Source organism: Dermacentor silvarum, chromosome 3 (assembly GCF_013339745.2).
Source record: "Dermacentor silvarum isolate Dsil-2018 chromosome 3, BIME_Dsil_1.4, whole genome shotgun sequence".
NCBI classification, from domain to species: domain Eukaryota; kingdom Metazoa; phylum Arthropoda; class Arachnida; order Ixodida; family Ixodidae; genus Dermacentor; species Dermacentor silvarum.
The window spans coordinates 91,673,905-91,805,307 of NC_051156.1; the positions used below are offsets into that span (position 1 = coordinate 91,673,905).

The window sequence follows — 131,403 nt, forward strand, 5'->3', positions numbered from 1 at the left end:
CACAGAAACATTCATGTATACACACTGGATCACAAAACACGTTGAGACGTCGGAACACAGGCCAAAGTTCTCACGAAAGAAATGGAAAGTTCTACCACAATCCAAAGTTCTAATAAAAAACTGAAGTATTGTGCGCGGCAATCACGATGGCACAAAATAATAGTGTCCAAGAAACACGAAAAAACTGTTCACATCTTTGTCAGAGTCCAGAGTAGAGCATGCCGGTGCAGGTATACTGAATTATGTTACCCGCTCCCAGATCAACCGAACCGCGGATGTCTCAATCCTACTTATCGGTCTTTCATGTGGTAACCGCGCACGCCAAGCAACACCAGATGTGCTGCGTCGTGTGAGGTCAGCCACTCCTACTCGCCTGGTGTAAGCTTGCACAAAGCGATTGTCTGATATCCCTAATCTTGTTGGGATCTTAGAATCGAAATCAGCTGTTGAATTCCACGAATCAACTTTTTCATGATTCAGTGGAAGATTCCGAAGATCTGTCTGCTCGTCTCCGTTCACATTTGAAGGTGAGTGAATAAGCGCTTCATTTTGTCTCACAGGCGATTCATTGTTAGACCTTGGGTTCACCTGACATGCTGTAGTTAGCATATGCTGTTGAGATAGGGTGCTTACGCTTAAGTCACATACCACTGGAGTCATTGCCTGGTTACCAGGCATTTGCTTTGACATAATGGGTGAGTCCACTCTCATAGGATGAGAAAGATTGGCTGGGTGAGTTTGCTGGTAATCTCTATCGCTGGTTATACCAGAGTATAAAGCTGCGTCTTGTATAGTGTCATGTAGAACGCGGTTCACATGCACTTTCGTTTGCACAGCAGCCTCTTCGGTTGAAGTGCATGAATCCAACAAGCAATCAAAACCCAAAGACTGCTTTGATAGTGAGTCCAAGTTCAACTCTTGTGGTTTATCTTTGTGGCTTAGGGCAGTTCTTGCATTAGCTTTTTGAACATTGCGAGCTTCGTGATCAGAGAAAACATATAATGCTTGCTCACGCGTCAAGCAACCTTGAACCGCCTCATCGCCCGTTGTCGAACCTAAAGACTTGGTTGCGGGATGCGGGGAAGACAAGGAAATAACCCCATTAACAGCTTCACCATCGGATGGAGTCATGCTGCCGAAAGTAATAGCGCTAGTGAGCGCTTCACGAGCTGCGATCTGCAATTTGAGGACGCATAGCTCCTCTTCATGACGCACTCGCTCAGCTTGAAGCTGCACTGCATGGCGAGCTTTCTCCATTTCCCTTTCAGCAGCACGCCTCTCACACTCCAATGACCGCTGCTTTTCCACCCAGTCTCTCAACTCTGATTTCTCTAGTCCCATGCTCTCACCTAGCTCGATTAGTTGTTTTATACGCATTGCCTTTCTGTCCTTGTCTGCAAGCGTACAACGTGCCTCGTCCTGTCCTGTGGCTACGCGCTCAAATCTCTGCAGAGACGCGTGGAGGTCGTCGCGTCGTTCATCAAACAGTGGCAGTAACTTTTGGGTATTGAAGCAGGGTAGCTTTGGTGACGATACAGGCGCGGCTGGGGCAGGTATCTCGCTCTGCGCTCCTTCTTGAAGCTTGAGCTTCAGATTCAAGATTTGTCGCTGCCTTTCGTCGGCTAACCGCTGACTTTCTGCTGCTGCTTTGACTGCCTCTAGCTCAGCTGCTCGTTCGTCCCTCTGCCTAGCCTGTTCTTTTTCAACCCACTCGCGAAGTTCAGCGCAAGTCAAGCCTAACTGTGCTGCAGTGGCGGCTAACTTCTCTAAATCCATATCGGTCTAGTGCTGCGTGTATACACCCGAATGCCGGTCTCCGCGTTTGGGATGTCACTGGCGGATCCTGGCAAGCTCGCCAGATTGTGATGGGAAACGACAAACTCGCCGGTGTTTCCAGTTGGGCCCAGGATCCGTTTAATAATGACACGGCAGACGGGAGCTTGCTACACGAAACACAGACTTTATACAGACACGCTAAACGATACAGACTATTTACATGCACATGTACGTGGGCTATAGTTCGCGAATCGTTTGTCCTAAATAAACATGTGCCTAGCACTCATGCGTCACCACTCGCCCTACTGCCTCGTCGTTGCGGTGCCCATGACGGTGGTTGTGCCGGTGGAGCGTCGTTGTGGCTAGGTCGCTGCTGTCGCGCCGCACCTTGTCGCGACGTGGCAGCAGGAAGAAACAGGAGGCCGGTAGAATAAAAGGCCACTGCTGTAGCTGGCCAGTAACGCCTGGCCTGTCACGCCTCGGCCGCTATAACGCCGGGCTCGGTCGGCGGACAGGTAGCTCAGGCGCCCCGGTGGCCAGCAGGAAGCACTGCACCAGGCCGCTGTCACAGCAGGCCGCTGGTACACAAGAGAGCAGAGCCACGGGCGGGATCCACGACCAGGTCCGCACGGTGGCAGGACGCCCGGTCGCCAGTCCTCGGGCTCGCTCAGCAGGCTGGTAGCTGGTAGCTCAGGCGTCCCGGTCCAAGCAGGAAGCACTGCACCAGGCCGCTATCACAGCAGGCCGCTGGCGCGCAGGAAGGCCCAGCCACGAACTGGATCCTCGACCAGGTCCACACGGTAGCTGGACACCCGGTCACCGGTACCAGAGCCTGGAGCCGCCGTTTTTCGAGCTTGCGTTCGAAGCTGCCGCTCGCTCTCACGCTCTGCGTGCTCTCGTACCACTTCTTTGTTCATGGCACGTGGTCATCATCCATTATCACCATCATCAATCCTCTTCTTGGTGCTGCCATACAATCATCATTCCAAGCTGGTCTTCTCTCCACCGCACGCCACTATCCACATCATCACAATATATATATATATAGAGAGAGAGAGAGAGAGCAAACGCGACTTCTTCCGTCGCGCGAAAGGCCGTGGGGGGACGGGAGGAAGGGGAGGCGACGTTTAGCTGCGGCACCAAATGCGTGTTTATATAAAAACGTTGCGAGATGAGAAGGTGGGTAAGATTTCCGACGCTGCTCGACGAGTGTCCCATTCTGATCTCGTCGAAAACCTCCGAGCCGCCCCCAGAGGCACCGGCAACAGTCATCAACACCGCGCGCGTTCGGTGCGAACGCGAGCAAAACGCCGACGGCGTCGACAACAGTTCTGCGCGTCGCTGGTGCTGCTGCATGTCCAAGTTTAAATAGCTGATAAAACTACTATCATTACTCCGTATAGCTCTAATAATTTGCTATCGCAATTGATGCTTCGCCTTTCGGGTGAAACTGCGACAAATTTTTTATATAAATACGCATTTGGTGCCGCAGCTGAACGTCGCCTCCCCTCCCTCCCTCCCGTACCCCCACGGCCTTTCGCGCGATGGATGTCGCGTTTGATATATATATATATATATATATATATATGGTGATTGCAAAGGAGGAAAGAGACGCTTAATTCTGCAGCCTTTCAGGGAGCACGGCGCAGAACGCGCGTTTGTTCTCCGCCGTGTGTTCGCGTCCCGTGAAAGCGCGCGTCCCTCGCGCCCTTTCACTCGCTCATGCAGCGTCAGGGGCGCGGTGACGATATGCGCTGAGTCGTGCTCCCTAAAGGGCTGCAGAAAATAGCGCCTCTTCCTCTTCACAACCACAATCTCTGTTCCTTTCATTGCCGTTGACGTCATACGGAACCTTACGGCAGCGGCGACGGCGACAGCAGAAGTCCGCTTTGAGTGTCCATATAATTGCTATCGCAATAAAATTTGTCGCAGTTTAACCCAAAAGGCGAAGCATCAATTGCGATAGCAAATTAGTAGAGAGCTATACGGAGTAAGGATAGTAGTTTAGCCGCTGTATAAACTTGGTCATGCAGCAGCACCAGCAACGCGCAGAATTGTTGTCGACGCCGTCCGCGTTTTGCCCGCGTTCGCACCGAACGCGCGCGGCGTTGGTGACTGTTGCCGGTGTCTCTGGTGGCTGCTCGGAGGTTTTCCACGAGATCAGAATGCATGGGACACTCGTCGAGCAGCATCGGAAATCTTACCAACCTTCTCGCCTCGCAAGGTTTTTATATAATCAGGCATTTGGTGCCGCAGCTAAACGTCGCCTCCCCTACCTCCCTCCCGTCCCCCCACGGCCTTTCTGAACCAAGCACTACAGGGTCTTCGCCGCGAAGTCTCTTCTCGTCGTCTTCACGAGAGAAATTTAAACTGTCCGCCCGACGTCGAAGGCGAGATGTGGCCTGTGCCGCAACAGGTTGGGCTCTGCATAGCAGTTTGCTGAGCCCAACGTTGCCTGGTTGCAGCCGAGCGCGTAGCTATACAATTAACTTCTTCAGGAGAGGTTCGTACCTTGCGAGGAGGCGCCCCATAACGTGTACCGAAGAGTAAACACAGGGCTACATGGCACACATGTCACATCCCTTGACCTGTGGCACGATGCCATGCTGTTGATGATGACGATGGTTTACTGGCATCCACTTCGAAACGGGATGGTGACAAATAGTCACCTAGCCTACTTGAGTTAAACAGGTCCAGCTGCATGCAACATGCAACTGCTATATGTCGGGACACCTGCTGAAATATAGCGCAACTGCAATGTAATGTTCGCACGTATCAACGCTACGTGGCGTGCATGTAACATCGCATAAGAAATGGCATGATACGATGCTAAATTAGGACGATGGTTATTTATTGGCATTCCGTTTGAAACGGGACGTTGACAGTCAGCTAGCTTGCTTTGTTTCATCAGGTATGCCATACACGCTTCATTGTTGCATTTTTATTGCGATAGCAATTATATGGACACTCAAAAGCAGATTTCTGCCGTCGGCGTCGCCGTCGCCGTCGCCGTGAGGTTCCGTATGACGTCATTTGGAGAAGAAATCGTCGCCGATGATAAGTGGTTCTTGAGGGAAAGGGAAAGGTTGGCGCTATCTTCTGCAGCCCTTGAGGGAGCACGGCTCAGCGCCAACGGGGAGGGGTAGGTGGGAGCGAAAGAAGGGATAGAGTGGAGTCGCCATGGCTGGGCGAAGCAAAACCGGCAGGCATAGGCGGCACGTATCAGGCCGAGATGGAAGGCCTTGGTGTGCTGCAGAGTCTGCAGGGGTGTTGTGCCAGGCCGGTCAGGCCTGGGGTGGGGTGGGAGGCCGTGAGGCCTTCCCGCTTGTAGAAATGTCCTTAGAGGCGTGCGGAGAGCCCTGACGAGTCAAGGAACTCCACGACGCCTCGAAGTGCAGAAAGGTGGTGTCGGCCGGGGAAGAGGAGATCTTCCTCCTTGCCAGAGGGGAGGCCCAGGCGGCGGAACTCCTGCAGGAGTGGGCCCCGCTGCTGGAGGTACGCCGGGCAGGCCAGCAGGAGATGTTCGATCGTCTCCGGCTCCCCGCAGGAGCTGCAGGCCGGGGACGTCGCTCGTCCCAGTCGGTAGCTGCGTGCTGCCGTCCAGCTGCAGCCGATGCGGAGCCGGAGAAGGAGCGAGGTCTCCCTGCGAGCCAGGCCTCGCTGGGGGAGTGGTCGTGGGGGGCATCCCAGTGCCACCCGTTTGTCTGGGCCGAACGCTGTATGTGCGAGTGAAAGGGCGCGAGGGGCGCGTCTTTCACGGGGAGTGAACGCACGGCAGAGAACAAACGCGCGTTCTGCGCCGTGCTCGCTTAAGGGCTGCAGAAGTAGGCGTCTCTGTTCTCCTTCACAATCACCATGTATGTAGAGCAAACGCGCCTTCTTCCGACGAGCGAGAGGCCGTGGGGGAGGGGGAGGGAAGGGAGGCGACGTTTAGCTGCGGCACGCAGTGCCTATTTATATCAGAGGCTCCGGCAACAGTCACCAACGCCGCACGCATTTTGAGCGAACGCGGGCAAAACGCGGATGGCGTCGACAACAGTTCTGCGTGTTGCCGATGCTGCTGCATGTCCAAGTTTATACAGCTGATAAAGCTAATATCATTACTCCGTATAGCTCTCTACAAGTTTGCTATCGCAATTGATGCTTCACCTTTCAGGTGAAACTGCGACAACTTTTTGTATACATCTCCTTAATATTTTTTGTTCCTCAAACCTTCCCTATCTACCTTGTACAACTACCTGTGCAACTGTTACATGGCGTGTCACCTGGTGTATTAATATGCAATTGGGATATAATTTGTCCACGTAACGACGCCATGCGGCGCACTTCTCAGATCGCATCACAAAAGCCACGCTACGATGCTAAGGATGAAGATAATAATAATGGAATTATTGGCATCCGCTTTGAAACATAACGGTGACAGTCACCTAGCCAGCTAATGATGATAATGATCATTATTTATTGGCATAACCTTTGAAACGGGGCGGGGACAATGTCACCTAGCCAGATTGATTTAGTCAGGTACACAATATATACGTGCGAGCATTTTTGTATACGTATAATTAAACTTCTTTTCCTTCCTCAAACCTTCTACCTTGTTCCGCTACCTGTGCATCCATATAGTTGGTATAATAAACTCTAGAGAATAGGCTCCCCATAGCACCCATGTATTTAAATCGGGAACGGCAAGGGCGCTGCCATGTTGCTACCCTATGCAGGCGCACAGGCACAAACGCCGAGATGCAATTCAGACGAGCGCGCTATCAACGCGATGCAGAGCCTCCGACAGTATGGTAGCGCCATCTAGTTAAGGTGCATGCAAACGCAGCCTTTTAAACACTAACTGCTACTGCCAAATTTTCTAAATAGCCATCCGACCTTTTATGAAAAATCTACGGAATGAACTTCAATCATTTTTTTTTGTTTTTGTTTTTTTTTTTCGCCCAGGGTGTTGCCATGTATACATAGAGTATACTAGCTCTATGTGTGCCTCTGCTACATGGCGTGCCACCTGGTGTAATATGCGAATGCAATGCAGTGTGCACGTATCGACGGCACGCGGCGCGCATGTCTCATCGTGTGTTTCCTCGCGCACTAGGGCTTGTGTATAGGACATTTTCCCGCTGCGTGCTAACAGGCGCTGGTGTGCCTCAGTGGTAGAGTAGCTGAATCTCACGCAGCGGGCACGGGTTCGATGCCGGTGGGAACTGTTTTTTTTTTTCACATTCCTGGCAATAGGTACTACGGACAGCGGACACCACTGGCGTCGTCGGCGGACACCATCGCCAACCGAAACGGCTGTTAGAATGAGCCAATAAAAGCTTACGCCGTAAAAAAAAATCACCGCATATCCACGAAGTGAATGATGATGAGTGGGCGAAGCACCGGGGGATCATTCGGGTAAACCACAGCTACGGACGGGAGAGAAAGAGATCGCGCGTCGGGAACGAACGCCCTTGTGCACCGCAGCGCCCCTAGCTACGGACGAGAGAGAAAAACGCCGGAAGCGTTCTCCGAAACCGAAAGCGGAACCGGAAGCGGAAGTCGGCTTCCGGTTCCGGCTTCCGGAAGCGAGAGCTTGGCGCACATATACTATATATATATATATATATATATATATATATATATATATATATATATATATATATATATATATGCGTATACATACATACATAGTGGTCTCCATGCCAACCAGAGCTACGGACTACGAGGGACAAGGCTCGGCCTTAAGGTGCTTCGCCCCTAAAAGAATTGCGTGGCTTGCACTGGAGGCGCAATGCTAGAGGCAGCGGAGATGATGGGCACCTAGCTAGTCCTGGCTTTTAGGCTAGGGTAAGCACTACCGAGTCATCCCCAGCATTTTCTGGAATTGATTGGTTATTATCGATTAGCTATGGGTCGACCACGTATTTGGGCTAGGCTAAGGGAATCGCAGTCGAGGATCGCAGAAAACTAGGTGGAGTGATGAAGTTAATAAATTTGCAGGCGCAAATTGAAATCAGCTAGCGCAAGACTGGGGTAATTGGAGATCGCGGGGAGAGGCGTTCGTCCTGCAGTGGACGTAAATACAGGCTGATGATGATGATGATGAAGCACTCCAAATTATCCCTAGCATTTTCCAAAATTTATTGATTATTGATCGCTTATCGATTAGCTATTCATTGGCTATCGATTGGCTATCGCCAGGTATTGGCCACGTATTTGGGCTAGGCTGAGCACTACCAAGGCATCCACAGCATTTTCCGGAATGTATTCATTGATAACCGATTAGTTATTTATTGGCTATCGATGATTGACTAAGTTTAAGTAGTCTCAACCATGCTTAGACTTAGCGAGGCTCAGCTTCGCTAGCTCACAGGGGTATGTGCCATTGCGATAAGACCCTTTCTGCACTACCGCCAAGATCGGCCCACATTTTCTGTTAGCACCGTAATAGCATCTTTATCATCACTACTACCGCCAAAGATGGGACCACTGGCCGAAGGAGTCGGGGGAAATTTGCAAAAGAGGGAATGAATATTGGGTTCCTAGTGCCTTTTCCAGAACTGCATTAATTTCAGTGCAAAATTAACTCAGTAGAGATTATGAAGCATAGGCGCACGTATACGTATGCATTTATTTAACATTAATCGCCTCTTAGCCGTGCTGATGACAGGATGAACAACAATGCAGACCACTGGTCAGAAGAAGTCGACTAGTGCGGACGCGTACAAATCGGCTCTCGTTTTTCAATGCTTTCGGGAGTTTTTCCGCAAGAAACCCTGGAAATATATACATTTTATGAACCGGAAAGACGCAAGGAATCCGCTGATACCAGATTTTTATCGGTGGGTGGACTTTTCGCCATTTTCTGAGGTTTTGTTCTCCGACCACGCCAGTGAGAGAGCTAACCCTAACGGGCTCAGCCTGTTCTCGGCGCGGCGGCGCAGGTGGGCCTAGGCCTAGCCCGGCGCCCGCGTTTTCCGCCCTTGTGCGCGAGTCATTCGCCGCCAAGCGTGTTCGCTAACAGAGAAGCCATGCCTGCAGTGGTAACCATGGAGGGAATGGACTTTACTCAAGAAGATCTCAACGATGCGGGGTGGATTACCGCTCTCAGCACCCGGAGAAAGCAAGAGACGAAGAGGCCGCCATTACGGAACGGCCAACGTGGCACCGAGAGCGCGCCGGCCGGCTGCCGCGCTGCCCAAGGACCGGCCAAGAGTCTGATGAAACAAGTCACGGCAGCCTCGCGACTTCCGAAGCTCCCCAAGGATCAAATCAAGGTCATCGTGTGCCCCAAGGGAGGCCTCGACGTATCTAGAGCCGACGTAGTATTCCTCGCTCACGCCCTAGCCATGGCGGCAGCCCTGAGTGAGCAGCAAGCGAAGGACGGCACCGTGTGCCCGAACAAGATAAAGAACATTTTGTTAATTTCCACTCCGCACGACTGTAATGCGGCCTATGCAAAAATCTCAAAGATCCACACAAAACACGGCGCCTACGAAGTCTCGGCGTATATTGCAGCCCCCGAAGGCACATGCAATGGTGTTATAAGAAACATCGACCCCTCACATGACGACGATCGAGCGCTCAAGAGAATGATCGTAATACAGCCCGTAAGAGAATGACAGCACTTGAAGCAAGACGAATCAAGAACTCGCACGTGTTCGTGATTCTCTTCAAAGGCATGCGCGTGCCCGACATGATGTGTGGCACGAACCTAGCGCCATGTTTTCTTTACAAGCGGGAGGTAGACGTTTGCTACGCGTGTGGTCACGTGGGCCATCGAGCCAATGTGTGCACCAGCAGCTTAGGAAAAAGAAGCAAATGTGGCGCTTGTTGAAAAAAGTTGTCGCAGTTTCACCTAAAAGGCGAAGCATCAATTGCGATAGCCAACTTGTATGGAGCTATACAGAGTAATGATATTAGCTTTATCAGCTGTATAAACTTGGACATGCAGCAGCACCGGCAACACGCAGAACTGCTGTCGACGCCGTCGGCGTTTTGCCCGCGTTCGCTCAAAATGCGTGCGGCGTTGGTGACTGTTGCCGGAGCATCTTATATAAATAGGCACTTGGTGCCGCAGTTAAACGTCGCCTCCCTTCCCTCCCTCTCCCCCTCCCCCATGGCCTCTCGCGCGTCGGAAGAAGGCGCGTTTGCTCTACATATATGGTGATTGCAAAGGAGGAAAGAGACGCTTAATTCTGCCGCCCTTAAGGGAGCACGGCGCAGAACGCGCGTTTGTTCTCCGCCGTGCGTTCACTCGCCGTGAAAGCGCGCGCCCCTCGCGCCCTTTCACTCGCACATACAGCGTTCGGCGCGACGCTTTCATCTCCATTGACGTCATACGGAACCTCACGGCGACGGCGACGGCGACGGCAGAAATCTGCTTTTGAGTGTCCATATAATTTCTATCGCAATAAAACTAAATCTGAAAACGAAGAAGAGGAACACCAGTGCACCCCCAACTGCGAGGCGTGCGAAGGACCCCACGTCACAGGGGATCGAATGTGCAAGAAACGGTACGAGATCCCGTACATCGTACGACGTCGACGCCGAAGGCGCCTGAAAGCACTGCTGGACGTCCCCGACGTCACCGACACAAGCTCGGCGGCCGCGCCAACTACACGAAGCGGCTCCATTCTCAGAACCCGTTCTGAATCCAGAGGGCGTTCTCGTTCGAGAAGATCCGAGCCAAGAAAAGGCGAGAGCTCCGACGCCTCCAGATCGAGATCCCGGTCGCGCTCCCAGTCTGCCAAGTGGACCATGTGCGCCGACAAGGTCAAGGGCGTGACACATCCGTCTCAGAAAGGAAAGAAGAACACATCAATCAAATGAACAAAAGGTGAGGCACAGCAAGAACATAGGGTTGATCCCCGTGTCCAATCGCTCGAGGCAGAAAACAGGCAGCTTAGACGCAAGGTCGCAGAACTTGAAGAAGCTTTAAATAGCATTAGAGGACAAGTAAAAAACCACGACGAGGCTAGTACCAACAACCCTGGACCTTTAGCCGGGCAGCCGAAACGTAAGGCACCCAACCCAGATCCATTAAGCGACATAGAGGAGGAGGACGAGATGACGGAGGATTGCGAGACCCCATCCACCGCCATGGCTCCCCCGGCCAAAAATGAGGGTGAATGGGAAAAGACCCTCAGTAGGATGATGGAAATGCTTTCCGCCATAGAGTCAAGGGTAACGTTACTAGAAAGACCTAGGGCTCAGTCTAAAAGTAGACAAGTAGTGAAAACAGAAGTGTCCTTAACTACTCCAAACCCCAACGGAGGCGCTAAAGGATTCTAAAGAAATCTAGAGTAAGCAAGATGGCGAATACAATTAGCAGCACTGTCAAATTTTGGCAGTGCAACTGCTCCAGTTTCCATAGGCGCAAGGCTCCATTAGGTCAACTCGTCAGATCGGCGGCGGATAAGCGACAAGTCATTTTATTACAAGAAACACTCGGAGAGAAGACATCTCTATGTCGGCATACCGCACTATCGCGTACAGAGGCGAAAAGGGAAGAGGCATAGCCATGCTAGTTAAGAAGAGCGTCTCCTTCGTGAAGCACGACGTTCCGAAATATAAGGTCAGACTCGAAGCCCAACTGGTCGAGATCATGCCCAGCAAAATGAGACACGCAAATGCCTTCCTTCTTAACATCTGCAGTTCTCCTGCGAACAGAAAAAGAGATTTTAACACCTTATTCAGCGCCGCAATCAGGATAGCCAGAAACGTGCCTTTTCTGGTTGCGGGTGATTTCAACGTGCCAAATACAGAATGGGGATACGGCTTTAACAGTAAGGAACACACAAACTTGGCCGTTTGTGCAGCCGATTCTAGCCTAACACTCATCAAGGATCCTAGGTTTCCCACCAGACGGGGTAACTCGGTCAGTCGCGACACCACACCCGACCTCGCGTTCCTCTGCGGTATCGAGGGGACGTGGGATAATCTCCAGGAGGACTTGGGTAGCGTCCGCTACATTCTCGAAATGGCGGTGCACGTCAAACACAAACCACCAGTCAGATAAGAATACGTTGACTGGGATCTTTTCAGAAAAATTCGAGGCGAAACAGCCCCTTCAAGTGAATCTTTCAAAGAACACATCGGGCAGCAGTGGCGGCAACTTGTTCGTCGGCCTCGTTCTCATAACTTGTCATACGGAAGATCATCGAAATTCTGGGCATCAACGGCGCAAGCCTCCACCGTCAAGCTACCGGCTGCATTATCACCTTCCGCAACACGTGTAACCAGTTCCACGGAACCGCCCATTCAATTCGCCTTCAAAAGCGAGCACCGTGCTGGCCAGCTTCACACATCGGGCAGCAGTGGCGGCAACTTGTTCGTCGGCCACGTTCTCATCACTTGTAATACGCAGGATCATCGAAATTCTAAGCATCAATGGCGCAAGCTTCCACCGTCAAGCTACTGGCTGCATTATTGCCTTCCGCAGCACGTGTGACCAGTTCCACGGAACCGCCCCTTCAATTCGCCTTCAAAAGCGAGCACCGTGCTGGCCAGCTTCACACATCGGGCAGCAGTGACGGCAACTTGTTCGTCGGCCACGTTCTCATCACTTGTCATACGCAGGATCATCGAAATTCTGGGCATCAACGGAGCAAGCTTCCACCGTCAAGCTACTGGCTGCATTATTGCCTTCCGCAACACGTGTGACCAGTTCCACGGAACCGCCCCTTCAATTCGCCTTCAAAAGCGAGCACCGTGCTGGCCAGCTTCACACATCGGGCAACAGTGGCGGCAATTGTTCGTCGGCCCCGTTCTCATCACTTGTCATACGCAGGTTGCTTATGATTTGAATCTAACCTGTACTTCTTGTCATTTCTGTTGCTGCCCCTGCTGCTCATATTGCTGCGAATGCTATCATGGCAACCGACACTTGTCTTTCGTGTTGTGAAGAACTTTCAAATGATGAGGAAGCTATGAAATGTGTTGAATGTTGTCAATACTGCCACCTAGGCATATTTTCTGGCATAAGTGAACGCGCGTTCAAGACAAAAAAAGAAAGAACCAAAGAACACATTGAAGTGTCCAACATGTTGCATGTCCACTTCGCGCAATGTGCGACGTAGCAACGACCTACCTGCAACTATCATTAAACAACTTGCTGCGATTAGTGGCAGTCTGGTGACTCAGACTGTCAAAGTGGAAGACTTGTCAAACCTAAAGGAAACTGTCGGTAACATTGAAAAGTTTGTTCAACATGTGTCAGACAAGTATGATGCTCTCATACAAACTTCTGACAGACATTAGGGGCAGATCGAGAACCTTAGCACGTGAGTTGAAGTCTTAGAGACGCACCATGACAAAAATGAAGTTACAAGGCTAACTAAAGAACTAAACGAATTGCAGCAATAGAGTAGGCGTCACAACATGGACATTCACGGAAATTCACCTTTCCCTGAAAAAGTAAACCTTCTTGGAAACATTAATAATCTTGCTCAGAAATTCGAACTGCCCCTGCTGAGTGAGCGTTATGTGGACGGTTTGAATCGCCTGCCAGCACCTATGAACAAAGTGCCGATCATTCTGATAAGGTTTTCCCGCCAGTCTATGAAAGTAAATTGGCTTGCAAAGCGCGCAGTTGTGAAGAAATAGGATATACATTTGCTTTTTCGATAACCTGACCGCGAACAAGGCTACCACTTTTCGTGGTGTTCAAATGGAAGGGTCTTTGTAAGGAAAGAACCTGGCGCAAGGGCAATAAGGATCGCCTCTGAACAAGACCTTGAGCTAATTGCGTAAATTGGTTTCTTTCTTTTATTGTTGCTGTTGTTTTTAACCCTTACGATGTATCATACTAGCGACTCGCTTAACACGTTCATAAATAAAAACAGCTATTGTAAATCTCTTTTCTTGTGTCATTTAAATGAACAAAGCCTCAGAAATAAGATTGATGAAATTGAGGCTGATCGTGAGCTCATAAAGTGTCTCTTTGACATAATTGGATTTACAGAAACATGGTATACATCGAATAACGATGTTAAACAGTTACCAGGTTATGACAACGTCTCTGTATTTAGGAAAGAAAAACGTGGTGGCCGCGTATCTTTGTATATAAAACAAGACATTGACTATGAGGTTCTTCCGGAATGCACCATTGTTAGTGATGATTTTGAAACAGTTGGTGTGACGAATCATAATACGATTATACTTCTCACATATTGACCCCCTCACGGATTAGTTAAGGCTTTTCTTACCTACGTTGAGTCCTTTCTTGAATATACTAGCTTCACTAAACGGCATGTTATTATATTTGGTGACATGAATATTGATTTATTAAGAAGCAATGCTAGCCAGGAGAAGCTGCTTGAGTTGATGTTATCATATGGGTGTGAAAATATTGCAGACAAGCCGACACAAATCAGTCAACACTCCGAAACGCTCATAGACTTATGCTTTACTAATTTACCTTCAAATAAAATAACATCGGGTGTAATTTTGACGAGCTAAAGTGATCACGTTCTCTTTTTTAAAGACGATAGTCTTTCTTGGGGAACTTAAACGCTGAAAATTTGGTCTGTCTGTCTGTCTGTCTGTCTGTCTGTCTGTCTGTCTGTTTGTCTGTCTGTCACCCGATTCAGCCACCCGGCCAAAGTTGGACCACTTGCTTACCGCCCACACTACTTAAACTGGTACGGCTGTTCATACTTGTGAACGTTATCGATCACAAAGTAAATATTACGCATATCTGAGGCGCAACATCACTAGGTAAGTATTAGGAGGTGTGTTCCTTTAAAAGAAAATACATAGATACGTAACTCTAAAGACCCTAGTTTCTTAAGCTGCGCTGAAAATGTCCATGTCTCACGCAGCGCCTCCTCAATTTTATCAATGCCAGCCAGATGCGGCCGATTCAACATAAAGGAAGCTCTGTCTGAGGCAGGGCAAAACAGCATCACGGGTGGCCGCGGATCAGACCCAGCACTCATGTAGTACGGCCGGCAGAAGACTATCGTCTTTCGACGACATTTGCAGCGAAGCAGGCAGATACGCGGCAATTTTTTTTGCTTTCTTTTCCTTGGTAAAAAAAATGGATAGAAAAAGGGGGGGGGGGGGGCAGCTTCTCCTCTGCGAACAACTTCTCTGCCCGGCGGTCGCCCGCACCGTCTCTTATCTCCACGCGGCTCTGCCCTTTGTATGGGCTGTGCATTTGCCGCTCAGTTTCCGTTGAAGCGATAGACCGCGCGAACTTGTGCTTGCTGCCAGCGTTTTGACAGTCGTTGGCTGCGGTCATTCAGTGTGATCTATTCATGTTTGCTTGTGCGCGCTGACATCACGATTGTTAATTCAGTTGGTAAGCCAATGTATCCAAGTTTATGCAGCCGATAAAACTACTATCCCTACTCCGAATAGCGCTCTACTAATTTGCTATCGCAATCGATGCTTCGCCTTTCGGGCGAAACTGCGATATTTTTTTTTAGAGAAAGTGCTTCCCCACTATAACAGTGCTTTTCCACTCGTGTCTATAAAAAAGCACAGGAGGATAAGAAAAGAGTGAATTACTCCGGTATTATACAGACGTATAAATATGAAGAACTGGCTGTTTGCTCGTTTCATAAAAACGAAAGATCCGGTTCATTTCAAGGAGTTTAAAAAATTCCGCAACAACTTGACTTCAGATCTTAAGAAAGCAAAATCAGCTTACTACGACAACAAATTTTCCACAGACATGACCAGCCCTAAATTATTGTGGCAAACAGCTAACAGCATTATAAAAGGTGGGAAAGCACGCATTCTGACGGATTTTTACATCGATGGTAAACGATTTTCAGGTGTACCACTTGCAAACAAGTTTAACGAACATTTTCTTAATGCAGACTCGCCAAATTACTCACGAATGACCCAAGCGATATTGCCTGTCGATTCATGTGTTACTTCCACTAATACTAATTCACTGTTTCTAACACCTACCACGGAGGAAGAAGTTGTAAGTGTTACAAAGGCAATGAAGGATGGGGGCTCGCCAGGAAGTGACGATATTAGTGCGCATCCTATTAAGGCCGTACTTCCATTTCTCGCAGGTCCTCTAGTACATATTTGTGATCGCATATTAGAAACCGGTGTATTCCCTGATAAAATAAAAGTTGCACGCCTAACCTTAATATTCAAAGGAGGAAGAAAAAGTGATCTGAATAATTACAGACCTATTTCTGTTTTGCCGCTCTTTTCTAATATCCCGAACGCATAATATTCACGAGGTTAAACAAATTTTTGAATGCTCAAAATATAATATGCAAACAACAATATGGATTTAAGGCGGGAAAATCAACGGAGACAGCACTGCTATTCATAAAGGACCGTATTTTGGACAACTTTGAACAGAAACTGTATGCACTAGGCATTTTTCTTGACTTTTGAAAAGCCTTTGATTCTATTAAACATGAAATTCTGATGAAAAAATTGGGAAAGTATGGTATCAGAGGAATAGCACATGAGTTGGTAGACAGTCATCTGACAGGAAGAAAACAATACACTAGTATGAATCAATTTCTGTCAGATATAGGAATAATTAGGTACGGTGTGCCACAAGGATCTATTCTTGGACTCTTGTTATTTATTTTATACATCAATGATCTCGTTAACATCCCCCGGACAACTGATATTATCCTCTACGCGGATGACACTAATGTCTTCATTGCTGGTCCACACCTAGCCTCACTTGAACAACATGCAAATCAGTGGCTGAGTCAGCTACAGATCTGGTTAAGTAGCAACGAACTTGACCTAAATAGAAAGAAAACACGATATATTATTTTCCGCCTCAAAAACAAGCCCTTGAATCATCATGTCCAACTACAGATCTATAATACCAATCTATTGCCAACAAGTTCTTGCCGCTTCCTGGGTGTGTGTTTCAAGTATGACTTAACAAGGACGGATCACGTGGATCAGGTTCGTCTGAAAGCATCTAGATCTATTGGTTTATTGCAACGAGTAAAATATATTTTACCTCTGCGTTTGAGAAAGCAGATTTATTTTTCAGTAGTTCACTCCTATTTTATGAAGATAGTTTGGGGCACATGTAACAAATCAGATTCAGACCGCCTTTTCTCGCTTCAGGGCGTTGAAGACGGTATTCCGTTTCGCACTTATTGCCAAAGAATCCCTGTAAGACGCAGCTGTAGTTATTTTCATAACATTAGGCATGATTTTACATTCTTCTCCACTAAGTACTTAAACAGGAACCTTACCAATAACTTGCGCACTGTATCTATGGTTTGGTAGAAATCACGCACAAATTATGGTACTCAGATCATAGACAACCAAATAGTTACACTCTGTAGCACATATCCTTTAATGGTCAACTGCATAACGGATTGCAAAACTCTTTCTCAATTTAGGAAAAGAATGAAATTGATGCTTTATTCTCCGGCTCCTTTTGTTTAGAATTGTGCCTTCCTTTTGTCTTGAGCCAGTGCAATTGAATGATTTTCTACATTATTGTTTCTGTGAATTAGTAAACCCACGAAACTCCTGGGATTTACTGACTTTTTGATGATATCAATGTATAATGTGAAATCATTAGATAATTTGTCATATGTAAAACAGTATGTATTGCTGAGTTTTCACTGATTGCCTTGATCGCTCAATGTAGTGCAGTATTTTGTCATGCCGATCTGCTGTCACGATGTGTGATCCCGAGGTGAAGGCTCTGTCAGGAGGCATTGTTGCCTCCTTTTGCCACGCCTCGTGGACATCCTGTACCATCTATGTAAGTCCAAATAAACTGAATTGAATTGAATTGAATTGAATTGAACTAATCGCAACCCTTAAACAGACTGTCAAGAGCGCAACCAAGGAAATCTCAACACTGCTCGAAGTCCCCAAAATGGACTCGCGGTTAGCGCCCCTATCTGGAGGCTAAACACGCCCTCGTGGAGAGGTGGAAAACGCAGAAGCTAAATCGCCGACTTCGAGTTAAGCTGACGTCAGTCCACAAGGAAATCTTTAGTCGTACTCCAGGCAGCTGGCCCTACAACAGTGGGACGAGACGTGCAACGAAATGGATGGTCTCATGAGAAGAGGCATTAAGTGGAACTTGCTTAAAAGCCTCCTCAACTACAAACAGTCCAAGAGCACTCTTAATCTTGCCATATTATGATTAACGCCAAAACATGTAATGCAGAAGCTCTAAAAAAGTTCGGCGCACAGGCGCACAATATACATAGGCTACTTGCCAGAGTTACAAATAGAAAGGGGGGACTCAAGGAGGACAGCTCACTCAGGGTCTTTCAGGCATTCTTCATCAGTCAAGTTTACTACATGGCGCCTTTCCTCAAATGGAGCAGAGCAGAAAGGAACAAACTCGACACGCTCATTAGGTCTGGTATCAAAAGACTACTCGGCATCCCACAATGTGCTAGCACGGAGAGACTATTGGAACTTGGTGTTCACAATACTATCAACGAATTAATCGAGGCACATCTCACTGTAAATATTTCCAGGCTTTCGTTAACTAAGCCGGGTAACAAAATCCTTAACGAAGCAGGTATATCATTCATACAACCACCGTTCGACAGATACCCCCTATCCAAAGAAGCCAAGGAAGGTAAACAGTCGATTCCGTACCGACAAACATGCATCCGGTATATAACGAGGGATGAAGAGTAGCACGGGCTAAAGCCATCCTTCAAAAAGTTAAACCGTATGGGGCAGGTGCACTCATCGTTGACGCGGCCAAATACGGCAGCGAAAACAGGTTTGCAATCTCGGTCGTAGAAGCACGCGGAACGCTGATTAGCGCTGCGTCCGTTTACACTAAGCGCGCAAACGAGGCGGAGGAAACCGCGATAGCCTTGGCTCTTGACGCTGCCAAAGGTCCAACGACTGTTTTCACCGACTCGCGCACAGCCGTCAGGGCCTTCTCGTCAGGCCTAGTACCTAAGCACACGGCTAGCCTAGTAAACAAATCTCTTCAAAATACTGCGGACAACGAGACAGGAGGTCACCACATCGCCTGGTTCCCGGCCCACGTTAAAGGAATAGTTAATCAAGCGGGTTGCAACCCCAACGGGCAGGCCCACTGCCTAACGCGCGAGTCATGAACCGCGCCCGGGCAGGATTGCTCCCCTAAAGACCCTCTTACCACCTTTAACGAGCTCACATCCCACTACAGACTGAGCAGGAGCAAATTCTCTCCCCCTCTCCCAAGATTAAATAGGGCTCAGTCTGTCACATCCAGGCTCTTACAGACGAGATCGTACCTCACCCCCCGAGCATTCAATCGGATAGATTCCAACTTCCCGCACTCGTGTTCCCAATGTGGGCACGAGTCTCTTTCGATCATATGTTCTGGCTGTGCCCGTTCAACGCGGGCTATGATCTTCACGACAAGTCCAAGTGAGACGCCCTACTGTAAAGCGTGGATTTACGCATGAACGACAGGCCGTCCAGAGGGCCCGCGACGTCACCGAGATCCACCACCTCCCTGTTCCGTCATGGGCGGAGCCACCAACTTGATTGGGGTGCCTTCGGCTTCGCCGTAATCCTTTTCATCAGGACCTTTCAATAAAGTTCTTGTCAACTGTCAGCGCATCCACCGTCCCTCATGCACCCCACTTGGGAACTATATATATATATATATATATATATATATATATATATATAATCTATATATATATATATATATTGTGGGCGTTTATTACGCACATCTTCCTCATCTGGATGTTATCATCATCATCCTCGCACTTTTACCTATCCTCCTCTTCGCCTGTATATGTGTTCATCATCATCGCCTGTGTGCTGCGCTGGTTCGCTGACGAGCTCCCGGGCCTAATAAACGTCGTTCCAACCGAGACGTCACAAGTGGTGGAGTGTGCTCTTCGGTCCTACGTCCTCTGGCCATCCGGTCTGCCTCCTGGAGCTTCGTTCAGGTCGCCGCTTGCGCCCACCGTCAGCTAGCATGCCGCAGGACGTGCAGCCTGGCGCCCCTATTGCCTCCATTCCGACATCGCAAGTGCCTCCTTCCTTTATCGTCAACAGCGCCCAGCGTGACCCCCATCTCTTCGCTGGTCTTCGCGGAGAGGATGTCGAAGACTGGCTGGACGATTATGAGCGAGTCAGTTCCGCCAATCACTGGGATGATGTTAATAAACTACGCCATGTCTCCTTCTATCTGTCTGGCGTGGCGAAGACGTGGTTCTTTAACCACGAGCCCGAATTGACCGACTGGACTCTCTTCAAGCACCAGCTTCGTGAAGTGTTCGGCACACCGGCTGTTCGGTCCACTCTAGCCAAGAAAAGCCTCGATGCTCGCAAACAACACCTGGGTGAGTCGTACACCTCCTACATCGAGGACGTCCTTGCACTCTGCCGACGTGTGAATTCTTCAATGTCGGAGTCGGACAGGGTACGCCACATTCTCAAAGGCATTGGAACTCTTGCCTTCAATGCGCTCGCCACTAAGAATCCGGCTACCGTCGCTGACGTCGTAATCACTTGTCAGCGCCTCGATGAGCTCGAGTCTGTCCGCCTACAGCCCGACATTGACGATACCCATTCTACGGGGGACCATGACCTACGTACACTGATACGCACGCTCATACGCGAAGAGTTACAATCGATGGGGTTAACCTCACCTTCGACGTATCCCAGCCAACCTTTTGGTGCGTCATTGCGTGACGTTATCAGGGAAGAACTGGCGTCCTTGACCTGCGCTGTGCCAGCGCAAGCTCCTGTCCCTCAAGCATTACCAACTACCGCACGACCGACATACGCGCAAGTTGCTGCCAAGCCTGTCGGCCACGTCACTTCTCCGTTGCCGCTACCAACTTACGCGTCGGTTGCTACTGCGCCCACGGTTCACTTCCCGTCATCACCGCCAGAGCCTTCATCGGCCCATCTGACCTCCCTGTCACACGGTACACCGAACACCCCCTACTACCCCCCTTGGCGTCCGTCTCGTCCTACGTGCTATTATTGTGGCTATCGCGGCCACATATCACGCTTTTGCCGCAAGCGCCAGCAAGACGAGCGTCGGGGCTACGATATGTGTGAGCGCGATTTTTACAGTGGGGCCTCTTACCAAGGGCGGCGTTACTCTTCACCTTCGCAGCGCTCTCCATCTCCGCCTGCATCACCTGATGCACGAGGCGCTTACCGTTCGGCCAGACGCCGTTCTCCATCACCCTACCGCCGCTCATCGTCACCACTTAGGCCTGCCTCCCTTACCTCTACCGTTCGCGCGGAAAACTAAGCGATGCAGTTTCCGGAGGAAAAACTGCATACACACACAAGACTGAAATTCCTCCAGCGCGCCCATCCAATATGATTCGTGTGTACGTTGAAGGGGTGCCCGTGGATGCTTTAGTGGATACTGGTGCGGCTTTGTCGGTTATGAATGTTCATTTGTGTTCCCGTCTGAAGAAAGTTATGACGCCTTACGATGGTCCCACGCTGGTTGCAGCCGAAGGGAACACTATTCGACCTGCTGCCTTCTGTACTGCGCGTGTACTTATCGATGACATTCTCCATCACATACAGTTTGCTGTGCTATACCCGTGCTCTCACCAGCTGATTTTGGGATGGGATTTTCTATCTTCTGCCTCTGCTGCTATTTGTTGTGGGCAGCGTGTGATACACCTTACCGACACCGAACACTTGCTTGGCGAAGAAACCCACACGCCACTTCACCTGACCGCTGCGGAAGATACGGAACTACTCCCAGGACAAATCCAACTAGTTACTCTCCTATCCGACAACATTGACCATGGTGACGTCTTGGTGTTCCCTTCTTCACGTTGCCTTACTAAAGGCATAACATTTACATCAGGAGTTGTTCGATTCCACAATGGATCTGCACTGGTCACTGCCACGAACGCAACTCCAGAAAAAATCCTCCTTCCGCAAGGCACAACCGTTGCATCCGTCGCCGATCTGGAGCCTGTCTGCGTCTTGCCACTTACACCAGTCTCTTCTGGGGACCCATCTTCTGGTGATTCTTCTTCGGCCGCCGCCCTTACAGCAGTCATCAGCACTGACTTGAAACCCGCGCAGACGCAACAGCTGCTGGCTTTGTTGAAAAAGCACGCCAATTCTTTCGACGTGTATTCGTCAACGTTGGGCCAAACAACCGTTGCAGAGCACCGCATTCTGACAGACAACACATCTATCGTACGGCGCCGCCCATACCGTGTGTCTCTAGCCGAGCGGAAAATCATCGAAGACAACGTCGCAGACATGCTGGAACGCAAGGTAATTCGCCCCTCGGCTAGTTCTTGGTCGTCTCCTGTTGTCTTGGTCCGCAAAAAAGATGGCTCCGTGCGCTTTTGCGTCGATTACCGGGCGCTCAACAAGATAACTCGAAAAGACGTCTACCCTATGCCGCGCATTGATGACGCCCTTGATTCCCTCCAAGGTGCGGAATACTTTTCCAGCCTGGATCTGCGTTCCGGCTATTGGCAAATCCCCATGCACGAAGACGATAAAGAAAAAACGGCGTTCGCAACCCCCGATGGACTGTACGAGTTCAACGTAATGCCTTTCGGGCTCTGCAACGCGCCTGCGACTTTTGAGCGCATGATTGACACCGTGTTGCGTGGCCTGAAGTGGAAGACCTGCCTGTGTTATCTGGACGACATTGTCATTTTTTCATCCACATTTAATCAGCACCTACAACGCTTGGATGAAGTTTTGACGTGCCTCGCCCGCGCTGGTCTTCAGCTGAACACCAAGAAATGCCGTTTCGCCAGCAAAGCCATTAAGATCCTGGGTCATGTCGTGAGCAGGGATGGCATTCAGCCGGACCCTGATAAGACTGCTGCAGTTCTTCGCTTTCCTCGTCCTGACAGACCCAAAGACTTGCGCAGTTTCCTTGGCCTCGCCTCTTATTTCCGTCGCTTTATCCAGAACTTTGCCTCCATCGCAGCTCCATTACACAAGCTACTAGCTTCCGGTGTACCCTTTCTGTGGTCCCAGGAATGCGAATTGGCATTTGCACGCTTGAAGGACGCCCTCACCTCTGCACCTGTGCTTTGCCATTTTGATGAGGCCGCACCGACTCTCCTACACACAGACGCTAGCGGCCGCGGTATAGGTGCTGTTCTTCTGCAACGCGACAACTCTTCGCGAGAGAGAGTCATTGCATACGCCAGCCGTGTACTCAGCGCTTCCGAAAAGAACTATACGATCACTGAGCAAGAGTGCCTGGCTATTGTTTGGTCGATACAGAAGTTTCGCCCTTATCTCCACGGCCGCCATTTCACCATCGTTACGGACCACCACGCTTTATGCTGGCTTTCCACGCTCAAGAACTTGTCTGGACGCCTGGGTCGCTGGATTTTACGCCTCCAAGAGTATGATTTCGAAATCATATACAAGTCCGGGAAGAAACACCAAGACGCCGACGCTCTTTCTCGCTGCCCGCTTCCTACGGCCCCGCTCGACGCCTCTGCAATCGCTTCGCACGTCACCAGTTCGACCGACACTGCTACGGTTTCCTCCCTGGCCTCTATGTACGAACTGCCTTTCGACGATGATCAGCCACTCGCCTCTCGTCAGCTGGCTGACCCGTACTGTCAACGCTTCATTGATCACCTCTCTGGGGCTTCTCGTCCACCTAACGCGCGCCTCCGTCGCCAGCTCGCGCACTTTAAGCTGGACGATGGCGTGCTGTATCGCCGTATTTACCATCCTGACGGGCAACGCTGGGTGCCAGTTCTACCACGCTCTCTTCCGACTTCGTGTCCTCAACGCCTTTCACGATGATTTGACAGCTGGCCACCTTGGGTTCCATAAAACCTATGACCGCATTCGAAGTCGTTTCTATTGGCCTGGCCTTTCTGCTAGCGTCGCCAGATACGTCGGTTCCTGCTCTCCCTGCCAGCGTCGCAAGCTCCCAACATCTGCTCCTGTCGGCCAATTACAGCCGCTTCCGTGCCCTGCAGCCCCGTTCGAGGTTGTTGGGATCGACCTTTACGGGCCCCTTCCGGTCACTACTGCTGGCAATCGATGGATAGTGACTGCCGTCGACCATCTGACGCGCTACGCTGAGACAGCTTCTGTGCTTACTGGCTCTGCTTCGGAAGTTGCTCACTTCGTTCTTGAAGCCATTATTCTACGCCATGGTGCTCCTCGTGTACTGCTCAGTGACCGTGGAAAGGCGTTCCTTTCCCAACTGCTAAACGAAGTTCTTCAAGCCTCCGGCACAGCCCACAAGACAGCTTCTAGCTATCACCCCCAGACTAACGGCCTGACCGAGCGGTTTCATCGCACCCTTGCCGACATGATCGCCGCTTATATTCAACCAGACCACAAAAACTGGGATGTTCTTTTACCATTCGTCACTTTCGCCTATAACACGGCCGTGCAGCGCACAACTGGCTACTCGCCATTTTACCTCGTTTATGGACGCTCCCCTACTTTCTTTCTGGACGTTTCATTCTTCAACTCCAAGGCTAATACATCTCTATCATCGTGCGAAGAGTACATTTCCCGACTCGACCACTGTCGCCAGCTTGCTCGCCTGAACACAGAGGCCAGACAACAAGACCGGAAAAATATTTACGACGAATGCCATCGCGTTGTATCTTTTCGACCTGGTGACGAGGTCCTGCTCCTGACTCCTGTTCGCACCCCTGGTTTATGCGAAAAATTCCAGCCACGGTTTATCGGGCCGTACATAGTCCTTGGACAGACTTCGCCTGTCAACTATCGCGTTACTCCTCTTGACGCCCCCACAGACCGCCGTTGCCGCAATACCGAGGTTGTCCACGTCTCCCGCATGAAGCCCTTCACGCGGCGTGCCTCGACACCTTGACGGCCGGCCAGGATGGCCGCTTTCACGTCGGGGGGAAATTAGTGTGGGCGTTTATTACGCACATCTTCCTCATCTGTATGTTATCATCATCATCCTCGCACTTTTACCTATCCTCCTCTTCGCCTGTATATGTGTTCATCATCATCGCCTGTGTGCTGCGCTGGTTCGCTGACGAGCTCCCGGGCCTAATAAACGTCGTTCCAACCGAGACGTCACAATATATATATATATATATATATATATATAAACTTCAACAATTGTCGCCTGTTAGCCGTGCTGGTGACAGCGTGAATAATGCAGCATTCGCTTCCCCCGGTGTTTGTGCACTCCGTTTGGGGTGCACAAACCCACCAGAAGGGGTAACTGTCAGTCGCTACACCACACCTGTGCTGATGACAGTGTGCACAATGCGGGCAGTGTTTCTTGCCCTTCTGGGGAAAACACGAGGAATACGAGAGATGGAAGTGTACTCGTCTTTTTCAGAGTGATATGCTCTCCTCCGCACAGCATATATAGGTACGGTTCCATCACTTTTTTGTGCGGTCCTTAACTTGTTTTCGAGATTCTTTGTTAACCTCAGAGTTACTGCCCCATAAGGTAGCATCAGAAGAATGAAATGATTGTACACTTTTCAAAGACAGTGGTAACCTCCCAGTCAGAATTTGGTAATGCCTACCGTGTGCACTCCATTCTTCTTTCTGGGGTTTTACGTGCCAAATCCAGTTCCGATTATGAGGCACGCCGGAGCCGTGTGCACTCCAGCCAAGATAAACTTAATCGTTTACAGACTCAGGGACTGAGTGAGTGAGTGAGCGAGTGAGGGAAAAACATTTATTGTCGCTTTATACAGGTATAGGCGTACTGGCGATACAGAATTCTTGTTTTTAACAGCAAAGCTGTTTAAGCCAGCCTTCATTTGAGCCCGCGTACCCGTGGTCCCAAAGCGAGCGTCGTAACCACTAGGCTATACAGTCACGCCTGCAGAGCATGCATTTATGCGAACCATACGATTACGTTCGAGCGCCGTCGTCTTCGTCCACAGCTGGCGCGTTCGTACACTCGTGCTCTGTGAGGTGAAGAGGTGTTGCGCGCTATGAAAGCGAGACAGAGACTCATTCACAGAGCGAGTCTCCTGGAACGCGGTGTCGGCATAGAACGCGGTGTCGGTGTTGCAAGCTGCGCTATGCAACGCGCAGTGACGGCTGTAAGTCCGAGACGCGCCAAAAGAAATTATCATGAGTAATAAGATGAAAAGTTCGCGCGCACTTCCGGAAAATGCTGGGCTACGATCGCCCAGCTCCGCTGTTTCAAGCGTCGCGCAGCCGAGTGCAAGGTTTTTTTGAGAGGCTATTAAACATTATCGTTGTCTTCTGCATATTAATCTTCAACCCCACTAGTACACTATCCGCTAAGGTCCTCAATCATTTGTTGTAATTCGCCCCTATTGTTGCTGAATAGGACAATGGCATCTGGAAACCGAAGGTTGCCGAGTTATTACACAGCCATGCATGTGTGAGCCGTTTGAATTGCAAAGAGTTAGCGTTAGCGTTGCCTGCACCACACTACGCATGCTCTGTACGTAAACGGTGCTGGAGCTCTTACGAACGTACGCTATTGTCGGGATTTAGCGGTGAACGCTAACGCACGCAAGGGGAGCCTTACGTACGCAACATGGCGGCGCCAGTCGAAGTGAGAGCTGCCCGCTTCGGATCTGTCGAGTCATCGGCCTGCACTGTTCGGCTCATTCGTTACCCACTAACGCTTGCGTTTGCTTTAGATTTATGCGATTATGCTTTGACAGCGGCGTATAGTTGGCAAATGGGCGCTGTTTTCGATATACGTTCTTTAGCGGCGCAGTTGGCTTAACGAGAGGGCTTGTTTGCTGTGTTTGCTGTATCCGCCTCGAGATGGCGCCAAAGTGTATTTGCGTTAGCGTTAGCGTTTTGCTCCGTTCCGCTATTTTAAAACGCTACCTTGGGCTTCACAGTGCAGCCTTTCTTTGTCTTAACGTTGCGTCGCACGCTAACGCAAGGCAAGCGTTTTACGCTATACTAAAGCTCACTATTGTAAAAGTAGCGGCAAAAAATGGTACCCATGGAAAAAAGCGATAAATCTATAAATATATATTTCGCAAAGCTTAGTGGCAATGGCGTTGCGTTGCGAAAGTTGTGGCTATAGCGTGAATACTGCAGTAGCACTTCCACCATTCCTTGTGCACCCCGTCTGGGAAGTAAACATATCCATTGTAAGCGGTGGGCCCTTCTTTCCGGCCAGGCTTTATCTGCCAGTAGCTTCGCGGCACGTCACTACGTGGTTGTGCACGTCCACAGCGTACGAGCAACGAAGTGTGATGTGGATGAGCACCCATCGAAATCCACAGGGTAATGCAGACTTCGTATTGGGAAAGGTGTGTCGCTTAATCGTCTCTATTGTCGCTGAATAGGACAATGGAATCGTTTACAGACTCACCACACCCGTTCACAAGGTGCGTAAAATAGAACGTGTATTTGTTAAATTACCTGTATACCTTATTTTGGATAATAACAAACTCACCACACCCGTTCACAAGGTGCGTAAAATAGTACGTGTATTTGTAATTACCTGTATACCTTATTTTGGATAATAAAAATATGGGTATCACTATGCTTTGCAACACACCCATGCATTATGAGCAATTGTCACCTGTTAGCCGTGACAATCAGCCTGGGCAGCGCTTCCACCATTCCTCGCATTTCACATGGCCGACGGAGGCCACACACACAGACACACACACACACACACACACACAAAAAAAAAAAACATTTATTACAACTCCCCCTTCATGGCCTTTAAAAGCTGCCACGTTGTGTTGCCGCAACCGAAATCCCGATCTGCGTCGGGTACTGCAACTGCCTTACAAGTGCGGCAAGCTTTGATCTGAAAAAAAAAAGACAAACGCAAGAAAATTGTAAGATTCCCTAACGAACCTAACATAAAGTATCCTTTGAATATTCTTCGCTCTTTGCGATGTGTTTTTCCTAGGACTGCTAAACCTATTGGGTATCACCATGCATTGTAACATACCAATACTTTAACTTGAACAATGATCACGTCTTAGCCGTGCGAGATTCTTTTCGAATTTTTGTGCGAGATTGGAAACTATGTTGCTTCTTGGCCTTCTGCGGCGCCACTTCATCGCTACATGGCTCTCACCATGCATTAACTTACGCATTCACAGCATTATGCATTAACTTACGATTTCAGAATGTGAAAGCAGGCCTATAGTTGTAGCTATAGTGTGAATAATGCAGCACTTACACCGTTCTTGCACACTACCAAATGCATCTGCAGCGAATATCATCGCCACCGGTGTATTTTTACATCACTAATAAGTGTAACAAGCCCATTATTCATGAAACGTACTAACCGGCACTGTAAAGTGGTTGAGGTGATATTCTGCGAAACTTCCTACCTATTTGTTCTCGACCAAGGTATCCTCAATGACAGCGAAAATAAATACAGGATTACCAGCTGAAAATTACCAGTTGGTAGTAATTGGGCAGCGAAATAACAAATAGTACCGGAATGGGAACCTGCGGTTATAGCTTAGTGGCCAGAGAGGCGTTTTGGGCGAGTCGGCTATGCATAGTGAAGTACGACAGACAATGCGCTTTGTGTGTCACGTAATCAGATTTCTGTGTCCAGCTATCGGCGATAAACGTTTCGCAAAGCTTAGTGGCTGTGGCGTTGGGCTGCTAAACGAAAGGCAAAGTGCTTGTTTGCTTAAATTTAGGGTCCGATTGGGTTACTGCTACCAAAGGGCACTATGAACCCAATATCCACTCCCTCTTTTGCGAATTTCCCCTTCCTCCTTTTGCCAGTGGCCCTTTCTTTGGCGGTGGTAGTGAGGATAAAGATGCTATTAAGAGGCTAACATCTCAGATACACTTATGAAGCGCACTGCCTCACAACTGCGAATAGTGGGTATCACTTCTTAAGATACCAGTCACATCCTCATTGGCACTGGCAGATGCAGCTGCAGCGAATATCACCACCGGTGTATTTTTACGTCACTAGTAAAGGAAACAAGCACACTATTCCTTTAACGTTCTTATAAGCAATCTGATCGAGAAACTAACATGACATATATGCGTCATGCGCTTGTTAAAATTCTAATGAATTCCTTGCACACGAGAAACTTGCTGAACTGGCAGTTAAGTCTTACCTTGTCTTGCACAGTCTCTGGAGTCTCCATCGTTGCATAGGAGAAACGGACACGACGCTGCAAAGACATTTGTAAAATTCAAGTACTTGAATAGCCTATGCAAATACGTGCTTACGTTGCAAGCATTGGCAGTAGTGGTATTTGACATTATCGCACGCATTTAACGAGCCCGTATCTTGTTCTGCCTGATGGGACAACTAGCACAAGAGTGCAACCGGGAAGCGACAAAAAGAACAAGTGAATGTACCTGGTTTGAATGTACACGAAACGAAGGTTCGTGTCATTCAACAGCGGATTGCGCAGAGCAGTAACGCCAGCTTAGACATACGACATGGACTGAGCCTTGTTGCTCTGCTGCGTCGTTTTAAAATTTTTTCGCGTTGGAGAAATTTCAGTCATGCCAGTCTTGCCGCAGGTTGCTTTACTGCACGTACAAATTTTGGGGTGCTTTCACAGATATTGCACCTAATATCTTAATCACTTCCTGTTCATGCAACATATCAATGTTTTACTTTTTTTACTTGGGACAATGTGTCCCAAAATGTCGCAAGTAACACTGTCTTGGACATGCACATAAACTGACAGCATACGCGTCCTTTTGTTTCTCTTCTAAATTTCTTGCTAATGGGACTTTTTTTACAAACTATAACTTCCGAAACGATACACGCTATTAGATTTTGTTATATGCATCTTTTATTCAAGGACATGTTTAATATAGACCCCATTCCACTCAGCTTTCCTTCAGAATTTCTGGGTCTGCATAATTCTGATGTATTTTGTTTTACTTGCGAATCAAAGCTATCATTCTTTTATTCACGATGTATCGCAGTGTCTCGAAAGAAATCTGCACACAAGGAGTTGACATGGAGGGAGGCAGGGACAGGGCAAAACGACGCCATGTGTGGTGGGAATTCAAGGAGCCGGGCTCAAGCACGAACGTTTCCAATATTTACTAACAGGCGTTCCTGCTTATTTTACGTGTAGTGTGCGTCGTATGTGGAGAGCTATAGAGCTATGCTAGAAGACAAGGGGAAGGGCGTTGGTTTGGTTGACAGGAATGCGAGACCTTTAGTATTAGGGGGTTGTCCGAGCTAGAAACAATCGCATTTTGAGGCATGTCGTGGCAGGGAGCTTCAACTGAACTCTGCATTGTGCATTTTGCTCTTGGTACATTACTCAGTTCGAGCAGGCAACTTACCGTGCCATTAATGTTCGCAAAGGCCGTGCGTGCGAAATGCATTTGGGGAATACTATAAATAATATCTCGGGACTCCTTGCAGTTAAGTCTTGTGAATAAGTTTGCTTGCCTGGTAGGATTTTTCGGTAGACTAAGGCACATAAAAAAAAGAATATAATGAGGTTCAAAACGAATCTGTCTCTGCCATTTCTTATTGCACCGCGAACGCTGTGAATCCAAGTGGAACAAACCTCCCGGCATATCAGCCTTCCATCTCATAGCGGGTCCATTCAGTTGCGATGTTTTACTTTTCACCATGTCCCCGCTTCTCACACAGTAATTTATCAAAGAAAACGCGAAAGTGCAAGACCTTACCCCTCCGCTCCTTGTTTTCCACAGCTGTAGTTGGAACAAGTCATCTACTCCTAACACCTCCCAGCCAGGATTGTCGCACACCTAGAAAAAAAGGCACCCAATCATTAAGTGATTGATAATGTTCCGCATAGAAAATTACTTCTAAAATTGCGTAACAGATTTGCCACTTTATCTTAATAAACGTGTCGAAATTATATGGGTTGAAATTAAGCCTAGTTTATCTAGGATGCTCAATGCTACTTCCGGTGTGCCACAGGGAAATGTATTGGAGCAACTATTATTCCTTATATATGTAAATGATTTAGTGCAAGCAATTCGTGATTCAGTGTATTTAATTGAGTGCTGGTGCTCAGAATGGGACATGGAATTGATTTAACAGCGCTCCTAAATATAACACGGGAAAACAATCCTGGGGTCGTTTTTCGCGTTGCAGAAATTTCAGCCATGCCAGTCTTGCCGCATGTGGCTTTACTGCGCGTACAAATTTTGGGGTGCTTTTACAGTTATTGCACCTAATATCTGAATCACTTCCTGATTATAAAACATGTTAATGTTTGACTTTTTGGGACAATGTGTTTCAATTAACACAATCTTGGACATGCAGATAACTCGGTGTGAGCATACGCGTCCTTTTCTTTCTTTTTAAAATTCTTTTGCAAATGGGATTTCTTTAAAAACTATAACTTCTAAAACCATACACGCAATTATTATATTTTGTTATATGAATCTTTTATTCAATGAAAGTATATAAGTATTTAGGGATTACTCTTTCTAGTAATGACATGGGCGGCACCCATATCGTCAATTTGCACATCAGCCTTTCGGAAACCTTTTTAAAAAGCTTCAAAGGGAAACTGGGCGTCAGATTTTGGATCTGCGCAATAGGTGTTTGGAGAAGTGGCCACTTACCTTATCTCGAGTACTGGAGGCTGAAATCACATTCGGCGATTTCCTCATTTCAGCAAGAGTTGCGCTGCTGGCTGCTGACATTTTGTCATATACCGTGGCGCTGACACTTATACTTGGCATAAAGGCTGAACCATGACGAAAGTTAGGCGCCTGGGCACTCTCAATCCAGGTTTTCTGAAAGTGCGGTGTTGAATAAGTTATAATAGAGGTAATAAAACTATTATAGTTTAGGCATATGAGAGAAATACGAAATGGCGATAAATGAAACCACGGGCTTCGCAATAAGTTGCTTACGCAACTGCTCAAACAATGTCAGGTATTAAGAGTATTACGAGGAAAAAACTGAATGCGGGAGATGGAAATTAAGGACGATGAGCAACACAAGAACAGGGTTAAGTATTACGAGTATTGTGAGGAGAGTATTACGAGTATTTTGCGAGTATTATCGGCTAGGTTCTTTTTTTAAATGTACAGACTTTTTTTCCATTGTGTGGCTTATCTATGAGCCTAAAAAAATCAACTCTCACTTTCTCTTCATTAGCAATACAGCATAAAATGAAGGTAAATTACTTGGGGATGAGGTGAGCTGTAGAGTTCGTTCACTGTCAGGTAAACATCGTCGCTATTTACGTTCCATGAAGCAAAAACTGAGAAACACTAGAAAAATCACCGTGCTTTACTGCACCACCGCAAAACATGACTAATTGCCTTTCATCTCCATTTCACTTTGGCAGGAAATAAACTTTGGCAGGAAAGAAAGGCAAGTCTGGCGACCATGTGCGCTTGTATTAGGGTGACATGGTATGCCCTAGCTTAATATTTTTTTCGGAGGAACTTCTTTGATCGCGCTTTCATAACAGATTTTCTGTTGTGTAGGAAACATACCATTCCTTGCCTTCCGCACACTGCTGGCAGCTCCCAAGCTGTTCCTCCCACAAGGCATATGGAGTCTCTGCCTCTGACTGATTCGTAGGTTTCAGCAACAAAAAGGACAGCCGTGTTCCTAAAAAATATAAACCACTTGAATTGACACATATATTTAAAGAAAACTATGGAAGTTATGGTCATAAACAAGACAGTATTCTCCAGAGAAAGCTTTTGTAATTTCACAAGTAAACGCATTTGCAGTCCTTGTGAATTCGTTGTTTAAGAGTAACTTAAGGTGCGACTTGCCTTTGAGCACAACAAAATTAAAATTATGGCAGCAATAAATGTCATGTTTAGGAATATGTTAGATACATTTTTATTCTCGCTAGCGTACGTATCGCTTTCGCTCACTTAGTGAAAGAACCAGGCTCAGCCTATGAAGGCAGTACAACGGATAACGTGTACCTGTCGAATGCCTAGCTTTTCACAGGTGACATAATGCAAAAATTTCTACTTCCTGACGGCGACAAAGCCAGCAGCAGTGGTCAAACAACACAGCAATGGTACTAATTGGGGCGATCGGAGAATGAAAAATACAGGTATATACCATTTGCATATGCAACAGTCACTATATGTGATGGTAGTGAAAATTTTGGGCAAATATTTGCCAAAGTGGCAGTTTCACGTAACCGAAACAGTTGGAATCCGAATAGTGTAAATACAATGGTCTTGATGTGAAGTCCATGGAGTCCTCCAGTATATTCTATACTATGTGCCCTTACACCGCTAAAATCGCACGAATGTCGTAGCTCCGTCCAAACGCGTTGAAATCACGCAAGACAGCATAATTCAGTGACGGAAATGCTGCTCGGCTAATATGGCGTGGTTTAATAACAATACCAGCGTATCGCACATTTCGCACTGTTCACTTTGGGCTATCAAGCCACTGTGGCTGGCTTTCCCACGCCATCATTATGATTGTAGTGCTGCGCAGCAGGCGTGGAGCCCGGTAAGATGATCGGTGGCTGGAAGAAAGAAAAATCTCGCACCGAATTCTTTTAAGTGACGAGGGGAATATAGAAATACATTGCACGAATCAACTAAAAGACGTGATTTAAGCCCAGCACTGATGTTAGTCTGGGTTTTAGAATGAGCATATCCAGCCAATCATAAGGCGACGATGGCGGTTTTTCTTGTGGCATGACCTATCAATTGTGGCCTCTGGCTAAATGGCTGTGCCAGCACCTTCCATCGCTTTCCCGCGTCATACTGCTACGTCCGTATCAAATTTCTTCGGCAGCAGCGTACGCATTCCTCATTGCAGTGGTGGGCATCTTAGGAACATTCTCTCGTTTGTGAATACGCTTTTTTCGTAAGATCTTTCATACACCAAAATTTGTTCCAAAGTTCTCTTTGAATTCTGCATCCTGTATCCTAAACAAAATGCAACCTAAACAACAAAAGTTCGTCGGCAAGGATTTTGTTACGGTCATACGGTGGGGGCAAAATAAATTTCCGTGTCACAATATCGGGTGTGACACCATTTCAGTGAAGTGCCGATATTTGGGTTACTTCGCGCCGATGCGTGGAGAAAACAAAATGCTACAGAAATTCTTAGAATGGCCTACTAATACCTAAGCATATCCTTTGGCTCGGCCGCTACTTCAGTTTTGCTTACTTATTTAGATAGCTTATGCATGTCTACCCATCGCTAAGAATTATTACACTACCGTAAAGTTTAGATGTGTTAATTTGACTAATTATGCATTTACCCGTATTTTGCAGATATATTGCATCAACAGAGCCGAAATGACGTCTTTTTTTTTTTTTTGCTTACACCATGCTTGTTAATGTGGTTCATGCGGCTCATTTTCGCACGCGCAAGGACGGAAGCCGGAGGCAGCGCGGGAAAGAGGGGGGCGGGGGAGGACGGCGTTCTACTGCGGCATTAACTGCGTACTTTGCAGGGCGGTGCACGGTTGTGCGCGCATTATCTGAAAGCTATTTGCACGCGGCTCATACCTTTGAGCGTGAAGGTCACTTTGCTCGCTATTGATGCCTCGCTTCCCGACGCGTTTGACAGCGTCTGTCCAGGGTCATCAAGTGTGATGTGGTCATGTTAGCCTGTGCGAGCTGACACCATGTGGTTGATAATTTTATTTCATTGCGAAAGCAATTATATGAATAATAATGAAGCTTTATAAGCAGGAAGTACACACACATAGGCGCCGACTCCGTGCACCAAGTGCATTTCTGCCGTCACCGTCGTCATTGTCGCCATGATGTTCCGTATAAAGCCCAAGGGCGATAACACCGTCGTTACGCGTCGTATGCTGTGTGTGGGAATGAAAGCGCAGGAAACTGCCAGGAAAGGCCCCGTCTTCCGTTCCGCGAAAGGCCATGGGGAGGGGGGGGGGGGGGGGGATGGGGGCGGCGTTGTTCTTTGACCGCAATGCGTATTTCGCGACCGCGCGCGTGGGGGACCGACGATCCCGGTTCGCACGCGCAAGAAGGGAAGGGGGGGGGGGGGGACGGCAGCATGGGAAAGAGGGGGGAACAATTCCGTCTGCGTGGGAATCGAATCAGGGACTCAGGGACGCGAGACGAGCAAGCTTCCCCCACTCCACGGTGGCTCCACGTTTATTGTTGACTAAAGTTGCGCCTAGTGCATGCGTCATTCCACACGACACCTCACTGCTTCTGTCACTACTTCCATCACTGCCTCCCACGTGTCACTTGGTCTTCGGATTTAATCGGCGCTTTGTCTACTGCGATGCACCCTCGGCGCCAAATGATGAGTATAAAATGAGGTGTGCCTAGTGCGTGCGTCATTGCATACGTCACGTCGCTGCCTCCCGCGCGTCACTTCCTCTTCGGATTTCATCGGTGCTGTGTCTACTGGGATGCTCTCCGAAACATCTACCTCAGCTGTGAAGCGTGGTCACCCACGAAAGCACGTCTCAGAAAACGAAGCAAGGGAACACAAAATAAATAGCGTAGCTTGCACAGGAGGGGCAGTGTTAAGAAAGCGAAGCTAATCGACACCTAGCACACCTAGCTAGTCCTGGCTTTTGGGCTAGGCTAAGCACTACCAAGTCATTCCAAACACTTTCCGGAATTTATTGATTATTGATCGATTATCAATAAGCTATTGATTGGCTATCGCGCAAGGTATTGGCCAGGTATTTGGGCTAGGCTACGCACTACCAAGTCATCCCCAGCATTTTCCAGAATTGATTTATCAATTATCGATTAGCTATTTTTTGTCTATCGAAGTAGTCCCAAACACGGTTAGCTAGACTTATCCAGGCCATGGACTTACGGCCGACTTAAACAGCTCCGCTGTTAAAAAAGCCGGCAGATCCAACGCCATATGGAAATCGATGTTATGCTTCGCATAACATCGATTCCCATGTGGCGGGGGAAACATTACCAATTGACGAAACGACCATGAGGGCCCCAAGGCATAGGCGGCTCAACATCGATTCCCATGTGGCGTGGGAAACATTACCAATTGACGAAACGACCATGAGGGCACCAAGGCATAGGCGGCTCTTTCGTTACCTACATGACACGCATGCCATGACATTGATGTCATGACATCATTTATGATTATGATTTACGCTTTCACAGTGTGTCAATTTTGGTACATAGCATGTTAACGAAACGACCATGAGAGCACAAAGACGTAGGTGGCTATATAGATAGGTAGATAGATAGGTAGATAGATACTGTCAAATTAGCAAATGTTCGCAAAGAAATGCCTCGCATTTAAATTTCATCGTTCTGCAGCAAAATGGTCCGAATGTTTCCGGTCTGTGGATAACGTATACGCAAACACACACCGATTCAGCAGATAGAACTTTATTGCATGTTGAAAACATTAATTGAATATTTCACCTTAGCGATTCCGGAGAACTTACTGAATCTTACTTCTTGCTTTTAATAACTACGCTGGCAAGATATACAATGTAGGCACTATAGATTACCTAATTCGGCGCTCAACAATCGCATGTTTTTTTTATTGTCTTGAGTGACCGAAGTTTCTTGTGGATTACCTTACCAAATGTTAAACGGAAATAAGTCTCTGCTGAATTTTTTTCTAACTTCAATTTATTCCTCATCAATTCTAATGTTACGAAAGCTACCGATCACCGTTTGCTGGAGTACTCGCCAAAGAATGCTTACACATTATAATAATGAAGCTTTATAAGCACGAAGTACACACACATAGGCACCGGCTCCGTGCATGAAGTACACACACATAGGCGCCGACTCCGTGAGCAGTGAAAACAAATTAGACTTCATCATCCGAAAGCCACATCCAAATTTTAGTTGTCTTCACAAAAAAGGCTGGTCACTGAGGCGCAAAAAACTTATCGCTGTGCTATTCGGTGTGGAATGGTGTCTATACTGAACCCGTCCAATTTATCCTTGCTCTACAAATTGACAAATTGGCTATCTATGACTTACTAAGCTTAAGTAGTCCCAACCATGCTTAGCTAGACTTAGCCATGCTCACGAAGTTACGGATCACGGCCGGCTTACAGATCACGGCCGGATCAGCTCCGCCGTTAAAAAAGCCCTGTGGGAATCGATGTTATGCGAAGCAGTGCGTGGGGCCAACTTGGGCATCCTAATGTATGGAATTAAGCTGAATACGAAAAAATTGCTTATTGCTTTAATTTAAATTTAACGCCTCTTTTAGACATTCATCAAACCATCAGCGCTTGCGTGCCATTTTTATGTCCACTTAGAAAATATGTCGTGAACGAACTAAGGCAACCTTCTAATGTATAAAATTAAGGCTATATAGATTACTTAATTCGGGACTCACCAATCGCATGCTTTTTTAGTTATCTACGAGTCACTGAAGTTTCATGGGGATTACCTTACCAAAGGTTAAATGGAAAGTTAAGTTTTGGATGTACTTCCCTCCCGCCTAACTTACTTGGCCTTAGTGTGATCTAGTCACAAAATATCAGATGATTTGGGCGATCGCGATTACTTTAAATTTCTGTGGTAACATCACATCATACAAAATGCTCAGCATACATTTGATTTATGGCTATCGATAAATATCATTGGAAGTCTTCATTAAATTACATGCCGATAACTTACGGTTCCACAGATTAAAATGTCAAGAATTATGGGATTGCATGTGCCAAAACCACAGTCTGATTATGAGGCATGCTATAGCAGGTGACTCTGGATTAATCGGGACCACCTGGGGTTCTTTAAAATGCACCTAAATCTAGGTACACACCATTCAAATGTTTGAAGGATTCACATTGGCAAATTTTGATAACGCACCAGACTTGGCAATGGAATGAGAATGGTAATGATAATGCCCACTGTGCATAAAAAACTATGCGACGATAGAATTTAGAGGGCAGTGTCTTAGAGGCAAATTCTAAGCTAATTTCTATTCATAAGCCTTGCTAACAATATTTGTTGCTGTTGCAACGCATAATGTGAAAACTCATGCCATTCACCGCAGCGCGATTTTGCTCTTTAAATGTTCAACATTATCATGTGGTACGAATTATCCAGACGAACAAACATTTTTTTTGAATATTTTAGCATTTTAGGCAATAAAATATAGCTGCGCTGTCACTGCTTTCACCTTAACACGAATTCTTAAAGTATATGGCTCTGACATGAATCTTATGAAATTCGGACAGTTTTTTTTTAACTCACATGTCACGCTCGATGTCTAGGGCGATTTGTGTCCACTTTGTTGGCTCTATTTCCGCAATGCTTGCGAAGTATCGAAATGATTGTGCTGACTGGTGGTTTAGCTTGTGCACATACTTCGTAGATACCTGTAAATGAAATTTCATTAGTTATCCATGAATTGCTTCCGTAAGCGTTGTACGCTCTCTGCTAGCAAAAGCTGCTACTGGACCGCAAAATTACGTCACTTTGTACAACAGAACTTGAAGTGGTGTGATAAAATTTATTATTTTTAGACGATATGCAGGCCTCAATTATTGTTTAAACATTGTTTGAGATGGAATGTCACTTTGTACTATCCGAAATGTAACGAGAAATAGGTCAGCTAGGGCAAATGAAGTTAACAAGATCCTTAGGGCCATGCGCATTATAGATTATACTCAACACGGCAATAAACAATTACCCAGCACTCACCTCGAAGAACTGCTTACAGCACGTTTTAAAGGCCTCAGCGTTGTGGACATGGTTTGCTCCCAAGTACTTGATGTTATAGTCGATGTACTTTTTAAGGAACTTTATATCGTCCATACTCATATATGCAGTCACGATTCTGGAGGGAATGAAATTCTATTAGACAGTCATGAATAATTCCTCTGCCAAGAGGAATTATTTTCAGGCCCGAAAATATACTATAAATTTCATTGCAATCTTGCTTAAAATTGGCCGCCTTTTCATGTCGCCTCGTCATGGGCTGGCCAGGATATTTCAGGCGCAGAACGAAGAGAACCTACCTACTGCGCAATGCGCTGCATGGTGTTCTATTTAGATGCATAATAGGCGTCATAGCTTTTGTATCTATGTATTCTCATCATATATTTACGAGTTCACATTCGTACTTATTATCACAAATACCGAGTTGCTGCGCAACTCACCATATAGAATTCGTATGTGGTGAGGTGCTAAAACGTGCAAGGGGTTCAAGGAAATTGTTAAGTGAATTAGCAAAATATTGTGAAACAAATCACTGAATCTCACTTCTTGCTTCTAATAACTACGCTGGCAAGGTATACAATATACAGGAACTTTTATATTGTCTAGAACAAGTACATTAAATATTAACAGCTTTGGAAATGGGAAATCAGTTGTCACCACATCTCATGCAACGGTTAATATCCTGGCTACACCAAAACTACCTCTAGCGGCAGGCTACATTGCTAGAGCTCGATATCGCTAAATGTAAATAAACTCACTTGAAATATGTATGGTTACACCATACGCATGGTTAACAATGATGTACTAGGACCTTATTGTGTCGCATTTTCAACCTCTCGTTAGCAGTTTTTAATGCCTACCGTCACTAAAATTTTGCATTTCAGACAAGACAATATGGCTGCGCTGTCACTGCTTTCACCTTAACACTAATTCATAAAGTATAGGGCTCTGACAAGAAGCTTTGATGAAATTTGGACAATTTTTTTAAAACTCGCATCTCACGCTCGATGCGAAGCGAATTCAGAGAATTCTACAAAACTACAACATATTAGCTTGAAGCAACGCGGGTTCTGGTCAGCTTTTTTCACTTCGACTGCAGTATATTGTCTCTCATTGAAGTACTTGACGCAACTCTCAATATTAACAAGCTTGTCGCACTGGTATTTCTAGACATTCGACACCTTCACTCACTACATCCTACTATTTAAACTAAAATACTATGGTTTTCGCGAAGAAGCTGCAAAGTGTCTCGGAAGGTTACCAAAGGTTAAATGGAAAATAAGTAGCTTCATATCGTCTCCTCGGCGAATTAGTACCGGTGTTTCCCAACGATTGGTCCAGGACATTTTAACAAGGTGTTTTAAGGTGTTTTTTTATTATGTTAATGACTTGCCAATTGCGCTAAGCTTTGCACAATTACTGATGTATGCCGATGATGCAGTGTCAGGAGATGTCCAAGATGTTCAAAGGAAAACTAATGTCGAGCTGACGTGACTTCGTACCCTCTATTTCACATTTATACATAATAATTTACCATACTGCGTTGAATCATGGGCGTGGATTTACAGTACTTGACGTAAAATTCAGGAAAGGGCGATAGGAATAATTACTCCGACCATTTTCATCATAGCAAACCGCTGTTGAAAAATATGCAAGCAGGTCCAATTGATTCATTACGTAACCCAAAAGCTCTACCATTTATTAACAGTATAGTGACACAAACATCCTCTCCTCACGTCTTTGTTCGGCACGACGTCACCTGTTATTGGAAATGTAGCCGTGTATGCAACTTGGAGTGAAGTTAACAAGATCCTTAGATATTCAGATATGCGCATGGCCCTAAGGATCTTGTTAACTTCACTCCAAGTTGCATACACGGCTACATTTCCAATAACAGGTGACGTCGTGCCGAACAAAGACGTGAGGAGAGGATGTTTGTGTCACTATACTGTTAATAAATGGTAGAGCTTTTGGGTTGCGTAATGAATCAATTGGACCTGCTTGCATATTTTTCAACAGCGGTTTGCTATGATGAAAATGGTCGGAGTAATTCCTATCGTGAGGAGAGGTGAGGAGAGGAGAGGACAAAACACATACAGTAAATTTCCATCAACTGTTTGATTGAGACCCGTAGGAAAACGCAAGTAATGAGTGTTACTAATTATACACAAAATATGGACAAACAGGGTAGTTTAAAATTAAGCTTGGCTTATCAGATAATAGCAATTTCACTCAGCAAAATTGAAAGAAATCATACTTATATCGTTTTTCGTACGGGTAAAGGAGACGTAAAGACAATGTCATAACAGAATTTATGATAAATATGTTTGCACTTCAAGTGGCAAGGAGTTCCATACTGGCAAGGAGCGCCACTGACTTCTATTTGTCGCTCTTCAGATATGTTGTGAAGAGCGACAAATAGAAGTTAGATATTCAGATATGCGCATGGCCCTAACTTCTATTTGTCGCTCTTCACAACATATCTGAAGAGCGACAAATAGAAGTTAGTGGCGCTCCTTGCCAGTATGGAACTCCTTGCCACTTGAAGTGCAAACATATTTATCATAAATTCTGTTATCACATTGTCTTTACGTCTCCTTTACCCGTACGAAAAACGATATAAGTATGATTTCTTTCAATTTTGCTGAGTGAAATTGCTATTATCTGATAAGCCAAGCTTAATTTTAAACTACCCTGTTTGTCCATATTTTGTGTATAATTAGTAACACTCATTACTTGCGTTTTCCTACGGGTCTCAATCAAACAGTTCATGGACATTTACTGTATGTGTTTTGTCGAAAGAATACAATTGAAATAAAGGTCGAGAAAGGAAGTGACACATAGGAAACATGTCATACTGTACGTCTTGCGGGAAGCAGTGTTTTTAAGGACTTTACTTTCCACGCACCTCAGACGTGTGAACCGTACAAATTATCTAATCAGCATTAGCAGTGCCAAAGTAGAACAAATGCTCAGCCATTCCATTCTGAAGGTGGATAACCAGCGAAGCTGTTTAGCACACGAACCAGAGCACACGACGCTCATTTGCAACTGCACTTCGGACCTGTGGCAGGGACAGCAGCAGTGGGAGTTGTTTGCGATGTAATTGTTGCGGCAATTTGGTCTGCTGGCGCATTAGCCATACACATGGGTAATGCGTATGGGTAATTTTGTTTGAGATGGAATGTCACTTTGTACTATGCGAAATCTAACGAGAAATAGGTCAGCTAGGGCAAATAAAGCTAACAAGATCCTTAGGGCCGAGAAGGAATGTCCGACGGCTGCATAAGAAACCCCGGCATGTGACTTGGAAGCATCTGTGTAAAACTCGGCACGAGTACTTCAACTTGAGTTCTAGAAAAAGCATTTTAATATGTGCCACTGGAGCATGTTCAGTAATCTCTACAAACGACCGAGCTGCCACTGCCACCGCGGTAGCAGTCTCGCTGGAGCCATATGAAGATGTTAAAGCACTGGAACACGGTTTCCTACTAAGGTTCCTTACACACGAAGAGAACAGCTTTCTCGCTGCAGGTCGGTTATAGAAGAATGTGGCAATGATCATATCGTTTATTATTGAACAAGAAGGATGTTCAATGTTCGCGTGTATGAGCCCGCTGCAGATGAAGTGACCACCTATTAGACTACGTAGAGGCTCTGGATCGGACCTGTCCTGAAAGCACCGGTCTCCAGACGGGTACCCAGCTAGTGGACGGGGTCTTAGCGTTGCGTATATATATATATATATATATATATATATATATATATATATATATATATATATATACGTATGGCGTTGCCTCACGACGTTGTTGTTGTCGACTTCAAGACACTGAATGAGCTCTTCCTTAGAGCCGTATATATATATATATATATATATATATATATATATATATATATAGCTCCGTAAACAAGGCGCGAGCGCATAAGACAGTTATACATGTTCAGGAGACACTTCCCCATGTTGTGCTTGACAGAAGCTTTAGAAGGTTCATTGGTTTAAGACATTTCATCTTCCGATATTTAATATGGGGAATAAACGTATTTCTGGGGTCTGAAGTGATTCCCAGGAATTTATGTTCACTGTTCAGAGGCAGTAGCGTTACCCCTCTCTTGTTCGTGAAAGTACGCACGTACTTTTTGGGGTGCTTATTTTGGAGCCGTTCTGATCCGCCAATTTAGCATTTGTTTATTCCAAGCTGTATTGATTTGAAGCAGATCTGCACATCGACATACACGGAATACTATGCAGGGAGTTCATTTGCTTCCGTTTCCGGCAGCCTCATCTTTTGTTCGTTTGGCTGCCATGGACGAGTCAGTGAAGCCATTGCCGCTGCAGTGTTCAGTCGGCGTGATGTGTGTTATTAAGCCAGCATTAAACCGTTCCCTACTATGTGAGTCTTCCTGTGTCCAGCCCAAGCCTCACATCTGGCGCAGTCGACCACGAACCTCTGCCAAGCTACTCAGCCACGGCAGTGCAAGAACGCCTTTTGGTCAACGCCAGCGTCGAACGCCGGTCAGTACGCCTTTCAACCGCATTCGTCACTGTACTCACGCACTCACGCCGCCGAAGACTCACGCCTGAAGATACTCCTGCCATTTTACCGCTCGTCTGTGTTCACTCCGCATAAGAAGAAAAGCACGGCCGTCATATGAAGAGTGCCGTGAATGTTGACAACTAGCCCTAGTTGACAACTTGGCTTAGCGCTCACTCGCCTAGTCTCCCGTGCGCCCAGCCTCGTTTCGCTGAGCATCATGCCCGGAATTATTTGGGAGGAGCTTGACACGATGACCATGTCCCGGCTCGGAGTCGACCTTATCCGAGAAGAATTGGCCTGACGCGAGCTACAGAGCACCGGCTCTAAGGAACAGCTCATTCAGTGTCTTGAAGTCGACAACAACAACGTCGTGAGGCAACGCCACGATTAAGCGTGGAGAGGGCGGATACCGCCGGCAACTCGGGTTTGACCCTTGACCCCGCGACGCTCGAAAGTCTGGCACTTCTGTTTCAACAGCTGCCCCGCCACACTGCCAGACCTGTCGTCATCGATTGCTTACTTTGACCAGTCTCCAGCACAAAATGTTAATGTCTGGCTCAATGACGTTCGCCGGGTACAGCAGCTTGCCGCATGGGATGACGCCACCACCCGTCTCATTGCCGCAAGTAAACTGAAAGGCATAGCTCGGAATTGGCACCTCGCTTTTGGAAATCAGCATTCAACCTGGGAAACGAGGAGCGCCGCCCTGAAGGAAGCATTTTCGGCGGAGCTGACCCTCATCGAGTGGCAGGAACGAGTCATAAAGATCAGACAGGGCCTAGGCGAGAGCCTGCAAGAGTATGCTTACGCAAAGCTGAGTGTGATTGAAAGCTGCCCCGTCACCCTTACCGACGCCCAGAAGATTTGATTATCTGATACAAGGTCTTCAAGAGCCACATGTCATTGCAGCCATCGCGGCTAATAGGCCTTCAACAGTGGGCGACTTCATGTCTACGTGCACAAGCCTAGACAAGTGCACTCAACATGCCCACGACAGGGCAAGCGTAAAGCAACCGGTGCTTCCACAGAAGCCACCGCCTCGTTCATTTCAAAGTCGCAATCCAGGAGCTCAGCAGTATAACTTCCAACCACCAGCTCCGCAAACAGCTACAACAGCACAGCCAAGACAGTGCATTTCATATTTGCCCAAGGAACAACAGGAGCGAAGATACGAAAAGATTTCTGCACAGTATGGGGCCCCAGCATTTCGGAGTGGCCAAGACATCGCACAAGCAGTCTGTTACAAGTGTAAAGAGGCTCGCGATGCCAAAAACCAGTCTTCACCCAGAATAAGGGGTAGGACGTTCTCCAAAACTGCTGCCTCAACCACACCAGTGTTAGGGCCAATAGTTATCTTAAGGAGGGCGGACCCAACTGGTAGCACTGTACCACCTCCAACGACGGCAAAAGGGAAATTAGTCCATGGCAAGATCATTGCAGAAGGTAGGACGGTAGGTCAGCATGTCCCTTGCGTAGCAGCAACAGAGCACCACGAACCCCATCGTCCACTATCCCTGATGCGAAACAGCCACGGGCCTTTCACAGCATGTCTGACAAACTTGAAGGCTCCCAACATCATCAATGTCCATTTTTCAAGGCGACTTTTGCAGGAGTCGGAGAACTTGGAAGTATCTCCGCACTCTGGCTCAAACGTGACATTGATTTCTAAAGCCATCATGTCGTCTGCAATGATCTTGCCATGGACTAATTTCCCTCTTGCCGTCGTTGGAGGTGGTACAGCGCTACCAGTTGGGTCCGCCCTCCTTAAGATAACTATTAGCCCTATCACTGGTGTCGTTGAGGCAGCAGTTTTGGAGAACAACGTCCTACCCCTTATTCTGTGTGAAGACTGGTTTTTGGCATCGCGAGCCCGTTTGATCTTCCAGCCACCAGAGCCCACTCAGCTGCAACATCCAGCCAAGGGTGTAACGCTTTTGGCCACTCAGCGTCTTGTCCCGCGAATGGCCAATGCCGTCATTTTAGCCCGCTCAAAACTTGTTGCGCCGGCAGAAGCAATGTCACAAGATTGTCTACAACGAGAACCCTTACCTTCGCAAGAACAGCCTCGCTGGCCAGTTTTGGAGGCGAAGACAGTGCCATTGGACAGCAGCACTGCCACACTACAAGTCCGCACTACGGTGCCTGTGACCATCCACCCCGAACTTCCACCAACCAGCCTAGGCAGCCAGCTCTCCCCTGAAGAGCAGTCTGTCATTGCTGACATACTGGCCAAGAACAACGCCCTCTTTTCTCGCCATGAAGATGACATTGGTCATTTTACCGACATTCAACATCACATTGATTTGCTGCCTAATACTGTGCCGTACAGCCGCAGCCCTTACAGATATACGCTACAAGACAGGCAATTCATCTAAAGACAAATCAAAAAGCTCCTTGCTCAAAATATCATCCTCCCTGCATCAGGCCCATGGGCATTTCCAGTCGTTGTGGTGTCTCGCTGGGGGAAGAAGCGCTTGTGTGTGAATTACATTCCACTCAATGAACGTACGATCAAGCTTGTACACCCCCTACCACTGGTAGATGACATCATTCAGGACATCGCTGGCTGTGCCTACTTCGCCTCCATGGGCATTAAGTGCGCCTACTGGCAAGTGAGCCTGAGACCCCAGGACTATGTGAAAACAGCATTCATCACCCACCACGGAACTTACATGTGGACCCGAATGCCATTCGGATTAAAGAATGCACCGTCCACATTAAAGCGAGCCATGCAATTGGTATTCCAAGACCTTCGGCCTCGCCCGGACAAAAGCGGCATACGAGTATATCTCGATGACATCCTTATCTACGCAGTCATTCGCCACATTCGCAGACCTTATGCAAGAAGCACTCCAGTTGCTGCATGCCAGTGGACTTAAGGCCTCACTTGACAAATGTTCCTTCGGCCTCGCTTCATCAAATTTCTTGGGTTCATCATATCAAGCGAAAGCCATCACCCGGATCCAGAAAGAGCAGCTGCCATGTGCCGTATCGCAACTCCCCAAAACCATAAGGAATTCCTTTCCTGGATACTGACAGCCAGCTTTTACCATCGATTCATCAAGGGCTTCGCTAAAGTGGTAGCCCCTCTCCAAGCCCTTGTCAAGTCGTCCACATTTCTGTGTCGAAGAACTGAACAAGGTGGTAGCCCCTCTCCAAGCCAAGAACTGGCCAAGAACAACGCCCTCTTTTCTCGCCATGAAGATGACATTGGTCATTTTACCGACATTCAACATCGCATTGATTTGCTGCCTAATACTGTGCCGTACAGCCGCAGCCCTTACAGATATACGCTAGAAGTATCGCAAATCAAGTTGTATGTGCCTCCGTCATCTCCTGTTGCACACCTTTCGTCCAGCCTTGAAGGGGAGACATCCTCCACTACAGTCCCCGACGATTTAAACTCCCCTCGACCAGACACAGCCTCAGCGCCAACAGCGTGTGCGCCACCTTCCCCTTAGCTTGCGAGACTTCGTGCTTGATTTACTGTGGACGCCAAATTAGACCAAGGGACTTGGTCACCTGGACGGGGGTGGAATGTGAGCGATGTGTGCTTGGCCTAATTGTTCTGGGCGGCTACAGATGGCGCCACATGTCCTGCGCAGCAAGTAGTCGCGCCGACATCGTCGCCTACCCTGCCTGCTTCCGTTTCCGGCAGCCTCATCTTCGTTTGGCCGCCATGGACTACTCAGTGAAGCCATTGCCGCTATAGTGTTCAGTCGGCGTGATGAGTGTGTAACATTAAGCCAGCATTAAACCGTTTCCTACTATGCGAGTCTTCCTGTGTCCAGCCCAAGCCTCAGAGCAAACGAGATTAGCGCGCAGTGCGGATGCGGCACCGCTACAAACAGAGCGTGAAAATGAGTTCGAATCAGCCATACAAAACAGGCAGTGACATTGGTTTCTACCTGAATAATTTTGAACGAATTATAGCATAATTGCTTAATTAATAATATACTATCCGTGAAACATTGCCATGATTACCCGTTACGATCAGTCACCTCGAAAGCACTAACGTTCCAAAATATCGCAGTAAATATGGATCATTTACATTCTGGCATGCTGTATCGCAGCTCAGGAATAAATTACCAGCACAAAACAGCACAAGAGTCATTTGTCTGCTACAAAATCAACCTTCGCCTTTTTATGCTCGCGTCAGTTGCTCAGTGAGTATATTCCATATTTGTACTGTCTCACACATTGTTCTTTTTTTCTCACGCGCTCTAGTGTTTACATAACAGCACATACCATAGGGTTTCACAGCTCCTACGAGAGTTTAAGGGCCCCAACTTTATATCATACCCAATATCTTCATGTGATCATATCTTCACGTGATTAATAAATAACTTGAACTCGAGCTTTCCATAAAGAAGTGAACCTTGCAAAATACCAAATCTACCCGATGTTTTACAAAATGCTATGGAAGTTTTCAAAAAATTGTAAAGTAATTGTGCAATTCCACCATTTTTACACAGAAAAGCGATACAGAACACCTGTTACAAAGCGCGAGTGGTACGCTCTTTGTAAACACCCATGAGTGACGTTTTCTGTAGAAAACAATTCAAGCTACTTTTTGCATGGATTTTTGCATAAATCAGGAGGCAAAGCGGTACAATTGTAGTAGAGATACATCGATTACACACCAGGTGAGCTAGTGCGAGTTGGATTTTAATATGCCGTAGGGGTACTTTCCCAAAAAACTGATGGTACTTTGAGCCATACAGTGATTGGACGCCTAAGTGTGAAAATGTGCTGAATCGGTTTGTTATCAAGATGCTTAGAACCACGTGGTAATCGCTGCTAACTCTGTCGTTAGTAGGGGTCCCTTATGCTACAATTAAGCAGACTTGAAAGCGAAAGCCCGAGCGCCATGACCATGACATGATAATTACCTCAGCAATTCAAAATTAAACCTTCAACAAAAATCGGGCAAGTTTGCACTCTGTCGTGCAAAGCTTAGGCACAGCAAAGCTTATTACTGGCTGCTACTGCTAGGTATGAACTTGGTTGCTGCTACGTCTTAACTTGGTTTAACTTAACTACGCATGTATTCTCGAGCGATCTATTTCGGAGGCACCTTCCCTTTCGCGACATTTCGTGTGGGCGCCTGCGAGTGACAGCGCTCCTGGCATGCCACAAACGCAGGCAGCCTAGCTAAGTTTGGTACAGTGCCAAGAACGCTGTCGCTTGCCGACGCCGAACGCGTTGGCCAAATTTCGCGTGACTAGCGCTGGACGCGTCGGCGCCTACGAGCGACAGCGGTCCTGGCATGCCACAAACGCAGGAGGCTAACCAAGGTTGGCACAGTGCCAAGAACGCGGCTGCTTGTCGACGCCGAACGCGTTGGAGGCTAGCCGCTCGATATAATTCGGCCAGCTTCGCTGTGTCTTGAACTTTGCGCGGCCTATTGCAAGCTTTCGCCTTTTGTAGCGTGAGCCCACTGGCCGAGGTTGAGCAGTTTCGCGTGGCTCTTGGAGAGCCGTTCTGCGCATGCGCGAGTAGCAGTGACGTCACATGGCGCACAGCTGGCACGCCGGGCCACTGTAGCCGGGCGTTTGCGCTGGGCCTTTGATCGTTTGCGCTGGATCCTACTCATTGGATCCCTAAGTACTTGCCTTTCAATTCGCGGTTTAGCGTAGGAAGAGCGAACAGAAGTCTAACGTGCTGCGGAGACACCAGAGCAAAGGGAGGAACGTCTAGCAAGGCGGCGTCGCCAGGAGGCTGAGTGACTTGCCCGACCATCTCAGCAGCAGCAAGAAGACGCCGTGGATGACGTCAAGGCTCACCGATTGACTGGCTATACGGTGAACCTTAGCGCCAGTGCAACTCGGACCTTCGAGACGGACTTCGTAAACAATCCGTTTGGATATGTGTGCGACGTGTGTGAAAGACTGTGGCACATGACAAGACTTGAGGCCCATAAGTAGTGCCATGCGTGAAACGTTGAGTTTAGCGGCGCCGCCTGAGTGGGGTGAAACCGTGGCGCGGGTTTGTACAACCTGCAAGAACTTTCTCGTTAAGCAGAAGATTCCACTCTTTAGCGTTACCAATGGGTATCGTAACCCTAAGCCCATGCCACCAGGTCTACCGGTTCTGAACGATGTGGAAGACTTAGCTCACGCTACGTAAATCCTGACATAGCCGAGCTAAGCCACTGCTCGATGACGTTTTTTTTTCTCCTTGCTCAGCGTGCCGCGGAGAGAAGAGAGGCAGGGGTCGGGAAGGCAGGGAGCTGGCGCGGAAGACAGCTTCGCTGTTAAAAGCAGAGTTGATTACTATACTGATTACTGATCGAACTGCCTTCGCTCCGGTTTTTATTATGGCGCCGTAAGACTGGGGAAAAACATACCAAGAGCCGAGATGACAGTGTACTCGTTCAGTGTGTCGATTGCAATTGATCGCCTCGTGGACCGGGACCCAGGTGTCGCAGTTTACCGAGAAGAGCTTCGCCGACCTCAGCACATTGCATCGACTGGAAAACTTATTTGGACTGGGACCACCTGCATGACGGAGTTTGTTTTGACTTTCGCAATGGGACCAGATGAAGACTTCGAGGATGCCAGGCCGAGTCATGGAGGCTTCGTTGAAAGGCAAGGCATTCTCCGGAAAGAAGGGATAACACATACTGGAAATCGAGCAGCATATGTCACAGGAGGTGCTGGCATTCTCTTACAGCACAGCAGCAGCAGCCACACTTTACAGCTGCTACAGCTACAACAGCAGCAGTAGTTGTGGCGCCGACAGAGAAAGTCAGTTCGCGAGAGGCTACCTTCTCTTAAGATAACCTTCACTTTTACTGGCAGACCTGATCGGAGCACATTCCTTCCCCTTTAGAAAGCCTACAGCATGTTAAGCCGCAAGCGCGCTCTCCTGAACTGGTACTGATGGAGCGGACTGTTGGATAACTGAGTTTGCACAATTATTGCATTAAAATTAAATTATGGGGTTTTGCGTACCAAAAATACGATCTGATTAAGAGATACGCCGTAGTGGGGAACTCCGGAATTTAAGTACACGAGTGTTACAGCCTCATACCGCACCCATCGAAATGTGGCCGCCGTGGCCGGGATTCAATCCGGTGACCTAGTGCTTAGCAGCCCAATACCGGCGCATCATCCTGTAGCCATTGCTATCATCACAACATTAATATTTATTAAAACAAGTGATCATGGAGCTCTGAGCCGTCAGCTGCCTTGGCACCTTTTTAACTAGAGTATCTTGAAAACAGAAAATTAAGGTGGCCGCATACCACAAATTTAGATTGTACATTATAGCAAGCCCGATGAGACCAGCCCAGATGAACCCATCCCCGGACAAACAGCCGCGACGAATCCTCAAAGAGCTGCCTCGTAGCATCAACCCCTTTTTACAAACTGAGACGGCAGTGGAAAAAACGGGACGAAATGTCATCTTCGGGGAGCCAACACATTTCAAATCTTCGCGGTTCGACTGATGTGATGGCTATGATTGCTTCCTGTTGACGTTTGTAGGATATGTCAGTTTACTTTGCAAATATAACGCGAAAACATAATATATTTACACTGTAGGGTTTCAAAGAAGTACTTACATCAGTTGTCGAAATTTTATTTAGCGCCTTTGGATTAAAATAACACTTCGTCAAATGGAATGGGATCTTATTGTAAATATAACTCACGATAATTTTTAAGAAAAATTTAGACCATTAGCTTATACGGCTACTTATCGGTCCAATCTAATACACATGTTTATGTAAGTCAGGCTAATGAGCTGAGCTGTAATGAGAATCGCATGGAGAATAAAAATCACAATCACGCCAATTGCAAACCAAAATAACTATAAGTACACAATCATGAGATATGCGTACTAAACACAATCTCCAATATACAAAGGAAACTAAAAAGGAATTTCCCTTTGACACTACAAACTGTCCCTGTAGGAAACATTTGAGTAACATGCAAGAAATGGTACACAAAGGGAAGACTTAGTATTCCCATTGCTGGTTTAATTTTCATTATGAAATCCATTACGACAGCCAAGTACTTCAACGTGAAAACGCGCTCAATGAGTTTGTTATCTACATGCAACTTCTTAGAACCACGTGAGTTATCGTGAAATAATACGGGGATGTCTGCACAGATTACAGTTTCGCAGAAAGAAAGGATAAATATTTACAAAGTGAATAGAAGTTAGTAGGGGAAGACGACTTGAAGGCGAAAGAGCAAGCGCCGCTAACTCTGACACGACGAGACCCTTTTACGCTTTGTGAAATTTCTTTTGCAAAGTCATTTTTTGTAAGTCATCCTTATTTCAAACCTCGGACAGCTACTTATCACGTTTTTGCCCAGTCAAGGTTACTCTGAGCCCACATGTTGCAGTCACGTTTGCAAGTCATCGTTTATTCACCAAACTGATACCGTGACTCAGTACTTTTGCTGACATTCGGTTACACCACAGCAGCAGCAGCTACACCTACAGCTGCTACAGCTACAGCAGCAGCAGTCGTTGTGGCGCCGACAGTTTTTGGTAGTCACCCTTACTATGATTCACCAACTCGAACCTTGACTCAGCACTTTTTTGTTTTGCTTAGTCACTCACTTGGACCCTCAAATCGCATTTATTTGCAAGTCGCTCCCCCCACTCCATAACCCCTGATTCACTCTTAATTCAGTTGAAGAATAGTCATGGTCATGACATCTACCATCATCTTTTAGAGTTTCCCCCATTTAGTCCCAACGTCACAACTTAATTCAGTGGTTTTTAACTTAACCTTACGAGTTATGCTCGGTTTTGCTAAGTTTTGCAAGGTAAGGTGATGCTTGGTTGTGCGGTGTTTTGCTAGTAGTCATGCTCATGAATGACTTCTACCATCATTCTTTAATGTTTCCTTCACTTAAACGCCAAAATCTGTTGTGTTTCGTTCCTTTACTCGTGGATATTCTGGACATATCGTTCATCTTCGTCACTCCACCGCGAAACACAGTACCCACGTGCCCGAAACCATTTCACAGGTTCTTGAGTTAATCTGACTTATATTATCATGCTTAAGTGTTTCCTTCACTTAGTGTCCCCATCTGAACCCATTCCAGTAGTTTTTGAGTGTTAATCTTGTTTCGCTGAATCATTGTCATTTTTTGCTGAGTTGTAGTCATTATCGAGTCATGGTATTCAACCATCTTTATCGTTACTATCATAACCATACTTCCACCCATTACCATAATTAATTCTTGATTCTTCGCCTCAATTTTATATCAAACACCGCAAAAATCGCTTACACAATGCAGTCACATCGAAAGCAGCTGGCCGAATGTAAAGTCAAAAGGCACTGCGCACTCAGCGCGTCGCTGCGTCAGCTGCCCGTGGCCTCAGATGGCAGCGGCGTGCTGTATAGCCTAGTCTACCACGAACCCCATGAGTGTCACAACGAGCTCTATCACGGGGCTTTGCTCAGTTGACTTCTCCGCTGCGTAGCTTCCAACGCGCTAGCGAAGAGAAAAAGATAGAAACCGGGTATGGGTGCGATAACTCCCCTTATTCGATTCGAAATTTTTTGGCGGCATAACATCAGTGAGAAGAAGTTCTTTAGGGTGAAGCCATTCTACAATTTGAAGGCCCCGTTAATAGTGGGTAAATCCATGAGAGTCGAACAAATGAGAATGAACTGAGATTACTGAGCCAGACGGCTGTGGAAGTGGACCTGTTGCTAATAAAACCGTGTTGTTCAGGGCAAAGTCTTTCAATTTCTTTCATTCTCAGTGCTGAATTATGCTGTCGAAAAACGTATTAACAATATTAAGTACTGAGATTGTTCGGTAACTGCTCTGGTTGTCGCGGCCCCAAATATTTTATACAGGGACTGTTTGTGGCTTTAAGATGCAGCACAGTGCCCCTAAAAAATCAAATTATGTGGTTTTACGTGCCAAAACCACGATCTGATTATGAGGTACGGCGTAGTGGGGGACTCCGAAAATTTGGACCACCTGGGGTTCTTTAACGTGCACCTAAACCTAAGTACACAGGTGTTTTCGCATTTCACCCCCATCGAAATGCGGCCGCCGTGGCCGGGATTCGATCTCGCGACCTCGTGCTCAGCAGCCCAACACCATAGCCACTGAGCAACCACGGCGGGTAGCACAGTGCCCCTATCGAGATCAGGGTTGTAATTTACAATCTTCGATGAGATGCCGTCATGGCCAACCGCTTAACTAGGTAGAGTTGGAGGATTTCTGACGTCCGCACACCTGACACTGGTCCTCTGTAGGGTAGAGCACTGCACGGGCTCGGGCTTACCCGAAAGCCCGGGCCGGGTAGAGGAGTTTTTTCACGGGCTCGGGCCGGGCTCGGGCACGGCGTATGCTTTTTGACCCGGGCCCGGGCCGGGCTCGGGCTTTCTGCGAGTTATTCTCGGGCTTCTCCAACTCTGAAAAACATGTATTTTTTGGTCTCGGGCCGGGTTCGGGCCGGGTTCGAGTCGGGCTCGGGCCGGGCTCGGGCTTAAGGTAAAGGGGTGGCGGGCCGGGCCGGGCGGAGATTATTTCCGGGCCCGGGCCGGGCCCGGGTCTCGCCATAAAAGTTTTGATCGGGCTCGGGCGGGCCGCCCAATGTAAGAAAGGCCCGGGCCGAGCCCGGGCCGCAAAAATTGGCCCGTGCAGTGCTCTACTGTAGGGTTCTCTGGAGTAGCGTTTCTTTTTTTACCTATACCCGTAACTGCATGCACAACAATGACTAAAGTTCAATTCGTAAAAACATGGCCGCTTATAGTTCCTTACAATCTTTTCTAGGTGAAAACCTGGCACCATGTATGCGTTTTTAATTGGGTTGTGGCGCCTTGCGAATGCTGGTATGCAAGGCTTTGTCTCGAACGTAGCTTTGCCGAATGGTCACGGCTGCACAAATAAAGCTTTAGTAATTTAAAATGAAATCAATACCGGTATTATATTTTATTGTGATTAGCACACTTAGGTTACTCCCCCCCCCCCCCCCCTTTTTTTTCGGAGGCTGTCTATCTACCTATCTGACTGCAAGCGTTTTCCCATCAACTTTGGCAGTCCGTAGTTTTTTTGGGGAGAACATCGGGTCAGTGGCGCACCGATGGGGAGGGGGGGTTGTAACCTCCCCCCCTTAGGCCGACCCAACCGCCCCTTTTGTTTAACCCCTTTTCTTTCCTTGCGCATTTGAGTACTGCAATGCAAGACCCGCAGTGGTCTGCACACTCCCAAAAAGCGGATTTTTTTGACAATTTCCCTGAATAAATTGAAATTAGTGCTGTTTAGATGGTATTGGCAAACTGTCAACCCCCCCCCCCCCCCCCCCGGCAGAGATCCTGGGTGCGCTACTGCATCGGGTACTTGTACTCAGGAAACCAGCTTCGAAACCAACCACCGGGCAATCTAGTTTTATTCCCCATGTATATGAAACGTATGTGCCGTTCATCAGTCGACTTGGTTCACACCGACTTCTGTACCTGGCTTTATGCAACTGCTAACGCCCCAGTTTGCAGTGAATCTCCTTGATGCTAACTTGGGTCCCAGGATATGAACCACTTAAGATTTAGACTGTGCTTGGGTAGAATCTGACCAGTGTCATATTGCCGCGTCTCTAGTGTAGCCAGGAGAACGAAGATAAGAGGTACAAGCATTTAAAGAAAATAGTGAAGGAGCGACTAGCGCGTGGTATTTGACAGACCATTCTTGTTATTGTTCCTGTTGACTAGTGCTTTTGTCCCCCAAGTTTCCGACAACGCGACAATACTAATTCATAAACTACTCTATTCTCACCCAAGTAGATTTTCCTTTCAACCGTATATCCATATAGAAATAATTACGCGAGTGTTTTGATATAACCAATAGCACACGGTTTGAATATGACAAACAATTTGAAATTTCAGAATATGAATTTAGGATGAACTGCTGGGCCATTTTTTAAGCTCGCCTTGACAAAATCGACTATTATAATCGTGCCATTTGATATGACCAATAGCACACTATTTGAATATGACAAACAATTCGAAGTTTCGGAACATGAATTTATGATCAACTGCTAGGCCATTTTTTAGGCTCGCCTTGACAAAATCGATTATTAATCCTGCCATAATAATTAACTTGGGAATATCTTTTCTCTGAGCTTTCACAAGATGATGGAGAAGCTTCAATGTGGCTGTCGCGAGCACATCAAAGCATATAGCGAGGCAATTTACGTTCTAGCACATGAGTGCCCCGGCTTCGCTTAGAAGGCTTTTAGAGCAAAATGGGCCACATGAACCGCCATAAAGAATCGTACCCGTGTCGCCGGGTCGCCGCGTTGGTAGTGTGCGGGAAAATAATGCGATGCTCGTCGCATTTTCTTATGAGCATCATAGGCCACGGGTGCCTCCTCCGGCTAGCCACTGCTTTACCTGCGGCCAACTTCCACGTTCTCTGCCAGGTTATTTGCGACTATGTTGCATTCGCGATAGCGCATCAAACCAAATCCTGTGAAACTGTTCACTTCGCCATACGAGCGTATTCGGTTGCAGAGCTGTGATATGCAACAGAGCTGCAAGTCGGACACGGCGAATTGCTACAGACAATATTCATTATTTTATGTAAGTGTCGCCTGTTTCACTTTTATACTTTCCTAAAGAGCTGGAACCTCGCCAGCGGTGGATAGAGGCAATGCGATCGATTAGTGTTCTCAGCAGCTTTAGCTATTTGACCCACAGGCAATTAACCCTATATTCTAAGTCCCTTCTGCCACATTTTTGCGATGCATTGAGATTAGCTGCTCGTTTTTTAACAACCTCAATGCAAAATCAAACAGCATTAAAAAGTAAGCGATACTTACGTGCTGTCAAATGTGAGACCGGTTTCAGTTCTTTGGTAGGTGCCACTTGCCAACGCTTTCAGAAAAAGCTCGAAGGCTAAACTCAGTCCGCCAGCTTCGAAATATGTGGCCGCTTGCTGATTTCCTACTTTAATTAGCAATGTCCCAAAAATAAGCACATTGCACAAACCATCCGGAGGGAAAGAATCTTCTGTCAGGGAATCGCCAACCATACAAAACAGGAATGGTTGGTTCTTGTTTTCTGCAAGGAAATTCAAGATATTATGAAGGTTATCTTGAAAGTTATGAAGGTTACCGTGTTCCGTCGTCCCAAAGCAATACTGTACAATTACCAATAGCGCGTGATATAAGAGTTCCAAAACATTTCTGGGATCATTTATAAGATACCTGAAGGAGCAACACTAGAAGCGCACCCATTTATATGATGCAGTGATCATGTGGCGATTTTTTGTGCCAATGGCTACAAAAGAACTCTGTATAAGCTGAAAGCATATTCAATTCAATGCACGAGCCCACGTGACAGTTGCTCCTTTAGGGAAGGTACTCGCAAAACACACGCAGCACAGTCACAGCGTAAGCTTGTTGAGCGGCGCAAGAGTAGCTCCAATTTCGACACCACGCACAACAAGGTTTTCGCGGCAAAGTGTTTTCGCCTCGATTTTGACGAGAACGATGTGAACTGTCCGCCCGGCGTCGGCGTCGACGGTGAGCTGCGGCTCTCTGCACAGCAGTCTGCTGAGGCCGATGATGCCTGGTTGTAGCCGCGCACGTAGCTCTACGATTCGCTCCTTCAGCAGCGGTTCGCACCTTGCGAGGAGACTCCATAACGTGTACCGTAGAGGTACCCAGAATACGTGGCGCACATCTAACATCGGGATAGCGTTGATGTGCGCCTCGTCTGAATCGCATCGCGCCTGAATCGTATCTCGTCGCACGCGGCGGTTGCAGGCACGTTAACTAGATGGCGCCACCATACTGGCGGAGGCTCGGGTCGTCGGCGCGCAGCTGCCTATACGCGCACCCATTTATATGATGCAGTGATTATGTGGCGATTTTTTTGTGCCAATGGCTACAAAAGAACTCTGTGTATAAGCTAAAAGCATATTCAATTCAATGCAAGAGCCCACGTCACAGTTGCTCCTTTAGGGTAGGTATTCGCAAAAAAGTCACAGGCCTGTGCGGCACACGCCGCAGAGTCACAGCGTAAGCTGGTTGAGCGGCGCAAGAGTAGCTCCAATTTCGGCACCACGCGCAACAAGGTCTTCGCGGCAAAGTGTCTTCGCCTCGAGCAGGCGCAGAGGCGCAGGGCGCGTATAAAGGTATTTTTCTTCTACATGATAGCAAGCGCTTGCGTAGCTCAGTGGTAAAGTATCCGACTCGTACGCACCGGGCCTGGGTTCGATCCCGGCGGAGAGCGGGCACTAGTCTTCGCATTTCCGGCGATAGCGGCTATGGGGCGGCGGCATGATCGTGACCATAGATAAACGGCTATTGGATTGAGCCCATAACAGCTTACGCCGTAAAAGTAATTGTGCTAAAATGCAAAAGCAAAGGCGGCGAGCCAATCAGAAATGGCAGATACAAAGACCTTTCTTAATTCGTCCACAGATATCTAGGGAATAAATGTACAACAATGCAGGCCCACCGGTATAATGAAGGCGGCCATGACTTTATTCCCCAACATACTGGGATTTAAAAATGGGTTACCCTTTCTTCAAATCCAAACGTTTAGAAGAGCAATTAGGCCAGCTCCTTTGTTGCTTAGTCTGGAAACAATACGTTGTCACAATTTGCAATTATGTTGGAACTGCACCTTGAGACGTGAACAATCGGCAGCTTTATTCATATTTTTCGTGTGCGTGTTTTGTGCGAGGGAAACTCGTAAATGAACATTTACCTGGTATCGTTTTTAAACAACTTGGTGCCTCGTAATTTATATTGAAGATGTTTTGGGTCGGTCAATTTCGCCTGTTAAGAACTGCGCGTACGCACAGTGGATAAAGTGACCGTTCCGTTACCTGTGGTTCTTTTGAGGTCCTGTATTGTGCACCGCTGCGTCATTTCGTGGCAATTCTCATGCGCACTCCTATGGCCACAATATGTTTATATGTATGGACATCCGAATGTGTAATGCTCGTTCTGGGGTATTCAATAAAATAAGGCCATAAGTAATTTTACTAGAATTACACGCAATTCATCCCCATTCCGCCTACGTTGACAGAAGCCACGAAATGCATGAATAAAAATACAGGAGCCCTAATTTGTAATGGCCGTCATGTACAAATTGTCCAAAATTAGGTCCTTTGTACGGCTTGTGTTCATCGCATTGTACATACATTCTTCAACACGCTATTCATCCCAAGGGTTTCTCGTATGACGGCGCAAACTTTAACTAGACATTGTGCTCGCACTTCATGGAAGTTCACGCAAGCGAAAAAAACTAGGACCACCTACTCCTATATACTACTTGTTACTGTTGTTACTGCTAATGTGTTAGGTCTTGTTGCTACTGCAGTCACCAAGTCCGCAGTAGCAACAAGATGTGGACGAGCAGAAGGTTACCTTCTGCAAATTATCATGCGTTTTCTACCCCGAAAACAAACTTGCGTCGTCCATCCACACTTCTAGTTTTGTGCTTCAATGAATAAATAAGGCCTTTGTTGGTAGTAGTAAATGGAAACACCGCTACATTAAGGCGCGTTTCAGGGCGCATATCTGCAAGCTGGTGTCATTATGAAATTTAATTTTAAGTGGATAAGCCTTCTAGCTCACCCGCTACAATTCATGAATTGCAATGTGTTCCATAAAGTAACTAGGATGTTAGGTTGTGAATTTTATTTTTTTACCTAATATCTGTTTCGATTTCTCATGCAAGCCAAGTCAACCTGTTAGTTCGCGCAAGCGGGAACTAGGACTCATCTCACAGGTGATTTTTTCAACTTGATCTGCTGTGCTCCACATTGCACGAAATAGCTATCTTACTTTGTGCACGTCCAATCAAAGTCTACATACGCGTTAGGTTGCCAGCTTTCATGCCTGCTAAAATTGCGTGCTAATTGTGCTAAAATGCAAAGGCAAAGGCGGCGAGCCAATCAGAAATGGCAGATACAAAGACCTTTGTTATTTCGTCCAAAGATATCTGGGGAATAAATGTACAACAATGCAGGCCCGCCGGTCTAATGAAGGCGGCCATGACTTTATTCTCCAAAATACTGGGATCTTAAAATGGGTTACCCTTTCTTCAAATCCAAACGTTTAGAAGAGCAATTAGGCCAGCTCCTTCATTGCTCAGTCTGGCAACACGTGTATACGTTGTCACACGTGTATACGTGTTGTCATGCTGTATCTGCATTAGTAGATGTCTGCACATGTGTCTAATCGCATGGTCTATCAACTACGTCCAATGTCCTGCAGATTCGCAATTTCCTTCGCCATTCAACGAACTCCGAAAATACCACGGAATAAAATTCTGCGTGCTACCAATCTCGCCTGCCCTGTACCATGTATTAGTGATCTCGGGTGCGACATGCGAACGAAAATTACCGCTTAGTAAGAAAGCTACCAGGGAGGCCAAGAGGAGCACTTTCCCCCCTTGCCTTCTCCCATCGGTACCTTTCTAACCAGGTACCGATAGGGTTCGTAATAGGCAAACTGAGTTCTGTATCCCGCTGAAATCTTTACTCACACTTGGCGCCAAGTAATGTGCGACAGACCTACGTCCGATGTCCCGCGGATTCGTAATTTTCTTCACCCTTTAATAAATTCCGAAAATACCACGGAATATAATTCTCCCTTCTACCAATCTCGCAGGCCTTTATTATGTGTCAGTGGCCCCGGGTGCGAAGGGCGAGCGAAAATGTCCGCTTGGTAAAAAGCCGATACACAGCTTTTTATTACGCAACTGCTGTCAGCGCCCACCTACCTTATGGATAGTAATAGCTATCGTAATATCTTTTATCTTATCAGGTCCCGAGAAAAAAGAAAAATGAGTTATTTATCACGCCACAATCTTGCTCGGACTTTGCTCTCGCTGAGTACAGGGCAAATTTCTATACGCCATCAATCTCGCCATCGGAAAATTGCGCGCTTTCGTAATTCAACAAAGGGTCCGTTCTAATTCATGCAATTGCAAGTAAAACCACCTACTTTTTGTATCCATAGTCGTAGTTGACTCTAGGACTGTTGGCACAAGGTCTAGATGGGCAGAAATTTGGTCGCCTCAGTTTTCATCACCATACATACTGCTACACATTTTTGCGCTGGTAAGCACAGACAAAAGTATTTGTAAAGCTTGTGTGCTCCACATTGCATGAAATAGCCATCTTACTTCGTTCACGTCCAATCAAAGTCTACGTACGCGGTATGTCAGTGGGATCGGTGGTGTCTTGGTCATGCTGTATCTGCATGAGTAGATGTCTGCACATGTGTCTACTCGCACGGTCTATCAACTACGTCCAATGTCCTGCAGATTCGCAATTCCCTTCGCCATTCAACGAACTCCGAAAATACCACGGAATAAAATTCTGCGTTCTACCAATCTCGCCTGCCCTGTACCATGTATTAGTGATCTCGGGTGAGACGTGCGAGCGAAAATTACCGCTTAGTAAGAAAGCTACCAGGGAGGCCAAGAGGAGCCCTTGCCCTACCCCCCCCCCCCCCCCCCTGCCTTCTAACTTCTATGGGTACCTTTCTAACCAGGTACCGATAGGGTTCGTAATAGGCAAACTGAGTTCTGTATCCCGCTGAAATCTTTTCTCACACTTGGCGCACGAGGCCATATCATGTCGCTGAGCGTAGGGTAAATTTCTATATGCCATCAATCTCGCCAACGGACAATTGCGTGCTTCCATAATTGAATAAACATGCCAATCATTTCCCGTAAGCTTTCATCACAAAATATGACAAAAGCTACACATTTTGCACCGGTAAGCAAAGGCAAAAGTAATGTGCGCCAAGTTCCGAGTAGAATGCTTCACACTCTTCGCCAGAAGAATTTATTTGCAAGGCTTATTGTGTACTCCACATTGCATTAAATAGCTCTTACTTCGTGCACGTCCAGTCTTAGTCTACGTATGTGGCATGCTGGTTCTAATGATTGCATGGTTATAATTATCGCATTAATTATAACCAACATACCACATACGTAATAATCATTGCAATATTTTTCTTCATCTTAGCAGATATAATCTCTAATAGAAAAATAGGTTCTGTATCCGGACAAATCTTCCCTCGCGCTTCTCACAGTAGGCCCCATATACGTTCTCACTGAGCACAGGGTAAAATTTTATCCGCCATCAATCTCGCCCTAGGAAAATTGCGCGCTTTCATAATTGAATAAAAGTGTCTTTCTAGTTCATGCAAGTGCTGGTAAAACCACCTACCTTCTGAAGCCGTTGTCGACTCCTCGACCGTTGGCTCGAGATCTGGATGGGCAGAAATGTCTCGTGAGATTTCATCACCATAAAATATAACTGCTACCGATTTTGCACACGCCAGCACAGGCAAGAGTCGTTTGCGCAAAGTTCCGAGTTAAATGTCTCACGCTGTCAGTCGGCCGAAATTACTTGTAAGCTTTATTTTATGCTCCACAGTGCATAAAATAGCTATGGTATTTTACTTCGTGCACGTCAAGTCAAAGCCTACGAGCGTGCTATACGTTGACAGCACTAAGAAAGAAATCTTATGTGGTTCTGTATCCGGGACAAATCTTCCCTCGCGCTTCTCACAGTAGGCCCCATATACGTTCTCACTGAGCACAGGGCAAAATTTTATACGCCATCAATCTCGCCCTAGGAAAATTGCGCGCTTTCATAATTGAATAAAAGTGCCTTTCTAGTTCATGCAAGTGCAGGTAAAACCACCTACCTTCTGACGCCGTTGTCGACTCTTCGACCGTTGGCTCGAGATCTGGATGGGCAGAAATGTCTCGTGAGCTTTCATCACCATAAAATATAACTGCTACCGATTTTGCACACGCCAGCACAGGCAAGAGTCGTTTGCGCAAAGTTCCGAGTTAAATGTCTCACGCTGTCAGTCGGCCGAAATTACTTGTAAGCTTTATTTTATGCTCCACAGTGCATAAAATAGCTATGGTATTTTACTTCGTGCACGTCAAGTCAAAGCCTACGAGCGTGCTATACGTTGACAGCACTAAGAAAGAAATCTTATGTGGTTCTGTATCCGGGACAAATCTTCCCTCGCGCTTCTCACAGTAGGCCCCATATACGTTCTCACTGAGCACAGGGCAAAATTTTATACGCCATCAATCTCGCCCTAGGAAAATTGCGCGCTTTCATAATTGAATAAAAGTGCCTTTCTAGTTCATGCAAGTGCAGGTAAAACCACCTACCTTCTGACGCCGTTGTCGACTCTTCGACCGTTGGCTCGAGATCTGGATGGGCAGAAATGTCTCGTGAGCTTTCATCACCATAAAATATAACTGCTACCGATTTTGCACACGCCAGCACAGGCAAGAGCGGTTTGCGCAAAGTTTCGAGTTGAATGTCTCACGCTGTCAGTCGGCAGAAATTACTTGTAAGCTTTATTTTGTGCTCCACAGTGCATAAAATAGCTATGGTATTTTACTTCGTGCACGTCAAGTCAAAGCCTACAAGCGTGCTATACGTTGACAGCACTAAGAAAGAAATCTTATGTCAGTGTTATCGGTGGTGACACTCATTCTTGATATGTGCAATAAATGGAAGTCTGCACATGTGTAATGTCCTACGTCCAACGTCATCCAGATTCGTAATTTTCTTCACCATTCAACGAACCAATCTCGCCTTCCCTGTAACGTGGCCTCGGGTGCGAAGTGCGAGCGAAAGTTCCGGCTTGGCAAAAAGGGACGTTACACTTCGCGAACGTGGATAACGCGCAAGCGTGTGGGTGCCATAGAGCACACGAAGCTATCGCCACTTGGTGCGCCTAGACGCCTACACTGTCCGCATCGCAGATCGTATTCAAGAATCAGAAAAATTAGTGCTTTTATAATACCATAAAAGCGCCATGCAAGTTCATGCAAGTCCAGGTAGAACCACCTACGTTTTGTAGCTGTTGTCGCGGTTGTCTTCTCGACCGTTGGCTCAAGATCTGAATGAGCAGAAGAAATTTTGTCGCATAAGCACACAGACAAAAAGTAATTTCCACCAGTTCACAGTAGAATGCTTCACGCTGTCAGTCGGAAGAAATTATTTTAACGTTTATTTTAGTGTTCTACATTGCATGAAATAGCTGTACGTGCGTAGGCTTTGACTTGACTTGTACGAAGTAAAAGTCAAGTCAAAGCCTACGCACGTACTATAATGTTGACAGCGTTCAGATATAAAACTTCAGAGGAAAGCACGCAATTTTCCTATGGCAAGAACGTAGTGTTATATCAGTGTTATCGGTGACTTAGTCATGCTGGATGTCCTGCAGATTCGCAATTTCCTTAACCCTTAAATATTTCTGCGTTCTACCAATCTCGCCTGCCCTGTGCCATAACTTCGGTGTTCATTTTTTTGAAGTGCGAGCGAAAATTTCCGCTTGGCAAAAAAGTGACGTTTCACTTTGAGAACGCGGGGGACGCGCAAGTGTATGGGCGCCATAATGCACACAAAGCTATCGGCCCTCGGTGCGCCTGGACGCCTACACTGTCCGCATCGCAGATCGTATTACACAGAAGGCTCTCGCGCGGCCGTGCCACACGGAGCAACCGCCAATGAACACCCGCCCCCCCCCCCCCCCCCCCCTTCACTGGAAATACGGCGGGCTGCCCCCCGCTATCCTCCCTTTATACGCGAGATTTGTGCCGCCATCGACACCTGGACACGACACGTGGACTGACTCGACGATTGGCTGAAAGTGACATGACCCCGGCAGACTATAGGGGTTACAAGCCAGAGACAGATCGAGAAGAGAGTCGTTCTTGCCACGGGCCGCAACGTCCGATTTGCTGCCGGCCGTCGATGACTGTTACTTTGCCGATTCTATTCCTGTACATAATGTAAAAAACCTTCAGTTCTCTAAGTCCTCCTGAACGTCGGCCAACTCCCGCACTCAACGGCAAGATCTAATAACCTCCAGGTGCCTTTGATCCTCCGCTTCTTTCACGGCTTCGAACTAGCGTTCGCTGATTGTGCTAGCTGGCCAGCTATATACGCTTACGCCTAAGAAAGCTGTTTTGTGCGCTGGACAACTTTCAGAAACATAGACTTTTATTACGCAACTGCTTTCAAAGCCCACTTAATTACCAGGCCCCGAGAAGGGTAATAGGAAAAATGAGTTCTGTATCCCGCCAAAATCTCTCGGAACTTGGCAGACGAGTCCACAATGTGCTCTCTGAGCATAGGTAAACACTATGCTCAGAAAGAACATTGTGGCCTCGTCTGCTAAGTTCGAGAGATTTTGGCGGGATACAGAACTCATTTTTCCTATTACCCTTCTCGGGGCCTGGTAAATAGTGAGACTTCTATACGTCATCAATTTTGCCATCGGAAAATGTAGGCATTCATAATTCAATAGAAGCGCCATGCTAATTCACGCAAGTGCTGGTAGAACTACCTACCTTTTGTTGCTGTAGTCGCTGGTGTCTCCTCGATCGTTGGCTTCAGATCTGGAAAAGCAGAAATTTTGTCCCGTCAGCTTACATCACCGAAAAATATAACTGTTACACTTTTTGTGCTCGTAAGCACTGACAAGTAATTTCCACCAAATTCTGAATAAAGTGCTTCACACTGTCAGACGGATGAAATTATTTAAAAGGCTCATTGTCTGCTCCACATTGCATGAAATCGCTATTCCTGCACGTCCAGTTAAAGTAGACGTACGTGGTATGTTGACAGCTTGAGAAAGAAAACGTCAGTGTTATTCGTGGTGGCTTAGTCATGGCGGATCTGTGCATAAGTAGATGTCTGCACATGTGTCTAATCCCACAGGCTAATCACGTTCAGTGTCCCGCATACTCGCAATTTCGTTCACAATTCAAAGGAATTTCAAAAATGCCATGGAATAAAATTATGCATTTTAGTAATCTCGCCTGTCCTGTACCATGTATCAGAGGCCTCGGGTGCGAAGTGCAAGCTAAAATTTCCACTTGGTAAGAAAAGCTGTTTTGTGCGATGGACAACTTTCTGATGCGTAGCTTTTTATTAGCAACAGCTGTCAACGCCCATCTGTTATCACTACCGTAACAATTTGATCTTACAAGGTCCAGAGAAATAAGGTTCCTAATAGACAAAATGTGTTGTGTATCCCGCCAAAACCTCACTCGCGCTTGGCACACAAGTCCACAATATATTTTCGCTGAGCGTAGGCTGAACTTGTACATGCTGTTGTGTCTGGCGGTCCTTCGGGAACAAGGAGGCCTCATCGACGGGCGTGAACATATCAAGTGCACTTTACGCTTGTCGTTTCTCGCGGCCGGGAAGTTTCACCGTCAGTCACCTGGGACTGATGGATGAGCAATTAGGTCCCAGACTTCAATGGGTCCTCGGCCTCGTGCGTAGCTGAAACGGCAACGTCGCTCTAGGTGTGTTTTCGTGAAGCACCAGCCCGAACTACGACGAGGCCCGGTGCCGACTGTGACGCGCCAACCTGGAGCCCCCTAACGAGACAACAGCCACCACGCTCCCTGGAAGTGGTGGCTTCCGCGAACTGACCGCTACGGAGAGGCGACTCTTGCAAGGGGCCAGCGTCTAGCATTCCCGAATGTGGCTCCCAAGGTGTCAACCACTGCCTGTGTTCAGGGGCGACCAGGCAAGATTGGAGGTGGATCCCGGCGCGAAACGATGCCACATCATGGGCATCGAACTGTGTTTCCTCGTCGAAGTGAAAGAGGAAAACTAAAGGGACACAAACAGCCGGACTTGAGTGTTGTAAGGAGGCTCAAAAATTTTAAATTAAATTAAGGGGTTTTACGTGCGAAAGCCAGTTCTGATTATGAGGCACGCCGTAGTGGTTGGACTCCGGAAATTTGGAACAGCTGGGGTTCTTTAACGTGCACCTAAATGTAAGTACACGGGTGTTTTCGCATTTCGCCCCCATCGAAATGCGGCCGCCGCATTCCGTAAGGAGGCTCTACCATGTAGAAGACACTCGGAGATGTAAGCACTACAACATGCATAGATGTTAGCACGTAGACGGCTCCAATATCACGGAGCCTTTCTTGTAAAATATGTACATTTGTATACAAAACCAGTTTTCTGATCTCACTGGACTTCTCCCGGCACCTGGCACGGAACCATCCACGGAAACTTCGTGGCCGCTCGGACTTCCGCTTTCGCAACAATGCCTTCAATATGGACCTCATTTTTTTGAGAAACACAAACGTGTGCGATACCATAAAGTCGCGTTAAAATGGACACATGCCTTTTCTGCTCACGATCGGTCTGCCAATGATGGATGAAGCGTAGTGATTTGATGCTTACGACCATCGTATTAGAGCGACAGCTCTACTAGAGCACTGCACGGGCCGAGTTTTGCGGCCCGGGCCCGGCCCGGGCCCGTTTTTACATTGGGCGGCCCGCCCGAGCCCGATCAAAACTTTTATGGCGAGACCCGGGCCCGGCCCGGGCCCGGTAATAATCTACGTTACACACCCGGCCCGGCCCGCCACCCCTTTACCTTAAGCCCGAGCCCGGCCCGAGTCCGGCTCGAAACCGGCCCGAACCCGGCCCGAGACCGAAAAATACATGTTTTTCAGAGTTGAAAAGCCCGAGAATAACTCGCAGAAAGCCCGAGCCCGGCCCGGGCCTGCGTCAAAAAACCCGAGCCCGGCCCGGGCCCGGGTAAAAAAGCACACGCCGTGCCCGAGCCCGGCCCGAGCCCGTGAAAAAACTGCTTTACCCGGCCCGGCCCGGCCCACGGGCCGGGCCGGGCCCGGGCTTTCGGGTAAGCTTGAGCCCGTGCAGTGCTCTAAGCTCTACTACTCCATGTACAAACCCAGAAAACGCCTCGTTCCATACATATGACGTTCAAGCTCAGCCAAGGCAAGACTGGGACTTAAGGCCCAACCGCATGCACGCGATATTCAAGCGACAGCGACAAGCGACGCGACAGGCACACCCTGTCGCGCTGTCGTGTCGCGGCGTGGAGCAACCACATGAGCGCGACATCGCGAAAGACAGTAGCGACGGATTTACATTGTTGTGCGAATATATGTTATCGCGCGCGCATAAAGAAATCTCAATTGTATCAAAACATCAACGTTTTATCTAGACTTAGCTAAAACATGCTATCATCCCCAGTGGAAATCCGTCCCATGCCGCCAGCGTAAAATGCCGTGGCGCCATTTGTTGAGTAAAACTTAAAACACTTTCTCGGCTCTCGGTGGCGTCTCAGGCCTAACAGCGTCATATCAAACAACCGATCTCAATAATAACGGCAAGAGAGCGCCGATACTTAGTCCTCAGCTAGCGATGAGGTGAAGCGATGACGGATTGTACTATTTATTTTTTGCTGTCACAGCAGAGAGCAAGTTGCAAGACCGAATTCAGATCGAAGCGGGCCGACTGATTGCTGCCATGTTGCGCAATCGCTGTCCCCAGCGGATGTCGTCGCGCTGACTTCCGGGCGACAAGCGATATTTTCTGGCTGGCCAGAAACCGGCGACACGACCAGCGACAGCGACGGATCGCCCCTCCGCGACGGCAAAACTTGTCGCTCGTCGCCGTCGCTTGTCGCTGTCGCTCGAAAATCGCGTGCATGCGGTTGAGCCTTTAGTCTGCCACTACCGGCGGCTGCTGCGTACGCCGCGTGGGCGCCCATATCTTGAAAGCGATCTGCGATGTGTGCTAAGTGCACAGAGTGCTGGTAGCTTCGTATGCGCTGTGCTTTCGACGCTTAGTTCGCGTTGAAGCGAGACGCAGCATTAAGGTCAATTCGCTCGCCGCTATCAGCGTCTGTGTGTTGTCTTGTGGTGTAATTGTAGATGCGCTAGTTGCTGACGGCGCCGAGCAGAGTCTTTATCTTTCCCAAAGCAAGTAAAACCGTGCTATCACTCGACAAACTTTGGTTTAACCACGTTCAACGACGGCATTGCACAGGTGCTGGGGAGAAAGGAAACCATAGTGACTATTTTTCGTTTTCCAAATGCCACACTCGAGATCATCGAATCCCTCAGAATTGCAGTGCCACAGGCACCTTACGCATAGAGACGACAGCAGGGAGTCGCCCCACTCAAAAAAGGCCTGGACTCCCTCGCCACGGCGTGAATGCCACCCACGGTGGCACGTGGCCCAGATGGTGCCCAAGGCATCGCCACCCGGACACAGGTTAGTGACGGCCAGACTGCTACAGTCATTTGTGTGGATAAGTGGGATGCCCAGCCGTGTCCACTGCGTCAGCAAAAAGTAGTTCCTCACCCGCCTAACAGGGCGCACCCTAGCCGACTTGTGGCAAACAGACCCAATTGCTCCTATTCAGGAAATGGGTAGGGGTTTTCCAGCCTAATAGGAAAAATAAGTCCTGTATCCCGCCAAAATCTGCTCGCACTTGGCACACGAGGCCATAAATGTTCTCGTTGAGCTTAGGGTAAATTTCTACATGCCATTAATCTAACCATCGAATTCTTGCGTTGCCACATCAGTCCATTATACCGAGGTGCGGGTTCAGCTGGCAGAGAAGCTGAGCGACGCCGTTGGGACATTATCAAGTGAGTCGATGAGCACAGCTCCGTTAAATAATCCCACCATGCAGGTCAGCGAAGCCAGGAGTCGGAGAAATTCAACCAGCCGTCTGACACGCAAATAAAGCACTTTTAGACTGTATTCTTTTCTTGGCAGAGTATACAACGCCAATGAACAATAGAAAACATTCTTCCAATGCCGAGCTTTGTCAGTGATAACGCAAATTAACTTCTGCGGAGGTACTTGGGCCAGTTTTCTTGCACATTCTTCATGTAGGGCTGCTGCAGGTTATAATAAACTAATTGCACGGTGGTTTGATGAATATGATCAGACATCTGATTTCTTGCGATTGCCCACTGCCATAAGATTGCATGCACCAACTCTGCTACCAGTCAAGACAACAGGAACGTTCGTTGTGATGCGACGCAGTCTTGGCGTAGTGAGTCACATCAGCCACGGCGGCAAAAATCCAGCGGTTACCGGAGGATGCGATAGGAAATAGGCTTGCATATCTGTACCCACAAATTCCAAAGGAGCAGATGGGCACTACACAGATGACAGAGGGTTTAGGGATGTCTAACCATTTCAGTATTGCCAACGTACTTGGTGACACTGTATAAAGCGACTCTTGATGCGGTCGTACGTATTGTGCAAAGTAAGTGGCCAACCGTCACGTCATTATGAAAATCTAATACAGATCGAAGTCAGCGAGGGACTACCGGAACACATCGGTTTGCTAAAGTAATGAGCTATCTTAAGTTTAAAACTTCAGATTTGTCTTAAGCAGCTGTTGGGAGTGCGCACTAAACTGATTGTATACGGGTAATTGGACGTACACTTGTTCGTTAAGTAGGATGGTGTCGAGAAGGTTGAATATAAAGCATGGGTATTTTACAACGTTTGGCAGCGCGACAAAGCGTTGGCATCTTGACACCTACTGAGCTAAGTGACAGTGTAGTTGCACTCCTGCAAACTCAGTACCCTACGTCCTAGCCATCACAATTGTTAAATGGCAGCCATATATTTAGGGCCAAACTTTTTGTATTGACTACACGATGGCAAAGCATTACGTTTCGTGATGGGGTAGTTTCGCTCAACAGAAAAATTACCGCTCGCATAGGCTACGGCTTCCACTTCGGACTCGTTTCCGCGTCAGCAGGGCAGCGTCGATCACATCTACTTGGGACAATGTGTAGTATGCCAGAGGCTACTAGAATGGGTGGAGCACTTAGCCCTGACGTGAAGCGTCGCTTGAGGATCTTTTAAGGCGGCTTCACCTGTATTCTAACCTTCAGGCGCGTGTCTTCTAGCTACAACCGAAGACTTGTTTTATTACGCGTACGACCGCCGAAATTCGCTGCGTGTTCCGCGTCGTATTTCGGCGCTGTAGCACGCTTCTGAGAAGCTCAGGCACGCTATGCCTTGTGCTTCATGGTGAATTAAGGATGTGTTATTCATTGTAATCTGCAGGGCGTCTCTTGTCGTAATCTGATATCTTGCATTGACGCTCAAAGCTTCGACTAATCCCGATTCCGGCAATGAGCGGATGGCTTACATATTTTTGCACTCGAGCCGCTTCAAAAACGACCCCAGTATTTTCTGCAGTCGCAAGTGCTAAAGCCGAATGCGTCATTTATAGGACACGGATAATTAACGCACGCTCATTCGTGTACACCGTAGACTAATATTATCATATATACTCTGCAGGTATCAACACAGGCAACCAGTAGTTCAGCTTGAAGGGAGTCGCTGTGCTCTTCCGATATATAAATTAGTCCGATATATAATTAGTACTGTCAACATTTAACTAGAAACTGGCTAGGTTACATTAGGCGAGTGCCACTCAAAACTCAAAACTACATAGTGCCATAAACCTCGAGCGAATTTCTCAAAGATAAAATATATCTGAGAAATTCGCTCGAAGACATTCGCTCGAAGAAATTCGCTCGAATTGAAGACTTGTTATATTACGCGTACGACCGCCGAAATTCGCTGGGCGTTCCGCGTCGTATTTTGGCGCTGTAGCACGCTTCTACAAGCTCAGGCACGCTATTCTTTGTGCTTCATGGGACGGGGAAACAGTCTCTCTGAGAAACAATCCGAAGCGGCGGTAACCGCTACCGCACATTCGAACCCAGCGGGGAACTTTACCCCAGGAAGCTTTATCAGCTTCGATGAGGGCAGCGTTACACGTGAAGCGCAGCCTCCCAAGGAGACCCTAAATGACGCAAACGGCATTTCTCTTGTAGCGCTATTTCACTACCGTGCGCTACAGGAGGGGAAAGAGCTTTATGGCGGACGCAGTACCGCGCGCCCCTATTGTGGCGGTAAGAGCAACATAACTACTCAACTTACCTTGCCCTAAACAAGCCTAGTGCGGTGTAAATGCTGCGACGCTGGAAGCTGGTAGTAGGTGAAACATTACGGCTCGTTCTGCCGTTCAGCCTAAGGGCAAAGCAACTGCTACGGTGCACGCAAGCAAGCCCATAGGGGAAATGTGGATGACCCAGCGCCACAGGAATAAATCTCGAACCATTTGTACTGAGTCAATTGAGTGGAAGAGTATTCAGCAGGAGGGAGTTTTCAGATGCACGTCGGTTGGATGTCTATTCTAATAACGTTTTTTTTTTTTATCGGTTGTGGGAGCCGGGTGGCACGGTTGCAGCGCAGAAAATTTAGCTGGTATTGCTGTTAGTGCGCAGCGCTCAGAAGCTGGCAGTGCTGTGAGCGCGTTTCTATCCTACCTGCTAGGTTCTGATAGTTTTTTGCTGAGGTACATCCCCGCTGGGAAGGATACACGTGAGTCCAATGCGGCGATTCCACATAGGTTGAGAGGAGCACTAACACTGCTTTCACGATACCTGCATCAGGAAGCATTCGAGCGGCCTTAATACTTGGCATAACTTGTGCCACTACCCTGCCTGACCGCTCATGCAACGTCTGTGTAGTGATGTGATGTGATGCTGTGTAGTGGACGTCCACCTGGGCTTATGCTGATTGGCGACCGTACTGAGTGCCAGTAGCCAGAGTCTCCGTTCGGGTTCAAGCTAAGATTGATCATAAGGCAGGTGCATGTCTGATCTCAAACACTACTCCGACAGAGAATTAGTGGCCCGAGGAGAACGCACTCCCGCCCCGAAGGCAGAGGAATTGGTTGGCACAGCTCGACGACCGAGGCCAGTGACGTGGTACAACTTGTAATTCGGTAGAACTAACTATCCTGATTGCAGAAGCGATTGTGCGTGATATCGGACGGGACACTCCTTAGAAATCTCGCGTGCAGCCGTCCAGAGCGAGCACGCGCTTTCCCTTTGGAAGACGCGAGAGCGGCCGATAAGTTGTCGCAGCCGCAGACAACCCATCGGCAGCCATGCAACAACAACCAAGCAGAAAATACTTCAATGTGGATACAAACACGCAAGCCGTAAACAGCCAGCAATGCATTCCACACAAGTAGCGGCTACAGAAAGGAATCCTCCAGCCACTAGACAAGAGGAAAGAAATGCAGCACACGGCTTCCGGCCCAAAATCATGAAAATGGCGCAGACTTCGGCGAACCGCAGCACAACCCTGCAACTGAGTTTCGAGCCCGGCTATCAAGCAGCCAGCCCCTTGCGTAAGTGACACTTCGCCTGCAGGCGCAAAGTGAACCACTGCTGTGCAACATGGTGAAAGCCATCGTCCGGAGTGTGTCCTTGCCGATATTGCGTGCCGAAACCCGTGAGAGCAGCGGAGGCATAACTACAGCGAAAGCTGCGTAGGGAAAATCAGGAATATAAGTGTTCGATCCTACTAGAAGGCTACGACACATCAAAAAGTCTGCTTTCCTACACAACTCGAGGCTAACTCGGCGATATCCCACCAACATAATCGTGGCAGCTAACAAATCTAGAGGACCTTTCACCAACGCGGGCCCAGCATGTTCGACAAAACAGGCGCCGCTACGGATAATCAAGGTGACATGGACCCAGCGGCCTTTTTGCCTCGGACACCCCGTTATCAACCGTCAAGCTGCTCTGCACCATCATGCCCCGTTCCGGCCTGGCTCTCCGACTACCTTCACGGCTACCGCGCGAGGTCACCGACACATGGCGCTGTTCCAAGGGGGAAGCACGCCTCTCGGAAAAGCCCCAGGTGACTGTGACGTGTTCGCTACTCGAAGGCGATATTGCAGACGGGGGGAGAGGGGTGGGGAATGCACGTCCATTCCGGACTTCGGCCGAGCGCAGTTATCACGCGAGGCTTACGCACGCCCTCGTGAGGGTAGCGGGGAGAGGGCACCTTCAGGCGCAACAGCAGGCGCACGAATTTTGAGCGACATGCGACAGGTGACGAGCGACAGGTTTTTCCGTGGCCATGGGCAATCTGTCGCTATCGCTTGTCGCATCGCTTGTCGCCGGGAAGCACGGTGTATAGAGTATATATCTTACACCGTGCCCGGAAGTCAGCGTGGCGACATCGGCTGGGGACAGCGATTGCGCCTGGTCCGCCTACTTCGATCAGAATTCGCTCTTGCAACTTGCTCTTTGCCATGAAAGCAAAAAATAAAATCAGTCATCGCTTCGTCTCACCTCAAGCTCAGGACAATATATCAGCTCCCTCTTGTCGTTGTTATGATATCATATTCAAGCTAGATTTTGATAAAACGTTAACCTCTTGGTGCGTTTGCGATTTGTTTACGAGCGCACGATAGCATTTATTCACACAACAGTGTACATCTGGGCCGCTATTTTGTAGTGATGCCTTTAAAGTAATGCATTTTCGCGCTTATCGTGCTTTGTCAGTGGTCAGAGCGAAGGTCCGCTCACAATATCAACGTTGATAACGCGAGCGGACCGTCGCTCTGACCACTGACAAAGCGCGATAAGCGCGAAAAGGCATTATTACTTTAATGTCATCGCTACAAAATACCGGCCCTGGCTACTCTTTCCCGATGTCGCATTCATGTGCTTGCTCCCCGACGCGGCCGCACGGCAGGGTTTGCCTATTGCGTCGCTTATCGCTGTCGCTTGAATATCGCGTGCATTTGGTTGCCGCTTTACGCCGCTCCCATGCCTTCAAGCCTGCTGCGACATTGCCGCTATGGCACCCCGTTAGCTCCTTTCTTCGAACCGGGGAGACCTTTCCGCCGCTGAGAGAAACGCAGTTCCCCCGATGCGTTTGCCTTTTCGGCTGACAAGCTTGCGACTGGCCGCAGCTGAACTCAACCGCAGACAACATCGCACTCCGTCTGCTGCACCTGGACGTTATAGTGAGTGAGTTCGCTTTCCTCGCTAGGCTAGCTCAACCATTTTTCCTCTTGTGTGTCACCTTCATTTAGCGGTTTTCGTCTCAGTCGTGCGGTACCCTGCGCCGCCGTGGTTCTGTTTGTGTCTGTTGTTGCCATTGTTGGTGTGTATAACTAATGCCTTGTTACCTGGCCTCAACCTGCCATGGATCTCAACACATTATGAACCGCGGGTTAGGGGCCACAGTTCTCATGGTTACAGCTGCTGCGGAAATGCTAGCGAGCGAGTGTTACTGCGCTTGCGCGCGGCGATCTAGAGAAGGGTCAAGTGCGCACCCGTGATTTTGAATAACGTCTCTAATTACATAGTCAAAGTGGTTTCCGAATGCAGATAACTCTTCCAGAAAGTCATCTGAACTTGTACGCAATAACGTGGTGATAAACGCTTTCCTCCTGCGACAAAAATATTGAATAATACTTTGTCTCCAGAATAACTTGTTGGCTCATGGTACGTGTCGGTTTCAGTTCGCAGGTTTAACAAGCTCCAAAGGCCGCAGTCAGAGCGCTAACACGCAAGTGTAGTTTCTTAAGCAGGGAGCACGCTCCTAAAGCAAATTAGTGGTAAGGCAGACGACCTCGTTATGACGCGCGACTTAGCTGGAGACAGAGGAATAATTAAGACCGCCTGAAGTTCTTAAACATCTCCATCGAAATGGGGCTAGAATGAACTGCGCCACAGACGGAAACATTCGTTAAGCTTATGCACGAGCTTTTCACGTAACTGTGCTCGAAAGTACGGTTACCGTTATACACGAGATCAGTGGATTGGGTGGGGCTGCTACCGGTATGCGTCCTAACAATAAAAACGGGTCCCTAAAATCCTGCTCTGGAAATCAGTCTACTCTAAGCTGCACGTAAATATGTATTGTGAAACCCGCCGCTCCTGTATGGGACTCGCCAACAAGTTCTGAAATATGTGCATTAACGAGGACATTAATAACGTTGGCAGCTATGTGCGTGCTACATGGGAATCAAACTCTTCTACCTCGATAATGGAGCAGGTCATTCGGCAGCTTCGCTTGCGTCTTCCCATCGTGATTGTAGCTCCGGGCAATATACTTCGAGGGGGATGACAACTTTTCCCTACCAACTGTGATCAGCTATCGAAACTTCGGGAAATTATTTATGAATAAGAAATAAAACACGTGGTATGATGGACTCGTAGCACATTTTACCTCTTCGAAGTATTGAAATATTATGTACATTTAAGCGGTATTGCGGTTGTGATGCTGCAGTCCGCAAAAGAAATTTACGGGGCGCTGACCTAAAATTTAACCTCGTCGGTATGACTACCTTGCCCTGAGAAATAAGGGCGATTGAACTCAAAAGCGGTAGGAACAAATATATATATATATATATATATATATAATAACCGACGACTACGATACTCCGTAATGCGAAATTTGAGCGTATACCTCTAGGGCGCGATCTTGTACGCGTTCCATAATGGAACGGAGGCGTTCCGCTCCATCGAGCCGCACACGATTGGTCAATTTGAACCGCGACGTTCAAATTAACCAATCGTGTGCGGCTTGATGGAACGGAACGCCTCCGTTCCATTTTAGAACGCGTACAAGATCGCGCCCCTATACGCGTAGCTCTATATATCGCGACATGTTCATGTCGCGATATATTGAGGCAAGGAATTTGAGACATGTAGCAGAGTCGGCGATCGTCGTATATCTGATCTGCGGTTCAAGCGCGTAGGCTTTTATGAATGTCTCGTCGAAGGTTCCAGTGTAATCGCTGGTACCACGTGGTTTCCCGAGTACTGCACAATTCGCTTCGCGCCAAAAATCAAGATTAGAAAACAGTAGCAAGACCATGACAATCTAAACAGTGCGTACAAGACAAGCCCAAGCAAACGAAAAGAGCGCGAGCGAGAGCTGGCGCGAGCACACGATAGTAAGAAAAAGAGCGGGTCTGGCTGAGACCACATACGAGTTCGCATCGAGCGGTCGGGCTGTTCCGCATTAAACCAATTACCCGCGCGCACGTCACTAAAGCAGCCGCTCTCATTGGTCTCCGCCGTTCAGGGCTCGTCAACAGCACTCACAAGGTGCAACTCAAACTTGTAGGTACTAGGATAGCTGAAATAAGTCCACCAACCTGGCATAGGTTGTCTTGTAGTCGCTGCAGGAGAATAAAAAGATAAAAAAAAAACAGGTTAAGCTTACAAAAAAATCACGAAGCCGTTCATATTAGCGCGTTAGTTAACCTGCATTTCCATGCTGCCCCAGTACTTTCAGGTCACGTGGGGCATAAAGTTTTCCCGACAAGAACAAACCGAAAGCCCAGTGCTCCGATACGCGGTAGCGCTTTTCCACTGTTTTTCCCCGGTTAAGGTGTGCGCTTTTAAAAGCTTTCTGAAATACGATAATAACTAAATAGCTATTTTATTCGCTGTTTTGTTGAGAAAAAACTGAACAAACGTGTCCTGTGGAAATAATGTGACGGAACTTTCATGATATAGTAATTAGACATAAGCTCCTAAGGCAACGCATTACTTCCTCAAAAATATAGCCCTGTAAAACTAAGGTTTGCAATATCGGGTCGAAGCGAAAAATCTTAAATTTGCTTACCAACACGCAAAGTAGTTTAGAAGTTCTCCACTTAATTACTACAATATTCCACAGCTTGCGTTTGTATGAGAACGCTGTAACAAACTAGCCTCTATATTCACAGCTGGAATGAACTGCGCCGCTAACGAAAACATTCGGCATAACGAACTGTGCCCAAAAGTACGGTTATACACGATATCAGTGCATTGGGTGGGGCTACTACCGGTACGCATCCTAATATTAAAAACATGTCCCTAAAATTGTGCTCTGAAAATCAGTCGGCAACTTATTTGCATTTTTCTAAGCTGCACGTAAATATGCATTGTGAAACCCGCCGCGCCTCTACGGGAATGTTTAACAAGTTCTAAAACCTCTGCATTAACGCGAAAATTGTTAACGTTGACAGGTATGTGCGTACTACTTGGGAATCAAACCTTTCTATCTCGATAATGTAGCTGGTTATTCGGCAATGTCGCTTGCGTGATCCCATCGTGATTGTTAGCTCCGGACTATACAGGGTGTTTTTTTTAGCTGCACCAAATTTTTAAAATTAGAAAAATATATATCTTGTTCACGTTATCTTTACCATTCGTCTGCACCGATTGTCGGCCTCCAGATACAGAGCAATTTCCGCACTTATGTGCGTAATTAGCAAAGTTACGCTAATTAACTTTTTAATTATCAACAATAGGTGACTACAGCAAATTAGTACTTTGGGGCCCGTCCTCGACACTACCTATCCCAACGATCAAATTTTCAAAAGCGGAGTTCATGTGAGAGCTAAGCGACCAATTAGTTCCCCCTGGCAGTCTCCTTGAAACCGAAACTGGCCGCAAAAAGAGCGTCGTTGTCGTCGATGTCGCCGCCCCCCTGCCTTTCGTCACGTCTCCGAGGTAGGCGCCGGTCCAGCCCGCGAGCAGCTTGCGTTATCTCCTTGCTATCCGCGGCGTTCGCCGTCGACGCTACAGACTGATATAACGCCGTGCCTGTAGTATCTAAAAGCCCAAAGAGCGGGCTTCGCGCTACGGCGCAACGATGCGCCCGAAGGAATGACGACGTAAATTTGGTGGCCCGCCGGCATTCAAGCGTTAAGCCAACGCCGCAAACAGCAAGGAGATAACGCAAGCTGCTCGTTGGGCCGCACCAGCGGTGACGTCGAAGACGTGACGAAAGGCTGGGGGGCGGCTACTTCGACGACACAGACGCTCTTTTTGCGGACAGTTTCAGTTTCAAGCAGCCTGCCAAGGGAACTAATTGTTCGCGTAGCTCCCACATGAACTCCGCTATTCAAAATTTGATCGTTGGGCTAGGTAGTGTTGAGGACGGGCCCCAAAGTACTAATTTGCTATAGCCATCTATTGTTGATAATTAGAAATTTAATTAGCGTAACTTCGCTAATTACGCACGTAAGTGCGGAAATTGCTCTGAATCTAGAGGCCGCCAATACGTACACTCGTATGGTAAATATAACGTGACCAAGATTTACATTTTTCTAATTTTAAAAATTTGGTGCAGCTAAAAAAAACACCCTGTATACTTCAAGGCTGATGACAACTTTCCCCTTCCAACTGTGATCAGCTATCGAAACTTCGGATAATTATTTATGAATCCGAAACTAAATGCGTGGATAAATGGACTCGTGGCTTAATTATTATTATTATTAAGTACATTTAAGCGGTATTGTGGTTGTGATGCTGCATTCCTGAATAAGCGTTTATGGGACGATGAACTAAAATTTAACCTCGTCGGCATTATTACCATGCACCGAGAAATGATAAGGGTGATTCAACTGAAAAGCGGCAGGAACGCAAAAATATTAACCGACAATTACGATACTCCCAAATGCGAAATTTTGAGCGCCGCTCTATACGTTTTTTCATGTCGCGATATATCCAGGCCAAGAGACATGTAGCAGAGTCGGCGATCGTCGTATATCTGATCTGCGGTTCAAGCGCGTAGGCTTTTATGAATGACTCGTCAAAGGTTCCAGTGTAATCGCTGGTGCCGCGTGGTTCACAGAGTAGAGTAGAATTCGCTTCGCGCAAAGAATCGCATTACAAAACAGTAGCAAGACCATGACAATCTAAACAGTGCGCACAAGACTAAACTAAGCAAAAGAAACGAGCGCGAGCGAGTGCTGGCGCGAACACACGATAGTACGAAACGAGCGGTCCGGCTGAGACTAGATACGGGTACGCATCGAGCAGTTGGGCGGGTCCGCATGAAACCCAATTTCCCGCGCGCACGTCACTGAAGGAGCCGCTCTCATTAGTCTCCGCCGTTCACGGCTCGTGAACTGCACTCACAAGTTGCAAGTCAAACTTGTAGGTACTAGAATAACTACGATAAGTCCACCAACCTGGCACAGGTGTCTGTCTTGTAGTCGCTGCAGGAGAAGAAAAAAAAGTCAGGTTAACCTTACAACAAGATATAACGAAGCAGTTCATTCTTTCTTGGGTTTTATGTACCAAAGCAAGTTCCGATAATGAGACACGCCGTAGTGGAGAGCTCCGGAATAATTTTGACCCTCTGGGGTTCTTTAACGTGCAATACAACGCAAGCACACGGGCGTTCTTGATTTTGCCTCCAAAATGCGGCCGCCGCGGCCAACATTTGATCCCGCGACGGAGTGCTCAGCAGCGCAACGCCTTAGCTGACTGAGCCACCGCGGCGTGTTACGTAGTAGTTCATATTACCGCGCGTTAGTTAACTTGCATTTTCACAAAGCCTCAGTACTTTCAAGGTCACGTATGGCATGAAATATTGCTTACAAGAATAAACCGAAAGCCCAGTGCTCCGAATTGATTTCAAATGCGAACTAAAAAGCTATTTATTGGCTACTTGCTGAGGAAAACTGATTAGTGGACAAACGCGTCCTGTGGAAAACCTAAAATGAAGGAAGTTTAATCATATAGAAAAATTTTACTGAAATTATTAGACCTAAGCACCTATGGCAACGCATTACTTCTTCAAAATATAGACCTGCAAAATTTTAATGTTTGTAAAACACTAGAGTAGAAGCGAAAAAACTAAATTTGTTTAAAAACACGAAATGTAATTAAAATGTGCTCCACCTAATTACTAAAATAATTCACAGCTTGCGTTTGTAAGCGAATGCTGTAACAAACTAGCCTCTATATTCACAGCAAGAATGAACTGCGCCACCAACGAAAACATTCGTTATGCACGAGCTATTCAAGCAACTGTGCCCAAAGGTACGGTTACCGTTAGAGATCAGTGCATTGGGTGGGACTGCTACTGGTATGCGTCCTAACAATAAAAACGTGTGCCTAGAATCCTGCTCCGTAAATCAGTCGGCAACTTATTTGCATTTTTCTAATAAGCTGCACGTAAATATAGATTGTGAAACCCGCCACGCGTCTATGGCAATCGCCAACAAGTTCTAAAACCCGTGCATTAACGCGAAAATTGATAACGTTGGCAGGTATGTGCGTACTACTTGGGAATCAAACATTTCTATCTCGATAATGTAGCTGGTTATTCGGCAATGTCGCTTGCGTGATCCCATCGTGATTGTACCTCCGGACTGGATACTTCAAGGCGGATGACAACTTTTCCCTTCCAACTGCGATCAGCTATCGAAACTTCGGGTAATTTTTTATGAATCAGAAATAAAACGCGTGGTTAGATGGACTCGCGGCTTTATTATTATTATTATTATTATTATTATTATTATTATTATCTTCTTTTACTATTTTTGTTATTTCTGAAACTTGTCAGACTTCTTTCCACCGCACTACAACGTCTTCCGCAGTGACCGGGACTTCAGTGGATCTCAACAAAAAGGTGGTGGGGTGCTGATTGCAGTTGACAATTCACTGAGATGTGTACGGCGCGTCGATATAGAAAGTGTACGGGAGTCGATATGGCTAGAAGTCAGCCTAGCCCGATGTGAAAAATTGTTGACTGGATCGTTCTATGTACAGCCGAATATTTCCCCTGTTTTGTATGATGTCATCTATTCCATTGAAAGTGTAATATCCTCCCATAGTAAGCACAAAGTAATTATTCTTGGCGATTTTAATACACCAGGTATTGATTGGAACACACTTAGATATTCTCATTACAATCATTACACAGAGAAGAAATGCAGCCTGTTGTTGGACTTTGTCTTTCTGTTCCCTTCAACAGCATAACTTAATCGCCAATTCCTGTGGGAACGTCTCAGATCATTGCATCTGGAATGCTCAGGTTTTAGATGTCTCTCGTTCCGAAATTTTCTTTGTGCGTACCGATAAGTTCCATCCGCCACTAAAGATAACTGCCTCTGTGTCAGCACTGAGGCAGAGCTTCTCCAGGGGCGTGAATGAATCCTCACGCTTTGCTTTCAAGCGTGGTGATTATCTTGGTTTATATAATTCCTTGTCCACCACCGACTGGTCACTGGCTACCGACAAAAGCAATGTTAATGACCAAGTAGATCAGTTTACAGAGGTTGTTTTGAGCAGTATGCGCAAATACATTCCCCAGTACAGGCCTAGACGCTCTAGATATCCCCACTGGTTTTCGTCTGAACTCATAATTGCCCTAAAGCATAAAGATCGCGCACACCGAAAATCCAGAATTCCGTTGCCTAATGAGTACAGAGAATAATTCAGCTTTTTTCTGGCTCTGTAAACGTCTCTATAAGCGGGATCAGGATTCATATATGGCATTCTTCGATAAAAGCGCCTCCGACCGGCCGGCACAATTTTGGAAGTATATCCGTAAGCGCTCTAATAAACATGGAGAGGGTTTTCGCTTACTTGACTCTAGAGGAGCGGAAGTCCAAGCAGTCGCGGATTGTTTTGCAGCCCATTTCTCTTCCTTATATAAAGATGCAGGTTTCAACGCTGGTGTCAGTCAGCAGCACACGACGGTTCCTACATCTAGTGCGGTGTTGTTTGATGAAGAGCTTGTCCACGAATGCCTTAAGCGCTTGAAGCCTTCCCTATCCTCCGGCCCTGACGGCATCCCCTCCGCAATTCTAAAAGCTTAAGGCAGGATATTTGCTCCAGTATTGACATCTATAATAACTCTGACTACGTCCACTTTCCCTCACATGTGGAAAACTGCGTGTTTTTACTGTATTTAAGTCTGGATGTAAATCAGATGTGTAGAATTATAGCCCAATTTCTCTTCTCTGTGCTACGTCCAAGATGTTTGAGCTTGCTCTTCACAACATATTGTTACGGTGAAGGGAAAGAAGAAGGTGACGCGAACGAGAGAAAGACGAAGTCTCTGGCCGTTGCCTGAACGCCATATTTCTTCACTCGTAAATATACATCCTTCTACACTCGTGGGCCTGCTTTCTTCCTGCAACATTTTGGTGGAGGTGCTGGGTACAATCACGGAACTTCGCAGTGGACGTCATCTACCTGCCGCCACAATGGCAGATCAACCGACACGACCGACAACGCCTCAGCAGTCCACGCCAACGGTCATCCTCACTCATCTGCGGGACCCGGGGACATTTTGTGGCACGGACAACACCGACGTCGAGGACTGGCTTGTGATGTACGAACGAGTGTGCGACAACAACAGGTGGGGTCCAACAATGATGCTAGCAAACCTCATGTTTTATCTGAAAGGAACTGCGAAGCAATGGTACGATACGCATGAAGCTGACCTAACAAGCTGGGATGTCTGCAAAGAAAAAAATGCGTGACCGGTTTGGCAGACCTGTCGGTCGTCAGTTGGCAGCAAAAAAAGAACTTGCATGCCGCGCTCAGACGTCCACAGAATCCTATGTCGTGTACATACAGGATGTGCTGGCTCTCTGCCGCAAGGCTGATAGCACCATGACCGAGGCGGACAAGATTGGTCACATACTGAAAGGTATTGCAGACGACGCCTTCAATCTCCTGATGTGTAAGGATTGTGCCACTGTGGATGCAATTATAAAGGAGTGCAGGCGCTTCGAACAAGCGAAAGGCCGCCGCGTCCCTCAACATTTCGACAGGCTGCCCAATACCGCCGCGACATCTTTGTGCGCAGACCCGCCGCGGTTCGTTCAGCCGACAGGATCAGAAGATCTAACGCGTATCGTTCGCCGTGAGCTTGAGGCCATGGCTCCGGCTCCAATTCGTTCCGACTGTCGGGAAAGTGTGCCCGCTATCTCGCTTATACAAGCGGTCGTTCGTGAAGAAATATGGCGTTCAGGCAACGGCCAGAGACTTCGTCTTTCTCTCGTTCGCGTCACCTTCTTTCCCTTCACCGTAACATCACCCTCACACGAACGGCCTCACCGAACGACCCAACCGCACACTAACCGAAATGCTGGCCCTGTACGTTTCCGACGATCACCGCGACTGGGACGTCGCTTTACCGTACATAACTTTCGCATACAACTCGTCCCGTCACGATACTGCTGGATTCTCCCCATTTTACCTTTTGTATGGCCGCGACCCCACCTTGCCCTTCGACACGTTGCTACCTTCCGCAGTACAATCACCCAGCACTGGTTACGCTCGCGATGCTATTGCCTTAGCCGCCCAGGCCCGAGAGGTCGCCCGTCATCGCCTCACAGTCTCGCAAGCTTCTCAAAAACGACGCTACGCCCTTCGGCACCGAGACCACCATTTTTCACCTGGTTCCCTTGTCCTTCTCTGGACGCCTTCACGTCGAGTCGGCTTGTCGGAAAAACTCCTTTCCCGTTATTCTGGTCCATACCAGATCTTACGACAACTGTCCGACGTGACATACGAGATCGCCCCAGTCGGTCAGCCTTCAGTGTCTCCCAACGTCACCAGCGATGTTCACGTCGCCAGGCTCAAGCCCTATGTCTCCCCATTAAGCGACGCTCCATAACCTGCACCGGGACGGAGCTAACCCCACCGGGAGGGTGATGTTACGGTGAAGGGAAAGAAGAAGGTGACGCGAACGAGAGAAAGACGAAGTCTCTGGCCGTTGCCTGAACGCCATATTTATTCCCTTGTAAATATACATCCTTCTACACTCGTGGGCCTGCTTTCTTCCTGCAACAATATTGTCTTTTACTGTGAAGAACTCGCTCATTCCGAATCAGCATGGATTTCTCACCGGTCGTCCACTATCACAAATCTCGCAAGTTTCATGACACAGATCTCCACGCCGGTACTTCAAAGGGGGCAAGTTGACACAATTTACTGTGATCTCAGCAGGGCTTTTGATGTAGTCAGCCACTCGCTGATTCTGCTCAAGCTTACGCACTTTGATGTTGACTCGTCAGTTGTGAATCTCTTGCGCAGTTATCTTCTTGATAGATCGTGTTATATTAACGTCAATGGCCAAACATCTTACTTGGCAACTAGCGGCGTCCCTCAAGGGTCAGTATTAGGACCACTCCTTTTTTTAATTTTCATTAATGACGTTCTTTCTGTTATTCGGAACTCTTCTTTCCTTCTATATGCCGATGACATCAAGATTTTTAAGAAAATTCACACTGTTGATGACTGTCGCGCCCTGCAGTCTGACCTGTTTTCCTTTTCTAAATGGTGCAAGGATAATAACCTTACCTTGAATGCTGCTAAGACCAAAGTCATGACTTTCACACGCAAAACCGCAAGTATTTCTTTTTCTTATTCTATAGATTCTGTGCCGTTGTGTAAGGTCTGCGAGATCAATGATCTTGGTGTACTTTTTGATGCAACCTTGCACTTTTCAGCTCACACTAAACGTGTTGCAATGCGAGGTATGCGCTCTCTTGGTTCTGTATGCAGACTGTCGAAGGAATTCAAGTCTCCTACACCGTTCCGCAAATTATACACAACCATCTGTCTTCCTCAACTCGAATATGCGTCGGTCGTCTAGAATGGCTCTTCTAAATCCAACTGTGACATTATAGATCGTGTCCAGAAAAAGTTTCTAAGCATATATAATCACCGCTTTGCAAACCTGGACATTGCACCCTGTACTAGCACTGTTGGATTGTTTTCATTGCCTTCACTTCGCGACCGACGTAATCGCGCTGACCTTCTGTTTCTCTTTAAACTCCTTCATGGTAACCTCACATGTTCCGAACTTCTCAGCTGTGTCATGTTCTGCATACCACGCAAGATCACCAGAGAACATAGACCTTTCCATGTTCCTGCCTGTCATCACGAACACTCAACCGTCCACAGAATACAGAATCTTTATAACGCTTACTTTCGTGAACTTGATATCTTTCATAACTCGTCATCGTTCTTTTCCGAGCTTTGCCTTGTATTATAATTTCATGTATTGTTCAAGTGCCCTTCTCCTCCTTTTTCTTTTGTATTTACTTTGCGCTTTGTTGTCCGTACTCTCTTTTCACAATTTTTATTTTTATTCATTTATTTTTTAATGATTTTTCCCTGAGTGTCTTGTTTTTGATTTGTAATGTATGCGTGCGCCAGCACTCAAGACCTTAGGGTTGTTCCTGGGCACGTTAAATAAACATGATTGATTGATTGATTATTATTGTTATTATTATTAAGTACATTTAAGCGGTATTGTGGTTGTGATGCTGCATTCCTGAATAAGCGTTTACGGGACGATGAACTAAAATTTAACCTCGTCGGCATTATTACCTTGCCCCGAGAAATGATAAGGGTGATTTTTCTAAGCTGCACGTAAATATGCATTGTGAAACCCGCCGCGCGTCTATGGCAATCGCCAACAAGTTCTAAAACCTGTGCATTAACGCGAAAATTGATAACGTTGGCAGGTATGTGCGTACTGCTTGGGAATCAAACATTTCTATCTCGATAACGTAGCTGGTTATTCGGTAGTGTCGCTTGCGTGATCCCATCGTGATGATGATGTATGGCGTTTAATGGCGCAAGGACCACGTGTGGCCAAAGAGCGCCAGGCCAGGGGTAACATTGTAATTTTAAGAGGGCACCTAAAAGCGGTAGGAACGAAAACGAATATTAACAGAAAATTACGATATTCTCTAATGCGAAATTTTGAGCGCTGCTCTATACATGTTTTCATGTAGCAATATATCGATGCAAAGAGAGACATGTAGCAGATTCGGCGATGGTCGTAGATCTGATCTCCGGTTCAAGCGCGTCGGTTTTTACGCATGTCTCGTCGAAGGTTCCAGTGTAATCGCTGGTGCCGCGTGGTTTACCGAGAACTGCACAATTCGCTTCGCGCAAAGAATCGGATTACAAAACAGTAGCAAGACCATAACAATCTAAACAGTGCGAACAAGACTAAACAAAGCAAAAGAAACGAGCGCGAGCGAGAGCTGGCGCGAGCACACGATAGTACGAAACGAGCGGTCCGGCTCAGACCAGATACGGGTACACATCGAGCAGTTGGGCGGGTCCGCATGAAACCCAATTTCCCGTGCGGACGTCACCGAAGGAGCCCCTCTCATTGGTCTCCGCCGTTCAGGGCTCGTAAACTGCACTCGCAAGGTGCAACTCAAACTTGTAGGTACTAGAATATCTGCAATAAGTCCACCAACCTGGCACAGGTGTCGGTCTTGTAGTTGCTGCAGGAGAACGAAAAAAAAAAGACAGGTTAAGCTTACAACAACACATCGCGAAGCAGCTCAGTCTTCCTTGTGTTTTGCGTACAAAAACCAGTTCAGATTATGAGGCACGCCGTAGTGGAGGGCTCCGGAATATTGACCCCCTGGGGTTCTTTAACGTGTAATACAACGCAAGCACATGGGCGTTCTTGGATTTCGCCTCCAAAATGCGGCCGCCGCGGCCGGGATTTGATCCCGCGACGGAGTGCTCAGCAGCGCAACGCCTTAGCCGACTTGAGCCACCGCGGCGTGTTACGTGTATAGTAGTTCATATTACCGCGCGTTAGTTAACCTGCATTTCCACAAAGCTGCAGTACTTTCAAGGTCACGTATATGGCATGAAATCTTCCTTACAAGAATAAACCGAAAGCCCAGTGCTCCGAATTTATTTCAAATGCGAAATTAAAGGCTATTTATTGGCTACTTTTTGAGGAAAACTGATTAGTGGACGAACGCGTCCTGTGGAAAACCTAAAGTGAAAGAACTTTAATGATATGGAAAAATTGTACTGAAATAATTAGACATAAGCACCTATGGGAACGCATTACTTCTTCGAAAATATAGACCTGCAAAATTTTAAGGTTTTAAAATACCTTAAACGGTATTGTGGTATCGTGGTAAACACTAGACTAGAAGCGAAAAAACTAAATTTGGTTAAAAATACGAAATGTAATTAAGATGTGCTCCACTTAATTACTAAAATAATTCACAGCTTGCGTTTGTAAGCGAATGCTGTAACAAACTAGCCTCTATATTCACAGCTAGAATGAACTGCGCCACCAACGAAAACATGCGTTAGACACGAGCTATTCAAGCAACTGTGCCCAAAAGTACGGTTACCGTTAGAGATCAGTGCATTGGGTAGGACTGCTACTGGTATGCGTCCTAACAATAAAACGTGCGCCTAGAATCCTGCTCCGTAAATCAGTCGGCAACTTATTTGCATTTTTCTAATAAGCTGCACGTAAATATGCATTGTGAAACCCGCCACGCGTCTATGGCAATCGCCAACAAGTTCTAAAACCTGTGCATTAACGCGAAAATTGATAACGTTGGCAGGTATGTGCGTACTGCTCGGGAATCAAACCTTTCTATCTCGATAACGTAGCTGGTTATTCGGTAGTGTCGCTTGCGTGATCCCATCGGGATGATGATGTATGGCGTTTATTGGCGCAAGGGCCAGGTGTGGACTAAGAGCGCCAGGCCAGGGGTAACATTGTAATTTCAAGAGGGAACCTAAAAGCGGTAGGAACGAAAACAAATATTAACAGAAAATTACGATATTCTCTAATGCGAAATTTTGAGCGCTGCTCTATACATGTTTTCATGTCGCAATTTATCGATGCAAAGAGAGACATGTAGCAGATTCGGCGATGGTCGTAGATCTGATCTCCGGTTCAAGCGCGTCGGTTTTTACGCATGTCTCGTCGAAGGTTCCAGTGTAATCGCTGGTGCCGCGTGGTTTACTGAGTACTGCACAATTCGCTTCGCGCAAAGAATCGGATTACAAAACAGTAGCAAGACCATAACAATCTAAACAGTGCGAACAAGACTAAACTAAGCAAAAGAAACGAGCGCGAGCGAGAGCTGGCGCGAGCACACGATAGTACGAAACGAGCGGTCCGGCTCAGACCAGATACGGGTACACATCGAGCAGTTGGGCGGGTCCGCATGAAACCCAATTTCCCGTGCGGACGTCACCGAAGGAGCCCCTCTCATTGGTCTCCGCCGTTCAAGGCTCGTAAACTGCACTCACAAGGTGCAACTCAAACTTGTAGGTACTAGAATATCTGCAATAAGTCCACCAACCTGGCACAGCTGTCGGTCTTTTAGTTGCTGCAGGAGAACGAAAAAAAAAAGACAGGTTAAGCTTACAACAACACATCGCGAAGCAGCTCAGTCTTCCTTGTGTTTTGCGAACCAAAATCAGTTCCGATTATGAGGCACGCCGTAGTGGAGGGCTCCGGAATATTGACCCCCTGGGGTTCTTTAACGTGTAATACAACGCAAGCACACGGGCGTTCTTGGATTTCGCCTCCAAAATGCGGCCGCCGCGGCCGGGATTTGATCCCGTGACGTAGTGTTCAGCAGCGCAACGCCTTAGTTGACTGAGCCACCACGGCGTGTCACGTATATAGTAGTTCATTTTACCGCGCGTTAGTTTACCTGCATTTCCACAAAGCTGCAGTACTTTCAAGGTCACGTATATGGCATGAAATCTTCCTTACAAGAATAAACCGAAAGCACAGTGCTCCGAATTTATTTCAAATGCGAAATTAAAGGCTATTTATTGGCTAGTTGTTGAGGAAAACTGATTAGTGGACGAACGCGTCCTGTGGAAAACCTAAAGTGAAGGAACTTTAATGATTTAGAAAAATTGTACTGAAATAATTAGACATAAGCACCTATGGGAACGCATTACTTCTTCGAAAATATAGACCTGCAAAATTTTAATGTTTGTAAAACACTAGAGTTGAAGCGAAAAAACTAAATTTGGTTAAAAATACGAAATGTAATTAACATGTGCTCCACTTAATTACTAAAATAATTCACAGCTTGCATTTGTAAGCGAATGCTGTAAGAAACAAGCCTCTATATTCACAGCTAGAATGAACTGCGCCACCAACGAAAACATTCGTTATGCACGAGCTATTCAAGCAACTGTGCCCAAAAGTACGGTTACCGTTAGAGATCAGTGCATTGGGTAGGACTGCTACTGGTATGCGTCCTAACAATAAAAACGTGTGCCTAGAATCCTGCTCCGTAAATCAGTCTGCAACTTATTTGCATTTTTCTAATAAGCTGCACGTAAATATAGATTGTGAAACCCGCCACGCGTCTATGGCAATCGCCAACAAGTTCTAAAACCTGTGCATTAACGCGAAAATTAATAACGTTGGCAGGTATGTGCGTACTACTTGGGAATCAAACCCTTCTATCTCGATAATGTAGCTGGTTATTCGGCAATGTCGCTTGCGTGATCCCATCGTGATTGTACCTCCGGACTGGATACTTCAAGGCGGATGACAACTTTTCCCTTCAAGCTGTGATCAGCTATCGGAACTTCGGGTAATTTTTATGAATCAGAAATAAAACGCGTGGTTAGATGGACTCGCTGCTTAAGTATACATTTAAGCGGTATTGTGGTTGTGATGCTGCATTCCTGAATAAGCGTTTATAGGACGATGAACTAAAATTTAACCTCGTCGGCATTATTACCATGCACAGAGAAATGATAAGGGCGATTGAACTGAAAAGCGGTAGGAACGAAAAAAAATATATTAACCGACAATTGTGATACTCCCTAATGCTTAATTTTGAGCGCTGCTCTATACAAAGAAAACTAACATGTCGCTATATATCGAGGCAAAGAATTTGAGAGAGACATGTAGCAGAGTCGCGTTCGTCGTATATCTGATCTGCGGTTCAAGCGCGTAGGCTTTTATGCACGACTCGTCGAAGGTTCCAGTGTAATCGCTGGTACCGCGTGGTTTCCCGAGTACTGCACAATTCGTTTCGCGCAAAGAATCGGATTACAAAACACTGCAGTAGCAAGACCATGCATGACAATCTAAACATTGCGAACAAGACTAAACTCGGCAAACGAAACAGGCGCGAGCGAGAGCTGGCGTGACCACACGATAGTACGAAACGAGCGGTCCGGCTGAGACCAGATACGGGTACGCATCGAGCAGTTGGGCGGGCCCGCATGAAACCCAATTTCCCGCGCGCATGTCACTGAAGGAGCCGCTCTCATTTCTGTCCGCCGTTCACAGCTCGTGAACTGCACTCACAAGCAAGTCAAACTTGTAGGTACTAGAATAACTGCAATAAGTCCACCAACCTGGCACAACAGGTATCTGTCGTGTAGTCGCTGCAGGAGAAGAAAAAAAAAAGTCAGGTTAAGCTTACAACAAGATATCACGAAGCAGTTCATTCTTGGGTTTTGCGTACCAAAACCAGTTCCGATAATGAGGCACGCCGTAGTGGAGAGCTCCGGAATAATTTTGACCCTCTGAGGTTCTTTAACGTGCAATACAACGCAAGCACACGGGCGTTCTTGATTTCGCCTCCAAAATGCGGCCGCCGCGGCCGGGATTTGATCCCGCGACGTAGTGTTCAGCAGCGCAACGCCTTAGCTGACTGAGCCACCGCGGCGTGTTACGTAGTAGTTCATATTACCGCGCGTTAGTTAACTTGCATTTTCACAAAGCTGCAGTACTTTCAAGGTCACGTATATGGCATGAAATCTTCCTTACAAGAATAAACCGAAAGCCCAGTGCTCCGAATTTATTTCAAATGCGAAATTAAAGGCTATTTATTGGCTACTTTTTGAGGAAAACTGATTAGTGGACGAACGCGTCCTGTGGAAAACCTAAAGTGAAGGAACTTTAATGATATGGAAAATTGTACTGAAATAATTAGACATAAGCACCTATGGGAACGCATTACTTCTTCGAAAATATAGACCTGCAAAATTTTAAGGTTTTAAAATACCTTAAACGGTATTGTGGTATTGCGGTAAACACTAGACTAGAAGCGAAAAAACTAAATTTGGTTAAAAACACGAAATGTAATTAAGATGTGCTCCACTTAATTACTAAAATAAATCACAGCTTGCGTTTGTAAGCGAATGCTGTAACAAACTAGCCTCTATATTCACAGCTAGAATGAACTGCGCCACCAACGAAAACATTCGTTATGCACGAGCTATTCAAGCAACTGTGTCCAAAAGTACGGTTACCGTTAGAGATCAGTGCATTGGGTAGGACTGCTACTGGTATGCGTCCTAACAATAAAAACGTGTGCCTAGAATCCTGCTCCGTAAATCAGTCGGCAACTTATTTGCATTTTTCTAATAAGCTGCACGTAAATATGCATTCTGAAACCCGCCACGCGTCTATGGCAATCGCCAACAAGTTCTAAAACCTGTGCACTAACGCGAAAATTGATAACGTTGGCAGGTATGTGCGTACTGCTTGGGAATCAAACCTTTCTATCTCGATAACGTAGCTGGTTATTCGGTAGTGTCGCTTGCGTGATCCCATCGTGATGATGATGTATGGCGTTTAATGGCGCATTTTAAGAGGGAACCTAAAAGCGGTAGGAACGAAAACAAATATTAACAGAAAATTACGATATTCTCTAATGCGAAATTTTGAGCGCTGCTCTATACATGTTTTCATGTCGCAATATATCGATGCAAAGAGAGACATGTAGCAGATTCGGCGATGGTCGTAGATCTGATCTCCGGTTCAAGCGCGTCGGTTTTTACGCATGTCTCGTCGAAGGTTCCAGTGTAATCGCTGGTGCCGCGTGGTTTACTGAGTACTGCACAATTCGCTTCGCGCAAAGAATCGGATTACAAAACAGTAGCAAGACCATAACAATCTAAACAGTGCGAACAAGACTAAACTAAGCAAAAGAAACGAGCGCGAGCGAAAGCTGGCGCGAGCACACGATAGTACAAAATGAGCGGTCCGGCTCAGACCAGATACGGGTACACATCGAGCAGTTGGGCGGGTCCGCATGAAACCAAATTTCCCGTGCGGACGTCACCGAAGGAGCCCCTCTCATTGGTCTCCGCCGTTCAGGGCTCGTAAACTGCACTCACAAGGTGCAACTCAAACTTGTAGGTACTAGAATATCTGCAATAAGTCCACCAACCTGGCACAGCTGTCGGTCTTGTAGTTGCTGCAGGAGAACGAAAAAAAAAAGACAGGTTAAGCTTACAACAACACATCGCGAAGCAGCTCAGTCTTCCTTGTGTTTTGCGAACCAAAATCAGTTCCGATTATGAGGCACGCCGTAGTGGAGGGCTCCGGAATATTGACCCCCTGGGGTTCTTTAACGTGCAATACAACGCAAGCACACGGGCGTTCTTGGATTTCGCCTCCAAAATGCGGCCGCCGCGGCCGGGATTTGATCCCGTGACGTAGTGTTCAGCAGCGCAACGCCTTAGTTGACTGAGCCAGCACGGCGTGTCACGTATATAGTAGTTCATTTTACCGCGCGTTAGTTAACTTGCATTTTCACAAAGCTGCAGTACTTTCAAGGTCACGTATATGGCATGAAATCTTCCTTACAAGAATAAACCGAAAGCCCAGTGCTCCGAATTTATTTCAAATGCGAAATTAAAAGCTATTTATTGGCTACTTGTTGAGGAAAACTGATTAGTGGGCGAACGCGTCCTGTGGAAAACCTAAAGTGAAGGAACTTTAATGATTTAGAAAAATTTGTACTGAAATAATTAGACATGAGCACCTATGGGAACGCATTACTTCTTCGAAAATATAGACCTGCAAAATTTTAAGGTTTGTAAAACACTAGAGTAGAAGCGAAAAAACTAAATTTGGTTAAAAATACGAAATGTAATTAACATGTGCTCCAGTTAATTACTAAAATAATTCACAGCTTGCGTTTGTAAGCGAATGCTGTAACAAACTAGCCTCTATATTCACAGCTAGAATGAACTGCGCCACCAACGAAAACATTCATTATGCACGAGCTATTCAAGCAACTGTGCCCAAAAGTACGGTTACCGTTAGAGATCAGTGCATTGGGTGGGACTGCTACTGGTATGCGTCCTAACAATAAAAACGTGTGCCTAGAATCCTGCTCCGTAAATCAGTCGGCAACTTATTTGCATTTTTCTAATAAGCTGCACGTAAATATAGATTGTGAAACCCGCCACGCGTCTATGGCAATCGCCAACAAGTTCTAAAACCTGTGCATTAACGCGAAAATTGATAACGTTGGCAGGTATGTGCGTACTACTTGGGAATCAAACCTTTCTATCTCGATAATGTAGCTGGTTATTCGGCAATGTCGCTTGCGTGATCCCATCGTGATTGCAGCTCCGGACTGGATACTTCAAGGCGGATGACAACTTTTCCCTTCCAACTGCGATCAGCTATCGAAACTTCGGGTAATTTTTTATGAATCAGAAATAAAACGCGTCGTTAGATGGACTCGCGGCTTTATTATTATTATTATTATTATTATTATTATTATTATTATTATTATTATTATTATTATTATTATCTTCTTTTCCTATTTTTGTTATTTCTGAAACTTGTCAGACTTCTTTCCACCGCACTACAACGTCTTCCGCAGTGACCGGGACTTCAGTGGATCTCGACAAAAAGGTGGTGGGGTGCTGATTGCAGTTGACAATTCACTGAGATGTGTACGGCGCGTCGATATAGAAAGTGTACGGGAGTCGATATGGCTAGAAGTCAGCCTAGCCCGATGTGAAAAATTGTTGACTGGATCGTTCTATGTACAGCCGAATATTTCCCCTGTTTTGTATGATGTCATCTCTTCCATTGAAAGTGTAATATCCTCCCATAGTAAGCACAAAGTAATTATTCTTGGCGATTTTAATACACCAGGTATTGATTGGAACAAACTTAGATATTCTCATTACAATCATTACACAGAGAAGAAATGCAGCCTGTTGTTGGACTTTGTCTTTCTGTTCCTTTCAACAGCATAACTTAATCGCCAATTCCTGTGGGAACGTCTTAGATCTTTGCATCTCCAATGCTCAGGTTTTAGATGTCTCTCGTTCCGAAATTTTCTTTGTGCGTACCGATAAGTTTCATCCGCCACTAAAGATAACTGCCTATGTGTCAGCACTGAGGCAGAGCTCCTCCAGGGGCGTAAATGAATCCCCACGCTTTGCTTTCAAGCGTGGTGATTATCTTGGTTTATATAATTCCTTGTCCACCACCGAGCGGTCACTGGTTACCGACAAAAGCAATGTTAATGACCAAGTAGATCAGTTTACAGAGGTTGTTTTGAGCAGTATGCGCAAATACATTCCCCAGTACAGGCCTAGACGCTCTAGATATCCCCACTGGTTTTCGTCTGAGATCATAATTGCCCTAAAGCATAAAGATCGCGCACACCGAAAATCCAGAATTCCGTTGCCTAATGAGTACAGAGAATAATTCAGCTTTTTTCTGGCTCTGTAAACGTCTCTATAAGCGGGATCAAGATTCATATATGGCATTCTTGGATAAAAGCGCCTCCGACCGGCCGGCAGAATTTTGGAAGTATATCCGTAAGCGCTCCAATAAACATGGAGAGGGTTTTCGCTTACTTGACTCTAGAGGAGCGGAAGTCCCAAGCAGTCGCGGATTGTTTTGCAGCCCATTTCTCTTCCTTATATAAAGATGCAGGTTTCAACGCTGGTTTCAGTCAGCAGCACACGACGGTTCCTACATTTAGTGCGGTGTTGTTTGATGAAGAGCTTGTCCACGAATGTCTTAAGCGCTTGAAGCCTTCCCTATCCTCCGGCCCTGACGGCATCCCCTCCGCAATTCTAAAAGCTTATGGCAGGATATTTGCTCCAGTATTGACATCTATATTTAATAACTTTGACTACGTCCACTTTCCCTCACATGTGGAAAACTGCTCGTGTTTTTTACTGTATTTAAGTCTGGATGTAAATCAGATGTGTCGAATTATAGCACAATTTGTCTTCTCTGTGCTACGTCCAAGATGTTTGAGCTTGCTCTTCACAACATATTGTTACGGTGAAGGGAAAGAAGAAGTCTCTGGCCGTTGCCTGAACGCCATATTTCTTCGCTTGTAAATATACATCCTTCAACACTCGTGGGCCTGCTTTCTTCCTGCAACATTTTGGTGGAGGTGCTGGGTACAATCACGGAACTTCGCAGTGGACGTCATCTACCTGCCGCCACAATGGCAGATCAACCGACACAACCGACAACGCCTCAGCAGTCCACGCCAACGGTCATCCTCACTCATCTGCGGGACCCGGGGACATTTTGTGGCACGGACAACACCGACGTCGAGGACTGGCTTGTGATGTACGAACGAGTGTGCGACAACAACAGGTGGGGTCCAACAATGATGCTAGCAAACCTCATGTTTTATCTGAAAGGAACCAGCGAAGCAATGGTACGATACGCAGGAAGCTGACCTAACAAGCTGGGATGTCTGCAAAGAAAAAATGCGTGACCTGTTTGGCAGACCTGTCGGTCGTCAGTTGGCAGCAAAAAAAGAACTTCCATGCCGCGCTCAGACGTCCACAGAATCCTATGTCGTGTACATACAGGATGTGCTGGCTCTCTGCCGCAAGGCTGATAGCACCATGACCGAGGCGGACAAGATTGGTCACATACTGAAAGATATTGCAGACGACGCCTTCAATCTCCTGATGTGTAAGGATTGTGCCACTGTGGATGCAATTATAAAGGAGTGCAGGCGCTTCGAACAAGCGAAAGGCCGCCGCGTCCCTCAACATTTCGACAGGCTGCCCAATACCGCCGCGACATCTTCGTGCGCAGACCCGCCGCGGTTCGTTCAGCCGACAGGATCAGAAGATCTAACGCGTATCGTTCGCCGTGAGCTTGAGGCCATGGCTCCGGCTCCAATTCGTTCCGACTGTCGGGAAAGTGTGCCCGCTATCTCGCTTATACAAGCGGTCGTTCGGGAAGAAATATGGCGTTCAGGCAACGGCCAGAGACTTCGTCTTTCTCTCGTTCGCGTCACCTTCTTTCCCTTCACCGTAACATCACCCTCACATGAACGGCCTCACCGAACGACTCAACCGCACACTAACCGAAATGCTGGCCCTGTACGTTTCCGACGATCACCGCGACTGGGACGTCGCTTTACCGTACATCACTTTCGCATACAACTCGTCCCGTCACGATACTGCCGGATTCTCCCTATTTTACCTTTTGTATGGCCGCGACCCCACCTTGCCCTTCGACACGTTGCTACCTTCCGCAGTACAATCACCCAGCACTGGTTACGCTCGCGATGCTATTGCCTTAGCCGCCCAGGCCCGAGAGGTCGCCCGTCATCGCCTCACAGTCTAGCAAGCTTCTCAAAAACGACGCTACGCCCTTCGGCACCGAGACCACCATTTTTCACCTGGTTCCCTTGTCCTTCTCTGGACGCCTTCACGTCGAGTCGGCTTGTCGGAAAAACTCCTTTCCCGTTATTCTGGCCCATACCAGATCTTACGACAACTGTCCGACGTGACATACGAGATCGCCCCAGTCGGTCAGCCTTCAGTGTCTCCCAACGTCACCAGCGATGTTGTTCACGTCGCCAGGCTCAAGCCCTATGTCTCCCCATTAAGCGACGCTCCATAACCTGCACCGGGACGGAGCTAACCCTACCGGGAGGGTGATGTTACGGTGAAGGGAAAGAAGAAGGTGACGCGAACGAGAGAAAGACGAAGTCTCTGGCCGTTGCCTGAACGCCATATTTCTTCGCTTGTAAATATACATCCTTCTACACTCGTGGGCCTGCTTTCTTCCTGCAACAATATTGTCTTTTACTGTGAAGAACTCGCTCATTCCGAATCAGCATGGATTTCTCACCGGTCGTCCACTATCACAAATCTCGCAAGTTTCATGAGACAGATCTCCACGCCGGTACTTCAAAGGGGGCAAGTTGACAATTTACTGTGATCTCAGCAAGGCTTTTGATGTAGTCAGCCACTCGCTGCTTCTGCTCAAGCTTACGCACTTTGATGTTGACTCGTCAGTTGTGAATCTCTTGCGCAGTTATCTTCTTGATAGATCGTGTTATATAAACGTCAATGGCCAAACATCTTACTTGGCAACTAGCGGCGTCCCTCAAGGGTCAGTATTAGGACCACTTCTTTTTTTAATTTTTATTAATGACGTTCTTTCTGTTATTCGGAACTCTTCTTTCCTTCTATATGCCGATGACATCAAGATTTTTAAGAAAATTCACACTGTTGATGACTGTCGCGCCCTGCAGTCTGACCTGTTTTCCTTTTCTAAATGGTGCAAGGATAATAACCTGACCTTGAATGCTGCTAAGACCAAAGTCATGACTTTCACACACAAAACCGCAAGTATTTCTTTTTCTTATTCTATAGATTCTGTGCCGTTGTGTAAGGTCTGCGAGATCAATGATCTTGGTGTACTTTTTGATGCAACCTTACACTTTTCAGCTCACACTAAACGTGTTGCAATGCGAGGTATGCGCTCACTTGGTTCTGTATGCAGACTGTCGAAGGAATTCAAGTCTCCTACACCGTTCCGCAAATTATACACAACCATCTGTCCTCCTCAACTCGAATATGAGTTGGTCGTCTGGAATGGGTCTTCTAAATCCAACAGTGACATTATAGATCGTGTCCAGAAAAAGTTTCTAAGCATATATAATCACCGCTTTGCAAACCTGGACATTGCACCCTGTACTAGCACTGTTGGATTGTTGTCATTGCCTTCACTTCGCGACCGACGTAATCGCGCTGACCTTCTGTTTCTCTTTAAACTCCTTCATGGTAACCTCACATGTTCCGAACTTCTCAGCTGTGTCATGTTCTGCATCCCACGCAAGATCACCAGAGAACATAGACCTTTCCATGTTCCTGCCTGTCATCACGAACACTCAACCGTCCACAGAATACAGAATCTATATAACGCTTACTTTCGTGAACTTGATATCTTTCATAACTCGTCATCGTTCTTTTCCGAGCTTTGCCTTGTATTATAATTTGATGTATTGTTCAAGTGCCCTTCTCCTCCTTTCTCTTTTGTATTTACTTTGCGCTTTGTTGTCCGTACTCTCTTTTCACAATTTTTATTTTTATTCATTTATTTTTTAATGATTTTTCCCTGAGTGTCTTGTTTTTGATTTGTAATGTATGCGTGCGCCAGCACTCAGACCTTAGGGTTGTTCCTGGGCACGTTAAATAAACATGATTGATTGATTGATTGATTATCATTGTTATTATTAAGTACATTTAAGCGGTATTGTGGTTGTGATGCTGCATTCCTGAATAAGCGTTTACGGGACGATGAACTAAAATTTAACCTCGTCGGCATTATTACCTTGCCCCGAGAAATGATAAGGGTGATTTTTCTAAGCTGCACGTAAATATGCATTGTGAAACCCGCCACGCGTCTATGGGAATCGCCAACAAGTTCTAAGACCTGTGCATTAACGCGAAAATTGATAACGTTGGCAGTTATGTGCGTACTACTTGGGAATCAAACATTTCTATCTCGATAACGTAGCTGGTTATTCGGTAGTGTCGCATGCGTGATCCCATCGTGATGATGATGTATGGCGTTTAATGGCGCAAGGACCACGTGTGGCCAAAGAGCGCCAGGCCAGGGGTAACATTGTAATTTTAAGAGGGAACCTAAAAGCGGTAGGAACGAAAACGAATATTAGCAGAAAATTACGATATTCTCTAATGCGAAATTTTGAGCGCTGCTCTATACATGTTTTCATGTCGCAATATATCGATGCAAAGAGAGACATGTAGCAGATTCGGCGATGGTCGTAGATCTGATCTCCGGTTCAAGCGCGTCGGTTTTTACGCATGTCTCGTCGAAGGTTCCAGTGTAATCGCTGGTGCCGCGTGGTTTACCGAGTACTGCACAATTCGCTTCGCGCAAAGAATCGGATTACAAAACAGTAGCAAGACCATAACAATCTAAACAGTGCGAACAAGACTAAACTAAGCAAAAGAAACGAGCGCGAGCGAGAGCTGGCGCGAGCACACGATAGTACGAAACGAGCGGTCCGGCTCAGACCAGATACGGGTACACATCGAGCAGTTGGGCGGGTCCGCATGAAACCCAAATTCCCGTGCGGACGTCACCGAAGGAGCCCCTCTCATTGGTCTCCGCCGTTCAGGGCTCGTAAACTGCACTCGCAAGGTGCAACTCAAACTTGTAGGTACTAGAATATCTGCAATAAGTCCACGAACCTGGCACAGGTGTCGGTCTTGTAGTTGCTGCAGGAGAACGAAAAAAAAAGACAGGTTAAGCTTACAACAACACATCGCGAAGCAGCTCAGTTTTTCTTGTGTTTTGCGAACCAAAATCAGTTCCGATTATGAGGCACGCCGTAGTGGAGGGCTCCGGAATATTGACCCCCTTGGGGTTCTTTAACGTGTAATACAACGCAAGCACACGGGCGTTCTTGGATTTCGCCTCCAAAATGCGGCCGCCGCGGCCGGGATTTGATCCCGTGACGTAGTGTTCAGCAGCGCAACGCCTTAGTTGACTGAGCCACCACGGCGTGTCACGTATATAGTAGTTCATTTTACCGCGCGTTAGTTTACCTGCATTTCCACAAAGCTGCAGTACTTTCAAGGTCACGTATATGGCATGAAATCTTCCTTACAAGAATAAACCGAAAGCACAGTGCTCCGAATTTATTTCAAATGCGTAATTAAAGGCTATTTATTGGCTAGTTGTTGAGGAAAACTGATTAGTGGACGAACGCGTCCTGTGGAAAACCTAAAGTGATGGAACTTTAATGATTTAGAAAAATTGTACTGAAATAATTAGACATAAGCACCGATGGGAACGCATTACTTCTTCGAAAATATAGACCTGCAAATTTTAATGTTTGTAAAACACTAGAGTTGAAGCGAAAAAACTAAATTTGGTTAAAAATACGAAATGTAATTAACATGTGCTCCACTTAATTACTAAAATAATTCACAGCTTGCGTTTGTAAGCGAATGCTGTAACAAACTAGCCTCTATATTCACAGCTAGAATGAACTGCGCCACCAACGGAAACATTCGTTATGCACGAGCTATTCAAGCAACTGTGCCCAAAAGTACGTTTACCGTTAGAGATCAGTGCATTGGGTGGGACGGCTACTGGTATGCGTCCTAACAATAAAAACGTGTGCCTAGAATCCTGCTCCGTAAATCAGTCGGCAACTTATTAGCATTTTTCTAATAAGCTGCACGTAAATATGCATTGTGAAACCCGCCGCGCGTCTATGGCAATCGCCAACAAGTTCTAAAACCTGTGCATTAACGCGAAAATAGTTAACGTTGGCAGGTATGTGCGTACTACTTGGGAATCAAACCTTTCTATCTCGATAATGTAGCTGGTTATTCGGCAATGTCGCTTGCGTGATCCCATCGTGATTGTAGCTCCGGACTGGATACTTCAAGGCGGATGACAACTTTTCCCTTCAAACTGTGATCAGCTATCGGAACTTCGGTAATTTTTATGAATCAGAAATAAAACGCGTGGTTAGATGGACTCGCGGCTTAAGTACATTTAAGCGGTATTGTGGTTGTGATGCTGTATTCCTGAATAAGCGTTTATAGGACGATGAACTAAAATTTAACCTCGTCGGCATTATTACCAAGCACAGAGAAATGATAAGGGCGATTGAACTGAAAAGCGGTAGGAACGAAAAAAAATATTAACCGACAATTACGATACTCCCTAATGCTTAATTTTGAGCGCTGCTCTATACAAAGAAAACTAACATGTCGCTATATATCGAGGCAAAGAATTTGAGAGAGACATGTAGCAGAGTCGCGTTCGTCGTATATCTGATCTCCGGTTCAAGCGCGTCGGCTTTTACGCATGGCTCGTCGAAGGTTCCAGTGTAATCGCTGGTACCGCGTGGTTTCCCGAGTACTGCACAATTCGTTTCGCGCAAAGAATCGAATTACAAAACACTACAGTAGCAAGACCATAACAATCTAAACAGTGCGAACAAGACTAAACTAAGCAAAAGAAACGAGCGCGAGCGAGAGCTGGCGCGAGCACACGATAGTACGAAACGAGCGGTCCGGCTGAGACCAGATACGGGTACGCATCGAGCAGTTGGGCGGGCCCGCATGAAACCCAATTTCCCGCGCGCATGTCACTGAAGGAGCCGCTCTCATTGGTGTCCGCCGTTCACAGCTCGTGAACTGCACTCACAAGTTGCAAGTCAAACTTGTAGGTACTAGAATAACTGCGATAAGTCCACCAACCTGGCACAACAGGTATCTGTCGTGTAGTCGCTGCAGGAGAAGAAAAAAAAAGTCAGGTTAAGCTTACAACAAGATATCACGAAGCAGTTCATTCTTGGGTTTTGCGTACCAAAACCAGTTCCGATAATGAGGCACGCCGTAGTGGAGAGCTCCGGAATAATTTTGACCCTCTGAGGTTCTTTAACGTGCAATACAACGCAAGCACACGGGCGTTCTTGATTTCGCCTCCAAAATGCGGCCGCCGCGGCCGGGATTTGATCCCGTGACGTAGTGTTCAGCAGCGCAACGCCTTAGTTGACTGAGCCACCACGGCGTGTCACGTATATATTAGTTCATTTTACCGCGCGTTAGTTAACTTGCATTTTCACAAAGCTGCAGTACTTTCAAGGTCACGTATATGGCATGAAATCTTCCTTACAAGAATAAACCGAAAGCCCAGTGCTCCGAATTTATTTCAAATGCGAAATTAAAAGCTATTTATTGGCTACTTGTTGAGGAAAACTTATTAGTGGGCGAACGCGTCCTGTGGAAAACCTAAAGTGAAGGAACTTTAATGATTTAGAAAAATTTGTACTGAAATAATTAGACATGAGCACCTATGGGAACGCATTACTTCTTCGAAAATATAGACCTGCAAAATTTTAAGGTTTGTAAAACACTAGAGTAGAAGCGAAAAAACTAAATTTGGTTAAAACTACGAAATGTAATTAACATGTGCTCCAGTTAATTACTAAATAATTCACAGCTTGCGTTTGTAAGCGAATGCTGTAACAAACTAGCCTCTATATTCACAGCTAGAATGAACTGCGCCACCAACGAAAACATTCATTATGCACGAGCTATTCAAGCAACTGTGCCCAAAAGTGCGGTTACCGTTAGAGATCAGTGCATTGGGTGGGACTGCTACTGGTATGCGTCCTAACAATAAAAACGTGTGCCTAGAATCCTGCTCCGTAAATCAGTCGGCAACTTATTTGCATTTTTCTAATAAGCTGCACGTAAATATAGATTGTGAAACCCGCCACGCGTCTATGGCAATCGCCAACAAGTTCTAAAACCTGTGCATTAACGCGAAAATTGATAACGTTGGCAGGTATGTGCGTACTACTTGGGAATCAAACATTTCTATCTCGATAATGTAGCTGGTTATTCGGCAATGTCGCTTGCGTGATCCCATCGTGATTGTACCTCCGGACTGGATACTTCAAGGCGGATGACAACTTTCCCTTCCAACTGCGATCAGCTATCGAAACTTCGGGTAATTTTTTATGAATCAGAAATAAAACGCGTCGTTAGATGGACTCGCGTATTATTATTATTATTATTATTATTATTATTATTATTATTATTATTATTATTATTATTATTATTATTATTAATTATCTTCTTTTCCTATTTTTGTTATTTCTGAAACTTGTCAGACTTCTTTCCACCGCACTACAACGTCTTCCGCAGTGACTGGGACTTCAGTGGATCTCAACAAAAAGGTGGTGGGGTGCTGATTGCAGTTGACAATTCACTGAGATGTGTACGGCGCGTCGATATAGAAAGTCTACGGGAGTCGATATGGCTAGAAGTCAGCCTAGCCCGATGTGAAAAATTGTTGACTGGATCGTTCTATGTAAAGCCGAATATTTCCCCTGTTTTGTATGATGGTCATCTCTTCCAATTGATAGTGTAATATCCTCCCATAGTAAGCACAAAGTAATTCTTCTTGGCTGATTTTAATACACCAGGTATTATTGGAACACACTTAGATATTCTCATTACAATCATTACACAGAGAAGAAATGCAGCCTGTTGTTGGACTTTGTCTTTCTGTTCCCTTCAACAGCATAACTTAATCGCCAATTCCTGTGGGCAACGTCTTAGATCTTTGCATCTCGAATGCTCAGGTTTAGATGTCTCTCGTTCCGAAATTTTCCTTGTGCGTACCGATAAGTTTCATCCGCCACTAAAGATAACTGCCTCTGTGTCAGCACTGAGGCAGAGCTCCTCCAGTGGCATAAATGAATCCCCACGCTTTGCTTTCAAGCGTGGTGATTATCTTGGTTTATATAATTTTTTGTCCACCACCGACTGGTCACTGGTTACAGACAAAAGCAACGTTGATGAACAAGTAGATCAATTTACGGAGCTTGTTTTGAGCAGTATGCGCAAATACATTCCCCAGTACAGGCCTAAACGCTCTAGATATCCCCACTGGTTTTCGTCTGAACTCATAATTTCCCTAAAGCAGAAAGATCGCGCACACCGAAAATCTAGATTTCCGTTGCCTAATGAGTGCAGAGATGAATTCCGCTTTTTTCGGGCTCTCTGTAAACGTCTCTATAAGCGGGATCTAGACTCATATATGGCATTCTTGGAAAAAAGCGCCTCCGACCGGCCGGCAGAATTTTGGAAGTATATCCGTAAGCGCTCCAATAAACATGGAGAGGGTTTTCGCTTACTTGACTCTAGAGGGGCAGAAGTCCAAGCAGTCGCGGATTGTTTTGCAGCCCATTTCTCTTCCTTATATAAAGATGCAGGTTTCAACGCTGGTGTCAGTAAGCAGCACACGACAGTTCCTACATCTAGTGCGGTGTTGTTTGATGAAGAGCTTGTCCACGAATGCCTTAAGCGCTTGAAGCCTTCCCTATCCTGCGGCCCTGACGGCATCCCCTCCGCAATTCTAAAAGCTTACGGCAGTATATTTGCTCCAGTATTGACATCTATATTTAATAACTCTTTGACTACTTCCACTTTCCCTCACATGTGGAAAACTGCTCGTGTTTTTCCTGTATTTAAGTCTGGATGTAAATCAGATGTGTCGAATTATCGCCCAATTTCTCTTCTCTGTGCTTACATCCAAGATTTTTGAGCTTGCTCTTCACAACATATTGTCTTTTACTGTGAAGAACTCGCTCATTCCGAATCAGCATGGATTTCTGACCGGCCGCTCCACTATCACAAATCTCGCAAGTTTCATGACACAGATCTCCACGCCGGTACTTCAAAGGGGGCAAGTTGACACCATTTACTGTGATCTCAGCAAGGCTTTTGATGTAGTCAGCCACTCGCTGCTTCTGATCAAGCTTACGAACCTTGATGTTGACTCGTCAGTTGTGAATCTCTTGCGCAGTTATCTTCTTGATAGATCGTGTTATATTAACGTCAATGGCCAAACGTCTTCTTCTTACTTGGTACCTAGCGGCGTCCCTCAAGGGTCAGTATTAGGACCACTCCTTTTTTTAATTTTTATTAATGACGTTCTTTCTGTTATTCGGAACTCTTCTTTCCTTCTATATGCCGATGACATCAAGATTTTTAAGAAAATTCACACTGTTGATGACTGTCGCGCCCTGCAGTCTGACCTGTTTTCCTTTTCTAAATGGTGCAAGGATAATAACCTTACCTTGAATGCTGCTAAGACCAAAGTCCTGACTTTCACACGCAAAACAGCAAGTATTTCTTTTTCTTATTCGATAGATTCTGTGCCGTTGTGTAAGGTCTGCGAGATCAATGATCTTGGTGTACTTTTTGATGCAACCTTACACTTTTCGGCTCACACTAAACGTGTTGCAATGCAGGGTATGCGCTCTCTTGGTTCTGTATGCAGACTATCGCGGGAATTCAAGTCTCCTACACCGTTCCGCAAATTATACACAACCATCTGTCTTCCTCAACTCGAATATGCGTCGGTCGTCTGGAACGGCTCTTCTAGATCCAACAGTGACATTATAGATCGTGTCCAGAAAAAGTTTCTAAGCATATATAATCACCGCTTTGCAAACCTGGACATTGCACCCTGTACTAGCACTGTTGGATTGTCATTGCCTTCACTTCGCGACCGACGTAATCGCGCTGACCTTCTGTTTCTCTTTAAACTCCTTCACGGTAACCTCACGTGTCCCGAACTTCTCAGCTGTGTCATGTTCCGCATCCCACGCAAGATCACCAGAGAACATAGACCTTTCCATGTTCCTGCCTGTCATCACGAACACTCAACTGTCCACAGAATACAGAATCTTTATAACGCTTACTTTCGTGAACTTGATATCTTTCATAACTCCTTGTCATCGTTCTTTTCCGAGCTTTGCCTGGTATTTTAATATCATGTATTGTTCAAGTGCCCTTCTCCTCCTTTTTCTTTTGTATTTACTTTGCGCTTTGTTGTCAGTACTCTCTTCTTTTCACAATTTTTATTTTTATTCATTTATTGTTTAATGATTTTTCCCTGAGTGTCTTTTTTTTTGTTTGTAATGTATGCGTGCGCCAGCACTCAGACCTTAGGGTTGTTCCTGGGCACGTTAAATAAACATGATTGATTGATTGATTGATTGATTGATTGATTGATTGATTGATTATTATTATTGTTATTATTATGAACTGTTACGATTGTTGTCATTGCCCCTACTTCGCTTCCGACGTAATCGCGCTGACCTTCTGTTTCTCTTCAAACTCCTTCACGGTAACCTCACGTGTCCCGAACTACTCAGCTGTGTCATGTTCCGCATCCCACGCAAGATCACCAGAGAACATAGACCTTTCCATGTTCCTGCCTGTCATCACGAACACTCAACCGTCCACAGAATACAGAATCTTTATAACGCTTACTTTCGTGAACTTGATATCTTTCATAACTTCTTGTCATCGTTCTTTTCCGAGCTTTGCCTTGTTATGATTTCATGCATTGTTCAAGTGCTCTTCTCCCCCTTTTTTCTTTTGTATTTACTTTGCGCTTTGTTGTCGGTACTCTCTTCTTTTCACAATTTTTATTTTTATTCATTTATTTTTTAATGATTTTTCCCTGAGTGTCTTTTTTCTTTTTTTTTTTTTGGTTTGTAATGTATGCGTGCGCCAGCACTCAGACCTTAGGGTTGTTCCTGGGCACGTTAAATAAACATGATTGATTGATTGATTGATTGATTGATTGATTGATTGATTGATTATTATTATTGTTATTATTATGAACTGTTACGATTGTTGTCATTGCCCCTACTTCGCTTCCGACGTAATCGCGCTGACCTTCTGTTTCTCTTCAAACTCCTTCACGGTAACCTCACGTGTCCCGAACTACTCAGCTGTGTCATGTTCCGCATCCCACGCAAGATCACCAGAGAACATAGACCTTTCCATGTTCCTGCCTGTCATCACGAACACTCAACCGTCCACAGAATACAGAATCTTTATAACGCTTACTTTCGTGAACTTGATATCTTTCATAACTTCTTGTCATCGTTCTTTTCCGAGCTTTGCCTTGTTATGATTTCATGCATTGTTCAAGTGCTCTTCTCCCCCTTTTTTCTTTTGTATTTACTTTGCGCTTTGTTGTCGGTACTCTCTTCTTTTCACAATTTTTATTTTTATTCATTTATTTTTTAATGATTTTTCCCTGAGTGTCTTTTTTCTTTTTTTTTTTTTGGTTTGTAATGTATGCGTGCGCCAGCACTCAGGCCTTAAGGTTGTTCCTGGGCACGTTAAATAAACATGATAGATAGATTGATAGATTGATTATTATTATTATTATTATTATTATTATTATTATTATTATTATTATTATTATTATTATTATTATTATTATTATTATTATTATTATTATTATTATTATTATTATTATTATTATATGCGTGAGGCAGCACTTATACCTCATGGTTGTTCCTGGGCACGATAATTAAATTATTACTTGCTTGCTTGATTGATTGATTATTATTATTAGTGAATACTGTTTTGTTTAATATCTTTCTCGAGCAGCTGCCTATTTTTGCCCTGATTTGGTCACAGTAGCCTTTCTAAATCAACCTACTGATGTAGCTAAGCGCGTACTGTGAGACAGGCGCTTGTCCGGCTGCGTATATTGTTAATCCTGTATTGAAAAACGGCAGTACCAAGACCAGCAGGCTTTTTTCTTGACAGGTTAATAAAGTCAATTGTTTGAGTGATTGGCTCGTTAATATCGCTGACGCTCTTAGTTCGCAGGCGCCTCGGTGCACACACCATTCAGATTTGTTTTTCTGGGAACTCCAGTCAACGCACGGCGATATTTAATCGAGAGCTAGTTCTCTGTATACCATGCTCAACAGGTGGAAGTGCTGGTGCGTGTCGGTGGCTGAGCCCACATTCCGGTGACAGGTTTCAGGAAGCGTAGTACATAGCACTCGTCGTGAGATGATTCAGAGAAAATTTGGAACAGTCGAATAGACGCAACAAAAAACAAAGACGCGACAAAAAATGCGGTACTCTCAATGTGTAACAGCGGCTAAGAAAACGTTCACAGACAGCGGTCGGCAACCGAGCTTGCGAACACGTGCAGACATCTGCGGAGCCGAAATTCGTCCTACAGTGGACGTATTAATTCGCGGACGATCGCTTTCGGCGTCGATATCTTTTAGTGCGCGCTTATTGGCTGGTTCAGCAAAACCGGATGAGCTGATTCACTCGTTGAGCACTGCGTCATGCGAAGGCTATAGTATCGCCTATTTATCGCGTCGCCTATATACCCACGTAACCCATCATTCAAATTCTCTTAATATCGCTCCATCGAGGTCCACTTTGAACTGTTTTGCCTATTCCTTTTTTTTTTTTTCATTCACAGTTCAATTGTGGAACAACTTAGACGGATCAATGTGCAACAAATTGTCACGTGATCAATTCGCGAAGCAAGTAATTAGCCTGTTTTCCGCTGATACATATTCTTTGTTTCAATCTCAGTATCCACTCCTGCAATGTATCTGATTAGACACAGTAGTACACAAAATTTAAATCATGCACATATTCTACACACTATGGGAATCGATGTAAGCGAAGCTTTCGCGTCCACTATCCGCCATCGTGGCCGACTGAGCGCCGATGCATCGTGTAACCGTGGGCACGAGTGCTGTCGCCACTCTAAAGCCACTATGCCGACGCAGCATGATGACGTCATCACTTTTGCCAATAAATAGGCGCGCTAATACCTCTCCTCTTTACTTCCTCCTCTCGGTGCCGCACCTCTCTATCTCCTCACCGCTCGCAGTCCAACCACCACCACCAACGATAGCACACAGTCCTTCGGACGCCACCAAGAAAGTTTCGCTTTAAATGTAAGCTCTGCAGCAACCCCGGTAACGTAGGACATCCACATAGAAAGCTTCGTTTTAAGATCTGATCGCACTAAGTGTCACACGCATTCTCCGTTGAATTGTGCGGGCACTAGGAGCTGTTGGTGGGAAACATTCACAGAGCGCAGTTGGGCGGAGAAGGAAAGGCGAGGTCTCCCGGCGGTGCACACGTCACCATCAAGCGCGCTTCGCCGCCGGACGTCACAAAGCCAAGCGACAGAACTCCCGTCCGGCAAACGAAAGCTCCGAAGCAAAACGACCCGGTGGAAAAGTGATGTGGCAGAAACAAGGGCAGGAACGCCCTTGTGTGTAGCGGATAAAAGCGAAAGAGAGATAAAGAGTTTCACGAGGGGAGGAGAGAATAGGGGGCAGGAAAGGGTAGGGCACCGGGTTGACGCCAGCGGCGGACGCGGGGACGCAGAAGTGTCGCGCAAGCCGGCGGTCTCCGGCCGTTCCGCGTTCCTGCACGCCGCCCTCGGCGACGACTACGCGCGCACTCCTGGGCCAACGACAAGAGAGAGAAAGTGGAGAGGAGGGGGGAGGGATGAGACAAGCGTCGGTGGCGAAAATCATGCCAGCGAGTTGCCGCTGCACAATGGCGAGACGCACCGGTTCAGAGGCTGCACTATAGGGGCACAAGTTCGCACCTGCAGCGAGTACACGCGAATGCAACACTACAGAAGCGAGTACAGAGAACAACGCCGGAAACAGAAAAAACGGGAAAATGAGGCAGGACTGTATATCATCCAGTCGGAGAAGAAAAGAAAAAAAAGAAAGAAAAGAAATGGTTGCGCAGCTTTGAAGATCTTTGTAGATCCTAGGTTTGTGTGCAGGTTTCAGTCGCGCGCCTGCGTGCTTTTGCCCGGAACCGCAACCGCACCCACTGAACAGCTGATCCACTTCCATTTGGAGAAGGAGAGAGAGAAAGTGAGATAATGAGAGAGAGAGAAAGAGTGAGTGAGAAAGGAGAGGAATGGCAAGGAGGTCAACTAGACGAGCATCCGGTTTGCTAGACTAAGCAGGCAAAGGGGGAATAGAAAGAGGAAAAGAGGGAGAGGTGATCGTTCACTCTCTAAAGTGAGTGAATTTAGGCGTTGTGACAGGCTGCCTTTGGCAGGGACGTATGAAGTCGAAGTGCGAAGCATATGAAGTCGAAGCACACGCACTAAGGTCATTGCAGCTGCCATTGCGTTGCACAGATTTCATCATACAACGCTGCGCGCTATCTCGATTATCTTCGGCTTATCACTTCAGGCTATGCAGTTGCTGCGATCGGGACAATAATATGGCTTCCAATACTTCGCGTGCGCGAATACTCCCAATAGTCAGAAATTCGTTTATATTAAAGGATTACTGACAATTTCTAAGCAGTCGAAACACTACCACCCGCTTATGACATGTAAGAGGATAACGTTTAACAAGCGTGAAGGTTGGGAAACACTTATATTTCAATTTGATTCTATATAGATTGGAAGTTACTGGAGTGGCGGCATCGACATTATCATGACGTCGTGACAAATGAAGAAATCTGCATACTTCGTGTATAAATAAAGATAGATACGATAACGTTGCTCACGAAGAAAATCGCATTTCTTCTGACATGCCCTCGCGTGTAACCAATGAGGTTTTTAAAAAATGCGTACAACAGTTGCAGCAATCGCATTAGCCGAGCGAGTGTATAGTGACGTAGTGACACATCTACACCCTGGGTAAGGAAACAGGAACTATAGATCAAATGAACAAGTATATTACAGTAACTTATTGAGGACGACCCGACACTTGTCAGTGTTACTTTTTTAATGCGTTAGGGGAGTCTGTGCCTTAATCTAACGCCTAAGCATGACGAGTCGAAAATGTCAGTCATGTCAGTACTCCTCAAACAGAAGGTAAACGGACGACAACACAGTAATGATTCTTACGAGCATATGCGGCGCTAAGAGAACGCAAAGCCGTCTACAGCAGCCGGAAGGGAGAAAGAAAATCCCAGGCACACGTAGGTAAGCAAATAACGAGAGGGCCTCCGTGCACATACGGGACACACATCTACCCTTTCAATAATACCGCTAAGAGAGAGAGAGAGAAAGGAAGCTTCCATCAGTCGAGCGAGATCCGCTCGCCGAGCACGCATTTATAGCCCACGTCCGACCCGGGGCCATCCAGGTGCTCACACACACGCACACTCCCGCTGAGCGAAACGGTCTCGTGCGCTCAGGCACACGCCAGCAGTGACACAGTTAGCGGATCGACCGGCGCTCCGAGCGAGAGCCAGCTGGGGTCCGCACGGCAAGCGCCGAGAGATATATACGCCAACGACAAGGAGACGCTGGCCTACATGCATTATTTCTGCGTGACGTCAGCGAGCACTCCCATCCAACCCCCCCTTCCCTATAGCTGCCTCGTGCACTCTATAGCGAGCTCTCGAACATGACGGCAGCATCAGCAGCCATCGCGTGCTCCGCACGCCGCCCTCCGCGCGGCGCATAAAGGATAATTACTTCGCCCGGGAGTCGAGCCAAAGGTCGAGGGATCACTCCGTCGAACATGCAATCCCTTCCCGAACGCACACATAACACACTCCCACGCCTCAGCTACCTCAAACTACCGGGACACCCTTTCCCCCACCTCTTAGGCACACACAGAGCACGCTTGTACACATATACCTTGATGCACGCGCGTATGCACACACTGCAGCAGACACACTATGCAAAGTGTGTGTGTGTGTGGGGGGGGGGGGGGGGGGGGGGGGCGGATGTTCGAGTGTATACGTGTACGACGGACGGTAGACAAACACGGCGCCCCAGACGTACGAAGTGCACTCTGATCGCGGAAGCCGTGATTGCGCCCGCGGAAGCTCGCGGGAAAAAAAAATAAAAAATATAATAGTCCCTTCGTGTATACTTCTGTAACGTTTCTTTGTCCGTGTGGCCTGTTTGCTCGCGTGCGATTTGCCGAGTGCGCCTAAAAGCACGCGCCAGCCAGATGTTTGTTTTCCTAGAATGCGCATGCACCGAGCAATCAGAGTGGATTGCATATACCGTCGCGCCGCGCCGGACGTAAATGGTACGACACCGAGTGCATGCGTACAGAAATGCACTGCCTTCCAGAGCAAACGATCCGAAGCGCGTTTCGCCAACGCGCGGCAGGCAGCATCGGCAACTCGAAACTGGAACCTCTCTTTACTCCTCTTGCGTGTAAACACTGGAAGCTTGTGAATATGTGCCTCCACTGAGCAGCCTTTAATAGCTCGGGGGACTCGCATCAGGAATTTATCGTTTCATTTCATCTTTATTCAGACAGCCAGGAGTATACATACATTATACAGCCTAGGGGGCCGACGTAAAGGCTCAGAAAGCTCGACGTAGCGCCCGTCCCCCAACACCTTTTTACCCGTTTACACACAGCTCAACAGTGAGTGAAGCAAAAACAAAATTTGTACAGAGGTCAGAAAAAAGGTATACGTGACGACAAGATGCCGAGAAGTCAACATGATAGAGTTAAAAGAAATGCAAACGATTGCAATATGAAAGCGTCAGGAGAATGAAACATAACACCGCACACAATTATAGCCAGCGAAGAAAACAAGAATTGTGAAACAGATACACCATGCACCTGGAAAAAGCGAACGGAATGCATGTTTTCAAAATCAGTGGATATAGCGTATGAAATTGAGTAGTCTTTCAGAGCACAGCGCTGAAAAAAAAAAATGGCAAAGGTGGCCCGTAACACGTAAAAAAGCTCATGATAATAAGAAGAACGATGGATTGAAAGGTCGGAGGAATGAGAAAACGAGTTTAAATGTCATGAAATGTACGGTGTCAACTTCCAAGTTCACGTCGTCGACTTACAATAATAATAAACAAAAATTGAAGCTCATGCTCTTGCAAAAAAAAAGAGAAGAAAAAAGAAAGAAAGACAACGCCAGCCGGTGGAAAACCGCCGCCCTTCTAGAAAAATATTCACAAATTCAGCCACTTCAATTCTGTACGAAGCAAACAACACCAAATTAAAACGTATGATCGAGTAACGAGCTGCAGAGCGAAGCAGGTGCGTTTCTGCAATATTACCGAAGCCAAATAACACAAAAAGGCTTGTACTACACGAGTCCGTGATTCCCCGGAATTTTAATTTTTCTTATACATACAGCAATCGCGACACACACGTTGAGCGCTCGTACTTTAGGAAAATTCCAGTATGATAAAAAAAAAAATGGCGGGGAGAAACTCCCGGTCAAAACTTACGCGCAGGCGCTCGGTATATGTTAGGTTTCGCAGAAACTGCGTTGCTACAGCATTAGCTAAATTAACCTTACGTGAAGGTAACCCACATCATCGAGCTCACATTACACGCCGCGCCGACGCCTGCTATAGGTCTCCGCCTGCACGCAACGTGAATACCTGGCCGCTAAAAACTACGTACCTGACAAACAAGGGGGCGGGAGGAGGGGGGGGGGGCGAGGCACACATCACGGCCGCGCAATTTCTGTGCAGCGCGCACACGTATATGTAGTTACGGTACACACATACATGTACAGGCTATATGGGCCGAGCCCCACCGAAGCTTCAATCGATACATCATCGTCTCGCATCACTCGTGCGAGCGACCACGCCCGCGCGTCCTTCCAGCACACACACACACACACACACACACACACACACACACACACACACACACACACACACACACACACACACACACACACACACACACACACACACACACACACACACACACACACACATCGTGACCTTTCTCGCTCGCGAGCGACACGGTCCGTATATATAGGTATATAGAAACGTGCCTTGCCGGTCAGCCGAACGCAACCGTTATTCGGAACAACCTTTTTACACCACCGCGATCTCGCACAGAAGGAGGAGGAGAGATGAAGAAAAAAAAATGGGGGGGGGGGGGGGTGTATACGCTTCATGTGTTCACTTATTTTCCACGGTTATCGCATTAGCGGCGCACAAGTCGCGTCCGCTCGGTGACAGGCTCTGCTCATTAGGCGGAGTAATTAGGCCCACGGCTCGGGCACCTGCCTATACATACAGTATACGCAAACGCATCGCGCCCACGGCACGTGCTTAAGGAGGTTAAAAAGCGAGATTTGTGTAAGGTCAGTACATATATGAGCACCATGGAACCGTCGCTGCTGAGGGTATATGTGGGGGCGCAAGATATTTTTATATAGGGAACTGTTTCTTAATTGAAATTTCATAAAATTCTGGAGTTTTACGTGCCAAAACCACGATATGACTATGAGGCACGCCGTAGTGGGGGACTCCGGGTTAATTTTGACACTATGGGGTTCTTCAACGTGCACCCAATGCACGGTACACGTTTTTTTTTTTTTTTTCGTTTTTTTTCGTTTTTTTTTTTTTGCATTTCGCCCATATATCAAAATGCGGCCGCCGCGGCCGGGATTCGATCCCGCAACCTCGGGCTTAGCAGCACAACACCAAAGCCACTACGCCACCACGGCGGGTGGAAGTATTTCTTGTTCACTTGGTTGGTAAAACATCGGTATTGGAAGACAGGCGCGAATTGACACGCATATATGCAGAATAAGTATCGTCTTGTCTGTCAGTTTCCGTGTGTGCGTCAATAAGGCCTGTCTTTTATAGTACGATGGCATTTGGCAACGACAATGTAAGGAGTGAGAACGCGGAGCAATTTTTCACGAGATGAGCCTTTGAATGAGAGAGCTGATTCTATTACTGACTTATCAGGAATAGCGTATTCGCTGAGACCACCGCACACTTCCTTCAGCAAATGCCACGGACGAATTATGTGGTATACGTACTATAATGGGTACAATATAACGGACCTTACACAACATATTATTACGCAGAGTGCTTCATGCTACATTTCTCCTCGAAAACTACGCTCACCAATAGACTATTCCGTTATGTCTACACAGATGACCATATCTCCATCAGCCACTGTATCAGCCACTGTAGGCCTCACCCGGCAATCTCGGATTACCTCTGCATTTCATTAGCAGACTCCATACTACAACTGCCATTTTTTCCACTTTATCCGACAACCTCTGTTTTTTCCACTTATTGTCTTTCCCAATTGGCCTAATTAAGTGAACTGACCCCTTGCGCAGATTTCAAGGGATTACTATACCAAACACAAATATAGGCGTCTGTAAACCAGCATCCAAGCGCCTCAATGGCAGCGCCCAGCTCCTTTATATATAGCGAAGCCATTATACACGTGGGCGCCATCTATGGATGCAATTCCGGAAGTACTCCGTCCACTGCGGACACCCGCTCGAAATCATTCATCATACCCCGTACTCAACAATAACAGTAGCACCAGCAGCAGTAGCAGCAGCAGCAACAACACTATACCACAATGCCCCCCCCCCCCCCTTTCCCCCTTTTCATCTGCTAGCTCGATTGTTATATCGCCAGCTCGCGCCGTGACCACCACGATTACTCACCTGGCAAGGTGTCAGCTATACAGCGCTGCAAGCAGCCCGCTGTCGCCATTCATCACACTGCAAAACATGGCAAGCAAGAGGACGCGGAGCAACAGAAAATCCCCGAATATAACGAGGACGGTGCACAGCGCCAACCGTCGAGATTTACGAGCGCAATTTGCGCGCAACACGCGTCGCGCGCACGCTATAAATGTGCACACGCGCGTGTATGCCTGTTGCTAACGCGGCATGTGCACACACATAGCGACAACGACAACACCTATATATATATGAGCTCCCGTGCATTCGTTGCAAATATGAATCGTCGCGGCACACAAGTATATTGCACCACACATAGGCACTATTATAGCATCCAGTCTCTGATGCTTACAGTGTACACTCCAACGGTATGTTTTCGACGCCACTGCTGCATACCAAATTCATTAAGCGAGTGCGTCAGGTCTATATCACGTGCTATGGTCTATGATCATTTTGTCATGCATGAGCGTAAGCCCGCCTTTCGAAACTATACGATGCGCTAACCGACCGACTTGTGGAAGTTGCCACGCGTATAATATGCGAGCTGTGCATATATGGCAGAGCGACTGAATAGACAGCAAATAATGGCGTTATAACCGAGGCCAACGGAAGAACAGCCGTCAGTTACTCTATACACCTGCAGTGACAGAACACAAGCCAATTTGACATTGAGTCACATTATATGGCACTGAATTTTTGCTCCTTCTTTTTGGGCTCTCCCGTTATTGGCTCGGAAAGTTCCGTGAGCGTCACCCAGCTTATACGTAAAGTCAACACGATTTGAGTCGACAGTTATCGACACTCTCTCACTTACCCCATGCCATCATGCAGAATTACCGTTCATTACTTTCGGATTTTCTGTTCAGCTCGGAGTGACCAGGGGCTGATTCCATAAAACGTTTTCGTTGTTGTTCTTATAAAACATTCTTGAGTACGTTTGTTCGAACTTCGCTACGGCAAGCTTTCACGAAAGATGTTCACGTCTATCAGAGAATAAATAAGTTCGACCCACCGTGGTGGCTCAGTTGGCTAAGGCGTTGCGCTGCTAAACACGAGGTCGCGGGATCGAATCCCGGCCGAGGCGGCCGCATTTCGATGGAGGCGAAATGCAAAAACACCCGTGTGCTTGCGTTGCATAGTGCACGTTAAAGAACCCCAGGTGGTCAAAATTAATCCGGAGCCCTCCACTACGACGTGCCTCATAATCAGAACTAGTATTTGGCACGTAAAACCCCCAGAAAGAATGTGTACTCAGTTCAAAGGACTCGCGAAGTATAACGCAAGCGCTGAAGGGGTTGTTAACTGCTTCTGCTATATCTTAAAGTGATAGAGCTCTCTTTGTCGAATTCCGTCGGTTTTCGGCGTTCGTATATCTCGCCTCGGAGCGCCGCGCAAGGGCGCCACAGGAGCGAGTAGTGACGTGTCATAGTGAGATCAGACGGAGCGCGCTCGGCGCACGCGCTAGGTTCGCAGGTGGCGTGAGCATTGAGGCCGCCAAAACCGAAGAAGCATGAGAAGAGAGGTGTTAACAAATGAGAGAAATCACGTCGTCGTCATGAAGTCTTCATAATCCCATCGTCATCACACACGCACTTGCATCCTACAGAATTAGACATCTCAGCAGGTTTATACTTGGTTTATGCCACCAAGCTATCCATGTAGCTGCCGAGGCTATTCCCTTCCGGAGGAGCCAAGGACGCCCGACTTAGGCAATCGTCTCTCAATGGTTTCAGCCCTTCTTCTTCCCTTTTTTTTTTTTTTTTCCTTGCAAATACTCGGAGTCTTTTTTTTTTTTTTTTTTTTTTTTTTCCGGCTCTTCTACCCGTTTTCATTGTCGGTGGTTGTTGGCCGGAGGTTGGACTTTAAACAGACGCATACGGCTCATGCGCTCCTACCCTCTGGTTAAATGCAAAATGAGACATCCACCCCATCGTAGCAATTGCTACAAAGGAAACCCATACGGGTTCCTCGAAAGAAAATCCTCGCAACTGAAGAAAAATTCGTCCTGGTCCGGGACTCGAACCCGGGACCACCGCCTTTCCGGGGCAGCCGCTCTATACCATATGAGCTAACCAGGCGGCTAGTAGATGGCAGGGCGAAGTCGAATTTTTCGACAACTCGAAGCAAAGGCAAGTGTATGACGCAATAGCTCAGCGGAGACCCGCTAGGTGCAGAGAAGTAATTAAAGGGAAAATGAGACATCCACCCAATCGTAGCGATTGCTACAAAGGAGTATGTCCCCTGGTTGCGGGTGGGCACGTTCGTTGCCGAATGCGAACTGTTACAGCTTTTTGAGACGCCTTTGCTCACCACCAGTACTACCGCTAGAGATGTGCTGGTTAACAACTCTCTTCTCTGTACGGAAAAGCACCACTGAATACACGCCGACAGGCGCGCCGTTCTATTACTAAAGCGAGTAGTTTGACAACCATCGTCTGTGGTTCGCGCACAGCTTTCTTTACTCCTGTCCTGTTGCCACCCGTTTCATTCGTTGAGATATCAACGGACTTCTCCAATTTTCACGGCAAGAAGTTTCACCTACCAACTACAATTACTCGTATATTAAAAGGGGGCCACCCTCGAGACGGACACCCTGTACGCTGCACGGCCGTTTGCAGCTTGTCAGAAGCAGCATTTACATGAATGCGACAAGGGGCGCGTCTCGTCGCATTGCAAGCGCATCGCATCCATGTAAACGGCGTACTTTAAAAGAGTTGAATGTTGGGCTATAGTTGGTATTTTGACATAAGAACCATCTTGAAATGCAGCGCAACGGGACGGCACAACAGAGAGGAAGACGAGCACAGCGCCTGTGTTCGTCTTCCTCTCTGTTGTGCCGTCCCGTTGCGCTGCATTTCAAGATGTAAACGGCGGTAATGCGCTAGGAAGGCGAATCGTCTCGAGCGGTGCGCGTAAACGCTGGCGTATCGCACTGATGCAGAGAGGAAAAGTGAGACGGCTGCCGCCGTGTGCATGCTCTCTTCCACTCGCTGGCGGATCGCGGACCGCCTGGAACAGGTTCCAGCATGTTTCAGACGAAGGAAAATGCGCCGCATGTAAACGCCGTCGCATAGTCATATAACGCGCTTAAAAAATGCGACACGCTATACTGTAGTGCTCATATGTGAACGGGGCTAGAAAAATTGAGACTGCATGTGAACAAACTCCTAGCAGTCCTATATATGTTAACAACGTGCGATATAGGGCACACTCCGCCTCGTCAACTCCGCGCAGTGCAGCGAAGGCTAGGACTCGTGTCAACCAATAAGGAACGAGAACAGGCTGCGTGTTCCACAGAAGGGAGGAAGGCTCGCCCAATGTCAGCCACTAATCTATTCGTGAGGCTTTCATTCGCACGGCGTCGCGCGGAGGGCGATCATAGGCAGAAAGCGAAGGAGCCCTTCGAGTGGTTCTCTATCTTGGCTGGCTGACGCAATCCATATCTTGCACTGCGCGGAGTCGGTGAGACGAAGCACAGCTCCTATTCCGCCACTGTGCGAGCTTCAGTTGACAGTCGGCGTTTGTGCTTGTCCTTCTCGCTCTTCTCTTGTCTGTGTTAAGCACGCCTGTCTTTCCGTGCCATGGAGCAGTATTGGGGGCGAGCTCCACTGGCGCTGAGCCGTGCTCCCTCAAGGGCTGCAGAAGATAGCGCCAACATTTCCCTTTCCACACGAACCACTTACTACGAGCTCCACCACTGGAAAAGCTGGCGCCACCATCGGCGTGACGTGATATGAGGGAACACGTGGACACAGCGGCCGCGTCGTCTGCTTCGGAAGCGCCAAAGCGAGCTGAAAACGAAAGTTTAGTCCCACCTGCGCTACGGTTCTGATTAAGTGGGGATGTTTTCCCGCTTCGGGTGTCTGCTTGACAACACTTGAAAGCACTATAGCAGGTAGTGGCTGCCTTTGAAGGCGTCCGACATGGTAGGCTATTGCTCGGTACCGCAGTGCCGTACGCGTGCGCAACGGAGCCCGGTGTCAGCCTTCACACGTACACGCAAGCCAAGAAGCTGCGTGTAGCTTGGATGGCGAAACTTAGAACCGGCAAGCAGCCAACGGATACAACTCGGGTGTGTAGCAAGCACTTCCGCGAGGAAGATTTCTGCTACGGCGTTGAGGCTGCATGCGATGTTCGGTGAGCAGCAGAAAGCGCGCACTGAGAAACTCGCCCGCGCGCGCTGCCTGGTTACTGTCATGAAGATTTGGTCTATGAACTTCTTGATGCTAGATACTGGCAAGTGCACCAGAATGGAAAGGGAACGGTAAGAAGCACATTCAAAAAAGGCTTGGCATATGCTCATGTTTGTGTTGGCACCAAACAATGAATGTACTAGATTAATAAAAAAAAAAAAAAAAAGCAGCGAGAAATTCCTTGCTGAGAAGAACGATAAAGATACAGTGCGACGCAACTTCAGAAATCGTCCAAGAATTTAGAAGAAATGAAAAAAAAAAAATTTGAATCGTCGCGATGGCACATCACGAGTCGCTGTATAGCGTCGAAGCCCTTAGTAACAACGAAATTATTTTTGAACAGCTCTGATAGCGTCCACGCCACAATGATTGTTTGTGTACTGTCAAATGTTCATATGCTACGGCCTAAAGCTCACGGCACAGTGCGAAAACGCGATCGCAACGAAAGCGAAACATTCTGCGCGGACATGCATGCAGACGCGCAGTCGGTCGCTGCGAACCCGTGCGATCGCTGCATTGAGGCTTAATTCTGTTATGCTCATTCTGTTATGCTCCATTTGGTTATACAGACTGCACACTATAAGGACATATTTCACATAGTCTGCTCTCAGCGAGCGCCGCCTACCTTTCATGCAAGAAGCTGGTTCGGGGGACACCATCACGGCGACCGCGCGCAATGGGCGCTCACTGTACGTATTCGGTAATGAGATAGCGCCGGTAAACTATTCAGCGCTTTCTGTTTGCCCAAGATTATTATTTTGACAGTCAGAAACGTCCCTCGTTTGGCGAGTACTTAAAGAAATGGCCAGGAGGGCTCCCGCGTGGTTTTTTTATTGCGCGCCGACAGCCACACCGGAGCACGCCGCGTTATCCCTCATACTACGCAAGCGAGGCGCTTCCGACAGATGGCGACTGCGTAAGTCCTCGCCTCCAATAGCTAGTGCTCAATCTCACCAATCCCGTGCAATGCAGTGAAAACTACGGGTTGAGCCAGGGATTTGCGAAATTCCATAAGCAAGCTTTTCCACACAGCTAACTTGTCCTAACCGCCCTAACCAAAATGGCTGCGTTCCAACTAGTAGCACTGTTAAAGCTGAGACACGCGTTTTCAAAGCTCGGATGGTGCGAGGGAGGGAAGGCAGTAGGAATGGTGTCAGCAGCCCGCATGCTGACGCTACGATCCTAACTAGAGGCCCGCTATCGTGGTTAGGTAAAAATATAGGAGTGTGGGAAATCCTACTTCTGGAATTGCGCATATCCCCTATTGGAAAAAAAAAATGATTTCCAAGTTTTCCGGCTCTGATCACGCGAAATCGACTAATAATTCTCACGGAATAGGGTTAGAATAGCGCACAATGAGGCGAGCCCTCCATCTTCTATTAAAACACGCAGCCGACTTCTTGTTAGTGATTGGCTGACACGAGCCTTCGCTGAACTTCATGGAGTTAGTGAGGCTGCAGTACAGGCAAACATATTTTGTGCCGTAGACCGACTACAAGCTGGGCAAGTCGGAACGAATTCATTTCAAAAAGGAGTAAAAAAAGAAGAGAGAGAGAGGATGAACAAGCGCCGGGTTATCGTCTTTCCTTGCCGAGTGCCACCGCTTTTTTTTTTTTTTTTTAATAAACATTTCGCGCTCCTTCACCTGACCCTTCGATCTCTTTTGCTGACCGAATTATAACAAAGTCATTGGAGTTACTTGCATCTCACATTACGCAATAAGTGTACCGCAGAAGAAAAAAAAAAAAAAAAAGAGAGAGAGAGAGAGAGAAGACCGCCGCCGTTAGTTGACGACCGACACAAACAAGAAGAACATCGCCTTTTCGACTCCTTCTTCACGTCAGCGAGAATGCTGGTAGCCAAGGTCAAAAACAGGAGGCAAAGCGTATACGACACTTTAAAGTAACCGACGCTAACTCTCTCTTTTATATATCCTTGTCGATGACCGACTACGTGCTTTTGGAAGACTCGCCGTTTCATTTGGCTGAGCGATTTCGTGCGAGATGATCTTCGCGAAAAGGCATTACACCATCAGAGATGACTGTGATCGCATGAAGATCTCCCGGGTACTCAGTCGTGATGAAAGCTTTCTTCTCCGTTGCCTTGTCGTCACATTGTGCAACACAAGACGAGTGTATTCGCTTTGTTCCTCTCGAGGGTATGCAGTTTCTTTCTTTCTTTCTTTCTTTCTTTCTCTTTCTTTCTTTCTCTTTTTTTTTCATTCTTTCTCTTTCTTTCTTTCTTTCTTCGTGGTGCGCAGCCTCTGCCATCACGCAGGCCATGCTGGGTTCAAAGGATGCACTTGTTGATTGTATACGCCACTGCCTGTTGCACACGTGGCGCGGTACTAATATTATAGAAGGCATCACTTAAATTTCACAAAAATTTATACAGTCTATATAAAGTCCATAAATATTTTGCTTTTAAAGTCTATAGAATTTCTGTTTTCTAATGCGCTAATGGTAGCGGAGAGCAGAAAGCAGAAACACCGATATATGCATAGTGGAACCGGAGACAGACACGCTGAAAGAGAACAGATTGAGTAATCGAGATTGACAGACTGCACTTCTGGCTGATGAAATGTCTAAGCTTTGCAGACAGTACAATAGTTTGTTATGCCCCAGAGATGATACGAATGGAATGGAGTGATGGCGATGCCACGTACGTTCATGTTCCCGAAGTTGGTCCTCGTGACGTCGAAGATTTGGCAGTGACTCTGGGCGGTGCACGTTAATCCTTACAGTTATATAACAAGGAATTACAAGAAACCTCAAGCCTGCCAATTTTCGCGGAACGTTTTGCTGCATGAAAAGGACCCATGGGTTGTAATTTAGTATATAGCAAGGTGCATGACGGTACACAGTGACCTCATCGGCGTCGCGTTATCAATTTCTTTCTCTCTCTCTCCCTCCCTTTTCTGTGCGAAATTTAAGAACGGTAGTTCGAACTTCCTTCGGTACGCCGATAAGAAGGCACCTTGCTGGATCGATACAAACTCGCGAGAACCGCACTCTACAAGCAGATCCCGCCGCAGGAGACAGATCCCCATTCCGCGTGCGATCCGATGTTCTAGTAACCACGTCCAGCAGGTTTCTAACAAAGAAGCAGTCGATTTTTCTGACACGCGCCGCATGTGATGTATAGGACGCCGCCGTGTCGTGCCATATGTCTCCGGCATAGCCTCCGAGATCGAGTGGCACGCGATGCCCGCGACGCCCGAACACGAAAGCTGTAATCTCCAGCGTATGTTGCCTTGAGTGCTACACACTGATAATTTCTCCTCCACTGCATTAAAAATAATAATAAAACCAACCAGCGGCTTTCCGAGGAAATAGCCTGTACCCACGCTCCTGCAAAAAAACAAAAAAACAAAAAAAAAAAAAAAACGACACTGCAACTGATATCAGTGCAGAGAACTATATCGATCGCCTGAGCGGATCTGCCCCAGTCACAGCGTGCTGAATTACGCAAAAGAATTATCAGTAAAAATCCAACGCAGGATCCATAGGCCAAGGGTTTCAAGCATGCGGCCCGCGTGGCTTTCCCGAGATTTCATCTTCTCGCTTCTCACATGTAACGATGTCTATGCCTCCACGGTCCGTCGAGTGGCTTATGTCCAATGCATGTGGCCCGCTACTTGTCAGTGAGATTCATAATCTACATATACGTCATCTCGTCAACTATCTAGGGTGCACAGTGTGTTCAAGGTTAACGGTTCGCGTCCGCCAACCAAATAAGGGAACCAAGATGGCTCGTCCAATTACGATACCTGTAATATTACCAATAAACGTCTGTCGATCGTTTCGCAGGGCAGACTTGGAGAACAAGAATGCTTCATGGACCTCTCTTTTTCTTTCTCTGCATGTATTTCATACACTGCGTAGCCTATACGCACGGTACCGCTGAACTCCCATAGAATTTCGTAAATTTAAAATGTTACAACAATTGAAGAGATCATATGCGCGCCAGTGTAACATGAGGTGAACACAGTTCTATAGCTACAGTAGCACAAGGTGCTCTTCTAACTAATAACCCATATCAAGTGTTGGTGAACCTTCCCAACGCTTAACAAACCACGCTCTAAATGAATAAAAAAGAAAATAAAGTAAAATAAATTCCGTTCCAACAACAACAACGACAAAAGAACTCCTCTTAAAAGCCACACAGAACGTGATGTGATATGTATATGTTATGCATGATCACCTGTGCTAGAGTGTATACTATAGTGAGTACATTCCACCTGTACTTTTAAGCTGCAATGTTGTGTTAGTAATTTACTCTTATTCCTTCCGCTCCCTTTCTCCTTTTATCCCCTTCCACCAGTGCAGGATGGTTAACCAGAACTACCTCTGGTTAACCTCCGTGCCTTTCTATGCACCCGTTCTCTCTCTCTTACTGCAGGCGCAGGAGCCCATGTACGACACACAACTATAACACAACACTTCTCTTCTGCTTAAACGACAACATAAGCAATGACCGGAACATTCATTATTTAACCGAGCACTACGTGAGACAAATAGTACCGACGCGTTGCCATTCGAATGGGAACAGTAGTGCGTCAAGTTTATGCTCTGAAGCGCTGATAACGCACGCACGCCAGCTGAAACCGAAACTAGGCTACGAAATTGCCCCCTCGTAAGTTACCAATGATAAAACATCACGCTAAGAACACACAAGAAAAAATTTAATGTTCGGATTAATTAAACTGAAAACCTACAAATAATCATTATTGCAAGCGTCGATAAAAGGACACAGCGCATCGGTCGGAACGTAACAACCGAAACAGAAACCAGAAATGCGGCTGACGCAGACGGTTAAAATTCATCTGCGTAGTGGCAACGTCCAACCACACGATGAGGATTTTTTTATTTTTTTTCCCCGCTCCAAAAGTCGACCATGCACAGGAGGCACTTTGAATTACTGCAGTCGTGCGGCTGAGGCCGGAGAAGTCGGTGTCACCGCGTTATGTGGGTCCCATGCCAAGCGAAGAATATGCGCCGTTCGCATCTGGCATGACGATATTGTGGAATTCCGTCATCGTTCGTGCTGGCCATAAATCTCGCGGCGGTGTTTCCTGCTGCATTCCTAATGGTCAGCGATCGAGCGGACCGGGGCCGACAAACCGGGCCGCGCATTCGGCATGCAAGAGTGAATATCGATTCCAGAGAAAGCCGCTCGAGACGCGGCGACACAACGGCTCGGTACGCATCGCACACTGGCAGCTCTGGCACATTCAGGAGGCGCTAAATACGACCGTTGTCTAGAAATTACGAGAGGAAGATATCCCTCATATCGACCTTGCGCGCACAAGCTCTTCCTTTCCCAGGCACTTTTCTTTTAATATTAATTTTTACTTTTTTTTAATCGGCGCTGGAAGTATGGGCGCGTCAGTGACACAAAAACGAAACACTCGCGAGAAAACGATTTTCGATCGTCTGGAAGAAGAAAATTGGTTCGGTAACATGTACTGTGTTTATCTCCGTTTACATGTCAATGTCCCACTCTGAAATTAGAGCTTTGAGTAAACGGCTAGCCGCAAAATCGGATGCCAGCGCCTCGGAAGTCACGTACAGCAAAAATCGGAACGCCCATCCACCTCGCGCGCAGTCGCGCAGCGCGCATCGCAAGCAGTTCACCGCCGCTGCTGCGACATGCCGTATGATGCACAAAACTTACCAGCGTTCGACTGAGGGGTTGCATTTTTTGTGTGAATTATTTGAGCCATCCCAGCAGTTCTCCATCTTTCAGCCTTCAACAGTCTGGAGGATTCATCCTTGGGGAGTTTATTTCTTTCGCCGCCGGGGCCGGCCTGCAGCACGCACAATGCACCGGGTGGCTAGGAACTACATGTTTCGACGAATACGAAGCTCCAGCAACGGGCGGTCACGAAAGTATCACGTTTTTTTTCGGAAACACGAAACTCTTTGAATCGAATGTAAACAGAACCTTCGCCGGCTGGTCGCACGCAACTTTCCGGAGCGCTGCGCTCGCGCTGTTTTGGGGACGAGAGTAAGCGATACTCTTCGCACCAGTAAATGCGCGTTTCTTCTACCGTATTTCGATTTCGAAAATAAAATGTCGTGATTTATTACACTAAAGTCACATAAAAATGTTAGTCATGGTTTTTTAGTCATTTTACTGAAATTTAGCAGACGTTTTCTTTTTTATCTCAGTGGGGCCGCTAGCCGCAGTTATGGCGGCGCACATGGACAGTGATACAGACGACGATGTTCTGCAAGTGGAGGACGATTATTATACGTTCCTCAACATCGGAAAGGATGTAAGTTTGTCTCCACCTGATCAAGTAGTACATACATATGGGCTGCGCTAATCCCTAGTACGTTGACCGCTTTTTTTACGACGGAGTGATGAAATATCGTGTCGTCCATGCGCCGGTCTGCCCGTGTGTGTGACCGACGCTTTCGCATTTTCTCTTCGCATCCAGGCAACTACAGAAGAGATAACGAATGCCTACAGGAGATTAAGTAAGATATACCATCCGGACAAACATGCGGACCCTCTCAGAAAACGAGACGCGGAGGTGCTCTTCAACAAGACCCGAAAAGCCTACGACGGTATGTCCGCTGCTTTCCAGCCGCAGCCCACTTCGCGCGGTTCTCGCTCAACATGATGCCGTCACACCGGTAAAAGAGTGCTGGCTGTAAATTAATTACTTTCAAACCTCGCGGAGGAAATAGCCCTGTCTACTGGTACCTTTTCCCGGTAGGAACCACTCGTTTATACGGGTGTCACACGGTGCACTTTCGATCGCGATCGAGCCCGATCGGGATCAAATTTCTCGATCGCGATTGGTTCCTTTGCACTAGCGGGGGGAGAGTCAATCGTGGTAGAGAAATACAATCGAAATAGGGGCTGGATCGCGATCGAAAGTGACCGCGTGACACTGGGATAAAAGTTGCACCTATGTTTCATAAGCATATCTCAATCCGTGGGAACAGCGGAGGTGCTGTCTCGTTGTATCGTGCCTCATCTTGCACACCTGAGAGACGAGAGGGACGCCTCACGCTCTGTGCCCCTTTCGTATTGATGGATGTCTGTTAAGCTGTTGCTCTCGTTGCTTAGGCCATTTGAATCGCGGTTTAGTTTTACAAGTCGCGTATAGTTCCCGGAGTCAACAAAAAACTCCTTAAACATGACGCACGCAAAGAAAACGTTAGGTGAGGGTGCATCAGTGCAATCAATCGTTTAAAAGCACCTCTGTAAGATTTCTCAGTCAGAATTCTGTAAAACAGCACACCAAAACAGAAGACGCAGATCTAGCAGCCCCGAGTCAATAGCTGCGCTAAGCCGCTCTATTGAAATGCACCCTTTCACATGATCTAGCAACTCCAATCATACAACACAACAAATGTTTACATGACCCATGCTCAAGATCGGTCTTCACTTGAATGCCATGTGTACTGCTCAGTAACTGTTGTCATTTTGTGCCCCTGCAAGCAGACAAATTCATCCTAAGTGGTGGTTTGGGTTGTCGGTGACGTGGTGAAGTTTGTATGTAGTTGTCCGTAACATCACATGCACGAGTCAGGAACAACCTCTGGAAAGGTGTGAACCTTGACAATGGAACATAAAGGAAGGACTATGATGACCGCGGATTTGTTTGCAAGGACTTCAGTTTGAACGAAGAGCGAGGGTCGAGGCAGACTACATCCTGGTGCCATAAATATTGGAAGCCATGGTGTTCGCTAATGCTCTTCTGTACTCTCTAATTGATGGCATAGCACATTTCCTAATTTCACAATGCTTTTGAGGTTTAGTTTCAGTTTGAGGTTTAGTTTGCATCGGTTAGGGCTGTCCGCAGTGGTGGGCTGATCCCGGAGGTAGCGCAGTATACAGTTCCCATGGGTATGTGGTGCTGGGTATGTGCCATTGTCGTCTCGCCATCTCATGCCACCGTTGTCATACAGACACCGTCATGCCATCACCATCATCATACACTCGTCATCATCCCAATGTCGTCCATCATTCCATTGATGTCATTCCTCCTTTGTCATTCCATTGTAAGCACAACATCATCATTCACTATTGATTATGGTGCTGTTGTGATGCCATCGTCATCGTGCAGTCATTTTCACACTGTCATTGTGATGCCATCGTAGTCGTTTTATCGTCGTCATTCGAGATTTGTCCTCTGATTCTCATCATAGTGTCGTCGTCACACCATTGTCATCATATATTCATTGTCATACAGTCATCATTATCCTCAAGCTGTTGTCGTCACGCTGTGATTGTTGTACTATCTTCACCATTTCAGAATTGTCATGCCATCGTCATGATGCGTCTTCGGCTGCGCCAGTGCAATGCTTAGAAAGCGAGTGAGCACTCGAGCATTGGAGAGGAATGTAGTAGTCTAAACAAGAACACTATAAAATATTTTTTACACTGAAATGTCAAGGAAGAAGAGGTACCTTGAGACCCCAAGCGATTTGACGAGCTCGAGATCTGGAGGGAGAATGCTTAGCCCACACCACAGCTAACGCTTAAACATTCGCATTACACACTTGTAACCGTCCGATGAGATTTTTTTATGCTACGTTAAATGTGACTTGCGAAAGCCATGTTGTGATCTAGGAAGGTAAAATTACAATGCAACTCCCATTTTTAGTGGGCAATTTAATGTGGCAGTAGGTCATCACAGCCCCGCATTTCCTGTTTGGAACCCATGTAATGTGTTGTCGGAAAAGAAGAACGATCTTGAGCATTGATTAGATAAAGTTGGAGGTATGAAATAATTTAAATTACAATGAGCAATTTTGGGAAATTGTCTAATTTCATGTGTGGTGTACCTGTCCTTATCTGCTTCACTGACCTGTCAGTAATGCGATCTTGGGCCAGGGATGAATGGATTAGAGGAGACAATGATGTGTGCTGTTCATTGTTCAATCTGTGCTTTTCTACATTAACGTATAATATAAATAAACACTTAAATTCATATTTTTACATTACTGTTAATGTGACCAGTTAAAAGCATTTTCTTAAGTGCAGTGAAGTTATAAAGAAAATTTTCTTCTTTGCAATATAAGAGAAGGCAACGCAAAGTGTTGCTTGCTTGGTTCACCCTTGTGTACTTTTAAGGCTTAATTTCAACAATGAAAGGAGGAATCTTTTATTTTCAGAGGATGCCTTTAATGTGACCCATTAAAAGTATTTCCCGAACTCTGGGAGTAAGCCCATAATGTGGCTTTTCTTCACCCCAAATGCAGTGCGGTTATGGAGTAGGTGTAGAACACACATGTCAGAACCATAGAGTTCTTGGTTTGAACCTATGTACACTCATGAACTTCTTACTTTATTCTCTTTTCCAACGCTTTGAGCGTTGCGGGATCAAATCTCAACCACTGTGGCCACATTTCTATGGGGTCGAAATGCGAAAACACTCCTGTACATAAATTTAGGTGCACGTTAAAAAACCCCAGGTGGTCCAGATTATTCCACTTTATAATCAGATCGTGGTTTGAGTAACAAAACCCCATAATATTTTTTCCAAGGCTTTGAGCATGATGTCACAAGGCACTGTGATGTTACAAGGAACCTTTATGTTGCAGGGATACCCCAATACATAGCTCATAACTACTTAAAGGCCCATCACCAGGCCACATAAAAAATTTCGGTTATACGAGAAAGTTATGTGCCCTCTAGGGAGCGTTCTGCCGCAATAATTTTTCAAATTGGTTCATTGGTAGCCGAGATAGAAATATTTCACTGCCGTGAACCCGTGATTTCAGAAGGCGAGGTTCACTGTCAACATACACTCTCTCCACTTGCCATGTCTTGCCTCCGTAAGCGAAATTCCTTCCCTGTGTTCTCCCATACTGGAGTTTGAGGATTGCGTGACACGTGCATCATGGGCCCTACCTTCTTTTTTTTTCCTTCACTTTTTTGCTGCGCGGCACACTTCCGCTGATAGTGTCTCGTGCGCGCTGCTGCGTTTGTCTCGTTTTGCGCAGCGCACGATTTTGTGCGCTGCGCAAAATCGTGTGAACACCTGACTAGTGGTCTGTTGAGAACACCTGACTTAATGAACCAGACTAGTGGTATAATTCAGTGCTACATGAACGTTGAGGTGGCACAAGCAGATCACAGAGCATGATCGTGTGCTGGAACACGGTAGAAAATGACATAGTTTTGTTGTCTGCGTGCACGACTGCACGACGTGGGAACAAGCAGACAAAACGGAAGTCCACCTGTCTTGCTACAGTGCAGAGTAAAACAAAAAGCACGAAGACATTCAGTTTGTATGTTTTATTATTTCTCTAAACTTTAATTCGTCTGATGAAGCAGCTGATTAAACAAATAACTGATGTTGCCTTGAATAATTCTTGAAGTCACTGGTCACTGAGGGTGATGTCGCAGCATGGTGATGTACGTAGCTCACTTGCGATATATACGCCACTCTTTGGCTGGGAGCGCAGCACCCTCAAAGAGAAGGGCAAAGGGTGTTTGGTTTGAAATTTCAGCTCTTTCCGTGGCGCATAGCGATGTAATACTTAGGAGGCACGATCGTTGGCACGCATTGTATGCACTGTACTTGTCAGCTCAAAATGACCATGCCTGGTAAGGGGCCCTGTTTAATACTGAACGGATATGCATGTGGCCTCATTTTCTTTTTTTTTTCAATCATAGCTGACAGGCAGGTTTTGCATCCTGTAACTTTAACAAAAATTTCCTGCTTGAGGATGTTGGACAGCTTTTGTCCTTGTGCGTCTGTTGATAAGATGCTTGAAGCAGTTATTGGATGCTGCCTGTCATTTTTCTCAATCTCAGGTTTTTTTACATTGCATATCAATATCAGATAGTGCAGTTTGATTAGTGTGTCATACTTTACATTATTATATGCCAAATCCAAAATTGCCAGCTAGCCTTTACTACTAGACGTAAGCAAACTATTTCAGGAATGTGTTTTCGCTCGGACTTCTCATGCCTTTCTTTCTTTCAACTTTTTATCCCTGCAGTGTTGCTGGACCCCCACAAGAGAGCCATATATGACACGCTGGGAGTGAAGGGTCTTGAAACTGATGGATGGCAGGTGAGTGAGTGAGGACGTAATTTTTTTCCTGCTTTGTAACACGGTCCCACAGACTAGCACTGGTCCTCATTGCTTTCATTATTTACAAGTGCCTGTAGTCGAAGGTAATTATTCAAGTAACTTGTGATACTAAACCTATTCTGTTTTATAAAGAAAACAAACAAACAAATCACTAGCACTGTGAATGTGATTGCTGTTTGTTTGCTGTATTCCTTGCTTAAAGGTGTGCCTGTAACAAATCTGAAATCTTGCTAAAGTGATGGATTATGCAAGTGAAAATCTTTAGCATTTGTTCTGCACCAACAGACTGATAAAACCCAATTTACTTGTCTGCTTGAAGAAGTGCATATGCATCTGGCGACATGCCTGCATTGGCTCATGCATGTAGCATACATGTCTATACCTATAGGTTTAGGTACATGTCTTTAGGAAGAGCGATAACTCGCAGCACATGCATGCCTGCATGCACCTATATTGCACACCTTTTATTTTGTTAACTTGTATTGTGAAATTTATTCCACTTGAAGTGCATAAACTGGCAGCTAAGGAGATTTCACAGTGCCTTTTATTGCTTCAAAGCATTGATTTCAACTCTCACCTCATGTGTTGATGTTTACTTCTGCATTTCTTTGTCGACTACGTCAGATTGTCCAGCGCACTAAGACGCCACAAGAGATCAGAGAAGAGTATGAACGGCTGGCCCGTGAGCAGGAAGAAAGGCGTCTACAGCAGCGAACAAATCCGAAGGCAAGCCTTAACCTTTGGAGTACAGGCTAAGCTTCCGATGAGCAGTTTGCACTACCCAACAACTGAACGGCATATGCAGTGAGATTATGGTTCAGACAAGAAGTGCTGCTTCAAATTTACGGAAACAAGTGGAAGGTTAACCATAAGCCCGGCATAGCTGAACAGATGTTTGAATTGCAGAAAAAGTATTCACCAAATTGCTCAAGACCTGGTAGCAAAACACAGGAGGTTTCAGACTTGAATTGCCATTGGTTTTCTGTGTATTGCCTGTCCTGCCTGTTAATTTTTTAGAGCTTGAACTCTTGACGAAGTTTATATTAAAAAGAGCCCATTGTGTACTTGGATAACAAATTACTCTTAGATAAACGGTCAATAGTATAGGGCAGTATGTGTATATATTTGATAGCCAAATGCTTTCTGTCAAAAACTCTCTATTTCTTTGTTAGGTTTAAGGCTCATTCCCCTGTAGCAATGTGCAGTTTTGAATCAGATGCACTAACCACTGAGCTATCACGAACAACATTTGCATATGGCAATTTGTGTGGGGTTTTACACCTTAGACCATGCTCTACACTTTAGACCATGGGCTACCCAGTGACCCAAGCTGGAGTGAAAGAGATTAGACACATACGTGCAGACAGACTGGCATACAGCAAACTGGGTGAAGTTCCCAACGAATGCTAATGGCATTAATATGCACTATTTCATTGTCATCAATGCCGGGCTTCTAGAAACACTGGAATGATTACGAAATCAAGCCAATCCAAGTTGGCACCTCTCCAGCCCTGATCTCTGCAAGCAGCCATTGGGCTTTACGTTATAAAACCAAAAATCCAGATTAGGATATTTCATGTCTCTTAAACTTATCATTTGTTTCTCGCAGGGAAGCATCAGCGTTGGCATTGATGCCACTGACCTTTTCGAGGCCTACTACGATGACGATACGAGAGGGTAAGGCAAATTTCATGCGCATCTCCCATGCGGATTTTCTGTAAGTGTTTTATTGACCTTCTGATCAAACTATCTTTTATGAAGGCTTCAGTTTGACCCACTGGAATGGTCATTATATGGCAACATTTTATTTAGCTAATTCAACTGCTTCTTTGCTTTCCCCCTGCTTTCTCTTTCTTCTCTGCATGCTCAGCCTGGTGTAGTACCGCACCTGTAACGCCTGTGACACTTGGTAGGTCATTTGCAGGGTTATCTGCTTTTAATGCAAACACCAAACTAACCCCTCATTTGGCATGAAATCTAGCAGTGTAATTGTTCATTAGTACATATCTGCATTAGGCATTGTCTAAGACACATTTACCCCACGAAGTAGAAATTATACTGGCTTGAATACCAATGAACTGCTTCCTCTAAATATGGATGATCCTGTAGAAACATGCTGCATTTTTGTTTTTACTTTTTGCCGATCTACCTATCAGCCAAGCCCTGCTACCTGTTCAATCAAGCTTGCCACTGGTGACTTCCATGTTCATTGACACCTTTGTGCAAATGCTGATGCAAGAAATGGCTGATAATTGCTTAGCCAGTGGGCACAAAGCCCTTCACTCCAATGATATATCAATGTGTTACAGCTCATACAAAAGTGAA

General features: G+C 46.7%; 3 protein-coding genes across 3 annotated transcripts; 1 reads left to right on the forward strand and 2 right to left on the reverse strand.

The window, feature by feature from the left end:
• Window positions 1–30,013: 30,013 nt before the first annotated feature.
• LOC125944290 (uncharacterized) lies at window positions 30,014–38,481 on the reverse strand. The gene is made up of 5 exons (XM_049664640.1): window positions 38,212–38,481; window positions 37,762–37,886; window positions 32,080–32,197; window positions 31,195–31,368; window positions 30,014–30,061 (listed from the first exon to the last, which is right to left on the reverse strand). The coding sequence occupies exons 1-5, from the start codon at window positions 38,329–38,331 to the stop codon at window positions 30,014–30,016; spliced, it is 585 nt and encodes a 194-aa protein (XP_049520597.1). The 5' UTR covers window positions 38,332–38,481.
• Window positions 38,482–55,561: 17,080 nt separating this feature from the next.
• On the reverse strand, window positions 55,562–85,460 carry LOC125944291 (uncharacterized abhydrolase domain-containing protein DDB_G0269086-like). Its single transcript, XM_049664641.1, has 9 exons — window positions 85,437–85,460; window positions 78,378–78,404; window positions 75,567–75,590; window positions 64,111–64,158; window positions 62,607–62,654; window positions 61,915–61,956; window positions 61,431–61,472; window positions 59,712–59,759; window positions 55,562–55,806 (listed from the first exon to the last, which is right to left on the reverse strand). Exons 3-9 carry the CDS (start codon window positions 75,571–75,573, stop codon window positions 55,562–55,564), a joined length of 480 nt encoding a protein of 159 aa, XP_049520598.1. The 5' UTR covers window positions 75,574–75,590; window positions 78,378–78,404; window positions 85,437–85,460.
• Window positions 85,461–124,181: 38,721 nt separating this feature from the next.
• LOC119443913 (dnaJ homolog subfamily C member 11-like) lies at window positions 124,182–130,958 on the forward strand. Its single transcript, XM_037708500.2, has 6 exons — window positions 124,182–124,290; window positions 124,456–124,585; window positions 128,984–129,057; window positions 129,703–129,804; window positions 130,688–130,755; window positions 130,949–130,958. The coding sequence occupies exons 1-6, from the start codon at window positions 124,204–124,206 to the stop codon at window positions 130,956–130,958; spliced, it is 471 nt and encodes a 156-aa protein (XP_037564428.2). The 5' UTR covers window positions 124,182–124,203.
• Window positions 130,959–131,403: the final 445 nt, after the last annotated feature.

Excerpts from the sequence above, each read along its gene's own strand:
- LOC125944290 (XM_049664640.1), bottom strand. The coding sequence starts at position 38,331 with ATGAGTATGGACGATATAAAGTTCCTTAAAAAGTACATCGACTATAAC. Across the intron at positions 37,887-38,211 it reads GCTGTAAGCAGTTCTTCGAG|GTATCTACGAAGTATGTGCA; the intron begins GTGAGTGCTGGG and ends TTTCATTTACAG. Across the intron at positions 32,198-37,761 it reads CTAGACATCGAGCGTGACAT|GAACACGGCTGTCCTTTTTG; the intron begins GTGAGTTAAAAA and ends TATATTTTTTAG.
- LOC125944291 (XM_049664641.1), bottom strand. Across the intron at positions 62,655-64,110 it reads AGCGACTACAGCAACAAAAG|ATCTTGAGCCAACGGTCGAG; the intron begins GTAGGTAGTTCT and ends CTGCTCATTCAG. Across the intron at positions 61,473-61,914 it reads GTCGACAACGGCGTCAGAAG|ATCTCGAGCCAACGGTCGAA; the intron begins GTAGGTGGTTTT and ends CTGCCCATCCAG.
- LOC119443913 (XM_037708500.2), top strand. The coding sequence starts at position 124,204 with ATGGCGGCGCACATGGACAGTGATACAGACGACGATGTTCTGCAAGTG. Across the intron at positions 124,291-124,455 it reads TCCTCAACATCGGAAAGGAT|GCAACTACAGAAGAGATAAC; the intron begins GTAAGTTTGTCT and ends CTTCGCATCCAG. Across the intron at positions 129,805-130,687 it reads AGCAGCGAACAAATCCGAAG|GGAAGCATCAGCGTTGGCAT; the intron begins GCAAGCCTTAAC and ends TGTTTCTCGCAG.